Raw genomic sequence first — 144179 nt, 5'->3', positions numbered from 1 at the left:
TCTTGCTCTTATGGGTAAGCAGGTATGGTAGCTTCTACACATTTCAGATTCACTCTTCTACAGAGTCTTTAAAGCCAAGGTCTTCCGCAATTGCTCTATCATGGATAAGAATGTCAAAACTAATGGCTCTTATGCATGGCAAAGCATCTTGAAGGCTCGGAGTGTTATCAGTTTGGGATCCACATGGAGAATAGGCAATAGAAAAAAAGTATTGATTAGAGGCGACAATTGGCTTCCAGATTTACACTCCAGTAGTGTCATATCCCCCCTTAAAAGCTTTCCTAGCAATACTTGAGTCTATGCTCTCATAGATGAGGAGGAACCTTGCTGGATAGAGGACCACGTGACTAATGAATTTCTGTCCCATGAAGTTAGGTCTATGCTTAGCATTCCTCTAAGCAATCACAGGTCTGAAGATACTCTCATTTGGAAGGGAACAAAGAATGAGAATTATTCCACCAAAAGTGCTTATAGGTTCCTCTCTTAAGATGTTGCTTCCTCCAAGCCGGGATTGTCGAACCCATCAATAATGCTAATTCCCTTTTTTGCGCTCCTCCTACTCCTAGAGCGGGAAGAAGATAAAGGAAGAAGATAAGAAAACATGAAGTGTTCTCTTGGTTTCCCAACTTGTTGCTTCTCAAGGCCACCCTCTCTCGGCTGGATGTTGGTCCAGCCTACTACGAGGATCCTTATCCAGCAACCCAACCTAAAAAAAGAGCTCATAATGGCATTTGGAAAGACATTTGGACCTTTAGAGTCCCAAAAAAAAAAAAATGACGTTTTTTGGCCGGCCTGTTGTCATTCATGTATTGCTATTGGGCACATTGTCATTAATGGTTTGAGATGGGGTAAAACTGTTGCAATGGGATCAGATGGTTGAGGAAAAAAAGTTAATAATCTGATTAGAAACTTTTCTTTAAATAGAAGATTTTTTTTTTTTTTTTTTTTTTTTTTTTTTTGAGGACAAATAGAAGAAAAGTTAAAAGCTTAACTTGGAAACCATCCAATGAAGGTGTACTAGGGTTTCTGGCTTTGATTTTGGTGCAATTTTTGCTCTATTTTTGCATGTTTTGTCAAGAAAACGAAGTGAAAGAAAATTAAGTAAGAGAAAAGAAAAGCAGAACTTTATTTTTTTATTCTCTTCCTTAAAATATGAGGAAGGAAAATTCGTGTGCTTTTTTTGTTTTTGTTTTTTTTTTTTTTTTTTTTTTTCATGATTTAGATTCTTTAATCATTCAAATGCTTATGTGGGATTTTTTTTTTTTAATTTTTATAAGCCACATTATCTTTTGTTAGTTTTATTTTAGGTTAGTAAACTCTTGAACAAAATGTATCTTTAAGTATTTTTAGTGGTTTATTTCTGAAAACAAGACAATTGTCAAGTTCTGCATTTTATTGTCAATTTTTTTGTAAGTTCGACAACTTTGGATAGTTTGTTGATTGATTGAGACCGTATGTTTTCAATCAATCGAGTACTTAATTCGATCAATTGAACGACACAGTACAATTTGTAGATTACAAGCCTAGCCCATTGTCCAAGCTTCTAGGGTGTTGTGCTACTTAAGCTAATTTATAAAGAGACCTTATAGAAATTGAAAAGAGTAATTTATTATGTATCTAGGGTTTATGTACCAAAAATTGTTGCCTTATCAAGATCCAATGCTGTAGAAACTGTTGTCTTATCAAGAAAACTTAGTTGTTGGAACCAAAACCTTCAAGTGGGCACTTGAAGTCATGGATCCTGTTCGCGTTCAACAAAGTTTCCTAACTGAAGAAGTCCGTGAATTCGGAGTTACATTAGGTAATGATAGTAAGTTGTACTATATATGTTGTAATAGTTTAGAATTGGATAATTCTATGTTGTAAAAAATTTTATTCAGTTAATGGATTTGTTTTGTCTTAAGGATTGTTAGGTTAAATTCCCCAATGGTTTTTACTTTGGTTTCTATTCCATTAGTTTTTCCTGGGTCACCATACTGCTGTATTTTGTAGTTTTCATTGCACTTTTTGTTAATTTCACAATATTGGTGCTGATTGCATGATCAATGGTTGTTCATAATTTGATTAATTAATAACTTAGCCTTAAAAATATGTTAACTGGAATTTTAATAGGTGTCTAAAACCTAACATCTTTAATTGTGCCAATTGTGCAATCTGTTAACCACATTAGCTTTTTCCCGCTCCTAAGTGACAAAAGGGACTAAATTAACTTTAAGTTTGAAATTATAAGGATTAAATTTTATCTTGAGAAACTTAAGGACCAAATTCAAGTAGGCCCAAAATATAGAGACGAAAAATGTACTTCTTCCTTGAATTAACTAAACCCCTATCTAGGGTTTGTTTTGTTGAGAAGCAAAGCTACCGTCATGTTTGGGCTCAAATACATTATGAACTACTTCCCATTTTTTGTTATATGTACATTATGCTCGGGCATGTTGAAAAGAGTGTGCTTTGAAGATGTAGGAAGATCTTGGATCTTTGTTGCTAGAGCCCCAATTTGGCTCATGGGTTTGTGCTGAATCTTGTTGTAAAATGCTCACTAAACAATAAATTAGAAAACACCACAATACACAAAAATTTACTTGGTTTAGTGAACTCTAAGCCTACATCCACGTGTAATGCTAACCAAAATTCACTATTCATAATAGGAATTAAAACCTCACAATCTTCACAAAAAACTCTTAAACATAACATAACCCAAAACTCCAATACACCCAAAGGTGCCCTTACACTCACTCACTAGACAAAACTTAGTCTTTACGTAGTAACTTGAACCTGTTAACTTGTTTTCCTCTAAAATAGTTTGGAGGTATCTCATTCAACTCATTATGTAGTGACTCATAAAACCATCAATGTGTTTAGTCACATAACATATTAAATAGGCCATGCGACCCAAAGTAAGTGGGATAGATTTCTTTTTTCTTCCTAAAAACTGGTTTGAAGGTAAATTTCCTTTCTTGTTTTACCCCCGATCACATGTGGGGTTATTTTTTTTCATCAATCATTAATATATGTATAGTTTTGATTAGGTTTGGGCTAGTATGTTAGCATTTGCATTAGGTTTGGTAAAATAGCATAAGACCCAAATTTTGCCCAATCAATACTAAAAAACACTCACATAAATTTATGTATTCATTGTACAAAATGAGATTTTGCTACCGTGCTTATGCAAATATATACAAGCATTGTAGTTTATGCATAATGGTTTTTTATATTCTTTCTTTGCATTTCTAAGGGTGAAGAGAGTAAATGGTAGATATCTAGAGCAATGGCACTCACGCTTGGAATACCCTACTTTTCGCATTGTTAATCAAGTTCTTTCCAAATTTAATTTACCCTTGTTATGCTTGTTTCAGTTCTTTTAGTAAATAACTTCCTTTTTTTATATTTTATTTTGTATCATGTACTAAAATAAAATTTCATGTGAAATTAATTTGCACAGATGTATGGGTCCATTTCCTTTGACTTTATCCCTAGACAGATAAAAGTGATGTCCTTTCAATTTAAAAAAATGGCAAAAATATGTGGTTCAAGGCTTTTCATTTATATTTGAATAGTTTGAAATATCATTATATCCTATCTTATAAAAATCGAGAGAGAGAGAGAGAGAGAGAGAGAGAGAGAGATGGCAGCAGAGCAAACAGGCAAAACGTCCGAAGCATATCCGATGAAAGGTGGAGATGGTGTCCGTAGCTACGCCAACAACTCGTCTTACCAGGTGATCTTTTTATATATACAAATTAGAAATTAATATTCATTAATATATATATATATATATTTATATATAACTTTCTTATATGTACAATACAACTGGTTTTCTTCCGTCCTTTCAAATGCTTCAATGTTAGGCCGTTGAATACAAAATCAATATCTACATAATAAGTTTATAATTCAAACTTCATTTATTATTATCATTTTTTTTTAAAATTTCTATTTAGCAGCTTTAATTTTTGTTTGCAAATGAAGTCGTGGTATGAGTGGGTCTGAAGCATGGCTTGTTTACAATTAAATAGCTGATTATGGTATTCAACGGCAAAACCAAATCATCTTGAATTTACAGCTTTGGTTCACCATGAAAAAAGTTTGAACGCCTGTGATTGTTATATCAATTTAATATATGGGCAGTGTTTATGGTAAACAGTGTTTATATCAACTAAAAGTCTTCTTAGTGTATTTTTGTAGTTGGTAAAACATATGTTTGTCCGTTTGGGAAGAAATTGTTTAGTTGAAATTGACCTTTTGCTGAAAATATAAAAATAAAGTTAAAAGTTAGGTTAACATATAATAGGATTCATGAATAGAAATAAAAAGAGCAATATGATTAGTGAATAATACAAAAAAAAAAAAGCATAAAAACATCACATTCCAAAAACTTAAATAAGCTGAGCTTGCATCACCTTCCAAAAACTCAAATAAGCTGAAACTTGCTAAAAACTCAAAAAAGTTATTTGTACTATTTATTTATTTTTTTTTCATACATTGATTCATTCCAAGTGACAGAGTTGGGATTCAAATAAAGAACGTCTTCTTTGAAATCACTGTAAGTTGTTAATTGACCTAAAGTTCATTAATATAATTTGTATATTTTAATGAAAGAAAAATTCATTGAACATTTCCAGATTTATGCTAACAAATCCCAAAGAATTTTTCTTAAAATTTAAATATTAAGGAAATAAAATTATTTGTTGCATATGTAATAAAAATTAAATATTTAATTGAAATATTTTCCTAAGTGAAATGTTAAATGAATAGTATTCATTTCTCTTTCAAAAAAGAGTGACACATGACATTAATTAAAAGATAAGTTTGAAGGCTAAATGAAAGAATTTCTGCTCATAAAAATGAAAAACAAGAATTTTGAAAGAACATGTTATATGAAAAAACTTCATGCTCTCTCTCTCTCTCAAACACACACATTAAACTTCCTATTCTAAAAATTTCCGTTAAGGTTTTTATTTATTTATTTTTCTGCAACTGTATTTTAATAACTGATTTTGCTTGTAGATTTTGAGTTCGCTATTAGTTAAGTTTATAAATGTGAAAGATTTTTAAAAATACTAATCCAAAATCTGGCATTGACGAACGAGGGGTTTGAGGGGTTTTAGTTTTCAAACGAAGTCATTTTATAGCAAAGAAAGTTGAAGAATTGATGAAGTGTAATTTCAGTAGAGAGAGCTAACGAAACGTATACAGCAATAGCAAAATAGACTCACAATTTTTGTTTACAGCCACTTATCCATTCTATATTCTCATTTTATATGCTCGTTTGTAGAACATATTACTCATAAACTGTCCATCATTCAGTATCATGCATAGAGTATAGTTGGTTTTATATCACTATTATAAACCTCTGAAAAAAATATCATTGTTATAAAATTTTCATTTAACTTAATCTGTAATCTACATATGGTCACAAAATAATATTCTTGATATGCTTTTCCTCTTCATCGACCTTCTTCTTATCTTATGATTTGTGTCCTCTTCAATTTCTCAATACTTATGAATTATTAATCCAATATTTTAGAGATGATCACTCTTTGGTATCTCTCAACAATCAAGTTTCACAACCCTTTAATCTTTATTTATATTTTTACTAAACTTACACTCCATGCACTATATTTAGCTTTTCAAATTCTAAAACATCCCAAAATTTCTAACTTAGCATTTACTTTGTGTCTAGTTTTATAAACTAAAAATTAAATCATGTGCCAAAAAGAAACCAAGGGACTTCATATTGAATAGTTTATTTTTTTTTTGAGAAATTATTGAATAGTTTATTAATAGACTCATACATAACCAATGAAAATATTTGAGGACTTAATGAATAATATTGTTTAAATGTGAAATTAAAAAAATGTGGTTACAATTAAAAAAAAAAATGTCCAAACAAGATTTATCAAAGAATATAAAATTTGGACAAGTATGTAGGCCAAAAAAATGAATGCCCTCCAAAATTAACAAAGTTAATTACAAGAACAAATAGTGCAAACAAAAATATAAGGATATAAAAAGAAAAAAAAGGAATATTAAACAAACCCCACATTCACATCACGTGCAAAAGAGGTGGGGTTGTCTGACTAAATTTATGGCATGGCAGGCTTGGCAGCCAAGCTCAATGTCATTACCCATTTTGAAAAAGAAAAGAATGGGAGAAGATGTAGGTGTGATGTGTGGCTGAGTAAAATAACTTCCTGCCACTGCACCACTCAAATAATTCCATAAGAAAAAGGTGGCTGAAAATCGGCTACAATCTACACCAACTGCCCGTGAAAGAAGCAAGTGCAGTACTGCACATTCTTTGCAGTTTCTGCCCCACTGATTGGTCAGTTGAAAAAATAAGGACTAATCGGTTTCTTCAATTTCTCTATAAATTAGAGAAGGCTTCAGCAAGTAAAAGAAAAAAAAGAAAAAAAAAGGGAGAACGCACATACACAAGATAAGGATACACACGGACAGAGCAATAAAGAGCAAACAGCTAGGGAGACAATGAGAGCAAGTGAAAAGAAAAAAAGGATAGAGAAGAAGAAGCAAAAAGCAATAAGTTAAAGACAGAAGCTACAGAGGTCAGTATATGAGGAGACTTCACAAGTTTACTTGATCGCTGACCCTCTCACTCTTCCTTCTCAAAACTGAATTTTTGTTGGGTAATACAAATAAGATTGGGTTTCACGAGGAGTTCCTAACTCCATATATGAAACTTGGAGTCTTTGACTTGCCGATCCTATTTGAGAATTACCAAATAAAGTTCTCCCAAGCTTTTGTCTAATGTCTTCTCGAAATTCAATGGAGTCATTGACTCTACTAATTTAAATATTAGAATCTTTGATTTTACCAAATCAAATACATCAATGGAGTTACTGACTCTACTGTTATGAATTGATTCAATGGAGTCCTTGACTCTATCTTATAAATTAATTCATTAGAGTCCTTAACTCCACCAATTTAAATATTAGAGTCTTTGACTCTACTAAACCAAATACATCAATGAAGTCCTTGATTCTACCATGATGAATTCACTTAATGGAGTCCTTATTCCACTAATTCAAATATTAGAGTTCTTGACCCTATAAATCAATGGAGTCCTTTACTTTACTATTCATTACAAATTAATTCATGGAGTTCTTGACCCCACCAATTAAACAATTTGGTGTTTTGATTTCACCAATTTAAAATAATATGCGTCTACGGGGTCTCTCACTCTCAAAATTATTTTAAATAGAGTGGAGTTTCTAATTCCTTCAAATTAATTCAATGGAGCATTTAATTCCAATATGATTAATTCTTTGGGATTCCTAATTCCTTAACTAAAATTGGAGTTTCTAATTCCCAAAATAAAATGATCATAAAATTGATTTGAGAAAAATTTCCAATTCCCAATCTTTAAAAATGTTCATAAAAATAAAATTGCTTTAAAGGAGTTTTCTTTCCTTTAATTAATTTTAAAGACTTTCAATCAAAATATCATTACTTGTTAAAGTTAATACAAAGAAGCAAATGAAAAAAAGGGAAATTTGTTTGGACATTCAATTTCTCAAAAGAAGTATTTGGTTCAATTTTCATAAAAATATGAGTCCTTTCCTTGAGATTAAAATAAATTATCTCACCCAAAAAACTTACATTAAAAAATTTATCAAAAGAACTCTTCCTTCTTCATCTCTAGTACACTTGATAAAATTCAAATTTCTTGTTTTCGTTTCCTTTGTCTTAGTAAGTTTATAGATATTTTTGCCCCGTATTTGGTCCTCAACTTGTTAATTATTCAAGTCGTACTTAAGATGATCACCTGGTATAAAGCTTGCATGTTTCAAGAACATAAAATAGGCTCTACCAATTTTCGATAGCTGCCGCAAATATGTTTTTAGTTTTCCATAGTTATGTAATTATGTTGACAACGAAGTTATTAAAATGATGATAAGGAATACTTATTTTTTATATATATATTTTTTGCTTTTCAGAGAGAAGTTATTGACTCTGCAAAATGGCTGATCACTGAGGCAATTGCAGAAAAGCTTGATGTTGACAACTTCGTTTCATCATACACCTATAGAATTGCAGATTTAGGTTGCTCTGTTGGGCCTAACACATTTTTTGCAGTGCAAAACATAATTGAGGCATTACAGTTTAAGCATCAACGCCAAGGGCTTCATTCTCAGCTCCCTGAATTTCAAGTCTTCTTTAATGATCACATCTTGAATGATTTCAATACACTCTTCTCATCCCTCCCACCAAACAGGGAATATTATGCTGCAGGCGTGCCAGGTTCTTTCCACAGTCGCTTATTTCCCAATGCATCTTTGCATTTCGTTTTTTCTTCGTATTCCATCCATTGGCTTTCCAAAGTACCAAAACCGGTAGTCGACAAAAGCTCCCCTGCTTGGAATAAGGGGAGAATCCACTACCCAAATTCAAATGATGAAGTTGTTAAGGCTTATCAAGCTCAATACACTGAAGACATGGAGTGCTTCCTGCATGCTAGGGCTAAAGAGGTTGTGTGTGGAGGATTGGTTGCACTTATCATTCCTGGCCGCCCCAACGGAATGCACCATTCTCAATCTCCAACAACTGGCGTCCTTGAATCTTGCCTCATGGACATGGCTAGGAAGGTAAGACATGATCAGTTGCCCCAAGTTTTTAGTTTACTTTTTGAATATAGCCCATTTGATTTTGATCTAATTTTTTTATCGTTATCTAAATTATTGATATTAAAGTGAAGCTTGAATAGCCTTCAATAATGCCCTACAACTGTTGTGAAAGACATAGTAGTCCTCTTAATTGTTAAAAAAGTATAAATAATAAGATCCACACTTCCCCTATCAGCTTAGGTTTTTCAGTTGCGCTGTAAAATTGTTGCATTTGGATTACACGATACATGCATGTCCTTAGAGAGCTTTATTTTTCTTTCGTTCAGGGAATAATCAGTGAGGAGAAAGTGGACTCTTTTAATCTACCAGTGTATCTCATGTCTCCACAAGAACTGGAAGCTGCTGTGGATCGAAATGGATATTTTAGCATAGAGAGAATTATTACAGAACTTGGTGCCGTACCTGCAACTCAAAGCCAAAAAATATCATCCAACTTTCGAGCAGCATTTGAAGGAGTGATCATGGCACATTTTGGATATGAGATCTTAGACGAGCTCTTTGACTCATTTGGAAAGAAATTTGAAGTAGAATTCATGACCAAGCCTATGTCAGGAAGTTCCTCTATTTTCTTTGCTCTTCTTAAACGCAAAGCAACAAATTAGAATGCCCTTTGTTTATTTTCGCTTAGTTTGTTAAGTAATGGGATTCATGGAGCTTTAGTATTTTCTGCTTTAGCTTCATTATTATGTTAATGCCTTGCTATATGTCTGAAGGAAAATATTACACCATTATGAATTTCAAAGCCACTAAGAGAAAGAAAGTCTGATGCAAGAGAGTAGAGACAAATATGAAATTCGTTAAACTCTAGAGCAAAGGAGGCGTGGATATAATCGACAAACTCTCTCTCTATTCCATTGGTAAAATTTAGGAATTTTCTTTTTCAAAATTAATAGAACGGATTTGATAAAAATGATTTTATATATATATATATATATATTTTTTCCCTGATTGGCTTAAAAAATAGGCTATTGGTTAATTTTTTGTTGGTTGGGTTAGTTTTTATTATTAAAGAGGACCAAGGATTATGTAGGGAAGCTAATGCAATATTTGGAAAGGGAGGAAGAGAAGAGAAAGGAAATTGTGCTGAAATGACAATTCTCCTTGTTTGGTTGGCATTATAGGAAAGTAGAAAAAAGAGAGAAAATGGGAAGAATGACTAAATGAGCATTTATCCGAGCCTACTTTTCTCATCTGCCCAAATTAGGAGGAAATGAGAAGAAAGCTAAGTAAAAAACATGCAACTTTTGAGGACCCATCACTAAAGACATCTAAAATTTCAATTTTGTCAATCAACAAAATAAACATTTTGGATTTTATTTCGGGTATTTAGGTAAAAACATATATCTAAATTAAATATATTATTTTTCTTTTCATTTCTTTTCAAACATATAAAAAGAAAGCTTTTTCTTTTTCATTTCTTTTCCCTCGCTCTCTTCTCTTCTTTTCTTTTCTCTTCCTCTCGGTTAAAACAATACACATTGGGCCTTTTTTACCAAATAGAACAATTTTTGAAAAAATTTAGGAAAAAAGCACTGGACCAAACTTATTTAGTTATGTAATATTTTTTTTGGAACTCGAGTTTGTCAAATTTAGTTCCAAATGAAACTCGAGTTTACCAAACTCAAGTTCTGGAGCATTTTGGCAATTTGATCAAACATAATGCTTAGAACTCAAGTTTGATAAATTCGAGTTTCACTTAGAACTCGAATTTGACAAACTCGAATTTTAAAAAAGTCCTACATAATTAAATAAGTTTGCCCATATACTATTTAGCAAATTTTTTCTAAAATTATGCTCTAGTTAGGTTTAATTTTCTTGGGCCTAGATTCGAACATTCCGACCATGCTTCCTTGTGACGTGTAAAGCTGGGGAAGGGAGAAACAATGTACAACTGCCATCATATTCTTCTATACAATTACATATGAAATTTCTTGAAGTTGACAAAACTGAAAATTAATAATGCAATTGCGCACGAAAGTCCACAATGTTCACCTTGCCATAAAGAAAAAGAGCCCGCCCTGTTTAGCATCATCAGAAACAGTCAGAGAGAGAGAGAGATTCGAACATTCCGACCATGCTTCCTTGTGACGTGTAAAGCTGGGGAAAGGAGAAACAATGTACAACTGCCATCATATTCTTCTATACAATTACATATGAAATTTCTTGAAGTTGACAAAACTGAAAATTAATAATGCAATTGCGCACGAAAGTCCACAATGTTCACCTTGCCATAAAGAAAAAGAGCCCGCCCTGTTTAGCATCATCAGAAACAGTCAGAGAGAGAGAGAGAGAGAGAGAGAGATGGCAGCAGAGCAAACAAGCAAAACAATTGAAGCATATCCGATGAAAGGTGGAGATGGTGTCCACAGCTACGCTAACAACTCTTCTTACCAGGTATCCTTCTCTATATATACGTATACCAAGAATTTTAGGCCGTTGGCAAGTTTATAATTTACTCTTCGGGTTTGAAATCTCTTACTCATACAGTCATACTCATTTTTATCCTTCGGTTTTGGGTGGGTTAATGAGTCCAGTTCCAATTTTTCTCAGTCTAAACAAATCCCAAAGATCTGTAACCTCTACCCTTGTATCCTCTCACACTTAATTAGAATGATAATTCTTTCTGGTAATGCAAACTAGCTTGAATGACTTCCTAAAAAATTTAAGACTAATATCTTATTTATTTATGTATATCTATAACTTCCTATCGGATCTCATGTAAGCAATATATATGTAACATGCCCAGTTAATAATAATAGCTTAATCTCTGGTAGTATATTTGTCTTTGTATAACCTGTTTGGTTGAACTTATGTTCATCTAAAAGGAAGTGTACAATTTTTTTAAAGGTACAACTCGTAATTTTATAGAATAAAGAAGATAACAAATAAGCTCATCCAAAAGAAGTACTCATGATTATTGTGGGCAATATCTTGTGTTGGTTGGTGTGTGGATAAACAATTGTGTCTAGAACTATATGTTATTAGTTTTTCGTAATTATGTAATGATGACAGCAACTAAGTTTATTAGCAGGGGCGGCGGTACGTTATAGTCAGGGGTTCAAATGTACCCCTGAGTCCCTGACCCAATTTTTTTATTTTTTATTTTTTATTTTATATATATATATGTATAATATTTTTAAAAAAAATTATTTTGAACCCCTCTAATACAAATTTGCACCCCTCACCATCAACTTGACCCGGTGACCCCTTTATTTTTTAAATCCCAACTTAAACTCTAGAAAAGAAAAAAGAAGTCCAAAAGAAAATTTTGGCCTTTAATCTCAGAAATAAAAAGCTCATAAATCAAAATTTGAAAAATCATAAAAAAAGGGTCAAATAAAACCTAAAAATTTATAGCTACCTAATCTCCAAAATCTCTCATTATCCTTCTTCACTCTCCAAACCCAAAGGAAAAAAGGCTGCCTCTGTTTCACACACATAAAATCTGCCGTTGCCTGACTGTTCCTACTCTACCGCCGCTTGATCTGGTTTTTCAGCTCTCTCTTTCTCTCTTTCTTTCATTGTGAGAGTGTGTTTATGGTGTTTTGTACTGCCACCCCTGTGTGGTGTTATCTTTTGATTTTTTTTTTGTTGAGTTTTTGAATCTTGGACCGTGCATGTGACTATGTGTGGGAGTTGTGGCATTAAGAATTGTGTTCTATGTTAGGGAAAAATCCTAATCCCCTCTGTGTCTATGTGTGAATTAAAATTAATGATTACCAAGCAATAGTAATATTATGGAAACAAAACAAAAAAAAAAAAATTCAGCAAGCACCACATAAACACAACCATACAAGAACACCGAATCTTACGTGGAAAACCCTCCGGTGTAGAGGGAAAAACCACGGGACAGCTCCGAAAAATATCCACTATGAAATAGAGATTACAACTATCAAGTTTATGCTAAACTTGAGTCCACAATAAATTGGATATATAACAAATAAATCTCGAGGAATAAATACAATCTCACCACAAAGTCAGTAGAAAAATCTTCCTCTGAATGCTTCAACTCTCCATGGTTGTAGCACTCAAAAACTCCATGAGAACTCTACCAATTTATATATCTTCCTTATGTGTAACTTGAGCAAAGAAAAATGTCTCATTTTTCTTTTTCACTCTCTCACACTCTTACTGTGTTTCTTTCTATTTCTTCACATGGACTGCACCTCCTCAACCTAAAGCTCTTACTTGTGTTTCTCTCACAATGGCCGAATAGCTCTCTTGCTTCAGCTCTCTGTTTCAGCTCTCCACACAAGGCCAAATGGCCTTTGCTTCTTTCTTTTCTTTTTCTTCAGCATGTTCAACACACTTACTCAGCTTTGCATCACTTCTCATTAAGAGAAGTCAGATCTTCCCATGCATGCTTAGCTTTGCATTAAACCAAAAAACTGACTTTGTGGGGCTTGAGAAGACAAGCTCATAAATGAGCTTTGACAAGAGTGGCAAGCAAGTGGGCTGGACCCACTAGGTGCCACGCACCCAACAATCTCCCCCTCCAGCTCACTATGGAGGAGATCTTCAACCCAACTTTTCAGTTAGAATTCATGCCGGTCAACCCGACACAAAAGCTTTAGCTTCTCTCTAGACACAACCTTGGTCAACATGTCAATTGAATTTTCATCTGTGTGAATCTTCTCTAATTCAAATAACTGTTGTTCAACAACTAGTCTCAACCAATTGTATCTCACCTCAATGTGCTTCGAGCGTGAATGGTACATAGAATTCTTGCTCAAGACTATAGCACTCTGACTATCACAATTAACTACATACCCATCTTACTTCAAATCCAATTCTTGTAGAAACCGTTTCAACCAGAGCATCTCTTTACTTGCTTCATTAGTTGCAATATACTCCACCTCAGTTGTAGATAAGGCAACACACTTCTGCAATCTTGACTGCCATGATATAGCTACCCCTGCAAAAGTAAATAAATACCCCGATGTAGATTTCCTACCATCAAGGTCACCTGCCCAATCTGCATCTACATAACCTTTCAAAACTGGTTTAGAATCACCAAAAGTCAAGCATAATTTAGAGCTACACCTCAAATACGTGAAAATCCACTTCACTGCTTCCTAGTGATATTTACCAGGATTAACCATGAACCTACAGACAACACCAACTGCATCAGCAATATCTGGTCATGTGCAAACCATAGCATACATCAAACTCCCAACTGCTGAGGAATAAATAGTTGATGCTATGTCTTTTTTCTCTTTCTTTGATGAAGAACAAGATTTCTTCCTTAGCTTGAAATGAGCACCAAGAGGTGTACTGATTGGTTTGGCATGCTTCATATTGAACCTTTAAAGAACCCGCTCAATATACTTCTCTTGTGATAATCGTAGCTTCTTGACTTTCTTGTCATGTAGAATCTGCATATCCAAAATTTGTCTTGCTGGACCCAAGTCTTTCATATCAAATGATTTGAACAAGTCCTTCTTCAAATTTTCAATCACACCTGCATCTTGTCCTACTATCAACATATCATCTACATATAGCAGAAGAATAACAAATTTACCATTGAGAAATTTTCTAACATACACACAATGATCTGCATTTGTCCTTATGTACCCATGACCCACCATAAATGAGTCAAACTTCTTGTACCACTGTCTTGGAGCTTGCTTCAAGCCATACAAACTCTTCTTTAACTTGCAAACCATGTGTTCTTTCCCTTTCACTTTGAAACCCTCTGGCTGATCCATGTAGATTTCTTCTTTCAAATCACCATGAAGAAAATCTGTTTTCACATCAAGTTGCTCAAGCTCAAGATCCAAGCTAGCTACTAATCCCAAAACTACTCGAATGGAACTCATCTTGACTACTGGAGAGAATATCTCATCAAAGTCAATCCCTTATTTCTAATTGAAACCCTTGACCACCAATTGAGCTTTATACTTCACTAACTTGTCACCATCTTTCTTCAACTTGAACACCTATTTGTTTCTCAATACCCTTTTGTCTTTAGGAAGTTCCACCAAGTCATAAGTCTTATTTTTGTTCAAAGAATTCATCTCTTCAAGCATAGCCTTCAACCAGCTTTGTTTATCCTTATGAGATTGTACTTCCTGAAAAATTTATGGCTCCCCCTTTTCAGTAATCATAGTATACTCAGAAGTGGGGTATTTAGTTGATGGATGACGCTCTCTAGTAGACCTTCTCACTTGAGGTTCTACTATCTCTAGTGGAGGAGGCTGCTCCCCCTGCTCAACACTATCTGTATCTGTTACATCATCACCATTAACACTTGCTGGCTCATCAGCATCAAATTCAGTTGGTTCATCACCATAATTCTCATCTTGTACCTCTTCTCTATTTGTGGTATTATCTGAGGAAGAAGAGATAAATGTAAGATCAGGAACACCTTCAACTGTAGCTTTAGGCTTCTCAGTTTTCTCAAAGTCTGCCAATTTTTCATTCTCATGAAAAACTACATCTCGACTTCTAATCATCTTCTTTTCTTTTGGATCCCATAGCTTGTAGCCAAATTTTGCATCTCCATATCCAACAAATATACAAGGAGTGGATTTGCTATCAAGCTTTGATCTTTGTTCCTTAAGCACATGAGCAAATGCATTACACCCAAATACCTTTAAGTGAGAGTAAGAAACATCTTTCCCCGTCCATACTCTTTCTGGAATATCAAAATCCAAAGGAACTGTGGAGATCTATTAATTAGGTAGCATGCAGTCACAACAGCTTCACCCCAGAATGACTTAGGCAGATTAGCCATTCTCAACATACATCTGATCTTCTCAACAATAATGCAGTTCATCCTTTCTGCCACACCATTTTGCTGTGGGGTATTAGGAACTGTCTTCTCATGTCTAATGCCTTTCTTAGAGCAGTAACTCTTGAATTCATTAGATGTGTATTCACCTCCGTTATCACTATGAAGACACTTCAAAGGCTTTCCTTTCTCTCTTTCCACCATGGCATGAAATTTCTTAAAGTGCTAAAAAACCTGATCTTTAGTCTTCAAAACATAAACCCACACCTTTCGTGAAGCATCATCAATAAATGTAATAAAATATTTATTTCCACCTAAAGTCTCAACATCAATGGGACCACATACATCCGAATAAGCAAGATCTTATACATTGGGTTTTCTAGTAGAGGGTATATTAAATGAAACTCTATGTTGTTTACCAAATAAACAAAAGTCACAAGGATTTAGTGACGTACCTTTGGCAAAGGGAATGAGAGACTTCTTTGCCAAGATCTGCAACCATTTTTCACTCATGTGAGCTAGCCGCCTATGCCACAAGTTAGGCGAAGAATCCTCTTGAGTTACACCAACAACATCCTTGCACAACTTTACTTGTGTCTTGTAAAGTGTACAACAAATTTTCCCTTTAGCAAACACCAATGATCCTTTGCTAAGTCTTCATTTTCCATCACAAAAATAATTGCCATAACCTTCGTTATCAAGAACATGAATGGAAATCAAATTCAGGCGAATATACATAACATGTCTCACATCCTTCAAAACTAGGGTGTATCTAGTGTTAGCCTTAACACATATATCACCAATTCTCACAATGTCGGCATAACTATCATTGCACATCTTCACTCTCCCAAAGTTTCCCGCTTTGTATGAAGTGAATAACTCCTTTCTTGGAATGACATGGCAGGAAGCAGCTGAATCAATCACCCATTCAACATAAGGATTTGAAACTGTACAACAATCATCTTGTCCTATGGCTAGGACCTCATCTTCCAACACCATAACAACAGCAGTGTTCTCATCATCCACCCTTTTCTGATTTTTATCCTCTTTCTGTTTGTTCTTCCAAGCCTTGTAATTCCTTTTTATGTGACCTTCTTTATCACAGTAAAAGCACTTGAATTTTCCTTTTGATTCTGACCGACTTTTAGATTTACCTCGCCCTTTAGAACTTCTACTCTTACTTCTCCCTTTGTTCTTTGTGACAAGAGCATGTGCAATATCCTTGCCCATATCCTTTCTTCTAGTTTCTTCATTAAGCAAACTATCTTTAACCATGACAAGTTGTAACACACCATTCAGAGCAAAATTACTAAGTGACACTACCAAAGTCTCCCAACTGTCAGGTAAGGAACTTAGAAGCAATAAAGCTTGCAACTCATCATCTATTACTAGTTTCATTGTAACCATCTGATTAACCAAGTCTTGCAACTCACTAAGGTGCTCGGCAATGGACTTACCCTTCTTGAGCTTCAAATTCACAAGCTTTCTAGCAATAAAAGCTTTATTTTGAGTTGTCTTTCTTTCATAAAGACTTCTTAATTTTTCCCAAAGAGCCTCTGCATTTGTTTCCTGAGACACATGGTGAAAAACACTGACATTGATGCATTGTCTAATAAACCCGATAGTTTTTCTATTTAATTTCTCCTAGTCTCTATTTAACATATCACTAGGCTTGACACTATCACCCTCATTAGGGTCATGTAAATTCTTGCAATAAAGGACATCCTCCATCATCGGCCTCCAAATCGAATAATTCGATGCCAAGAGTTTAACCATAGTATTCATAGCTACATTCTCCATTTAATCCAACATAAGACAGTCAAACCCAAGCAACCAAAAGCTTTGATACCACTTGTTGGGGAAAAATCCTAATCCCCTCTGTGTCTATGTGTGAATTAAAATTAATGATTACCAAGCAATAGCAATAGCAATATTATGGAAACAAAAAAAGAAGAAGAAACAAGCACCACATAAACACAACCACATAAGAACACCAAATCTTATATGGAAAACCCTCCGGTGTAAAGGGAAAAACCACGGGGTAGCTCCGAAAAATATCCACTATGAAATAGAGATTACAACTATCAAGTTTATGCTAAACTTGAGTCCATAATAAATTGGATATACAACAAATAAATCTCAAGAAGTAAATACAATATCACCACAAAGCCAGTAGCAAAATCTTCCTCTGAATACTCCAACTCTCTATGGTTGTAGCACTCAAAAACTCCATGAGAACTCCACCAATTTATCTTCCTTGTGTGTAACTTGAGCAAAGAAAAATATCTCTTTTTTCTTTTTCACTCTCTCACACTCTCACTGTGTTTCTCTCTATTTCTTCACACGGATTGCACCTTCTCAAGCTGAAGGTCTCACTTGTGTTTCTCTCACAATGGCAGAATGGCTCTCTTGCTTCAGCTCTTTGTTTCAGCTATCCACACAAGGCCAAATGGCCTTTGCTTCTTTCTTTTCTTTTTCTTCAGCGTGTCCAACACACTTACTCAGCCTTGCATCACTTCTCATTAAGAGAAGTTAGACCTTCCCATGCATGCTCAGCTTTGCTTTAAACCAAAAAACTGACTTTGTGGGGCTTGAGAAGACAAGCTCATAAATGAGCTTTAACAAGAGTGGCAAGCAAGTGGGTTGGACCCACTAGGTGCCAGGCACCCAACATTCTGAACTCCTGATATTTGTTGTTGAGTAACTCAACTTGAGTTTTGAGTCTCTAAAGTCTGACCGTGTGTGTGACTGTGTGTGGGCCTGTGGGGTTAGTGGGTTATAGATTTATAGGACTTATTACTTTTATTAGTTTATAGTGTTTTATTGTTGTTGTTGTTGTTGTTTTTTTTTTTTTTTGGATGGGATGTTTTATTGTTGTTGAGTACTTGAGTTTGAGTTTCTTTACTGTTGGGTGTTGGCGTGTTGTAGAGTTGCTGTGAGTGTTTTATTGATTTGATATAAAGTTGAGTTATTACTTACCGCTTTGATTATTTGATTTATTTGTGACTTGTTAGTAGTTTTTTATTTTGTTGAATGTGATTTGTGAGTTGTGAGTGGTTGTTGGTTATGTGACTTGGTCAATACATTAATACTAAAGACAATAAAAATATAAAACATTTAAAGAATTTTAAACTTATAAATTGGAGACCTTGCAAGAAAGATGGTGGAGACAAATAAGGATGTTAGAGCATCCACAGCAGTGGAGCTAAATTTTTAGCAATTTAACTCCACTAAAAGTTACTTTATCTATTTTACCTACACATATGCTGCAGCAGTGGATCTATTTTAGCTTTCAACATAATAAAATAATATAAACATCACAATAAAATATTATAACCACTACAATAAAATAATATATTTTACTACCAACAAAATATTACACTACCAATCTCAACCACCTGTACCGTGTACCGTCAACCACAGGCACAACCACCACCACCACCACCACCACCACCACCACCGGCGGCAGTCCACAGCAAAAAAAAAAAAACCCACAACGAGCACAAGCCCACTTGCCCACAACAGATCGGAAAACACCAACACCACCACCAGCACTACCGGCAGTCCACAGCAAAAAAAAAAAAAAAAAACCACAACGAGCACAAGCCCACTGCCACAAACACAAACACAAGCCCACTTGCCCACAATAGATTGGAAAACAACACCAACACCATCACCACCACCACCACCACCACTACCGGCAGTCCACAGCAAAAAAAAAAAAAAAAAAAATCCCACAACGACCACAAAAGGAATGGGCTTCGGTCGGCGCAAAAGGAATGAGCACGAGTACAAAAATCCACCGAAGCTCAGCCCAGCCCAGTGTGAGGAGTGGTCGGCGCTGGGCAGTCGAGCTAGAGAGATGAGGGATGAGGGAGATGAGGAAGGCCGGCGAGCTAGAGAGAAAAGAAATTGACCGGCGAGCTGAGGACGACGGAGACCGGCGAGATGGATAGACCGGCGAGCTGGAGAGACCGGCGAATTGAGGGATGAGGGAGATGAGAGACCGGTGAAGAGAGAAAAAAAAATTTGAGGAGGAAAGAAGAAAGAGGAGACGCCGGAGAGAGATAGACAGAGAGAAAATGCATTGAATATTTTAAGGTGAGAGAGGAGAGAGAGTGTAATAAAAAAATATTTTTTTTTTTAGATGTGAGCTACAGTGCACATCTAAAGATAGATGTGCACTGTAGCTGAGGAGCTAAATTTTTTAGATTTAGCTCCTCTGCTGCGTGAAGAATTTTTGCTATTTGAAGCTAAAAAATAGCATTATAGCTATATAGCACCACTGCTGTGAGTGCTCTTATATATCCATTGCTATATTTGCTTGTGAAGTTAGTTTTGACTCTTACTGTTGTGACTACAAAAGTGGAAAGAAGTTTTTCAGCAATGAAATATATCAAGAATAAATTGCATAATGGAATGGGGGATCGGTGATTGAATGATTGTTTGACTGTGTATATTGAAAAAGATATAGCTCGTAGGATTGATAATAAATCTATCATGCAGCGGTTTCAAAATATAAAACCTCGTAAAAGACAATTGTAGAATTTTATTTATTTATTTTGGTGATATTGATATATTCAAATCTCTTTTGTTTTAGATTTTATATAATTTATGTTTTTTTATTGACCCTCAGGACAAAAATCCTAGAGGCACCCCTGTTTAATAGAATGATAATGAGGAACACTTTTGCTTTTCAGGGAAGAGTTAATAACGCTGCAAAAAGGCTGATCACTGAGGCAGTTGTAGAAATTCTTGATATCGAGAACTTTGCTTCCTCAAACACCTTTCGAATTGCAGATTTAGGTTGCGCTGTTGGGCCTAATACATTTTTTGCAGTGCAAAACATAATTGAGGCAGTGCAGTTTAAGTATCAATGTCAAGGGCTTGATTCTCAGCTCCCCGAATTTCAAGTCCTCTTCAATGATCACACCTCGAATGATTTCAACACACTTTTCTCCTCCCTCCCATTAGACAGGAAATATTATGCTGCAGGCGTACCAGGTTCATTCTATGGTCGCTTATTTCCGAATGGATCTCTACACTTCGTTCATTCTTCTTATACCAACCATTGGCTTTCCAGAGTACCAAAACCTGTAGTTGATAAAAGTTCCCCTGCTTGGAATAAGGGGAGAATACACTACACAAGTGCAAAAGATGAAGTTATTAAGGCCTATGAAGCTCAATACGTTGAAGACATGGAATACTTTCTGCATGCTAGGGCTCAAGAGGTTGTGCGTGGAGGATTGGTTGCACTTATCTTTTCTGGACGCCCCAACGGAATCCACCACTCTCAAACTACACAAAATATAACATTTGATCTCCTAGGATCTTGCCTAATGGACATGGCTAAAAAGGTAAGACACTATCAGTTGTCCAAATAATTCCAAGGGGTTGATCTATGGCTCCTAAGGCTTCATGCAATTTAAGAAGTCCTTGGTTTAAAACTCTTAGCTATTATTTTGAGGTTACTTCTATCAAATTCCTTCCTATAATTACCTAATGTGTACAATAGACACACCTTGAGAAATAGCTAGGTGGTGGAAGAGCTTAGGAGTTAGGACCCACATTGGCCAAAAAAAAAAAAATCGGTTGCCCCAAGTTTTAAATATACTTTGTGAATATGTTGATTTTGGTCTGCCTTTTTATCTTCATCTAAATTATTTTTCAAAAGTTAAAGCTGGAAAAGTATTTATGTCTTTAAACCGTTGTGACAAGCTTAATTATCATCTTAATTGTAAAAGAAAAAAAGAAGATTAAATCCACTTTTTCCTTTTAGCTTAGGTTATACTTTGAAATTGTTGTTTTTGCATGATACGTGTCTTGTCCTGAGAGTTGATTAGTTTACTTTTAATGTATCTTTCAGGGAATAGTTAGTGAAGAGAAAGTGGACTCCTTTAATATGCCAATGTATTACATGTCTCCCCAGGAACTAGAAGCTGCTGTGGATCGAAATGGGTATTTTAGTATAGAGAGAATGGAGGACTTACCTCCCATTCAAGAAATAATTACTAGTACCATTCCGAAAAGCCAAATAATCGTATCTCACTTGCGAGCTGCATTGGATGGACTACTCAAGACACATTTTGGAGATGCAATCTTAGACGAGCTCTTTGACTCATTAAGTAAGAAAATTGAAGAAGGAATGCCCATGCTTATTTCTGGAGGATCCATTAATTTCTTTGCTCTTCTTAGACGCAAAGCAATGGATTAGAACGTGTTTTGTTTATTTTCGTTTGGTTTGTTAAGTAATGGTTATTCACGAAACTTTATTATTTTTTCCTTTTGCTTATTTTATTACTATGTTAATGTCTCATTATATGTCTCAAGGATCATGAAAGATTACTCCACTATGAATTTGAAAGCCAATAAGAGGCAAGGTTGTACGCAATAAAATTTTGATTCCAAGAATAGATTGGAATTAAAAAAATCTTTTATTTACGTTTCAAGAAAATATTACAATTTCTATGTACATTATTTACAAAAGAATCTATTCCCCTTACTCTTTTGAGTAAAGGTGATCGTTTCAAATTTGAAGCCTTTTAAGTTTTAACAAGCATGTTTCTTATGTCCAACTAGACTTAGTGATGAATTTAATAATAAATCTAGTTGCGTGTTTAAGGAATTTTCGTTCTTCGAATTAATGTTCTCTCAAATTTGTGTAAAAATTATGAATGATTAGATCTTATTGTTAGATAATAAAGATGAGTTTAAGTATATTAGATTTTAAATAAATTCCATTTCTGAAAAAAGTTTCTCTGTACCAAGGAAAGCTCTCCAACTAGCTTTTCTTTTACAGTAGAATAGAGGTCCCTTCCTTAGGAAGGAGCGATAATACTCCTTGGGATAAGAAGGTTATCCTAAGGTTTGTGGGGTTTTTTTTTTTTTTGGGGGTACTGGGAAACAGTGAAGTTTTGTATCCATTCGTGGATTGGTGTTTTTTCTCATCACCATGGGTGATCTGACCTCTAATTGGAATCAACTTACTTTGTTAGAAAAAGAAGGTCCGGGTTCTTGTTTGGATGAGGAATAGAGCTCACCAGAGTTCAGTATTGTTACAAAATTCCTTACAAAAAGAGCATTGAACATCGACACTATTGCAAAAACTTTCATTCCACTTTGGCGCTCAAAAAACGGATTCAGGGTATGTCATTTGGGGGACCACAGAGTATTGTTTGTGTTTGATAACACAATGGAGGTTGATAGAGTACTCCAAAGCGAACCATGGACTTTTGACAAACATTTGGTAGTCATGGAAAGATACAACACTAATTCCTCTGTTGATGAACTCAAACTGGATAGGACTTCCTTTTGGGTGCAAGTACACGGCCTTCCTATTAAGTTTATGAATGTGGGGGCAGTGGAGAAGATTTGTGAAGTTCTGGGAAGGGTCATACCTACTACCAATCCAAGGGAGTTAGAGGGAGGTAACTTCATTCGGGTTAGAGTTTCAATGGATGTTACTAGTCCCTTATGCCGTGGACATTTGGTTTCAATTGGTTAAGAAAAGCAAGTTTGGATCAGCTTCAAATATGAGAGAATATTGAATATATGCTATTGGTGTGGTTGCTTTGATCATGATGACAAGGATTGTGAAATATGGTTGAACAGCGAAGGTTCACTTACCTAAGAGCAGTAGCAATTCGGACCAAACCTTAGGGCAGCCCCGTTCTCTTATTCTTACAAACAAGTCATCTCTGTTCTTGGTTTCTACAAGTTAAGACCAACAAGAAATCAGACCTCGGCAGATAAGGTAATGGTAGGGAATAAAATCAACAGGGGAAGAAAAGAGTAGATGGAGGTTCAGGTAGAGGATCGCCGTGCACCACCGCCGAGTAGAGATGACAACGACGAACACAATCAGAGTTGTGTTGATTCAGATGACGTGGAGAACCTGGAGTTAGGGCAGCCCGTTACGAAATTAAAACAATGTCAGAATATTCCAATGGTGCACAGGAATTAAAGCGTAATGAAGGCCCTCCTCCAAATGCACGAAGTCTTGATATTCACCTTAATGATATTGGGGCAGCTTTAAAGGAATTTGATTCCCTAGAGAATCCTACCAAACTAGGAAACTCCACATACCCTGAATTACGTCCATATGCATCCTTTGAAGATGGTCATGCAAAAACAAAACCGAAGGGCATTAATTCCTCAGCGTTTATTTCGGACTTAAACCCAGTTTTGAATTCAAGTGAAATCAACAGCAATGCACGTGACAACCAAAACATCCCTAGGGTTTCTGTGCAAGCCACTAAGCCACGTTGGACTAGGGTGGTGCATGCAAACAACAAACCATCAGAGGAAGTATCACTTGGCAAGCCGAGTAAGGGGAAGAGAGCAGCGGCACTCAATGATGACCATTCCAAGTTACCCAATAAACGTTACCAGGTTTCAAGGAGTGAGGAGGATGCTAGTATTATATTGGCGGAGGCTAACACCCATCCTTGCCAGTCGCCATAAATTGCTTAGTATGGAACTGTCGCGGGTTTGGGAACCTTTTTACAAGGAAGGAACTTGGAGAAATAATCCGGGCAAAAGACCCCTTTGTCGTGTTCATTGCTAAGACATTGGTAGATGAAGCAAGGCTAGATACAATCCAACAAAACATAGACTTTGAAAATAAGTGGGTGGTACCAAGGGTGGGGCACGGTGGTGGCTTGGTTCTTTTCTAGAAAGCCTCAAATAACTTGGTGGTGCTAGACTCATCCAAGTATTATATTGATACCTAGATTGACAAAGGCTCCCCAAATGAATGGAGATTCACAGGGTTTTATGGCGAACCAGACACTTCAAGGTGTGGTGAAGCGTGGGATAGTCTAAGAAGTCTAAATGACTACCTTGATATCCCATGGTTGTGCGCATGTGACTTCAATGAGATTGTTAGACAAGAAGAGAAACTTGGGGGTGCAACAAGAAATCAAGGTCAGATGTAGCTATTCAGGGATGTGTTGGATGAGTGTGGATTTCTTGATCTTGGCTTTATAGGAAATAGATTTACATGGAGTAAGCACTTTGTAGATGGACATTCTATTTGGGAGAGACTGGATCGAGGTGTGGTCAATGCAATCTGGTTTCTTAAGTTCCCAGATACAATTCTGCACCACCTCCATTGTACTTCATCAGACCATATGCCTCTATATATTAATCTGTTAGGTTTGGAAATTTCATCACGAAGGAAATTATTTAGATTCGAAGAGATGTGGTTATCAGATGAGCATTGTGGTGAAGTGGTGAAAGCTTCGTGGTCATCCTACCATCATAGTTTTAGTGATAGAGACATCTTAAAAAGGGTTGATAAGTGTGGTCAAGATCTTGAATGGTGGAATCACAACATTTTTGGAAATGTGAGGAAAGAGTTGGCCAAGAAGAAGGAGCTTTTGATTCAAGCAGAACAAGAACCCCAAGAATCTGGGCTGAACACATGGGTTAGAGCACTCAAAGAGGAAATAAACATTTTCTTGGATAGGGAAGCTTGTATGTGGAGCCAAAGATCATGTACACTATGGCTTAAGAATGGAGATAAAAATATGAGATTCATTTATTGCCGAGTCACTAGGAGATTCCAGAAAAATGTTATTCGTGGGATTATGGATGAATCAAATAATTGAAGAGTGGATCCGAATGACATAGCAACCCTTATGATCAAGTACTATTAGGACCTCTTCACCTCCTCAAAGCCGAATGCACATGGGGCAGCCTTGGATCACATCCCCAATGTCATCATTGACCACATGAATGCAACCCTTGTTGCTCCCTTTAGAGAGGATGAAGTTAAGAAAACCCTCAAGCAAATGGCCCCCCTCAAAACCCCAGGACCCGATGGCATGCCACCTTTATTTTATCAGCACTTTTGGGGGGTGGTTGATAGGGATGTAACAAATTCTTTCCTATCTTGGCTCAATACTGGTACAATTCTTCATCCAATAAATTACACCTTCATTACATTGATCCCTATAATAAAAAACCCTGAATTTGTCACTCAATATTGTCCAATTAGTTTGTGTAATGTCCTCTATAAAATTTTCTCCATAGTCCTGGTAAATAGACTTAAAAATATTCTGCCCGCCATCATCACTGATCACCAATCAGCCTTTACCAAGAATAGATTGATTTATGATAATATCTTCTGGCTTTTGAATCTCTACATAGCATGAACAACATGAGTTCAGGAACAATTGGGTACATGGCTATTAAACTAGATATGAGTAACGCATATGACCGGGTGGAGTGGAGTTACCTTGAAAATGTTATGAGAAAAATGGGTTTTAATGAGAGGTGGATAGGATTAATCATGGCTTGTGTAAAAACAGTCTCTTACTCCATTTTGATCAATGGCGAACCTCATGGATTTATCCAACCCTCTAGAGGTATTTGCCAAGGTGACCCACTATCACCTTTCCTCTTCCTACTTTACACCAAAGGTCTCCATGGCCTAATCCAACAAGCAGCAAATTTGGGAGAAATCAAGGGTTTCCCTCTTTGTCGGAGAGGCCCAGCACTAACCCATTTATTGTTTGCAAACGATAGCCTCCTCTTTTGTAGGGCAAGCGGTGATGAATGCAGAAAGATCATTGATATCCTTGAGGAATATGAAGGGGAGTCAGGCCAAAAGGTGAACAAAAACAAAATAGCTATTTTCTTTAGCAAATCTACCACGGAAGCAACCAAACAAGAAATCATGGCTGCCTTGGGTTTACAAGAATTTGTACATTTTGAGCAATACCTTGGGCTGCCATCATTGGTGGGTAAAAGAAAGAAAGAAGGCTTCAATTTTATCAAAGAGAAGGTGTGGAAAAAATTGCAAGGGTGGGAAGAGAAACTCTTGTCTCAAGCCGGTCGTGAGGTGCTCATTAAAGCGGTAATACAAGCCATCCCAACCTATGCTATGGGGTGCTGCAAAATACCTTTGGGCCTTTGCCATGAAATTGAAACCATGATCAAGAAGTTTTGGTGGGGAGAAAGAGGAGGAAAAAAAAAGATCCATTGGTTGAAATGAGATGAACTAACTAAATTAAAATTGGAGGGAGGTATGGGGTTTAGGGACATAGCTTCAATGACTACTTGTTAGCTAAACAAGCATGAAGATTATTGAAAAGTCCGGACTCATTGTTGCACAAAGTTTTTAAGGTGCGCTTCTTTCCAAATTGCACCTTTATGGAGGCTAAGCACTCAAGTAGTGGCTCTCATGCGTGTAAATAGCATCTTGCATGGAAGGGAGGTATTACGTAGGGGAGGCTGTCAATGGAGAATTGGGAATGGGAAGGCTGTAAGTATATGACAAGACCACTGGTTGCCAAGAAAAACATGCCACAAGTTCAATCACCTAGTGTGGAATCATTGGCTGATGCTAAAGTGGAGATCTTGATTAAGGAAGACACAAGGCTGTGGGATCATGGTTTGATAGAAGGAATGTTCACCTCTGAAGAAGCTGAGTTGATCAAATCAATTTCGCTCTCAAGGTGTGAGGCAGAAGACACCTTATTTTGGCCATTCACTAGCAACGGACTTTACACAAGTAAGTTTGGATACAGATTCTTGAAGGCCGAAGTACAGACCGAGTGGGATGAAGATCAGATGGCGCATGATAAGGTTTTGTAGCGAACACTTTGGTCTCTTCAGGTACCGAGCAAAATCAAGAATTTGGTGTGGAGGGCATGCAGGAACTCATTTCCAACTAAGGATAATTTGGTAAGGTGAACTATCATCGAGAACCCGACATGTGACCGTTGCAAACAGGTACCCGAATCAGCTCTTCATGCTCTCTGGACTTGCAGCAAACTGGACGTGGTGTGGGAAGATGAACCATTTCGACATTGCCAAAGAAGACACACCTTTGTGGATTTTAAGGAATTGCTTCCATGGCTCATTACAAATGATCACAGTTTGGAGATGTTCTCAACTTCAGTGTGGTTAATTTGGACTCAAAGGAACCAGGTGCTTATGAGCCAACCAAACATAAGTGTCCATCAGATTCTGTCGTCGGCAAAGGAGCGTGTGGTTGAGTTTGCAATGACCCAACCTGCGCCTTCCATCACTCGGCCTGATCTCACTTCATTTCGGGCTAAGTGGCATCCCCCAAATCTAGAAGTGGTGAAGATAAATTGCAATGGAGCTATTTTCAAGGAGCAGAAAAAATCAGGCATTGGTGTCGTGATCCGGGACAACAACAGCTTAGTCATGGCTTCAATGTCTAAACTTCTACCACAGTAGTACACGCCCCTGGAGATTGAAGCACTAGTAGCCTCAACAACCCTTGAGTTTGCAGCTGAGTTGGGTTTTAGTCGAGCAATACTGGAAACAGATTCTCAGGTGCTGTCAAATGCTTTGAGAAACAATAGCCCTTACTTGTCATCCTTTGGTTTATTACTTGAAGATATCAGATGTAATGCTAGTTTGTTTAATCAATTACTTTACTCTTATGTAAAGAGAGAAGGTAATAAGGTAGCGCATAATTTAACAAGACATTCTATTAGTATTTCTGATTTTTTGGTGTGGATTGAGTCTATTCCACCACCCTTTATTTCTTTTGTACTAGTTAATATTGTTGGATTTTCTTAATAAAGTTGACTGTATTTCTTCTAAAAAAAGATTTTAAATAAAAAATAATTTGAAATTATAATAATATGAGATAATAAATACTTTTTTTTATCTATACTCTATATAAAAAAGGATAGTCGAGGTGCTTGTTTGACAAAACGACTTCTAAAATGTTAAAACGGCAAGAAGAAGTTTGAAGCCTAGCGAAAAGAGGTTTGAAGCCCAGCAAATTCTTTGAAACTCTAAAAACATCCACATTTGATTGAAATTACTTAATTGCTCCTAACTTCATTTGTTAGCTAAATAAAAAATGGGCCCTTTTTAGTCTTTTTGTTGTCATCTTAATAGTGCTGCCAGACATGTACAGCTCAAGAGGGCTTGAATTACCTTGTTGCTCCTAAAGGTATGTGTGAGCTTAAAAAAAATTGGAGCCCTTTTTGGTCTTTTCCCCTTCAAATTTGGACATTTCTTGCCTTTATTATCAGAAAAATCCCAACTACTTTTGACTTTATCTTCATTCTATTGAAAAACACCGACACAGCAAGCAATGAGAGGGATAGAGATAAGAAAAAGAAAGAAAAAATTATTAGAGCCAACTCTACTCTACTTTCATTCCCTTCTCCTCAATACAAATAGATCATTAAATGTTAAAGAGGCTAAATTGCAACACCAATCTATGACATAGTAGCTGATGACAAACATGAAGCCCTCATCTTATGTCCTCTCTTAACAAAATCATTTTTCTGTTTGGATTTAGGGAGGAGGGAGGGGAGTAGAGTAGAATTGGCTAAAAATAAGTTAATTTTGAGCCAACTTTACTCTACTCTCGTTCCCTCCCCCTCAATCCAAATGGACCATTAAATGTCAAAGAGGCCAAATTGCAACACCAATCTATGACATAGTAGCTGATGACAAACATGAAGCCCTCAACTTATGTCCTCTCTTAACAAAATCATTTTTTTAGGCCACAATAATGAGTTCATTATTTAGTTGTCAAAAGCTGAACTTTTTTGATGACCACATAACGAGCATATGCCAATTATTTTCTTCATGACAACATAATGAGCATATATCGTATACTAGTTGACTTCTTTGCTTATGATTCGATTCAATGTTGACTATAAACATTTTTAGTTTGTCACCAAGGAAATATTGTATTTAATATTAGTAGACTTTTACTATTATTTGTTATGATGTTAAATTCGGTCAAGAGTTCTATAATTCAATTAGTATTTTGTATTTTCAACGTATATATTATTAAACAAATCAAAGTATTGTTGAAATTTGCATTAGTAGATTGTGACGCTCAATTTAAATATTTATCTTTAAAATTCAAATAATAGCCCATGCCATTGTTTCATTACACAAGAATTTGAGATAAAATGTTATTTTGTTATACTAGTTGGTCTAATTTGATGGTCAATTTTATATCTTAATAGGACATAGTAGTTAGCACATCATGGATGACCAGCTCCACAATACATGGGGTGCCTCATGCCGACTTGAACTTTTGTTTGAAACGTCCCATTGTCACGTGCTTTGAAATGTCAACGCCGCCACAATCCATTTGTCTCCCTCTCTCTCTCTTGTAACGTGGGTCAACTGTCAAGATCTAACGGTGTTATAAACATTTGTAGTTTACTACTGCGTTGAAGGAAGGAAAATACACAGTTAGAGAGAAGGAGACAGAAAGATGGCTTTTACAATGAATGGCGGAAATGGCGAGTACAGTTATTCGAATAACTCCTCTTTCCAGGTATTCCTTTCTAATTGTAAGAAGTGTTATTGAGTAAGTTGTATGGATCACAGGATCAGGGTCTTTAACTCTATCATATGATTCATATAGTTTAATTTATCCATTTTGAAACAAATGGATTGTGGATTTTACTATGACTTTAATATATATTTGAACAAAAATTTAACTATAATCATCTTGGTATTCAATTAAAATATTTACATACTAAATTGATGAAAAAAAATTAGGTACTTTATGATAGAGTTTGAACTAAGAACTTTATAGAATCCTAATCTTCAAATATAATTTTAAGTTTGTAATGCTTAATATCTACCTTATAATTTCAAGCTAATTATCATATGAATAATTTGTGAGATTCTATTAAATAAACGTAACATAAACTTAGGCCATTTTATGGTAGAAGCTTATATAATCTAAACTATATATATTCATCTATAATTATTGTTCTTTAGGTTTTGGACTCCTAAGAAACTTGAACTTAACTGGTTGGCCAAAAGGATGGGTAGTGATTCCTTCACTATCCGTGGTGAAAGGATATAACAGACACATGAACGGGTTTCCTAAGATGACCCTATCTGTCATATTTTTGTCAAGAACAAAGGTGGTTTTAAAACACGCATTGTCTTGGCAAACATACCAAATGGGGGTAAGCTACAACAAAGAAGTGCCGTTCAGAGGGTACTGGGGGCGGAAGCATAAATAGGTTACAAATGTAGTTCTGGTACAAGTGTAAACTAGGGGAGAAGAAAAGAAAAGAGCCATTCTGTTTAAGTGAGAGAGCTCTGAGGTAATTCTAAGAGAAGTGTAGAATTGAGCCTGCTGAAGACTGAGGCCAAGGATGCCTTATATAGGAGGAGGGAGCCTTGGATCCATTCAGGAGGAGGAGGAAATCACGGAAGGTAATTTGCTTTTACTTCAGGTGAATATCTTTTCAGCCGAAAGCAACAGTAACTTCAATGATTCTGTTGGGGTACTGTTGGAGTGAACAGTAACTGGTCACTGTTTATGAACAGTATCTTGTCCCCTTGCTTTTCTGGAATAGTAACTCTGTATAGTGTTCTGGACTGTGCAGTGTATAGTGCCCTGTTGGTCAACTCTGCAGTGCGGGTACTGTTCTGAATAGTAGCCGGATTTGCAAAGGTGGTTTATGAGCTGGTCTGGACTTCAGAAGCTGTTCTGGAGCGTCTGGAAGCAATCTCTGTAGATACCTTCAATCTGTATCATAACCAGAAGGATACCCTTCGTATGGATCAAAAGCAGGAGGTTCATTATCATGCTCATGCTCGTGGTACCTGTCAAACAGATTACAAAACCCACAATAGAGGAGAGGTTCATAGTCTGCTTTCTGGGCGGTGTACAGGGGGAAATCCGTATGGTCAAGCCTTTGGGTGGTGAAGGCTTCTGAGTATGGTCTGGTGGTAAACACTGTGACTCTGCCAGTATTTCCAACAAAATGGTAATTTTCCCATAGTTCTCCAGTGATAACTCGGAGTTCATTGTTGAAGTATCTTTTCCAACATTCCGCAAGTCCTAAAGGATCAGTATAGGAAAGGTAGGAATCACCATCATACCAGGGGCCATTGTGGGTGTACCCATTGATGAGTACAAGGTGGTGAGCAGGTTGAACAGTCATCCAATTGTTACCGTCCCATTGTGGGAGAGTACTCCAGCATCTGATGGATACAAAAGGACTTTTGATCTTTGCTATGACCTGTTGGATTATCTGAGGGAATTGACTGGTCTGGACATGGCTCGTTAGTTTAATGAGTCTAAGGAAACCATATTCAAACATTCTTGAAAGCCAGCTTGGGTTTCTGTCTTCATCGTCTGCCCTGTCTTCATAGTTGACTATTAGACCAGGAAAAGGATGTTTCTTTTCATAGACCCTGTGACTGCTTCCAAAGTAGTGGTTCCAGGTTTCTCGGATGGAGGCAGTTTCAATGGCATCTGCTTCTTCTCCTAAAACCGGGAAATGGGTGGTGACCATTATTTTAAAATGCGTAAACCATTGGTCACATGATTCAGACATAGCCTTGCTTCTAAGTATACGTTTTTGTATATCAGAAGGCAAGTTGGCAATAGCACTTCTAAGCTGGTTTTGAGTCTTAAGACTTAACCTGGCGTAGTCAGTGCCCATGATAGTCGTTTTATCCATGGAATGGATATCCTCTTTGCCAAAGAGTTGACTAGTAAGAATTGCATTTCCTGCCTCAAGTTCTACTAGGTGTAATTCTAGTGCCTTAAGGGTTCTTTGGAAAAGGTTATAGTGGTTTTGGGTGAATGCTCTCTGAAGATTATCAAGGATGAATTTAGTGGAGGGAGGGAGATCTTTATACACTCCGTTGCTAAATTGCAAGGCCTTGTTTTTAACTTCCTGAAGAGTAATAGCCATATATCCACTGGAATATGTAACCGCCGTGGGGTACATAGGTTGAAGGGATATTGCTTTTCTGGGTTCTTGGCCAGAAGAAGCGCCTTCATGCATTTTGTTAGGAAATCCCTGCATAGGTACCTTTCCTTTGTTTTTTCTTGAATTTGAAGAAGACATACCTGTATTAACAAAATGGTTGTTTTCAAAAGCATTTTTGTTAAAATCATGAGATGTCGTGGAACAAATTCTTTTATATGCAATGTGATGAGATGATAATTTATGAGATTGAAGAAGACTCAAGGAATTATCAAATATGATGGATGGTACAAATTGATCAAGGTTCTGGGCTTGATTTGGACCATAAGAAGATGTTTTGGCTTTGAAGAGGTTAAGATTTTTAGAAACAGAAACTTTCTGGAGACACTCAATCTCTCTAGGTTCAGGGTTTCTAAGAAACTTAAACTTGACTGGTTGGCCAAAAGGATGGGTAGTGATTCCTTCACTATCCGTGATGAAAGGATACAACAGACACATAAATGGGTTTCCTAAGATGACCCTATCTGTTATATTTTTGACAAGAACAAAGGTGGTTCTGAAACACGCATTGTCTTGGCAAACCTGTGCTTCAGGGATTTTGAAATCAATCTGCATTTTCCCACCACTTGCAGAAGTTAACCTTTCTTTGGTTTTCTGGAAGTATTTAGAGAGGATAATACCTTCTTGAATGCAATTGAGATCGGCGCCTGAATCTATTAAGGCTACTACCTCAAATTCAAAATCCTTTATGACAATCCTGACTTTGGAGTGCCATTTCTGGAAGTTAATCCGACTGATGGTTTGCAAGAACGTTCCAGGTTCTGGCTCCATATCTGCAGTAGGGTTAACTGTTTCATCTACTTCGTTATCAGAAGGGTTCTGTAATGAGATTCTGTCCTCATTGCCTTGCTGTGAAGTAAATTCCAGATTTTTGACCCTAAGGTCCATGAGACCATGATCAACCCTAAGGATGGTTAATTCCTGCTTAAGGTTTCTCATCTCAACTTTGTTATCCTTAATCTCTTTCTGGAGATCTTGGATGGTTACTTCTTTCTTGGATTTGGTAAATCTGCTGTAGATTTTTTCCAAATCGACTTTGGGTTCCTGAAACCTAGGTTTGGATGTACTTGTTTCCTTGACTAGGGTTTTGTGGAACTCACTAAGTCTTTGAGCTTTCTCTTCAGGGTCCTTGATCTGTTCTATGAGATCGAGGAGGAGCTCTTCTTGTTTAGAAAGAACATGGATAGTTTTGTTTCTACAACAACTATCTTGACAGGCAAGGATTTCGTCTGTATCGCTAGAGGAACTAGAAGATACCCTAGAGGTTTCAGAAGAAGTCCTAAACAACTGGTGTTTCTCTTGGTCACTAGACTCACTGCTTAGGTGATCGAGTTCTAAGAGTTTGAATATTTCTTGTCTGCTGGTTTGGTCACTAATGAGAGTATTGATAAGGGTTTTGGCCTTAGCTTTACAATCTTTCTGGTAATGACCATTCTTTCCACACTTATAGCATGTTCCTGATGCTTTAGGTGTGAACCTTCCCATGGGTTTGGATCTACCTTTCTTATAGAAGTCATTGGTATTAAACTTTTGACGTCTATGATGTTTGGAGGTAGGTTTCTTCCAATGGGGTTTCTCAGAGGGTTCTTCGCCTCTGTGTTTGGATTTCCTCTTGGGAATGATGGAAGGTAAGCCATATTGGGTACAGAAATTCCCTATTTCGTACTTGGCTTTGCTCTTGTTGGCTTGGCTCTGGATCTTGAGATCTCTACACATCTTCATCCCTTCATTTCGGATTGTGCTTGAGATGTCTCTATAAGTCAGGTTATCATAGTCTATGATACCTAGAGAGCTGGCAAGAGTTTCTTTGACCTTCTGTCCAAACAGTGTAGGTAAGCCATTGATAAACTTCTCCTTCCAAAATGGAGAGTTACAATCGCTTCTATGCATGACACGAGTGGTGAACACATCTTCATGCCACCGGTATTCTCCATGGTTTTTACATCTAAGGTTACTCAACTGGTCGTAAATCCTAGATGTGACATTGCTGGGTTTACCAATGAAGTGTTTCATGATCGTATAGATCAGGGTATTGACTCCATCGGGAACACCTCTTCCTATGCGTTCGTCAAAGATAGGGTTCTCATCCTCATCTTTTTGAACAGCATGCTTAATGTCTTCCTTGGAAGTGGCTGTCATACAGTGGTTCCACCAATTCAACAACTTTCCAGTGAATCCTAAAACAATGAGCTCTACAACCTCGGTGTTTGGAATACCATCATTTAGATAGTTATTGGCTACCATGGTTATATGCTGGATTTTGTTTTGGATTTCCTGTTCGGATAAACCATCTATGTTCCATTCATAGAGTTTACCACTGGACATTGTGAATTGCATGGTTCTTTCCTCGAATTGGAGGTCAGGGGGTGTTGGTCTGGGATACCAATTCTTGGTAAGGCTAGTTGGCGTTACCTTGGGTTGGTAAAGCTTATTTACCTGTAAACCTCGAAATTGGTCTTCTATTTGTTCTATCTCCTGTTCAGTTTCTGAGGAGGTTCTGCTAGAACTGCTAGAAGCTGTATGGGCATTTAGGGTTTTAAGCCTAGGATCCCTGCTGGTTGAGGTTAGATCTGGTGAAGGGGTGTCTGGTTCCTTTTTCACGAGATCATCAAGCTTTTGAGCCATTTCCTTTAGGGCTGTTTGCTCCTTTGGTTTAAGGCTAGCTTGTCTGGTTGTGGGAAGCTTGACTAGAGGATTTTCTAGAGGTTGGATTGGTTTGTTAAGGTTTCCTGGTTGGAGGAGAACTTTGTTGTCAATCCTATCTTCTATCCTATTAAGCTGTTTTCCTATGACTCCTAAGCATTGGTTGGTATAGTTGTTTTGCTCTATTACCTTCCTGACAACCTTTTCTTCTGGGGTTGGACACTTGAAGGGTGAGGCAATAACATCGGTACTACGGTGGTTAAGGAGTATGGTTTCCTGAGGAGGATGACTAGACCTAACAATTTCAGGTTTGCTAGAGCTTGGTGCATCCTTCTTGGGAAGTAACTTCCAGTTGGTTTTGGAAATGACACAGTTCTTTTTATGCCAATTGAAATGTTTCTCAAAGTATTCAAAGAAAGGATAATCTGCTTTTACCTCTTTCATGAATAACTTCCATTTCTCCAAAACTTCAACCTTTTGTTCTCTAGTATGGTTGGCTCTGTAGGTTTCTCTTTTAACTCTGTTCTGTTCAGAATTAAAATCCTTTTCGAGCATATCCATATCAGGAATGAATTCTTTTGTCAACACGAGGAGCTGATAGTCATATTCAGGTTCTTGCTGAATAGGATTTTTAAAATCAGATCCTGATGGAGATGGAGGCTTAAGACTGTCCTGACTGTTGCGATCTTCTTCTTGATCATCAACAAAGTCTTGCTTGGCTGTTTAACAAGGGGTACTAACCTGGGAGTGGTCTTTGACACCTTGAAACTGTGGTCCTAAGTCTCTTCTAGACGTAGGGAATGGAGCTCGTGTTCTGGACGAACTACATTGGGATGCAGGTCTATCTTTCAAGAGGATAGTTGGCTGCCTAAAGGGTTGGCGAAGATCTATGGATCTTGACCTTGGTTCCTGGTATGTATCCCGGTGCAGATCTAAAGAGGATTTGGGCAAGGGTTCAACATATTCTAAGGGTGACCGAAATCTAGACTGGTCAAAGCTAAGTCTAACCGAACCATCGGCTAACTGCTGGACATAATCTGGATCTGGGTTCCTAACAGGATTCTGGATCTGTAGAGGATAATTTTCATTCTCTAAAGACCATTGTTCTGGGAATGTTATTTCAGACCATTTCAGGGTTCTTGGTACCTGAACGGTGGATCTAACATCTGAAGTTCGGATAAGAGTGGTTTCACCTGCCTTTCTCTTATCGAAAGCTTGAATGGACATGTTCGTCCTCATGCACTTATAATACACTCGGTATATAAGAGCAAGTTGTTTGGTGCCATGTAATACAAAGATTCCATGGGTTCTGATATTGAGGGTGAGGACCTTCAGGATATGAGGGTCGTCAAGTGCAACTGTGAGGTTTGGAAAACAGTCGAAATGAATTGGACCGTTACTCAAACTAGATTCTTTGGTTCCTAAGAGGCTGTCTCTAAATCTGATGAGACGAGTATCTCTGAGGGCCATAAGGACCGAGTTGTTCAAACCTTCTCTGATCAATGGTTTAACTCCGACTTGGACAAGTCCTATGTGGAGGTATTTGTGACCAGATTCCCTGTGAGCTTTCATGGCTGCAGGGGACAACAAATAACAAGTTTCATATTCCTTGTTAATGCTGTAGACTTGTTCTATAGTCCTAACATGGTAGTCCGTTCTGAAAGACTTTTTCAAGGACCATGACGAAGACTTATAGACCTGGGTTGTGGGAACTTTGGGTATGTTCCAATCTCCTAACTTCTGATCTAGATCTGAAAGCTGGTACGACTCTGAGTTGATTGTTCCATCTTCTTGTGGAATCTCAGGTGGGTTTGTACTGCTAGATCTGATGGAAGTGGAAGAGTCACTCCTTCTAAACATTCTATTTATCATTCTGGATTACAAGCCTAAGAAATCAATGACAACCTAGACTACCTTTATCTTCCAATTTCTGGATCTATCCTTAGATCTGAAACAGGGAGTGTATGGACGCCTACTGTATCCTGTTACCAACTTACCGCCGCTCAGAAACCTTTCTGTGAATCTTGCTATCAACTTACGACTGTTTCCCTTCGTTCCCTATCCTCTCCGACCCTAACGCCTAACGCTCTCCTGGCTAACGGCTCAACGGGCATTACAGATTGACTCGGGTTCCTCGGTACTTCAGACTTACTGGGTAGCAATCGATCACAGAACAGGAATTACTCCTAGACTTACTGGATAACATTCTGACACAATACCTGGCATGGTACACATCTGCAACAAATTGTGGGGAAAGAAACAAAGAATGAGAAAAGAAGATAACTGGGAAGTAAAGGATTAGCTTAAACAGGTAATCACAAGATAATAAACAGTTTGAATGAACGGGAGGCTCAGCCTACCACCAAAGGAAATAACAGTATAAACTGACTAAGATGAAATAGTAGATGAAAAATGCAACATATAGGAGTGGAAGTGCTATCAGAAAATAGATGTAAAACAAAATAATGTTTGTTAGAGATAACATACTTCAAAGTAATACACAAAATAATGAATAACTATGGCGGTTGTACCGGCCAACTTGATTTAAAATCAAAATTTACAGTAACTTACAAACACGTCACTGAAGAATTATGGGAAAATTACCATTTTGTTGGAAATACTGGCAGAGTCACAGTGTTTACCACCAGACCATACTCAGAAGCCTTCACCACCCAAAGGCTTGACCATACGGATTTCCCCCTGTACACCGCCCAGAAAGCAGACTATGAACCTCTCCTCTATTGTGGGTTTTGTAATCTGTTTGACAGGTACCACGAGCATGAGCATGATAATGAACCTCCTGCTTTTGATCCATACGAAGGGTATCCTTCTGGTTATGATACAGATTGAAGGTATCTACAGAGATTGCTTCCAGACGCTCCAGAACAGCTTCTGAAGTCCAGACCAGCTCATAAACCACCTTTGCAAATCTGGCTACTATTCAGAACAGTACCCGCACTGCAGAGTTGACCAACAGGGCACTATACACTGCACAGTCCAGAACACTATGCAGAGTTACTATTCCAGAAAAGCAAGGGGACAAGATACTGTTCATAAACAGTGACCAGTTACTGTTCACTCCAACAGTACCCCAGCAGAATCATTGAAGTTACTGTTGCTTTCGGCTGAAAAGATATTCACCTGAAGTAAAAGCAAATTACCTTCCGTGATTTCCTCCTCCTGAATGGATCCAAGGCTCCCTCCTCCTATATAAGGCATCCTTGGCCTCAGTCTTCAGCAGGCTCAATTCTACACTTCTCTTAGAATTACCTCAGAGCTCTCTCACTTAAACAAAATGGCTCTTTTCTTTTCTTCTCCCCTAGTTTACACTTGTACCAGAACTACATTTGTAACCTATTTATGTTTCCGCCCCCAGTGCCCTCTGAACGGCACTTCTTTGTTGTAGCTTACCCCCATTTTATATATATATATATGTTAAATAAGAGAATATTTTGTGTTAACCGTTAAGATTACGTAGGTATAAACATTAAAAAAAATGTATAAAAGAATTCTGCCATACACTTGAGTTGCATATTCGAAACCATTCACACGAATACCAAATAATATGTTGTTGAAGAAAAAAAAAATCCAACCTCATAGGGGTAACAAAAAAGAAAGAGAGGATTCATCATTGATACCATCTTCTAATTTTCAGAAATATTCCTTTATAAAAAAAAAAAAAAAAAAAAAAAAAAAAAAAAAAAAAAAAAAAAAAAAAAAAAAGAAAAATTAGCATGAATAGTGAGATTACAATAATAAATTCTAACTTATTAATTCAATTTCCAATTTTTTAATTGTCCTCGACGTCAAAAGTTCGGAGTACAAGACTTAGAATTTCTAAATTTTTTTTTTTGGAGAAACTTCGGAATTTTTAATTGAACAGAAAAAAGATAGACAAGCGTAACACATGTTAAGAGCATCTACTCTATTTCTTAGGCTAAGATATTGAGTAATGATAGTTAATATATACATTACAAATTAAAGAGGCATATTTAAGATGACCTTAGCTTACTTTCTCAAAAAAAAGAAAAAGAAAAAAAAGATGACCTTAGCTAACACTATTTACACTCTTAGATACCAGAAATAAAATCTTAATTGTGATTGCGTGAAGTAAATGATCCTATTCATATTGTATACATAATAATTTTGTAATTTTGTAATTATCTCAACCATAATAACTAACCCAATCTTCTATTTCGTAGAGAGGAGCGGCCGATGCTGCCAAGGAACATATCAATGAGGCAATAGCTGAAAAGCTTGACATACAGAACTTTTCTTCTTCCAACACCTTTCGAGTCACAGATTTGGGTTGCTCCGTTGGACCTAACACAATTTTGGCAATGCAAAACATAGTTGATGCAGTGGAGCTCAAATATCAATCTCAAGGACATAACACTCCTGAATTCCAAGTCTTCTTTAACGATCATGCTTCAAATGATTTTAACACACTCTTTACATCCCTGCCTCCACACAGGAAATATTATGCAGCAGCCGTGCCTGGTTCTTTTTATTCTCGCTTATTTCCTAATGCCTCTCTTCACTTTGTTTTCTCTTCCTATGCCCTACAATGTCTTTCTCAAGTACCAAAAGAGGTGTTGGACAAAAGCTCTCCTGCTTGGAATAAAGGGAGGATCCACTACTCAAATGCTTCAGACAAAGTTGTTCAGTCTTATGCAGCTCAATATGCTAAGGACATGGAGTGCTTTTTAAATGCTAGAGCACAAGAGGTTGTATATGGAGGATTTATAGTAATAATCATCCCAGGCCGTCCCAATGGACTCCCTCATTCACAAGCTATTGCCAATATGGTAGGAGAAATCTTGGGATCTTGCTTGCTAGACATGGCTAAGAAGGTAATAAACTAATGATCCATTTGTGAGTAATTATTTTTACTTTCATAATGATTCACATGGTATGCATCCAATATTTTTACTTTCATAATGCTCGAATCAGACATGTTTCGACATGGATGGCTCTGGCTTAAGCGGTTTTATCAGGTCTTGGTGTGGATTCAACAGTCCTACTATTTTTACATAATGATTATAATTATTATGATGGTTGTTGCTGTTGTTGTTGTTAATAATTTTACATTGTTATTGATTTTTCATAAAGCATACACTAAAAAAGATTGGTCAACTGTATGCATACAACTTGAAGAATTGTTACTTCAATTTCATGAAATTAAAATTAAGCCTCCAATTAAGATGCGAAAGATATAACTTTTTGAAGCTGCTAAGGTTTTTCCCTTGATTTTCTTTTCTTCCTCACGAGGCAGGGTACAATTAGTGAAGAGAAAGTGGACACCTTCAATCTACCAACATATTTTGCATCTCCCCAAGAAGTGGAAGCAATTGTGGAACGAAATGGATGTTTCCGTTTAGAAAGAATGGAAATTCTTCCTCAAGCAATACCGAGTGGTAATTTTTCAAGAGGCAAGGTGACGTCATCTCAAATTAGAGCTGGCATGGAGGGAATGTTTAAGGAGCATTTTGGAGAGGAGATTATAGATGAGCTCTTTGATGCATTGCACAAGAAACTTGATGAATCGTCCATATTCGAGTCAGGGAATGGATCTACTTTATTTGCGTTACTCAATCGCATAGCAACCGTTTAGAAGATACATACAATTCGGAGCATTGATGGAGCTTTACCTTGAATTTGAAAGTAACTCAAGAGACATGAACAGAGTATCTTATCTCAATGGTGGTAGCATCTACTTAGAACTTACACTAGTATAAATAACACCAAAATAAATAGTGGTAACTATTAGGCTGCGTTTGATGCCTTATGGATTTAATTCTGTTCCATTGTGTTATACACTTTCTTTCCACATTATGGAATTCTGCAAAATGATGTTGCAATTTGTTTACTATGGTAACCCCAATAATAAAAGACTGTATGTAATGCTCTAGATTGATTGGATATTGATTGGGTGTGTATTGTGTATGAATTTTGAGTTCCACATCGGGCATATATTAGATTAATCTCGGCTTTATTAATAACTATAAAGAGCCTCAATGGTAACAAGACTAGCCTAGCATATAAGGCAATTCAGTTGCAAAGTTCCTACTACTTGAAGAGCTCCAACTTGTTGTATTTAATGGGTTTTGCACATGTTTGCAGACTCCGCAGCTTCAGAATGCATAAAATTCCTCTACATGATGGAAATGTCTTTTTGTACTTGCAGATTCAGCAAGGCTTTGATTTTCTCTCTATGTAGTTTTGTATTTCTGCCTCTCCAAGTCCTACTAAAATCAAGTTATAACAGCTTTCATATACGTGTCGTACAAGGGTTTAATAATAAAAGGCTTTGACTTAAGAAAATCGAACACATAAGCAATTGAGCCAATGATTTTTCATTGATCAAGAGAGGATCAATTGATAGTCAAAATTGACAGAATCTCTTCTTGAGCTGCTTCAATACACTTTAATCTTGGATGCTCCAATAAATTATGGAGGGAAAAAAAAACTGAGATCAATAACAGAGAATCAAGTCTAGAAAAAAATTAGGCTGAAGTCATAAGGTCAAGTGTTCAAACCGTTCACCAAATAGCCAAGGGCCTTAGAAAATGATCCAAGTATAACCATTAAAGAGGGGCCTAGTTTGGAGTGTGAATCTACTTTCTAGTTTCTAGTAATATGAAATTTCTTTCCTCAACCCTAATGGGGACGTGCAATCACCAAAGAACCACACTTTATGAAACGAAAGGTTATTGATTCAAATCCCATCCCAAAGTCACTAATCCAAAAAAAAAAAAAAAAAACACAACAAATAAACCCCTGTTAAACAAGTAAGGTCCATGCTTGTTTTATTAGAAGGTATGAATGGACAAATCTACATTTAAGTATGGTTCATAGACCCTCAAAACTTTTTGAAAGCAATACATTTCACCAATAGAACGTGGTCTCCCATAGTCATTGTCAAGCTGAAGCGGTTCGAATAGTTTTTACATGTTTTTGCTTGACCCTAGCTTTAAAGTTATTCTTACATTTAGGGCCGGCTCAGCAACTTTGGGGGTCTTAGGCAAAAACTTTAAGTGAGAATTTTGATACCGCTAACATGGTATAATTTGATAGCAAATACGTTCTCTGTAGACATGTGTGAAACCTAAATGTGAACTAGCATTAAAAAGTATTTTTCCAATACTTAATGAGTCATAATTCATAAAGTTTGTGGATCCATGGAAATATGTGATCCCATGCTTATGAGAAGTCCATTCTATGGAACAAACGTTAAAAATACGGTCTTGTAAGGGTGATTGATAAAGAGTTTGAATAGACAATGATGCAGAATAACTCCTTTGTCTCATTCTTAGTGGTCTATCGTATGTAGCAACAATCAAAACTTTACATTCAATCTATCATAAGTTATGCCGAGCCAAAATTGGTTTTGAAATCACCATACAATCATGGATAAAATGATCCCTTGACTCTTCACCCCAACAAAGAATATTAATACACTGTCTGCAATCCAACTTCAGCAACTCAAAAGCTTGGTTAGAGGTAGAGGAGCCAAAGTTATCCCCATGAGCAGAGAAAATTGGAAGATAGATAATAATTAATAAATGGCATGGAATTATGAAGATATTCGATGGTAAATATATCAAGATAACATTAAATCAAAAACACCGGAGTGGCTTATTGTTATAGATGATATATGAAAGTATGTGATGTGAAGACAGTTTGGCCGAGTGGTCTAAGGCGCCAGATTTAGGCTCTGGTCCGAAAGGGCGTGGGTTCAAATCCCACAGCTGTCAAAAATTTTTGTTACATTATCCCCAAAACGTTTTGATGTGTCGTTATTCGTTAATGATATATTTTTTTGGGTTGAGCATCTGTGGTAAATGATATTTAAAAAGGGAAAGACCATACATTTAACAATTATCGCACAAAAACAATTTTCTAATCCCACGAACCGTTTTGGACTTCAGCTAGCTTTGTGTTCGATGATGCAACAAGTGAAACATCTATTGCTGCCCACTCTTATTTCATTCCCACTTGTCACCTTCTCCATCTATACCCTATCTTGGATAGCTTCTGGAATCAGTTACCTCTTTGGTGTTATGACAAGCATATATGAGTATGAATGGTGAAACAAGATTATATTAAACTCCAAAAACTTCTGTTAGATCATCCATTACAAACAGAAATAGTCTGAAAGAAGGAACAATCTTATAAGATGTTGTAAAAGAATCCAATTATTAACAAGTGCTTTTAGGGCATTTATTGTTGAGTTATTTTAAGAAAATTTTGATTTTTTTTCATAGAAAATATAAAAAGCTACTGACAAAGGCTTCAATAAAGCCAACAAAAGATGTCACATTGAAGTCTTTTAAAAAAGAAGAGAGAATCTACGTACATGGTGGTGGCTTGCATGATATTCCTTTTGCCATGCTTCTCCTGACAATGTTTGGACCAAGTAAAAAACAAAAAGTTCAAAAGTTTTTAATTCAAAAAGTGGAAAAAGCACTATTCACTTTTACTATTCACAGATTACTGTTCACTGACACTGTTCACTTTTACTGTTCATGATACTATTCACTTCGAAATTTTGCCTATTTAAGGGGGTTGTCCCTTAAATTTCAGAGTTTTTCAAGTCAAGTTTTAGTTCAGAATTCTCTCCTTAGAACTCCTTCTCTTAAGAAGCCTTCTTAGAAAGAGAATTCCTTGTTTTTACTACTACTACTACCTTGTTCATCATTGTTCACTACAAACTTTGTAATTCTACAAACCTTGTAACTAGGACTAGTTCAAGTTTTGTAACTGTTAACCTGTAACTGTTGAGATCTTGTATTCACTACTACTGTAAGTGTTTATCCTATTTTCAATAACAAGTATTTTCAGTTTTATGTTCATTATTCTACTTGTTGCTACCGTCACCTTGGTCGGATTACCGCCATACCGAACGGTTCTAAATTGCTTCCATTTACTTTGAACTATTGTTTTCATTTACTTTGAATTATTTTGATATATATTGCTTGGCTGGTTCTACCACCTTATTATTGTTCTTACTTTCAAGTTACTTATATTTGTTTCACTACAATATTACTGTGCTTCCATCTCTTCCCATCAACTGTGCGTCCCCTTCCCCTTTTATGGTAAAGCTATCAAAAAATTAGTTTTTTTTTTCCCATAAAGAGTTTCTAAAAATATTTCCTAAATCAATATCGTTAGGGTATTCATTAACTTTTCCCAATGTAAAAACACCAAATTTATTAAAGTGGTGTCGCAACTTTGGGCTTTTAGCTTAGGGGAGTAAGATTAAAAGGCAGTTGAATTCAAAATTGATTATGAAATTGTTAATTAGTGTCTGTTTGGGAACAGTTTATTTAATTGAAACTGAAATTTTTTTGTTAAAAGTACTATAGATAAAAGTAAAAGTTAACTGAACAATACAGTAGGAACCATGAATAATGGTGAAAATAAGTTGAAATTGCAAATAAGCTAAAATTTTCAACTTTTTCCAAACGGACACTTTGTATAACAATAGAATAAAAAGAATTTTTTTTTTTTTAAAGGATCATACAAAATATAATGTAAAATATATTCTTTCATGCCTTGTGTTAAAAAATTAAAAAAAAAAAAAATCATTATATATCAATGAACAAAATAACTCATAATTTTTGCTATAAAAAGAATAACTAATAATGTTTTCGTAGTCCATAGGTAGTATTTCTTTTAAAAAGAGAAAATTGAATGTCGTTTGTGTTGGGACATGTGGAGTCTAGTTTGTGCTTAATCTGAATTATAACTTGACCCGATATAAAAGTACTACAGAATTAATGAGAGATTTTATGATGCTTATTCCAAAGAGTGGAGGCTTGGGCCAATAGATTTTCCTACCATAGGTGTAAAGGTCCTTCCCTTTTGGCCGGTTGTAGGCAAGAAGGGATTCAAATCCCCTACACTGTGGTTCGTAACCACACGTTCTAATCCTTTGAGCTACAAGCCCCCTCTTGTCTCCACTGGATTTGTTCTAGGGAGTACTCTAAAACAAAAAAGAACATTTCCTCTCCAATATCAACATAATTTCATAGAGTCCTTTAGTCTGAATGCTGCATGAAGACATAAGCCAAATGAAGTACCACAAGTGATATATAGGAATCCAAATTTGCCGAATGAGTAATGTTATGGCCTTCTACATCTTGGGTCTTCTTGTTCCTTCATTTGGCTTATGTCTTCATGCAGCATTCAGACTAAAGGACTCTATGAAATTATGTTGATATTGGAGAGGAAATGTTCTTTTTTGTTTTAGAGTACTCCCTAGAACAAATCCAGTGGAGACAAGAGGGGGCTTGTAGCTCAAAGGATTAGAACGTGTGGTTACGAACCACAGTGTAGGGGATTTGAATCCCTTCTTGCCTACAACCGGCCAAAAGGGAAGGACCTTTACACCTATGGTAGGAAAATCTATTGGCCCAAGCCTCCACTCTTTGGAATAAGCATCATAAAATCTCTCATTAATTCTGTAGTACTTTTATATCGGGTCAAGTTATAATTCAGATTAAGCACAAACTAGACTCCACATGTCCCAACACAAACGACATTCAATTTTCTCTTTTTAAAAGAAATACTACCTATGGACTACGAAAACATTATTAGTTATTCTTTTTATAGCAAAAATTATGAGTTATTTTGTTCATTGATATATAATGATTTTTTTTTTTTTTAATTTTTTAACACAAGGCATGAAAGAATATATTTTACATTATATTTTGTATGATCCTTTAAAAAAAAAAAAATTCTTTTTATTCTATTGTTATACAAAGTGTCCGTTTGGAAAAAGTTGAAAATTTTAGCTTATTTGCAATTTCAACTTATTTTCACCATTATTCATGGTTCCTACTGTATTGTTCAGTTAACTTTTACTTTTATCTATAGTACTTTTAACAAAAAAATTTCAGTTTCAATTAAATAAACTGTTCCCAAACAGACACTAATTAACAATTTCATAATCAATTTTGAATTCAACTGCCTTTTAATCTTACTCCCCTAAGCTAAAAGCCCAAAGTTGCGACACCACTTTAATAAATTTGGTGTTTTTACATTGGGAAAAGTTAATGAATACCCTAACGATATTGATTTAGGAAATATTTTTAGAAACTCTTTATGGGAAAAAAAAAACTAATTTTTTGATAGCTTTACCATAAAAGGGGAAGGGGACGCACAGTTGATGGGAAGAGATGGAAGCACAGTAATATTGTAGTGAAACAAATATAAGTAACTTGAAAGTAAGAACAATAATAAGGTGGTAGAACCAGCCAAGCAATATATATCAAAATAATTCAAAGTAAATGAAAACAATAGTTCAAAGTAAATGGAAGCAATTTAGAACCGTTTGGTATGGCGGTAATCCGACCAAGGTGACGGTAGCAACAAGTAGAATAATGAACATAAAACTGAAAATACTTGTTATTGAAAATAGGATAAACACTTACAGTAGTAGTGAATACAAGATCTCAACAGTTACAGGTTAACAGTTACAAAACTTGAACTAGTCCTAGTTACAAGGTTTGTAGAATTACAAAGTTTGTAGTGAACAATGATGAACAAGGTAGTAGTAGTAGTAAAAACAAGGAATTCTCTTTCTAAGAAGGCTTCCTAAGAGAAGGAGTTCTAAGGAGAGAATTCTGAACTAAAACTTGACTTGAAAAACTCTGAAATTTAAGGGACAACCCCCTTAAATAGGCAAAATTTCGAAGTGAATAGTATCATGAACAGTAAAAGTGAACAGTGTCAGTGAACAGTAATCTGTGAATAGTAAAAGTGAATAGTGCTTTTTCCACTTTTTGAATTAAAAACTTTTGAACTTTTTGTTTTTTACTTGGTCCAAACATTGTCAGGAGAAGCATGGCAAAAGGAATATCATGCAAGCCACCACCATGTACGTAGATTCTCTCTTCTTTTTTAAAAGACTTCAATGTGACATCTTTTGTTGGCTTTATTGAAGCCTTTGTCAGTAGCTTTTTATATTTTCTATGAAAAAAAATCAAAATTTTCTTAAAATAACTCAACAATAAATGCCCTAAAAGCACTTGTTAATAATTGGATTCTTTTACAACATCTTATAAGATTGTTCCTTCTTTCAGACTATTTCTGTTTGTAATGGATGATCTAACAGAAGTTTTTGGAGTTTAATATAATCTTGTTTCACCATTCATACTCATATATGCTTGTCATAACACCAAAGAGGTAACTGATTCCAGAAGCTATCCAAGATAGGGTATAGATGGAGAAGGTGACAAGTGGGAATGAAATAAGAGTGGGCAGCAATAGATGTTTCACTTGTTGCATCATCGAACACAAAGCTAGCTGAAGTCCAAAACGGTTCGTGGGATTAGAAAATTGTTTTTGTGCGATAATTGTTAAATGTATGGTCTTTCCCTTTTTAAATATCATTTACCACAGATGCTCAACCCAAAAAAATATATCATTAACGAATAACGACACATCAAAACGTTTTGGGGATAATGTAACAAAAATTTTTGACAGCTGTGGGATTTGAACCCACGCCCTTTCGGACCAGAGCCTAAATCTGGCGCCTTAGACCACTCGGCCAAACTGTCTTCACATCACATACTTTCATATATCATCTATAACAATAAGCCACTCCGGTGTTTTTGATTTAATGTTATCTTGATATATTTACCATCGAATATCTTCATAATTCCATGCCATTTATTAATTATTATCTATCTTCCAATTTTCTCTGCTCATAATGAAGGAACAAGAAGACCCAAGATGTAGAAGGCCATAACATTACTCATTCGGCAAATTTGGATTCCTATATATCACTTGTGGTACTTCATTATGGCTCGTTTTAGCCCATTGAGAATCTTTTATGTAGGATATAAATACCGTTGTTTGCATTAAAGCCCTTATCATGCATATTGCATAAAGGCGACATAGACAGTACTTTTCAATCATTTCTCACGTTGCTTGAAATGAAATCAAAATATCATGTTATCAAAAAAATAAAAATAAAAAATAAATAAATGCCTGTCATATTGCCAAGAATAATTATTCAATGAGTACACTATACAACAAATAATACCCTCTCCTTACATAGGAATGATATTTCCCATTAATTAAATTCACAGCAGAACCCACCATTCACGTAAAAAAAGAGAGTATCACACCAATGTACTTGGGGAGAAATATTTTTCACATTGCCACTGAAAAAAAAAAAAAAAATTCAGATTCAAATTGGAAGTTCAGCAGAATCCATTCCAATGTTTCTTGAAAGTGGTCGAAGCAAAAGTGCTCTATAGCAGCATGCCTGCATCTGGAAATGAAAGTGGTGCTGATTAATACAAACATGCGAATCCATTTCTTATTACACAAAAGGTACAAAGAACAAGCCCTTAACTCATATCTCTACCTAATACAATTCTTCCAAAATTTAGTGCTTTAAACAATTGCGTGCAACTTGAGATGAGGGTGGAATTGGAAAAGCAAAAGAATTAATAATTTCTTAATAATGGGGAAAGAACAAAGAAGCCAGCTTAAGTGACTAAGCAGCAGACTCCTTGGCAATCTTCTCTGCCTTTGCAATGACATCTTCAATTCCACCAACCATGTAAAATGACTGCTCAGAAAGATCATCATAGGTTCCATCAATGACTCCCTGTCAAAATGAAACATTGGACAAGAAAATTAGGGGAATGCACAAAACTAAATTTGGAGAAAAATAGATTAGTATACCAAGGCAACTGAAACAAAGCTCCATGAAAGACAAGCCCTTTCGTTATTTCAGTCAGATTTATCAGTTATAGAAGAAATAGTTCCACAAAAGATAGTGCCGTGGTCTCAGAAGAATTTGGGGAAAGGATCAATGACCACAAATGCTCAAGGTCAAAAATATAAATAGAAACAAAATGAACCCATCAGATTTATCTAGTATGCTTGATTATATTGTCTGAACCTATCAGATGTTATTTAGTTTTATTATAATAATACAATCAAATTTCGTCTATTTGGTTGTGGCTAAAAACTACCTTGAATATTAATCTAAACTGTAGATTTTGCTCTAGGTGTACAAATCATGTATGTACATGTAATCATTCTCTTTAAGCATTGAAAAAATAAACAAAATCTGCAACAGTGCTTTAATAACAACTTTACTCATGCTTTCAGATCTCTTGGATGTAGGTTGAGTTCCTCCCGCCAATTTTCATTTAGTTGATTAATTTCCAAATATTTTTTTTTGATAATTCAATAATTGTGGGAGGGGGATTTGAATCCTACATGTCTCCTTTGGAAACATCAAGAGGTGCCAACCAGTTGAGCTACAAGGCTCTTGACAATTAGTGTCCAAATTGAAGCAGCAGTTTCAGGCACAAGTCCATCATCCAAAGCAGTAACAAATAGAAATTATGTAAATATAATCATAATTACAATTATAATTCAAAGATCACAAATGCACGAAACTAAAATTAGAGGAAGGAAAAAAAGGAAAAAAGAAAAAAAAGCAAAGGATGCCAAGGCAACTGAAACAAAGTTCCATGAAAGACATGCCCTTTTGTTATTTTATTCAGATTTATTATCTATAGAAGAAATAGTTCCACAAAAGATAGTGCGGCAGTGTCAGAAGAATTTGGTGAAAGGACTAATGACCACAAATGCTCAAGGTCACAAATATAAATAGAAACTATATTTTAGTCATTAAAGATTCATTATGTAATCAAGAATAATTGGGGTTTTTCTTTTGGATTGGTAACCTACACACGCACCCAATGAATCTTGAACTCATAACCTCACCCTTTACCTAAGATTTATAATGGGGGGAGGTGTGAATTGAGCTAGATCTCATTGGCAAGAGAATAATTGAGTTGAACTGAAGCTAACCGGTCTATAGACCTAATTAACATTAACACATTAAAATTGTCTAGCATAAATGGCAGGTTCAAATTGTGAATTTCCAGCCATAAAACTTTGGAATCGTTCTAGTATCACCATCTTGTTCTGCATAATTTACCAGTTGCCAACTAGAAAGCAAGCAAAGACCACTAATTACAGTTTGCTGCTAATAAGTAATAACTAACCTAATTACTAAATTCATATAGCATGACCATAGTCCAAATTATTTTGGTATGCACAGAAAACGCAAAAGCAGAGACAGAGAGCTCCTCCAAGGCTCAAATAAAAAATAAGACAAAGGAAAAATAAATAATCATCATGCATTGAACTTGAACAAATAAATCACCTGGAAGCTGTTAATGCTCTCTTTCAGCTCAACATATTTTCCTGGGGCTCCAGTGAAGACTTCTGCGACATGGAAAGGCTGGCTCAAGAACCTCTGGATCTTACGAGCACGAGCAACTGTCAACTTGTCATCTTCACTGAGCTCATCCATTCCCAAAATGGCAATAATGTCTTGAAGATTCTTATAGTCCTGGAGAACTTTCTGAACACCACGAGCAGTATTATAGTGTTCTTCACCCAAAATACGAGGAGAGAGCATGCGAGATGTAGAATCCAAGGGGTCGACAGCAGGATAGATACCAAGCTCAGAAATCTGATTATAAATCAGAATTCAGAAAAAGCAAGAACACAGAAGAAATGGTTTCTTTACTTTAGATGAATGAAAGTGAAAGATAGGGTGACACACCTGCCGGGACAGCACTGTTGTGGCATCAAGATGGGCAAAAGTGGTTGCGGGAGCCGGATCTGTCAAGTCATCAGCAGGGACATAAATAGCCTGAACAGATGTGATTGAACCCTTCTTGGTAGTGGTAATACGCTCTTGAAGTTCTCCAAGATCTGTAGCCAAGGTAGGTTGGTAACCAACAGCAGATGGTATACGGCCAAGCAAAGCAGACACCTCCGAGTTAGCCTGCAAAATAAAACGGAAAAGTTAGCAGGATTAGCAAACCAATATATATATATATATATATGTATGTTATATATGTGTGTGTGTGTGTGTGTGTGTGTGTGTGTAATTATTCAAGAAAAGATGACAAGCAGGCTTACTTGGGTGAAGCGGAAAATGTTATCAATGAAGAGAAGCACATCTTGACCCTCAGCATCTCGGAAATGCTCAGCGACAGTCAGCCCTGTAAGTCCAACACGAGCACGAGCACCAGGAGGCTCATTCATTTGACCATACACAAGAGCACACTTGCTTTCATCCTGATATTTAAGAGAATGTTATCAAGGAAAGTACGACATACTGTGGATAATAAACCATCAAAAGGGGGGAAGGGGGGGGGGGGGGTTCCATGCATTAGATTTTATGAAGAGTGGCATTAGATTAACCTGATTTTCAAGCTTAATAACACCACTTTCAATCATTTCTTTGTACAAGTCATTACCCTCACGAGTACGCTCTCCAACACCAGCAAATACAGAGAAACCACCTAAAGAAAGATAAAATTAAACACTCGATGAAACTGCAGACCAACATATTTAAAGACACATCACAGTTCAGAAAGTTTTTAAATGGAACCAACCATGAGCCTTAGCAACATTGTTAATGAGTTCCATAATGAGCACAGTCTTGCCAACACCCGCGCCACCAAAGAGCCCAATCTTTCCACCTCTTTGGTAAGGTGCAAGGAGATCAACAACCTGGAGAATGTAGCAACTAAAATGTAATTGATATATTCAAACTTTAGAAGACACAATTATAGTTACAAATAACACAACCACACACATTTGCATATCACCTTATCCCCTAAGTTGAACTCAAACCCTACTAAAATTTCACACAAAATATCACTACTGCTTGTTGTCAGCCCTCATTTGATCTTACACAGTTCTGTGCCCTATTCATTTAAAGAACAACCAACCACTAAGATTTCCAACATAATATACCAAATACATTTGTCACAAATAATTATTTTAAAATTAAAACCCTTTTATATATACATATATCCAATATTAAATTTAAAAAAATTCTCTATTTTACACTCCTCTACTTGGACCATTGTAAAGGGAACAGGAGTTTAAGAAAGATAAGATTAGAAAAACCAAAACTTGAAATCAAATATCTAATATTAAGACCATTATTCATACAATAATACCACCCAGATTGTTAGAGCTTAAAAGCTCTCTTAGTTAAGTTGTATTCAGGCTGTATCATGCTTATAAATAGTCATAGGCCAACAAATAAATAGTAAATACCCATCAAACAAAATTTTTATTTTATTTCTCATAATTCAATTGTTACAACATGTGGGGAGGGAAATTTGAACCCCGGTTCTCCTTATAAACTAGACCATGAAATGCCATTTAACAACAAGGCTCTTGGCCCCTTTGTCCTATACATAAAAGTTTACACTTTTCAGTTCAATACTACTACATACAAATTAATAGCTGCCCCGTTTAAGAATAGCTTATTTGCATAATGTGAGACAAAAAGCTAAAAGCTAGCTTATTATCATTCCCCAAACTTCACATTAGCATACAGCTGCCCTTTCACCTAAATGTTTTCAGCTTACATACCTTAATTCCAGTAACAAGAATCTGTTGCTCGGTCGCCTGCTCAACAAAGGCGGGTGCTTCTCTATGGATCGGCAGATAGTGATCCGTTTCTGATCAAAATTCAAAAATCAAAAAACATCAGCTACAAACTTCACATGCTGAATATGAAAAATTAATAACAAGGTCCAACAAGTGTTTCAATTTCCAGATAAATTCTTACTTATATCGCCTCTCTGATCGATGGCCTCTCCAATGACATTAATGATGCGGCCAAGTGTAGCCCTTCCAACCGGCACCTAATAGTAATTCACCACCACCAACAATTAAATTTACGCAAAAATTCATTTCAAGCCACAACATTTATTAAAGAAAGTTGACAGAGTGACCTTAATTTAATAAACTGTCAATTCAAAGGTACAAAAACTGTGGGCTTACGGTGATGGGAGCGCCAGTGTTGAGGACTGGCTGACCTCTAACGACACCTTCAGTGCCGTCCATAGCGATGCATCGCACCATGTTCTCACCCAAATGCTGAGCCACCTCCAGCACAACCCTGATCGGATTGTTCAGCAACTCCAGAGCCGTCAGAATCGGCGGCAGTCCGGCTTCGAATCGGACGTCCACGACGGCTCCGATGACCTGGCACACCTTTCCGACCGCGCCCTTTCCTGTGTGCTCATCGGTGATCTTTCCGGAGGGCGCAGGCGAGCCAGCGGCGGCGGGCGGGGGAGACGACGACGGCGGAGGCGGCTTTGAAGGAGTGGCTGTGGAGTAATGCGCGGCGGCGCGTGGGAGGATGTAGCCGGCGGGGCGCGCGAGTGGGGATCTCGGGGGGAGTCTTGTGGCGGTGGTGGTGGGGCGGCGGAGAGGAGCGGAGCGGAGGAGAGTGGTGAGGAGTTTGCGTGAGGAAGAGGACATGGTGGGGGAATGAATGTTTTGGGGAATGATGAAAAATGGGAGAGTGAGAGAGTGTGAGTGTGTTGAGTTAGTGTTGTTGGTAAAGTGGGTAAGGCTGAGAGCCTGAGACTGAGTCTGTAACTGAAAGACCTAAACATTTGGGAATTCGTTTGTTGATTTGTGGTGGATAGTGGAGTGAATGAGCTGCCAAGAACTGGGATTGCGGGTATTAGAGTTGGACTCAGACTCCTCAAACTCAGTTCAGGTTGTATCAGACAAATATGCACTTTTGGGTTTCTATTATAAACAACTCTTGACTCTCAGCTTTTGCCACGTGTCTGACTAGAGTGGTGAGAAAAATAATTGGTTTTTTTTTTTTTTCAATATTTTTTATATGTTTAATGGTTGAGATTGGAATTTTTTTTATTAACTCTCCATTAATAGCTTTTGCATCAAGTGCAATACTCTAAGTATTGTATTTGATTTCAATTATTCACATGTTTGACTTTGAGTAGTGAAAAAAAAAAATGGTAATTTCATGTGAAAATAAGAGATAACTAATCACAATTTGTCACGTAAATAATTGGAACAAAAATTGTGTCTGAGTTTGTGGTCATAAAATTACTCTCTTATCAAGCAATATAAGGGATATTGAAACTTTTATTAGTAATACTAAGAATACTGCAACTTTTATTAGTAGGAACTTACAAACTAATGTGTCAATAAATTATAAAACAAATTTCAAATATTCATTTCAAACATTCACCAATCATCATCACATACAGTCATAAGTTAGGAACTCATGAAATTTGGTGTGTCAAGGACCAAAAGCCCTTAACAAGTGAAATTTAGGGACTAACAATGAAATTTGGCCTTAATTTTTATTAGGTTACTCTATTAAAGTTTCAAATGACTCATTAACTATGAACTATGAAGATAATTTGTATATTATCAATAAAATATTTTTAAATTTACATATAATTTTTAATTAATTGAATATAATTAAAAATCATATGTACTAGTAGCATTATGTAATTTTTAATTTACAAGCAATCTTATTAGGTTATGCCAAAAAAAAGAAATTTCGTTTTAACTTAACAAGAGTTAAAGTTATATTTGGTACCTATTTTTGTTTTCTGTTTTCAAAATTGTGTTTTTAAGAATAAAAAAAAATAGTTTTCAAAAGAAATAAAAATTGATGAAGTTATATTTTATGGGTTTAAGACTTTAAATCCCAACAAGATCTATAAAATTAAAAATTAAAAGTCCTAAGAAGATCAATATGATGGGCTCATTTGTGGCCTATGGCTTATTTGTAGCAGGTTCGAACTCAGTAGGCATGAAGCCCATGACAAAAAGGATGACAGAGTATGTGTAGAGTCATGTGGTGAGCTAGGAGGTTGACCAAGGAGAATAGTGGGGAGGCATGATTGGACACTGGCATTGATTATGTTCTCAATCAATGGCTCATTGTCCATTTAGATTAAGGAGAATGAAAGATGAGTAGAATAGAGTTGGCCAAAAATTAGACTATTTCTGGCCAACTCTAGTCTACAGTTTACTCCCCTCTACTCCCCCCTTAATCCAAACAGGCCTTTAGACTTTAGAGGTATTGTGTCACTATAGAAAGTTTTGCTTTCATTCTGTGGGGGAATGAGTGTTATATCTGTTCTTAAGCCTCATTAGAGCAATGGCTATTATAGTGATGCCATTAGTGAGTAAAGGTGGTCTGTGGTCGTCTTCTTTGAGATTGATGGGGAACTTTTAATCTAACTCCATGGTCAACCTTCCGAAAATGAGCTATGTCTTCTAAATATGAGTTACGTCTTCCAAATGTAAGCTACATCTTTCAAAAATACTGGCTTGTCAGAAGTGGAAGACTTAATGCAACAAATGCAACCTATCACGTCTACTCCAATAAGTCATCTGTCACATACAAGAACAGAAGAGTAAGCACTTGCGAGCCTGACCTTGACACCCATTCGCCACCCCCATAAACGGATGGGTGAAGATGTGCATATGAAACCTACACTACAACACTCGCATAGTAGCCATCACTTAAAGGTGCTCCTACATTCACACAACTATTGGCAAAGGGATAACTCCCATCTCCTACAAGTCAACTGAGGGATAACCCCAAGTCCCTAAAATTCAACTAAAGTGGTCATCCACATACCCCTATATAAACACCATGACATGCCAATTTTGAGGTACGTGAAAAACACAATTTTCAAGCTTTTTCTTTTAAGTTCATTGAGATTACTGTGAGTTTTTTACTTAACTTTCAGAGGGTCTTAGGCCAGCACCACATTGTTGCACTTTGTAGACACTTTTCATTCTACAATTTTCTAACTCTTTGCCTTTAACGGAAGATTGCAGGTTTGAGCGATAGACTTACTGATGATTTTAAGCATCATCAGAGATCATTACATGGTTGAGTTCCACATAGGTGAGTGCAGAGAAACAACTCCTATGCGAGAGAAAGAGAGAAAAAATTGCTAAAATCTTGTGTTTTGCTACCACTAGGGTTCAAACTTGGGTGCGGATTCATTAATGTTAGTGTTTAGGACCCAGTAACAACAAAGTTAATCAATTCTTAACCAAGTGATTAATTGGATTAATTATAGCTTAGATCAAAATTGAATATCATTACAAGCACACGGATCACACAAATACAACCAATTTGATGACCCAAGAAAATCGATAAAACAAACTGTTTCATAGTAAAAAAAAACTTAGGGTGTTTTAACCGTCGATCTTCAAGGTAAACGAATCCATTAAAATGGAATAGAAGTTTGTACAAAAGATTCAAACCTAAATCTAAACTACCTCATGTGGTACTTACTAACGTGATTACATGCAACTTTGAATCCACATAATTGTCTATTTAGGACTTGATTCAGGTGTACCAGCAACTTGATTGTAATTTGGATGCAGCAATTTCACTTTGATCACCAAATATTTTGTATGAGCATAGGTCTCTAGTTGATACTTTAAGAGAGCTTGAAAAATTTTCAGATTTGTGTACAAAACACTACACTCTTGTAGTCTTGAAAATCGTGCTCTAGGGCTTACTTAAATAGTGTAGTTAAGATGCTTGATGCCCTAGATCCAACAATTGATAGAATCTATTGGAAACTTAATCTGCAATATTCTTTATCGGTCGAGTTAAGTGGAACTCAATAGATTGAGCTTGTTTCCAAATGCAATGGAGCAATAGACTTGTTTTTGTTTTCTTGAGTTTTCTTTTGTTTGAACCTTGATTTGTCTTATTCAATGATTTACTTAAATACCAATTTAAAAGACAATCTAGACTCTAAGGCTTCGTTTGGGAGTTCATAAGGGAATGGAATGGAATGATCATAAGGGAATGGAAATGAATGGAATGGAATTGAATGTATTTAAGTAAGAGAAATGAATGAAAAAGAATGGAATGGAATGAAATTAAGTAACTTTGATTGGATGTTCTAAAATAAGGAATGAAAATGAATAGAATGTAAGTAATCTTGTTTGGGAGTAACATGGAAGGAATGGAATGAAATCATTTTATGACAATATTACTATTAGACCCCTATTTTAAAATAAAGAGTTACATATATAAGGGTATTTTGGGAGTTTCAGTAAAAAAAAAAATCATTAAATCTAATTTTATTCCCTCCCATTCCTCCCAATTTTGAGGGGAATGAAAATTTGAGATTTTAAGAGAATAGAGAGGAATGAGTATTCTCTCCTACTCATTCCATTTCCTCCTACTTAAACTCTCAAACAAGTGAATGGACTTTCCATTCCCTCTATTAAAACTCCTAAACAAGAGAAGGGAAAAATATTCTAAAATTTTTTTTTTTTCATTCCATTCCATTCATTCTTCCCAAACGAGGCCTAATGGTTACAATTGTTTATGATTTGCCAACCTAAAAATATGGACCTAACAATTAATTGTGGACTTTTACATTGTTTTCTTTGTATTTTCATTGGAGGCTAAAGGAACTAAAAGTAGGCAAAGGCTTGTTTTCAATTTCCTTTTATTTTGAAAATTGAAAGCAATTTTTGCCTTCCAACTGTATTACGTTCCCAAACAAACCTTTTGGGTTTGGAGAAAAAAAAAAAAAAGAAAGAAAAAAAAGAAGAAAAAAGAAGAAGCTTTTAAAAACAGAAAATTGAGGAAAGAAAAAGTTACCAAATGCATCCTTACTTTTTTTTATTTTTATATAATTACTTTAATAATACATCTCTATTCTCCAACCTCCTTATTTAAATATATATATATATATATATATATTTGTTTTTTTTATGGAAAACATTATCTATTTTATATTTCGTATTGTTTTAAAGGACGGCATCTACATAATTTAATAATCGCAAGTTACTAATGATATCTTGTTCGAAGGAAATTTGCCCCACTTTCAGAGAAAAGGGATGAATTTGGGGTAGACCTTAAATTTGGGTGAAAAATAAAAGTAAAAAATAAAATAAAAAAATAAAATAAAATGAAAAAGAAAAAGAAAAACTCCAAAGTGAGGAAAAATTAGAGAAAAAGAAAAGAACAAAAATAATGGATTTATCTAATCCACTGGCTTGAATTGAATGGATGCATCAAGACCATTCCAATAAAGAGATTCAAGACTGAAGAGACCCAAAAATGGCAGTTTTCAAAAGACATCCTTAGCCGCAGTAGCAGTAGCTATTAAGCAATGGGCACACAAACAACATTCTGCGATATGCTTTCTTGCTCCTCCTCTTCTTTCTGCTTTGTGGTCTTAAAAACTTCGTCACCCAAAACTAAAACAACTCTCAGACCCTCCTCCTCAAATTTTGCACTCCAAACCCCACCACCATTACAGGTTAAGCCCACCAACACCCATTCTCTCAAACCCACATACCCTTATTTTCTCAGAAGATTTTCTATAACAAAAACCAGAGCCACCCTTGATGAAAAAGACCAAAGTGCCACCCCTCTTCTTGAGCAGGAAGAAGAACAACAACAACCCAGCAGAGTATTTCTTTTCCTTTGTTCTTTTCAATTCCTGTTCACCTTCTTCTCTGTTAAATTTAATAACTTTCTTCTGTTTTCTGCTCCAGTTTTACATATAAGATAAAACACTTGAAATATTGTCATGATAAGCATAGAAGATGAACTGTGAATTCAAACGCAGTAAACTTTTTTCTTAAATGGGGCTTATTGTATTGCCACGTAGATGAATTTTCCTAATGGATAAAACTTAGGAACAGTTCCTTTGGTATTGTACCTTAACTTCCTCAGCTGTGTGGTTCCATTATCAATAAACTACATGGTCTTTAGAAAACATAAAACTGTATTTGTTGAATTGGTCAGTACAACCATGTGATTAATTTCAATTTAAGAACCAAATATACAACACTTAAAGGAACTGTATCTAAGTTTTGCACTTTGCTATGTGGTTTGAGTGAGTTAAGTTGTTCTTGTGCTTTAGGAAGTTGAAGAGAGTGTAGAATTGCTGAAAAAGGCTGCTAAGAGCAGAAGGGTTGCGGCAGAGGAGATTTTGTCTGCTTTTTCTGTAATTGAGAAGGCAAAGATTGATCCCTCAGGATTTCTTGATACGCTTGGTGGATCAAAATCCCCTGGCAGAACATGGATGCTTATTTTTACTGCTGAGGTTGGCATAATTCTATTCCTTGTTTTGCTTTACATTTTATTTCACAATCTAGGCTTATTGGACTTTTTTGATTAATTGTAGAAGGAAAATAAGGGGGGTCGTTATTTTCCTATTACAGCGATTCAGAGGTTCGATGCTACTGTAAGTGTCTTATGCATTTCTTTATTATGTTATCATATCTGTGAGAAAAAAAAAATAAAAAAAAAAATAAAAATACCTCAAGATGTGTTTAAAATGATTTTTGATTCAATCTATAGATACTTCCAATAGCTACTACAATATGAAGTACTTCATATTTGTGTTTTCTGGGGAATATAGGGGGAATGCTTCCCTTTCAACCCTCATAGTTTGTGTTTTGCTAGATGAATATGCCAAGGATCAAACCCTGGATACATACCCACTACAAGAATGGAATTGCCTTCGGGCCAAAAGGTCATTAGTAAGTCTCTTGACATTATTGAACTGGGATGCATTCTTCAGACCATTATATTAGTCTGATCAAATGATCTTAAGATTAACAAAAATTTGGAGTACAGAACTACATTACTTATGGCCTTTTTGATGAAGTTAATTCGAAGCAAAATGGGGCTTTGTTTGGATCTTGGAAAGGGCATGGTAAAAGAGAAGGAACTCACTGAATTGCTCAGGGATTAGGTTATTCTATAGCATTTTGACATCTGTCCTCTGTTTTCATTAGTTTTACAAGATCCAAGCTGTGGCTTTCTAGAACACTTCTCTGAAATAGTTCTTGCCTTTTAAGTGAAAATGTAACTGGTAAAACAAAAAAAGTCCATGTACTTCTCTTAAAATCATTGTCTGTGATATTTCTATATGTGACTTCAAGGATGAACATGAGGGAGCTTTGCTTCATCCCTCAACACAGAATATGACATGATTGCCTTTTTTTTCCTCTATTTTTGTTTTATTGGATAGGTAATGATTGGCCATTCTTTTTGCCTTTTTTCCACTTAGAATCTAAAAGAACTTTGTCTGGATTGTCAGGCAAAGAGAATTGAGAATGGTGTATATCTCGGACCAATTGGATGCTTAACGTTTGAAGGCAGAATTTCATGGAAGAAGAGAATACTGGCCTTCATTTTTGAGTGTATTCGGATAAAAATTGGACCTTGGAACCCTTTACAGATAAGTCTTGGCCAAAAAGAAGACAGGGAGCCAAGCACCAAGGATCCTTTCTTTATCTGGTTTTATGTTGATGAGGAAATAGCAGTTGCACGAGGCAAAAGTGGGGGGACTGCATTTTGGTGCCGCTGTCGCCGTGTCACTATTTGACTTTCATTCATATACCTGCAGTAATATCTCCTTGTACAGTTGGTAAATATTACACTGTTTACATTAGGAGCTTGATACAGTTCAACACATTAGGACTACAACTATTTGAAGTGTTATGTGTCTCCAATTAAGTTTCTGTTGTCATCGGTCATCACCATGATTGTTAATGTGGTATACAATGTATGGTCGACAACGAACCTTGTATCTTGGAGCCCTACGAAAACCATTGCTATTATGTCTTTTAATAATTTTTACCCATCATGTTGCCTTTCAGTATTCCGCATGCATCGGATTTCAATCAACGTCATTCCCCAATGGGAAAGCACATGTTTCCAACTGTTACCTTATGACAAACTGGCATGAATGGGATGTAATGACAGAAAACTATGTTTGATTACTTAGGCCTTGCATGCATTTCTTTTACTCTATTAATTATTTGTAGGGAAAATTTTCCAAATAATTTGATGTTATGTAATATCTAAAGGAAAAATCTTCTTAAAATTCCAGGTGAAAGTTGCATTAATCACTTTCTCCAATATAGAGAAAAACACATGCATCACCTTAGCTGTTAGGTAATTGAAGCTGATTTGAATCTTTTCTGTGATATACCTTTCCAGAATATCTCATACCAGCAAATAAATCCTAAGGAATATGCATTACAAGCACAGTTTCTTTTTCATCAGATGCCTCCTGGCAAGAATATCCCTCTTTCTACAATGCATATAGACGTTTTTCCAGTTATAATTGTATTTAAATGACCTTTATGATCTTAATCCTTGTATATTGATTACCATGTTAGGTTACCGATTCTCCCAAAAGCTTAAGATATCAAGAGATGGTAAATTTAATCATTTAGCCACATAATTCCAACATATACCTTATTGAATTGATTATTTGTTCAAATGCTCTTACTGTTAATTTGTCTTTAGGCACTGAACGAACTCTTTGAATATTGAAAACTTGTGAATCTGATAATCAAACATGTAAGTATAAAATAAGATGGGAAAGCAAAATTACTACAAAAGAGTTTTATCAAGTAAAAATAAAGAGAAAACATAAGTGCACAATTCGGCTACAATAGTTTTGTTTAAAGGAATAACATTTCTATAGACAGTCTCTGAGCACTTTATTATAAGCCTAATAGTCTGCAGAGAACAATCCTAAATAAACATCAGTCTAGTTCAGACTCACTTATTGTTTGCCAATGCCGAGTCACGTATAGTTTTAGCTAGCCCAGAAGTAGTGAAGTAGTTGATTAGATCTTCTGGCATTGGTATCTTTTCTTTGATGATTGGAATCTCAACAAATTTCTTCGACCATTCATGGAATGATGGGAACTTCTCTGCATCAACTAACTTTATGCCTCCTAATTCTTCTAGGAATTTGAGCCAGTTAGGTAAAGAACCCACCACTAAGTCTAGAAAACCTATGGTTTCTCCTCCAAAAAATTTCTTGCCTTCAATCAGCTTATCGATAATTCCTAATGATTCTTGTGCAGACTCTACAGCTTTCTCTTTTTCATGTTCTTGTGCTCTGCAAGCAGCCCACGCACTAAGAATACACTGCACTTATAAAAATTGAAAAACTGTCAAGTGCTGGTTTGTATATTCATTTTCTTAGTTTTTCATACATAAAAATTTTTATTCAAAAGGTGAATCACATTTTCAGTTTCAATTTGGTTTCTTTTGATATACAGTATATCCTTTTTGCATTTCTGCAAAATCTCTCTCTTTCTCTTAAATATTGGTATTTAAAAATAAACCAATGGAAACAATGAAAAAGAATGGAGAGTTTAACGTTTACATTTACCTTCTCATCAACGAATCTAGCCCAGAAACGTGCGGTGGATTTTTCTAAAGGATCTTTAGGCAGTAGAGGATTCTCCTGCCATGTCTCATCTATGTACTCAAGGATGACAAGGGATTCAGCAACTGGTTTTCCATTGTGCACAAGCACTGGGACCTTCTTATGGACAGGGTTATACTGGAGAAGAATGGGACTCTTGTTTGTCAAGTCTTCTTCTATATACTCATATTCTACCCCCTTGAGCTTCAGCGCCCATTCAATTCTGCAGCAGAAAGAACTCAGCGATGCACCAATCACTTTCACTTCTCCCATTCTGAACTCTACAGGATCTGAATAGAGCTTTCCATCAATGAAACTATTACTTTGGAATTTTTGGATGTGGCATCTTGGAAATTTTTGTATTTCTTAGAGAGAGTCAGCAGCCAAGTGAGACTGGGCTCGTCTTCCAGAACTTTGGATGTGGCATCTTGAGATATTTTCTTTATTATAAGTATATTTTAGAAGAAAATTTCCACTCATTTTTGTATTTCTTAGAGAGCAAGTCAGCAGCCAAGTGAGACTGGGCTCGTCTTCCAGAACTTTGGATGTGGCATCTTGACATATTTTCTTTATTATAAGTATATTTTAGAAGAAAAATTCCACTCAATTTATTTGCAGCACTTAATTCAGTCCATAGATCTTCATTGCTATCTATATATTGGTTTCACTATCCAGGTCTCTTGAATCATGGCATATGTCATCTCTTAATAGGGGTAGCTGTGAAAAACAGTGAAAGGTCAGATGATCATGCAGTTGGCTGAACTTCCAAACGAAGAATTTTATTGCTTGGACTTGCCATCATCTGTCTCTTTGTGAGGAAAAAGTATTTAGTATCAAATGATACCAAGTCAGCCGTATCAAAATCCAATAATTGAAAATGTGTGTAAAATAACCATATCAACATTTCACCACTACTCCTTCTCAACCGTGTTAGTGGGTAGTTAATTTTTGCGCACATGTCTCTCAAATATTTGATTTTGTTATGACTGACATGGTATCATTTTCATACCAAATACCTTCTTATAGGGTTAGCTAAGTGTAGTTATAATCTATATAATTGATAGTTGATTTGAGTTGGTTTTGCCAATTGATGTAGTCATAGAGTTGGCCTAACTGCATTAAACTTTGAGTGTTGTGTGGATACTTTTAATTTATTATTTCAATGAATTTCCTTCGGCTGATTACAAATTCCAACACTTTACTAAAACCTATTGTTATTGGGAGCAACATTTGGAATTTCAATAAGGGTTATGTTAACGGATGCCCTTAGGACAATTATTATAAATCATAATAGGAAGATTTTGACACTACTTTGATGAGAAATATAAAAAGCTGCCAATAACATTTATTGTTTTATTATTCTCTTAATAAAATGTTCATAAAAATAGCTCCCAAACCAATGCCCTTAGGGGAAATTATTGAATATTCTAGAAGTACCATAAATGTGTACTCCCCGTCTCACATGAATTGTAGGTTCTACCATAAATTTAATTAGTGAGACCAACAGTTATGTGAAAGGGAGTACGCATTTATAGCACTCCAGAAGTACTCAATAATTACTCTGCCCTTAGGCATTGGTTAACATTTCCCTTCCAATAATATAACAATTTTACGCTTCTTTCTCTTTTTAATGGGCTTGTAGATCCTTGTGTACACGTAAGTCTCAATCTCACCCCTTAACACTGTCATCAAACCACGACTATCATTGCAATTAATTATGCCAAATTTATGAGGTTGCTGACATAATGAAAGAGTAAATTTATAGAAAGAAAAAAGAAAAAAAAAAGAGTTTGAATAATTTTAAACTTTGAACTGTTCTCGCTTCTTCCATCTTATTGACAGCCAAATAGGGGAAGCTTTCATGGTTTGGCAACTGCTAGGGAACGCCTGTAGCTTATGCCAAAATTGAAATAGTTGACAAGCTTCTCTTGTGGTGGAATACATTCTTTGATGACTGGATTTGCTATGAAGTTTTGAGACCATTCATGGAGTGATGGAAACCTCTCAGCATCAAGTAACTTGATACTGCCGACTTCTTCCATAGCATTGAGCCAACGAGGAATCCAACCTACTACTAGATCCAAAAAGCGTATCACTTCACCACCAAAATACTTCTTTCCTTCAATCTGCTTCTCAAGAATTGCCAATAATTCTTGTGCAGACTGTATAGCCTTTTGCTTTTCTTCTCCTTCTTCTAGCCAAGCTGCTTCATATACTCCAAAAATACACTAAAATTCATGAAAAATGAAAGAGAATGATCAAGAGTTTGTCAGTTAACACATTGCCAGGACAAAATTAGGCTTCTGCCCACAAAAAATGCCAACTTCTCTTTGCATATTTGATAAGGTTTACGATTGCCATTCACTAGAGTGTGTGTCTATGCTTCTGGGAGTACTGAAGCTAATTATCTCCTGTCGCATGAGAGTCTATTTGGTAGAGAGAATGCTCTATTTTGTGTGAAAAAGTTGGAAGATGAAAAATAAATAAATTTTTTTTTTGAAAGAATGGATAAAGGACAATTATTTTCTATTCTAGTTGTTTGCTAGGAATGATAAAAGAAATAGAAGAATTAAATATGTATGTTGGAAAACTCTTAATTTATATTGTACTAGTAACGTAAATTTACACTGTAGACATAAAAAATATATACAATGTTGTACATATTTGCAAAAAGTATATAATGTATATTTTTTATATAATGTAAACTTATGAAAATCCACATGTTTTTTTTTTTTTTTTAAAGAAAAAATATGAAGGAAAAGATATTTTATACTAAATTACCATGCAAAATTGGTTATGAAATTATAAATTAGGGGTAAATTGATCAAATTGCTTGATTTATTAGTCACTATCCAATTTTTTCTCACCATTTTCAATTTAACGTAACCCAGTACACTGACATTCTTAACATATATACCATAACTTGTTTATATAAAACTTTTTAAAATTTCACCTTTTTTTTAACCTTTTTTATAGGTTCAATTGTACTTCTTCACACTTTAAGCAAATAAACAAATTTTTGAAAGGTTTATCATGTATGTTCTGAAAACTATAATAAGAAACAGGTATTCTGCCCATTTGCTAACGACTTTTGGTAGATCACGTACATGGGTAATTTACTTGGTTGGCTTTCTCAACTATGATTGAGAATTTGAGATGGATTTTGCAAATTTAGAATGAATTGGAGGGATATGAGTTATCAAAAAAAACATTGATGGTTGTTCTAGATCTAGTCACTCGTGAACTCTGTGAATTGTATTAGGTAAGCCCACTAGAAGTTCATATTGATTTAAGGGTGCTCATTTGTTAATGAATTATATTTAAAAAAAAAATTTTTGAAACAACTTTTATGGAAAATAGAAAAAGCTATTAGAATATCAATTGTCTTTTTTTTTCCTCTTAAAAACTTTTTTAAAATGATTTATTAACAAATACTCTTAGAACATTTGTTAACAAAATCTTTTATTTAATTGTACGTTTTAAACCTCTAGAGATCAATATTATGTTCTCATTCAGAATATGAACTACCATCTTGAACACACTTTAGCACAATAGGGTGGCCAAAAGTAGTAGCACCCTCCCCATTAGAAATGGAATCATTTTGTGTTTGAAATTAGATACTATAAATCTAAAATTGTATTGAATTTCATGTTGCATAAAATTTTAAATCAGATCTAGAAAATAAAATCTCAATCATGAAATAAACTTTTTTTAATTTTTATTTTAGATGAAATAGAAAGGATATGTTGTAAACTAGTCCATCAAGCTAAAATATGGTGTAGTCATGTCTCGATAACGAGTCAATCACTATATGATATACAAATGGAAGAGGCATGAAATGGAAAATAAGGTAGTAAGAAGAGTGATTGAGTTATGATCAATTACCTTCTCATCAGAAAATTTTGCCCAAAACCGAGCCATGCTTCTTTCATATGGATCTTCAGGAAGCAAAGGGTTGTTCTTCCATGTCTCATCAATATATTCGAGGATGACATGTGACTCAGCAATGGGTTTGCCATGGTGCAAGAGCACTGGGACTTTCTTATGGACAGGGTTGTATCTAAGCAGCAACGGACTCTTGTTCAGTAAATCTTCTTCTATAAGCTCGTACTCCACTCCTTTAAGCTTTAAAGCCCATTCAATCCTGATGCAGTTTAGGCTTTGAGAAGTACCAATCAGCTTCACTTCTGCCATTCTAATAAACTTGCTAAACGTTAAATCAAAGTCAATGATATGCAATCTATTTCGTGTGTTTATATAGATGGGTTTGCAGCTTTTGCTGCCGGCCAGAAACATTTGAATGGTACAAAAGTTGTTTTCGTGGAGGATTCCTTTGATTGTCTTTCTTATTTTTTATAAGATATCTTTGAATTGTTAAAGCTGTTATTCTTGAAAAATAAATGTAGACTTTGACTAGGATATGAATGAAGGACGAAATTGATAGACGGGAAGTAGTAACGCAAATAGAGATTGATGAAGTATTGGTCGAAAACTCTCCCAAGTAGGAGTCATTTCTCTCGAAACTTCTCGAGCTTTCTCTCTACCCAGATAGTAGACTTTCCTTTCTTTTGGAAAAGCTAGATTCTCTTTTCTAATCTACTGTAGATATTCGTCCTAGGAAGTCAATCGGCCATGGAGGAAGATTTAATTGAAGAACTCAAGCATATGAAGCTAACAAAAGAAGAAGAAACACAGATTGCGATATCAGGGGAAGGCAGAAGGGAGCTGATCGAAGAGTGCGGATTGAGTTTGGTGGGAAGATTACTGTCAGACAGGAAGCAAAATCAGAGAGTGTTGAAGAGCACGCTGCGATCGGCATGGAAAACAGGGTCAGATCTGAGAATTGTGGATGTAGGGAATGATACTTACCAGTTCAAATTTTCAAGCGAATATCAGATGAGATGGGTCGAGAATAACGGTCCATGGAATTTCGAGAACAATCTATTGCTTCTCAAAAGGTGGGAAAAGGGGATGACAGCACATAACATCTCCTTCACCCATTCTCCATTTTGGCTACAAATTTGGGGCTTGCCATTCGATATGATTTCAGAGAAAATTGGAAGGGACATTGGCAATAGTATCGGTAATTTTGTGGTTGCGGATTCGAAGTCATGGTCTTCAGATCAAGCGAAATTCATGAGAATTCGTGTGAACATCCTACTGGATAGACCACTAAGGCGGTGTGGAGTTGTGGCTAGCCCAGAAGGGGAGAAATTTCAAGTCTATTTCCGCTATGAGAGACTCCCTGTCTTTTGTTTTCTCTGTGGAGTAATGGGGCATGATGATCGGCATTGTCCGTACTTGGAAAGGCAATCAGAAGAACTTCCCCAATATGGTGATTGGTTGAGAGCTCAGGGAGTAAGTAAGATAGGTAGTCAAAAGAAGGATCAGGCAAAGACAATGGCAATGGGACAAAATGCACCACTAGAGATAGCAGGAAAGGGAGATCAAGATGCAGAGAGGAGGAGCCTGGAAACGAGCGGGAATCCCGAGAAGCAAAAGGTCAGTAAAAACTATGCTAGTATGTTAGAAACTGATAGTGACTTGTCAAACTCGTTATTTCAAATTCAAATTCAAAATACCCAAACTAGAGAAGTAGAAGCGGAGAGGGTGGGCCTAGAAAAAGCAAAAGTAGGTAAATTAATATTTGGGCCAAAGGGAAGTATAGACCAAGAGTGGTCAATGAGCAGTAATATCTGGGAACCATCATCGGGCCAGGAGCACACGATAATTGCAGAAACTGAGGAAGTAACCAGCCCAATAAAAGCCCAAAAAGATCCAATTGGAGAACAGAGTGATAATAACGAAATAGAGAAAGCTCAAAGTAGAAAAGGAAGGTGGAAGAAGCTAGCCCGAGGTCAGAAAACAAGCAATGGAATAGTAATGGATTCCAATGATAATACAGTGGGGATAAAGCGTAGTCTCTGGGCAGAGGAAGAAGATGAGGAAGGCAGGCAAAAGAAGGCACATACAGGTGAGTTAGTCTCTCTTAATCTAACGGCGGTGTCTGCTAGGCAGCACCGCCGAGAGCCATGAATTCCTTAAGCTGGAACTGCCAGGGAATTGGGAATCCCCGGACAGTTTGAGCGTTGCGCAATTTAGTGCAACGATGGAATCCCAAAATTGTTTTTCTTATGGAGACAAAAGCTAGTGTTAGAAGGATGACAAAAGTAAAAGAAAGGATTGGTTTCCCAAATGGTTTAGTTGTCCCTAGTGAGGGTAAAAGTGGTGGAATTTCCCTGTTATGGATCAGAGAAGTGGAGGTAGAAATAAAAAGCTTTTCGAGATCCCATATTGATGCGGTTGTGACAGATCATTCCCTGGACCTTAGATGGAGACTTACTGGGTTTTATAGGAACCCAGATACAAACTTAAGAAGAGAGTCCTGTAATCTCCTTAGAATGTTGAATTCTCAATACCAGATTCCATGGATGTGTATGGGAGATTATAATGAAATTCTGTTTGCAACTGAGAAATGTGGAGGACTGGAAAGATCCCAAAACCAGATGGAGGGTTTTAGAAGTGTAATTAATGAGTGTGGTTTTCAAGATATGGGATATGTGGGGCCTAAATTCACTTGGTGCAATCGGAGATCTGATGGGGAGAGAATTTGTCTTAGATTGGATAGGATGTTGGCTACAGCTGATTGGATGGAGCTCTATCGTATGACAAAAGTATTCCATATAGTGGACTCAACCTCGGACCACTGTGCTCTCTTACTGACAGACCAACAAGCCTCACCCAACTGTGGAAAGAGACAATTCCATTTCGAGGCAGCTTGGATCAGATATGAGAAATGTAAGGAAATCATTCAAGAAGTGTGGAAGAACCATTCTGGGCTGCATTCTTCAAGTGGGCTAGTAGAAGGTTTAAATGATTGTGCATCTGGATTAGTAAGATGGAATTATTCTGATCTAGGCCATATTCCACGAAAAATTCAAGAAAAAAGAAAGAGCCTTCAAGCTATGATACAGGCCGATCTAGATGGGAGCAATGGGGAAGAAATTGACAGGATGCGCAAGGAAATAAATGAGCTCCTGGATGTGGAAGAAACAAAGTGGCATCAAAGATCAAGGGTTCAGTGGTATCAAAAAGGGGATAGGAATACCCAATTCTTCCACCACAAAGCATCCCAATGTAAGAAGAAGAATGAAATTAATGGGCTGTAGGACAAAGAAGGAAAATGGTGTGAAGGAACGGGGGAAATTGCAAATGTAGTTGCTGATTATTTCAGGGAGTTATTCACAACTTCTTCCCCAACTAGAGATAATGAGGTGGCAGATCTGATACCAAGGAAAATCACTGAAAAGATGAATGAGCACCTTACAAAAGAATTCCACAAGGAGGAAATTGTCCAAGCCATCCACAGTATGCATTCGACAAAAGCCCCAAGACCCGACGGTATGCCTGCTATCTTTTATCAAAAGTATTGGGATATTATTGGTGATGATGTGTCTAAAACAATCCTTAATATCCTTAATTCAAATGCACCAATGGCAGATTTGAATAAAACGAATATAGCCCTCATCCCTAAAATAAAAGACCCAACAAAAATGAGTGACTTTCAACCCATCAGCCTGTGCAATGTATCATATAAGATAATATCCAAGATGCTTGCTAATAGGCTTAAACCTATTCTATCCACCATTATTTCAGAAAATCAAAGTGCTTTTGTTCCTGGCAGACTTATAACTGATAATGTTCTTATAGCTTTTGAAATTATGCATTATTTAAAGAAAAGAAAGGGAGGGAAGGACAGCTATATGGTAGTAAAACTCGACATGAGCAAAGTTTATGATCGGGTTGAATGGGGCTTTTTAGAAAAAATAATGAAGAAAATGGGTTTTGATGATAAATGGATTAGTCTAATTATGAAGTGTATTCCTACTGTTTCTTATGTTGTGCTTATCAATGGGGAGGCTCATGGATGCATAACCCCTACAAGGGGTTTGCGTTAAGGAGACCCCATCTCTCCATACTTATTCCTCCTTTGTTCTGAAGGTTTTACAGGATTGATAATGGAGGCAACCAGGAACAATAAGCTTTCTGGAATTTCAATATGCAGAGGCAGCCCAAGAATAACCCACCTCTTGTTTGCCGATGATAGCATCTTATACTGCAAAGCTTCAGGATTGGAAAGTAGGGAGCTTGTAAACATCCTTTAGAGGTATGAAGAGGCGTCGGGTCAGAAAATAAACACAGACAAGTCATCTGTTTTTTTCAGTCAACATGCAGATGAAGGAACAAGAAGTGAAGTAAAGGAAATTCTTGGCCCAATGCTTGATGCCCATCCGAAAAAATACCTGGGACTTCCATCCTTACTTGGTAGATCAAAGAAACAAATTTTCAATGAAGTAAAGGAGAGGGTGGGAAAGAAGCTAATGGGATGGAAAGAAAAAAATGCTATCCATAGGTGGAAGGGAGATTCTGATAAAAGCAGTAGCCCAAGTTATACCAACATATACAATAGGATGTTTTTTGCTCCCAAAAGGGTTATGTGAAGACATTGAGAGAATGACGAGAAACTTCTGGTGGGGACAAAGGTAGCAAGAGTCTAAGATTGCTTAGGTTGGATGGTCTAAGATGTGTAAATCAAAATGGGAATGAGGTATGGGTTTTAGGGATCTCAATGCTTTCAATTTGGCGATGTTGGCAAAGCAAGGTTAGCGAATGTTAGTTGATCCATACTCACTGATGGCTCAATTATGCAAAGCAAAGTACTTCCCTAATAGTGATGTCCTAAGTGCAAAAATAGGGAGCAATCCATCTTATGCTTGGAGAAGCATACATCAAAGTCTAGAAGTATTGAGACAAGGTACAAGGTGGAGAGTTGGAAATGGGAAGTTGATTCATATCTGGGATGATAAGTGGCTACCAACTCCTTCAACATACAAGGTTGTTTCTCCACCAAAATATTTTGGAGATTTTCCTATGGTATCTGTGCTCATTGATACGGACACAAAAAGATGGAGGAAGGATAGACTGAAGAACATTTTCCTACCCTTTGAGGTGGAAACAATACTTAGCATCCCTATTAGTTGTCATCTTCCTGAAGACTCTATAATCTGGGTGGGCAATAAAAAAGGGTCATTTTCAATGAAAAGTGCCTATTATGTGGCTAGAAGGATCCTAGAAAAAGAAGACCATGGAGAATCCTCATTAGGTGATGTGTGTGCTCCGCTATGGAAGAGGATGTGGCTTTTGAATATCCCGGAAAAAATTAGAATATTTGCATGGAGATTATGTATGAATGCAATCCCCACATTGACCAATTTGTTCAAAAAAGGAATCCAAATGGATGTCACGTCCCAGCTACAAAAAAGATCCTGAGTCAGTTGAGCATGCAATTCTGAGATGTGATTCTGCTAAGGCAGTGTGGGCTAAATGGATTGACTGTCCTATCAAAATCCTTGATTGCAGCCTAGATGTCACTGATTTGGCTCTCAGCTTAATGAACCAAGGAACTCAAAGTGACCTGGAGAAGTTTTTTGGGGTGGCCTAGTCAATTTGGTATAATAGGAACCAGGTGGTGAATGAGGATTATGGAGCAGCTGCTGAGCATGTTTGGGGATTAGCTATCTGTTTGATAGAAGACTTCAAGGAGGCTAATAGTCAAATAACAAAGCAAAAAGAGACAAAGGATAGGGCCTGGAAACCTCCCCCTAAAGATGTCTATCTTATAAATGTGGATGGGGCAATACCAGCTATGGAAGGTAACTCAGGAATTGGAGTCATAATTAGAGATTGGAATAATCAAGTTGTTGCAGCTTTGAGTATGCCACTTTCGGGTAGATTTGCAGTGGAAGAGACTGAAGCAATTGCTATGGAGCAGGGCATTGTTCTTGCAAAGGAGTTGGGATTAAATAAAATTATATTGGAAGGAGATTCAATGCAAACTGTTCAAGCAATCTGCAGCAAAGATGTATGGGGAGTTGCAGGTCATTTAATTCATGGCATTTTGCAAGGAATGAATGGCTTTAATTATGCAGAAGCTAGATACATTTGCAGGAATAGCAACAAAATAGCCCATGAGCTAGCTCAATAGGCCAAAAATTCAGGAGAGGAATGCAAATGGATTGGTGTGGTCCCTGAGAATCTAGCAAACTTGTGTAGGCTGGAAGGGATCTAGTGTTTTATTTTGTTCTTTTCTTTCCTGTTCTTTTGGCTTGGCTGTCTATGGTCTCTATTGGTGCTTTGTCCTGCTATTGGTGGATGTTGTTTTCTGCTATGTAACTATTCTGTGTTTGCTTAATGAAATTTCAGTTTCAAAAAAATAGAGATTGATGAGATTTACGCCTTCGGGGATATCAAGATGAAGGGTGTCATTATCATTAATTAAACTATTATTTAAATTATTGTAATTACTTATAAATGTCACATTTATATTTAATTTTGAAAAATCGATGATAGAGCACCATCATCCCTGCCTTGGAACAATCCTGAAATAGAGAACCATCAAAATTAACTTTATAAAAAGGAGGTTGGGGCGGAAACCATTGATTGGGGTGAGAAATAACAACTGGTTGAACCATGGAGTCAGCAACCAAATGAAATTCATGCAATCATGCAACAAAAGCAGAGTATATCTGGGAGCAACATTACGCTTAAGCCATATTGATAGGCCACTCCCGAAATTCCACTATTATCACAATAAGTAGTTACAAGTAAAGGAATCCCAAGTACCTTACCAACCTACAGTTGAACCCTTACCCCAATACTCAATTGGACTTGTTCTGTAGTGACAGTTCCCCATTCTGATGCACGACTCCCATGTACGTGACTAACCAATTGCGCGGATCCTAGTACGCGACTTCAATCACCAATTAAGAAGGTTGTTGGTTGCAAAATTCTTCAATTCATCCACACGATGAAGATTAAGAAGATGCTTGGTCACAAAACCCTACGGTGCACATACACAGCAACTTCTTCAAGAGAAAGAGAAGAATTAGGGCAAGAACTTCGTCTTCGATCACAATTTGCTTGAATAGAGTTTGCTCAAAGCTTGTGCAACTTGTGAACTGTTTGACGGCCCTTAAAACAATCATTTTATATGTCTAGGGTTAGGAAAAAAGAAGGCCCAAAAACATATTCACGGATCTCAAGAAAATCAGATTTGAATTCTGAAAATCTTAAACCTCGACAGATAGGAGGTGTCGAGCATCTGTCGAGCAGGTGTCGAACACACCAAACTTTGAACAGCTTTCTTAAGCTCGATAGATGCAGTTGTCGAGTTTTAATGAATTTGCACTATCAACTTGTTTTCTTGGACAAACTTGAAGGCTTCAACACTTGATCTTGAAACATGGTTTCTTGAAGTATTTAAACACATCCTAAATCTACCCAAATACAAGTAAAGTACGTTTTGTCAAAGGATAAGCCAATTACATAAAATAGTGACATATGTTCCTAACAAGTAAAACACATATGTCCTAACACATATACCCCAACAAACCATGGCCAAGCGGTCAACAATAGTAGAGTCTCCCGCCTTTAAAAAACCCAAGAAGAAATCTTTAAAGCTTGCAAAACGAACACTGATGTGTGGTTTGCAGAAGCCATCTTCCTACCAGATTTCCTTGACCCTTTGGCAGCCCCGGATTGCATGAACAGTGTCTTCCATCTCCGCTTCACATACTTCACAGATGGCATTATTGGTGACTTTCCTCTTGAACAGATTCAATTTGGTAGGTAGAGATTCATTGCAGGCCCTCCAAATAAAGTGTTTAACTTTACTCGGAATATTTAAGCTCCATATTTTCCTCTAAAAATTTGAGTGTGCTGCTGGATTCGAGTTTCCTAGCTTAAGAGTTGCTGCCTTCTCTGCTAACAATTTATAAGCACTTTTAGTCAAATAAACACCTTGAGACGTACCTTTCCAAATTAGCTCATCATTCACACAACGATTACTAAGCGGCAAACTTAAAATTGCTTGAGCTTCATGGGGGAAGAAATTCAGTTGTAATCCGGTCCTCCAACCAATAATGGCCCTCCTCATCAATCAAAAAGCAGACTTTGGCATTATTAGATCAGGAAATTCTACTCTACCCTATTTTACCATATTAAAAAGCCATTTTATCAATTATACAATACAATTTTACAATACATCCAGCATCCCAAATTTTATTTTCTTATTCTACTCATTAAAATAATATATCCACACAATAATTTTTTTTCTTTTTTTGTTTTTTTCCTAATTTTCTCCTCCACCTTCCTTCAATCTCTATCATCGTGCCTCCACTGCCTAGTCACCACCACTGCGCCAGCCCACCACGCCACCACTGCCCATTGCCCACCAAAATCCCACCGGACCAAAAACCCATATTAAAAAAAAAAAAGAAAACCAGCATCACAATAGAAACCTATCAACACCAAATCGATGACCTCACTGTGACAAACCCAGCGTCACCAAAAAAAAAAAAAAAAAAAACCCCATAACCTCGCCATGACCCACGCCGATCTCCACCAAACCCATCACCAATCTGAGCAACCCAGCAACACCAGACCTAAACACTGGCGATCTCCGACAAGGATTTGGAGGATGTTGAAGGAGATTTTGATCTCGACGAGGGTTTACTGTGGGACCACGCGTGACATGGCGTAGTGGAGAATGGCAAGGAATTGAGTTTGTGTCGTGGTGGTGGTGGTTGAGTTTGAGTTCGAGTTGGCTTGGCTCAATGGGCAGAGGAACGAGTTATCATTGTTGTTGTTGCTGATGTTGGGAGGAGGATGGTGTTTGGGTCTAAAGAGAGGAGAGAGCAGATGAGAAAGAGAGAAGGAAGAGAGAGAAGAGAACAGAAATAATGAGAGAGGAGAGAGAAATTTTGGGGAAAGTAGAATAAAATAAAGTAGAATTGCATTATAGCAGTATTGCAAATTTTTTTGCAATACTTAGTATATAGCATTCCGGATGTGGGAGGTTTTTGAGGGAAAAATGCTAAATAAACCTTACATATGGCATTAACAATCCCAGGTGCAAATGCTCTTAGGCAAGCTTTTCTAAGGTGAGATAACTTTGCTAGAAAATTGATCAGGCAACCAATTATCTCCCCGGATTTTCATTGTCCGTCCATCTCCAATCCGCCACTTAGAGCTGAAACTGATAACTGATCTAGCTTTGAGGATGCTTTGCCAAGCATAACTGTTATTTGCTTGATTTGGAGCTAATCTAGATACTACGTGAGAAAGTTCCATTAGAATATATATATATATATATATATAAACAAAAAGTCATGTCAATGACCCATTTCATTCCTCAATGGGTAATTTTAAGAAGACGTGAGTACTTTAAATTCATCATTTTACCCATAGTTGTCAGTATTGTATGATACGCGATACGTATTGTACGATATGCAATACGTATCGTATCGTGTGTAAAAAGTTTCGTATCGTATCGGCGTATCGTAAATGCTCATGAATCGTACGATACAGTGTGTGTATCATATGAATCGTATCGTATCGTACGATACATAGACAAATGCTTTAAAATGAAATTTTTTTGTTAAAATCCGTACTTTTATTTGAATCTAACAAGTTGTTAGACTTGTTTTAAACATAAAATCATTAGGGTACTTAATTTAACCTAATAAAGTAACATATTCATAAGTTTCTTTCCCTCTCTTTCTTTTACAAAATTTGGACTACACAGTATACACTTACACTTCACTTTAATATTTACAAATTTATTTTTTATACTATGAATAAGATATTAATTGAAAATATAATTATTTTTTATTTTTTTCATTATTGTTATAAGTCCAAGAAACTAGAATGCTAAGAAGAATTTTTTTTTAATTATTAAAATAAAAAGAACAAGAAAAGATAGTAAATGTTAATGACGATGAAGAAAATGTTAATGAAGAAATAAATATGCAAAATAATAAACATGATGATAGCATTGACTTAGATGGGGTTGATTGGCCAATATGATGAATATGATAAAATAATTTAATTTTTGGGTCATTTGTAATATATTATAACTTTTGAATTTAAGCAATTTGAATGTGTATGTTATAAACACGTACTAGTTTGATTTATTTAGTTAGCCTGTTAAATATTATTACATAAGTAATGAATAAATTACTCATTAGCTGAATATATTCAAAAAATTTAATGAATATACCCTTTATATATATATATGTATATCTATAATTTTTATAGATTTTATTAAGTGTTTGTGTATTTTATGATACACGATACGATATGATATATGATACAAAAAAAAAAATCAAAAATCGATTTACGGTACGATTCACGTTTTGACAACTATGATTTTACCACAGTTGGTGACCAAGTGGAAGCTTGAGCTTATTTACATCAATTGGTCATAAAATCACAAAATTTTACAAATATACTTAAAAGTATCGATTTTTACCAAGGTTTGTCAAAAAATTAGATTGTCTAATCAGAGTTAGTAAGGTATTGTGTCTTAAAGAACAGAAAGTTCCTTTCGTTTTACTAGCTCCGACATCTAATTAGGGTCAAATTAAGGGCCAAACAACATCATAAATGGGTAAATGAGACGTCGATGGAAAGAATATTATATGAGCTTCAATATGAAATGTTAAAAGAAATAAAGGTTGGTTTCCTTAAAGATATGGTGATTTGATCAGACTTCCATGTCATTTCACCTTTTGTATTTTACGAGAGACGGCCTTAAATGATTTGGGCTGGGCCTTAATTATTTTTGTTTTCAGGTGAGGGAGTTGTAACACTTGTAGTTTTGTACGAGTGAAAGTGAATAGAGGGCCCTCCTCTAAGTGGAGGCTTAAGCTACTGGCTACTGCCTACCTGGCCTACAAGTTCGACCAGCCCTAGACCAATGAAAATTATTGCTTGGATTTAAAGATGAATTTAATTCTTTATTAAATAATATTTTATACGTTTAAAAAAAATAATGTTAAACTATGTTTTATATATATATATATATATATATATATATATATCTTATACTATATAATAAAAGTTAGACTTAGACACCATAGTTACGCCAAGTGATTTCACTATATTGCAGAAATTTTTTAAAATTTTTAGATTTTAAGAAAAAATATATATAATTTTTCTTTTCCTATAATTTCTAAGTTGATAAAAATCTTAATTTGATTACAATCCAAATTCTTCATCTAATCCATCTAATCCTTATTTTTACAATATATTTGTTCTTATTAATTTCTTTGGATAAATAACAATAAGTGTTTTAACAAAATGTGCAACCTACAATAAGTATTTTCTAAAATTTCAAGAAGAGATTAAATTTACTTGGTTGGTCAATCTAAAATATTATCAACAAAGGCTAAAATGAATAGGATAGAATTACCTAGAAAAAGGACAGAATTTCAATAAATAAAAATATATAAAATAAAGCAAATAAGATAGAATTTTTTTTTAAAAAAAAAAAAACTTTTTTTTACTACGTTTCTTCTTCTTTTTGTGTGCATAAATTTGCATCTTATGTCATCTTTTTTCTAATAATAACGTAAAAATAAAAAAATAAATAAGTATTTAAGTTTCACCTAAACTCCTTCTTTTTGTTCATATTATCTTTTTCACAACCTAAAATTCTCTCTATATACACACACAGTTTTTTAGTGTATTATTCTTTCTACTACGTACCTTACAATTATTTACAATATTCTTCCCTTCTCCTCTCTACCCTACCTACAACCTTGCAGGTATTTTTTTTTTCTTTCATCAAATTGAATTGATTTTGTGTATTTGTTGCCTTTTCATTATACATTATATGATTTTTATCAACAAGGTTTATGGATAGGCTGAAATTTTATGTTTGATAGCACCTTTTAGTATTTTTTTTTAGATGTCAATATAGCAAGCAATATATTTTTATTTTTTATTTTCTTATCACATGATTATTTGTTGTTGACATCAATATTTTATTGTACATGGATTTAATTTGTTATGGTCTTTGTTTGGTGCTTTGTTCCATGTAATCTATCCTCTTTAATTAAAAGCAAAATTTGCTGTTAAACATGAAATTGGATATCAGAGAAAAAGAAGGATCTAAAAATGTTCTTATATCTATCAGTCCAAATTCCTATGTAAGTCTATCTTTACTTAACTCTGTTTTCATTTTTTTTTTTTTAAGTTCAGAAATTTGGATATTTTTTCATTAATGAATTGGGATTTTGGCTTAATTTTGTTTTCAACTGTTTCAATTATTGAATTCGTTATTTTTTCATGTTTAATATCAATATCTGTGTTTTTTTATTTGAACAAAAAATAGATATGTGTTCTTAAAGGCCAAAGCACAATACAATTACAAACATTACTTTAAGTCAGCATGTTATATTTATTTATTAGTAAGTTAAAATGTTATATTAAGTTATGGTATTATATTTTTATTTATTATTTAGTTAGAATGTGTGATATAACTTATAACCATTTGTGGGGGCCGGTGGCGATGAGGTGGTTCAACGGTTTAGGGGCGAATTCTATTGACTCCTTCAAAAAACTCATCCGGGCTTTTGGTGCTCGCTTTATTACTTGCAGCAGGGTTTCTCGGCCTTTGGGATCCTTATTGTTTATGTCCATGCGGGAGAGTGAGACTCTGAAGGCTTATTCGGATAGATACTGGAGATATTTAATGAAATAAAAGGAGAGTACGATGATGTGGCCATTAGCACTTTCAAGGCTGGTCTTCCAGCCAAGCATGATTTGAGAAAATCTCTAACTGGTAAACCTGTTACTAGTGTATGCCAATTGATGGATCGGATTGACAAGTATAGAAGAGTAGAAGAAGACCAACTGTAGGGGAAAGGAAAGGCTAAGGTGATCCCTCAGGAGAGGAGGGATTTCAGATCGGACCGATACAATAATAACCGACCTCCGAAAGACTTTGTTAGGCAGTCAAGATCTACCAACACCCAGGCGGTTAACGCTATGTTTCGAGAGCTAGTGCAACAAGTACTAGAGAAGATTAAGAATGAGCCGTTCTTCAAATGGCCAAACAAGATGGTAGGAGATCCTATGAGACGCAACCAGAACCTTTATTGCCACTATCATCAGGATCATGGACACACAACTGAGGATTGCAGAAATTTATGGGACCATTTGGACCAGTTAGTCCGAGAAGGGAAGTTAAAGCAACTCTTGCATCTTTCCAGTGGTCGGGTAAGCCAAGCGGGCTTAGAGTTTCAGGGAGATGCTTCTTTAAGACTCCCCCTTGGCATAATAAACGTTATTTTTACTGTCCTGAGGAGGACTGGACCTTGTCCTTCCAGGGTAATGTCGGTATTTCATTATCCAGCCGAGGAATCTAGCTCAATGCCTAAGAGAGCCAAGATGGGCATCCCGTTAGTGTTGGGTTTTTTAGATAAGGACAAAGTTGGAACCATATAGCCCCATGATGATGCTTTTGTAGTTACGCTGAGAATTGGTGGGTACGATGTGAAAAGGGTGATGATTGACCAAGGTAGTGTTGCTGACATAATGTACCCTGACTTGTATAGGGGGCTAAATTTGAAACCTGAGAACTTGATGGCCTATAGTTCTCCTCTGGTGAGTTTTGAGGGAAAAATGGTCGTCCTAAAAGGTTATATCAGATTACCTGTGCAGACCGGTACGGATGTGGTGGAGGTGGATTTCATTGTCGTAGATGTTTTCTCTCCCTACACGTCCATTATGGGCAGACCTTGGCTTCATACCCTGGGAGCTGTCTCCTCTACTCTACACCAGAAGATGAAGTACCCATCCGGAGACCGAGTTTTAGAGATAGTAGGAAGCCAAACTGCAACTCGACAATACCTGGTAGCGGCTATCCGACATCGGCCTGAGGCGGAGACCCCGGCTACCGCTAATAATGGTTTATAGCAATCAGAAACCCCAGCTTTACCCTTCAATGGACCAGCCGACGAGGCGAAATGTGAAGATTTGGAAAGGGTAATCGTTGGCGATGATCCGGAGAAGTTCTTTCAGATTGGAGCTAAACTACCTTTGCATGAGAGAGAGCAATTGGTTGAATTCCTCAAAGAAAATGTTGATGTATTCGCGTGGAGTGCGTATGAAGCCCCGGGTATAGACCCAAGTTTCGTCTGTCATCATCTAAATGTTAATCCTTCCATCACCCCGAAGAGATAGCCACCTCGGCGTCCGTCAAAAGAGCACGCCGAGACTGTCAGAAATGAAGTGGCCAAGCTCAAGCAGGCAAGGGCTATCAAGGAAGTTTTTTATCCCCAATGGTTAGCCAACACGGTGGTGGTGAAAAAGAAGATTGGGAAATGGCAAGTGTGCGTAGACTTCACGGACCTCAATAAGGCCTGTCCCAATGACTCTTTCCCTATGCCTAGGATAGACTAGTTGGTGGATGCAACAGTAGGTCATCCTTGGATGAGCTTTTTGGATGCCTTCCAAAGATATCACCAAATGCCGTTAACATTGAATGATTAAGAAAAGACAGCTTTTTTTACTCTCATTGGAAACAATCATTACAAAGTGATGCCTTTTGGTTTGAAAAACGCAGGATCTACTTATCAACGGATGATGACTAAAATGTTCGAACCACAATTGGGCAGGAATATTGAAATCTATATCGATGATATGGTTGTAAAGAGAAAAGTGGTGTCTGAGCATGTGGGAGATCTTGTGAACAATTTTGGAATTCTGAGAAAGCACAAGTTACATCTAAATGCTTCAAAGTGTTCATTTGGTGTAGGCTCTGGAAAGTTCTTGGGCTACATGGTGACTCATAGGGGAATTGAGGTAAATCCAGATCAGATTAAGGCCATTAATGGCTTACAAGCACTTCGGAATCCCAAGGAGGTGCAAAAACTAACAGGGATGACTGCTGCTTTGAATCGATTTATATCTAGGTCAGCTGATAGGTGCAGACCCTTTTTCCTTTTACTGCATAAATGGAAAGGTTTTGAATGAATTGAGGAATGTGCTGTAGCATTTCAGCAACTGAAAGAGTACCTATCTCGGCCATCTATCATGTCCAGTCCTGAGGTGGATGAGGTCCTGTTTGCCTACTTGGCAGTGGCCTCTCATTTATAAGTTTTTTTTTTATACGAGAAGACAGTGGCATCCAAAGACCAGTCTATTACGTAAGTAAGTCACTTCATGATGCCGAGGTGCAGTACTTATCACTAGAAAAGGCTATCTTGGCAGTAGTGCATGCTATACGAAAACTCCCCCATTATTTTCAAGCGCACATCGTGGTGGTTCTAACTCAATTACCGCTCAAGTCCATACTTCGAAGTGCAGATTATACTGGGAGGATTGCTAAATGGGGCACGATTCTGGGGGCTTTCAACATCAAATATATGCCTTGCACCTCTATGAAAGGTCAGGTCTTCGCCGATCTAGTAGCCGAGTTTGCTGAACTTCTAGAAGAAGTAGAGGTGAAGCAACATGGCATGGATGAAAAATCGGTTGGCCTAATCACCACACAGGACACCTTATCTTGGAAAGTATATGTGGACGGAGCAGCAAACCAATAGGGAGCAGGAGTGGGGCTAGTTCTGGTATCCCTTGAAAAGATCACCATTGAAAAGTTCTTGAGGCTGGGATTCTCAGCTACAAACAACGAAACAGAATATGAAGCTTTGCTGATGGGAATGATTATGGTTCAGAAAATAGGTGGAAAGGCAGTGGAATGTTCTCAGATTCAAGACTGATCGTGGGTCAGGTAAAAGGGGAACTGAAAGCCCGAGATACAAGAATGCAGGAATATTTGGGTCAAGTTAGGCGTGTACAAACGAAATTTGAATCCTTTGACTTGTCACATATCCCCAGAGGTGAAAATACCCATGCAGATTCCTTGGCTACCCTTGCCACCTCCTTGGCACGGAATTTGCCCTGGGTGATAATTGTCGAGGATTTATGCATCCCCACCCCAACAAGGAAGGATTTGCTCCAGATCCATCAAGTCAACTTGGGGCCGAGCTGGATGGATCCCGTACTGCTATTCCTCGAAAGTGATATATTGCCTAAGGAGAAACCAGAAGCTGAGAAAATACGAAGGAAAGCTCCTCGGTTTTGGTTGTCCGAGGACAAAAAGTTGTATAAACGTTCTTTTTCTAGGCCATATCTGCTTTGTGTACATCCTGAGATATCAAAGTCACTCCTAAAGGAACTGCATGAAGGAATTTGCAGAAGTCACACAGGGGGAAAATCCCAATCTCACCGGGCCATTACTCAAGGATACTGGTGGCTAAATATGCAGAAAGAATCACAAGAATATGTTAGAAAATGTGACCAATGTCAGAGATTCGCTCTAAACATCCACCAGCCAGGAGGAGTTCTTAAACCTTTTTCCAGCCTTTGGCCTTTTGCTTAATAGGGCTTAGATATTGTAGGTCCTTTCCCTAAAGCACTAGGAAATAAAAAGTATCTACTGGTCGGCACAGATTATTTTACTAAGTGGGTCGAAATTGAACCTTTGGCTAATATCAGAGATGTGGATGTGAAAAGATTTATCTGGAAGAATATCGTTACTCGATTCAGGGTTCCTCATACCCTTATCTCGGATAATGGCCTTCAGTTTGATAGTAAAGCTTTCAGGCAATACTGTTCTAACCTGGGGATAAAGAATAGATATTCCACTCCGGCTTATCCTCAGGAAAATGGGCAAGCTGAAACTGTCAACAAGGTTATAGTGAATGGACTCAAAAAGAGGTTAGACGAGGCAAAGGAAAAATGGGTGGAGGAATTACCACATGTCCTTTGGACGTATCGAACAACGCCTTGACGATCAACAGGAGAGACCCCTTTCTCAATGACATATGGAGTCGAGGCCATAATCCCTCTGGAAACAGGTTTCCCAATGTTGAGAACTAGTGCATTTACCTCGGGCGGTAATGATGGGCTGTTGGAAAAGAGTCTGGATTTGATCGAAGAGCGAAGAGAGAATACAATGGTCCAACTGACTTACTACTAGCATAAGCTCAAGCAAGGTTACGATACCAATGTAAAGCTGAGGCCGTTGGCTGTAGGAGATCTGGTACTGAGGAAAGTTTTATGGCCACCAAGAATCCAGCCTGGGGAAAATTGGGGCCTAATTGGGAAGGACCATATCGAATCACTTTAGTGGCAGGAATATGTGCCTATTATTTGGAAGATCTAGATGAAAAAACTGTACTCCACCCTTGGAATGTAAACAATCTAAAGAGGTATTATTATTAATAAAAATAGTACTGTTTAGTTTCCATTTAATTTATTCCGATCATATGTCATGTGTTTCCTCATCTATTGAAGTATTAAACAGAAACTAAGTTATATCAGGTTCCTCAAACCACAAATTTAGTGGAAATTAATACCCTATGACATTTATTGAAGTATTAAACAGAAACTAAGTTATGTCAGGTTCCTCGGACCACAAACTTAGTGAAAATTAATACCCTATGACATCTATTGAAATATTAAACAGAAACTTAGTTATGTCAGGTTCCTCGAACCACAAATTTAGTGGAAATTAATACTCTATGACATCTATTGAAGTATTAAACAGAAACTAAGTTATGTCAGGTTCCTCGGACCACAAACTTAATGGAAATTAATACCCTATGACATCTATTGAAGTATTAAACAGAAATTAAGTTATGTCAAGTCCCTCGGACTACAAACTTAGTGGAAATTAATACCCTATGACATCTATTGAAGTATTAAACAGAAACTAAGTTATGTCAAGTTCCTCAGAGCACGTGCAAGACCTAGGCACCACCAGCCTGTACCCAGCCAATATAGGAAGTGGTAGGCCATGGGTCAGAGGTAAAAGAGGGCATGAGGGCATGGTATGGCGGTGGGGAGAGGGGAAAAAAATCTATTATGGGGTTCTTACTCAAGTTCTTTTGGGGGAAGTATCCTGCTGGGATGACATGCCACCCAAAAGAAGTAAGGATGAGTTGGAACCACCAAGTGCATGCCATAAAGGATAGAGAGAGAGAGCACACACACTGTAATTGGTAGAAAAGCCATAGCAAGCAAACAAATAAAATAGTCTTCTTTGTCTGGCAAGGGGGAGCAACATATCCAGCACAGGTAAGTGGTGGTGGCTGAACCACTAACGACCAGTAAGTGGTCGGCAAGGACACCCACACCAGACAAAGGCAGTTAAGGGCTAAAACAGTAAATACCAGTCATGGCAGGCTCTATAAAGGACCTCTTGTTGTGCACTGAGAAAAGGATTCGAAAAATAACAGTAATAGGAATTTTAGGGAAAAGAAAGAAACCATAATCCAGAAGTAAGCATTGAGAAGGAAAGAAATTAAAAACAAAATAAAAGAAAAGTAAGAAGTAACGAGAGAAAAAAACAGAGAGTTAAGAATGGCTGGCATGTACCAATAGGTTGATCTCATCTCTCCCTCAATAGCCCTGCTCTCCATAAAAGGCAAAAGATCTGTATTTGGGCATGGACCATTTAGGCCTATTCTCTCAAAGCAATTAATTTCTTCTCTGAGATTACTCGCATTTAGGGAACGGTTTTTCCCTTCTTAGTTTCAACCCCGTGTATTACTTGGTGTGGTAGACTAATACTTTGATTTTGCTAACTCTTTTTATCCTTCACTTAGCTTATTCTGTGTACAAAGAGCCTTTTGTTGCTCACTTTTATTTATTATGGCTAAAAGTAGTGATTGTATTTCTTATATCATCTTTATTATATCTACTTGCCATAACTTACTCACAGTGGTTTTGCTTGCCATTGGTCTGTGATTAAACTTTGGCGAACGGGGCATAGTTTGTGCACAAGTCGGATTAAAGTGAGTTACAATTGGACCGGTCCCGACTCCCTTCCTCAGAACATTTGGGCCAAATACCGCAAGAGACAGCCCAGCCCAACATTGCAAAAAAGACCCACTACATTAAATTGGTGACTCCACTGGGGAGTTGGGAAACAGATAGGGACAGAACACAGATTCCTTCACAAATAATGCCACCAAAATCCAGAACGACGCGAAACATGAGCGTTGTTCCCTCATAAGCAGAATCCAGGCCAACAACACCCCACCAACAGCAACCCAACCAGACTGAGGGTGCCAACAGAATGGGGGCTGAACCTCAACCACCACCAAGAATCCCCATAGACAATGCCAATGTCTTCATTGAAGTGTTGCAGTCATTGCAGTGCCACCAAATCCAGAACGACACGAAACATGAGCGTTGTTCCCTCACAAGTAGAATCCAGGCCAACAACGCCCCACCAACAGCAACCCAACTAAACTGAGGGTGCCAATAGAATGGGGGCTGAACCCCAACCACCGCCAAGAATCCCCACAGACAATGCCAATGTCTTCATTGAAGTGTTGCAGTCATTGCAGCAGCAAATGATGGAAGAAATCCGTCAGTTGAAAACAGACAAGACAAAAGAGAAAGGGAGCCAGCATGACCCAGAGCATGCGGCAGACAAATAGGAGACACCAGCAGGAGGTGTTCCGCAAAATACGGACCAACGCTTTATCACTATGGCCGAAGTAGCGGCCCTTTTGGAACAAGAGATGACCAGAGCACCTAAGGAGAGATTCTATGTACGAAGACCTCCATATCCACTAAGGGTACTCAACAAACCATACCTCAAGAGGTATGAGCCACGGGTCTTTGCGCAATACGATGGCAGGAAAGAAAGTGCCATGGAAAACGTGAACAAGTTTATTGATACTCTTGGCCCTTACGCCGTAGACAAAGACTTATGTCTTCGAGAGTTTTCCAAATCACTATGTGACCGGGCATACGCCTAGTACATTGGCCTAAAGCCAAGGTCAATCCCAACCTGGGATGACATGGTTGATGTATTTTGTACTAAATACTTCCACGGTGAAGAAACAGTGACATTTGCAACCTTGCAAGCAACCAAGCAAAGAAAATTCGAAGGAAGAGGGTAATGAAGAAAAAAATGAAGAAGTTGTGGCAGAAAAGGATGTACAAGTTATGGCAAAAGAAGAGTTGAAAGAAGTTAACTTGGGGTTTGACTCATAAGAACCAAGGCCCATTTCAATCAGTTCAAGTTTGACGAAAAAGGAAAAGACAGGACTGATACTACTATTGAAAGAATTCAAGGACGTCTTCGCTTGGGATTATAGTGAAATACTAGGACTAGATCCCGGACTGGTGGTGTATACGCTGAATGTGGACCTAGAGGCCAAGCCAGTGGCCCAACCTGCCAGGATATTCCACACTGAGATAAAGGGGCAAATAGTCAAAGAGGTGTAGAAACTGCTGGCCGCAGGATTCATTAAGCCTATTCAACACTCGCGCTGGCTGTCTAACATAGTACCGGTAAAGAAAAAAATGGGTAGATAAGATGCTGTGTAGATTTCACAGAGTTTGTCCAAAGGATGAATTCCCATTACCAAACATGGATTTATTGATAGATTCTGTGGCAGGTAGTACCTGTTCTCATTCATAGATGGATTCAATGGGTACAATCAGATTAGAATGGCACCAAGGGATGCGGAGAAAACTGCCTTCAGAACACCCATAGGCAACTTCTACTACACTGTGATGCCTTTTGGGTTAAAAACACAAGTGCAACTTATCAACGAGCAATGACGATCATATTTCACGACATGATGCATCAAGAACTAGAGGATTATGTGGATGACATAGTGGTGAAATCAAGGAGGAGGGAGGAACACTTCCACGTGTTGAGGAAGGTATTTGAGAGGTGTAGAGCTTTCAAACTAAGAATGAACCCTCTCAAGTGTGCATTTGGAGTGTCCTCTGGGAAATTCTTGGGCTTCCTGGTTCACAGTAGGGGAATAAATGTGGACCTGGCTAAAGCCACGACCATAGCAACTATGAAACTCCCAGCCACGGTAAAAGAATTGAAGAGCTTCTTAGGAAACGTCTCGTATATCCGAAGATTCATCCCTGGGCTGGCATCAATTACTTCTACTTTCACCATGTTACTCAGGAAAGGGCAAAACTTTGAATGGGGAGAAGTGCAGCAGACGGCCTTCAAAAGGCTACAACAGATCATAATGAACCTCCCTACTATGCAAGCCCCAATCCACAAAAAACCATTGCTACTCTACCTGGCCACCAACGCGTATGCTATTGGTGTGTTAATCGCCCAAGAGGATGGGAGTGGCATCAAGCAACCAGTATACTACATAAGTCGTGCCTTAAAAGATGCAGAAACTCGTTACCCAAGGGCGAAAAGGGCATGCCTGGCTATTGTGTACGCTTCGCAAAGGCTACGCCATTATTTCTTGGCTTACGAAGTATGGTTGATGACCAAGTCTCATGCCATCAAAGCTTTGTTGCAACAACCAATCCTCTCTGGCAGAATATCCCAGTGGTTGTTACAATTGTCACAGTATGACTTAAAAGCAGGAACACACAAGGCAGTTAAAAGCCAGGCTATAGGAGACTTGCTGGCATAGTTCCCAGGAGAAGAAGAATTCCCCTTGGATGATGAAGTTCCAGGGGAAGTAGCCATGGCAGAAGAAGTCAAAGAATAATGGGTAATGAAATTCGATGGGTCTTCTACCGCCCAATCAGGGGGAGTGGGAGTAGTTTTGTACCATGAAGAAGACGAGACAGTTTTGCTATCATTCAAACTGGAATTCCCCTGTTCAAACAACACGACATAATACGAAGCCTCTCTAACCGGGTTGGCCACGACTCGTGAAATGGGAGTCAAGCATTTAAGGGTAATGGGTGATTCGAATCTGGTGGTTTGCCAAACCAAAGGGAGCTTCTCCCTAAAGGAATCCAGCCTAGCCCCATGCAGAGCAATGGCCCAGAAGATGGAGGAGAAGTTTTCAACCTTTGAAGTAGAACACGCTCCAAGAAACGAAAACCGATTTGCAAATGCGCTGGCCGCGTTAGGCTCATAAATAATTTTTGAAGGGGATAGCACCAGGACAGAAGTTGGCAAGATGAGGTATAAAGTAATTGGGCTAGGGAAGCCCAAGAGAGTTAATAAAGGCCCATAGGAAAGCATGATTAGAAAAGGGCCGAGGAAGCCCAAGGAAAGCAAATGGGCCAAGGATGCCCAATAGGGAAATGGGACACAGGAGCTTGCAAACAATGTAAGAAAAGGCCCAGTGAACACACTAAGTCATTGGGAGGGAAATAAACGGCAGGCCCAAAGAGGCCCAGCAGGATTGAGTCAAATAACATTACAGTAGGAATAGCAGAGTGGTACGACAGGAAAATGCTAACAATGCCACTAAGTGAACACAGAGTAGGCTGGGGGGAAGGAAGGCCCATGATCCAACAAGGCTCAACTCCTAAAAGAAGCAAGTCATAAAGAATGGCAAATCGGAAAACAACCTACACCATAAGAAGCCAAAAATGCATGGCAGAACATACAGACCAAACTCCAGATTACGGCAAATGTGTGAGCAACAGGTAAAGAAGGTGAAGCACGCACAAGACCCAAGCACTACCAGCCTATACCCAACCAATATAGGAAGTGGTGGACTATGGGTCAGAGGTAAAAGAGGGCATGGTCTGGCGGTGGGGAGAGGGAAAAAAACCTATTCTAGGGTTCTTGCTCAGGCTCTTTTGGGAGAAATGTCCTGTTAGGATGACATACCACGCAAAAGAAGTAAGGATGAGTTGGAACCACCAGGTGCATGCCATGAGGGATAGAGAGAGAGAGAGAGCACACACACTATAACAGGTAGAAAAGCCACATCAAGCAAACAAAAAAAATAGCCTTCTTTGTCTGGTAGGGGGGAGCGGCATAGCCAGTACAGGTAAGTGGTGGTGACTGAACCACTAACGACCAGTAAGTGGTCGGCAAGGACACCCACACTAGACAAAGACAGTTAAGGGCTAAAACAGTAAATATCAGTCACAGCAGGCTCTATAAAGGACCCCTTGCTGTGCACTGAGAAGGGGATTCGAAAAATCACAGTAATAGGAATTTCAGGGAAAAGAAAGAAACCATAACCTAGAAGCAAGCATGGAGAAGGAAAGAAAGTAAAAACAAAAGAAAAGAAAAGTAAGAAGTAATGAGAGAAAAAAAAAAAAAAAAAGAGAATTTAGAATGGCAGGCATGTACCAATAGGTTGATCTCCTCTCTCCCTCAATAGCCTTGCTCTCCATAAAAGGCAAAAGATCTGTATTTGGGCATGGACCATTTAGGCCCGTTCTCTCAAAGCAATTAATTTCTTCTCTGAGATTACTCGCGTTGAGGGAACGGTTTTTCCCTTCTTGGTTTCAACCCCGTGTATTACTTGGCGTGGCAGACTAACGCTTTGATTTTCTAACTCTTTTTATCCTTCACTTAGCTTATTCTGTGTACAAAGAGCCTTTTGTTGCTCACTTTTATTTATTGTAGCTAAAAATAGTAATTGTATTTCTTATATCATCTTTATTATATCTGCCTACCATAACTTACTAACAGTAGTTCTGCCTGCCATGGGTCTGTGATTAAACTCTGACGAACGGGGCATAGTTTATGCACAAGCTGAACCAAAGTGAGTTACAATTGGACCGGTCCCGACTCCCTTACTCAGAACATTTGAGCCAAATACTGCAAGAGGCAGCCCAGCCCAACATTGCAAAAAAGGCCCACTACAAAGGTTATAAGTGTATTTTAGTCATTTTATAGGTTTTGAGGGAATTTTGGTAATTTTTAAGGTTTTGGGGTTATTTTGGTCATTGTTTAAATTCTAAGGGTATTTTGGTAATTTTTTAGGTTACGAGGACATTTCTGTCATCATTTAGGTTTTAGGGGTATTTTGGTAATTTTTATATTTTGGGTTATTTCAGTAAATTTATAGGTTTCAGAGGCATTTTGGTAATTATTAGGTTTTGGGGGTATTTTGGTAGTTTTTTTGGTTTCAGGGTATTTTGATCATTTTTTAGGTTTTGGGGTTATTTCGGTAACATTTTAGGTTTTGGGGGTATTTTGGTAATTTTTTAGGTTTTTGGGTGTATTTCGAACATTTTTTAGGTTTAGGGGGTATTTGGGTAACTTTTTAGGTTTTGGGGGGGGTATTTTTGTAATTTTATTGGTTTTAGAGGTATTTCAGTCATTTTTTACGTTTATTGGGTATTTTGGTAATTTTTAGGTTTCAGGGGTTATTTTGGTCATTTTATATGTTTCAAAAGTGTTTTGGTAATCTTTTAAATTTAGGGGGTATCTTGGTCATTTTTAAAGTTTCATGGGGATATTTTGGTTATTTTTTAAGTTTTAGTGGTATTTCAATCATTTTCTAGAAATTTAGATTTTCTGTTGTTTATTTAAATTTTAGATGGGTTTTAATGGGTGGTAGTGAGTTTATTCATTAAGACCCACATAATTAAATAACCTAATAGATTTTTACCCATTTAACCCAAATATTTCAATGAATTGGGTTAAAACTTATCCAAATTAGGTGGGTAATAGATGGGTTCATAGATTTGGATGAAAATTGCTATGCCTAATCACAACCAACTGTTCACAGTGCTTAAAAAAAGAAAAAGAAATAGCAATCGGGGTAATGCTGATTATTTGCTGGTTGGATGGTAAAATAGCAATAGGGGGTTTTTATAATGCTAGTGCTGTCAGCATTACAATCATAATAATAAAATGCACCACCTATCCGCAATAGGCTTAACATTTTGGTCTCTCGAAGTCTTCTCCACTTGGATTCTTGGAGTCGTTGACTCTTTCCGCCGCCTTTTCTGCCTAAAAAGCAAGAGAAAAAGATCGTGAGTTGCAATAAACGTTTGAAGAGAGGGAAAAAAAAAAAAAAAAGAGTGACCGAAATATATAAAAAGGAATATAGAATGCCTTACTTCCTTTTCCCAATTAGAGTTTATGGTAATGATAAGAAAGAATATCACTTGCACAATTAATGCACATATAAGCCCCAGCCAGAGCCCCTGTTCGAAACATATTCGATTACAAAGCCTACGTGAAATAACTAATAATTATTTGCAATCGTTCGAAGATGACAAACAACATAAGCAGAAGCGAGACAGAAGCAACTTTACCTTTCCTTTCATGTGGAAGAAAAAAGCAAATAAGACAGCACAAGGAGCGCCTACAAGATAAAAAGATCCAAGATTGACATATGCAGCTATCTTCTGCCAACCACAACCTCTTGCAACGCCTGTTTGTGGACCATAAGAAATAATAACACATGAGCAATGCTGCATATACAAATAATATCACAACATTTTTCATAACTATTGAGTTGCCAAATTTTTATTAGTTTTCATTTGCCAACCACTAGTATTATTTTTGTTTATTTATTACTAACAATCTGTCATATCAACAAGTATGAAATTTTTTGCTAGAGATTTTGTGTGTTTCTCATAACATATTGATTAACTTTGGAATGCATTTAGAATTAGTAAATGAAAAGGGTTTTTCTCCAAAGATTTTATCTCCTAAAAAAGATTTATTTTATTTTATTTTATTTTTATCTTTAATTAGGAAGGAAAATTTCTTTAACAGCTAATCAATGTCAAATTAAGTCGTAATTTTTTTTTTTTTTTTTTTTTTGAGGGAAAGTCATTGTAAATTACTATTTGAAACTTTGGTTCTTTAAATTTTTAGGGAACTAAGAAGAATGATCATTGTCAATAGTCTTGTAGTTCAATACTAGAAATTTACCAAGAGTCTTGTAGTTTAACTACTGCTTCCTAGTGTTTTAGTGGAGATATTCATGGTTCAAAATTTATTTTTCCTATTGTAACTATCAAATTATTTTAAAAAGAAAAGAAAAGAATAATAGTTAATAACTTGAATCCTATTCATTTGATGCCTTAGTATTTAATACAATAATATGATACTTTCAGAGATATATATATATATATATATATATTTTTTTTTTGGAGATTGGTAGATAGTAGGAGATAGGAAGGTGGTGTTAGAACTACAAACATGTGACACCACAAAGAGTGAAATTTTCAGTGAGCTATCACTCACTCGAATCTTGTTCTTTATTTGTTTTTTTGTTTGGTTTTATTTTTTTATATCAATGAGCATAAATCAAAATTTAACATAAACTCGACTAAAACATTGGAATTTGAAGAAACAAACCTGAAATTACACCCTGTAACCCATCTAGGAAGCTTGAAAGAGCAACAATTGGCATCATGACCGCTACATATTTAACCACCTCTTGTTCATGGCTATAAACATGGCCCCAGATGTTACGTAATAGTATCATGAGCAATCCAACTAACATTCCCTCGGTGATGGCCATGACTAGGACAACCCTTACGGCTAATCTTGCTGCTTTTGGTTTCCCTGCCCCCAATTCATTTGAAACCCGGATGCTATAGATCAAACAAATGGAGTTAGATCAAGTAGAAATCATTGTTCTATATTTAATGATTTTATAAGCTCATTCTCAGGCTCAGTAGGAAAGTTGTAAATTTCGAAAGTCAAGCCAAGCTTTTCACAATTCACACTTGCTGATGTATACTATATATATACAATATACACAAAATCAAGATTAGGTATTCACATTTTTAAAGAAATTTAAATATTTAAAACTTGATGATATATGATGTGTATAGAGAGTGTATAAAAGAAGTGAGACAATCAAGTCCCCTTTTGAAATGCTATGAATATACTATGGTTTGGTTGGTGAAAAAAAAATTGGATAGGATGAACTATGCCACATTTGTATTCTCACATATAGTCTTCACTAGATTTCAAAGTATTTAATATGTAACTTTAGGTTTTATGACCAACAAAAGTTGAGAGGAGGAGGAGGGTCTAACTCTTATCTCTTTCCAAGGCCCAACTTTATCTCTTTCCAAAGCTTGGGCCGCCAAAGTTGGAGACAAGAGTTACAAAAAAAAAAAAAAAAAAATGGTTAAGAGGACAAGAGTTGGACACTGGAGCTTTAGTGGGCCAGGAGATGGGCTTGAACATTGCTTTCTCTATATGTATAAAACTAATGGAAAAATTGATGAAAGTTTTTTTTTTTTGGTAAATATTGATGAAAGTATTTGCTAGGTTGAATTAAGGTTGATATTATTGGAACATAAAGAAATGTTTCACCAACGAGGCAGGTGGCTTAGTGGCCAGGAAAACTACAAGCAACTACATCAAAAACCTCTATTCTTGACGCGAACGGGCGCTTTCTTGGAACTAATTGATAGGCACTTAGTGTTATAACTATATAAAGAAATATAACAAGCGTGCGATATTTATAAACATTTCAACCAAACTCTTTCTTTGCTTCAATACAAAACTCTATGAGAGTGCGTTTGACATTATTATTATTATTATTTGTTTTTAGATTTTTTTTTTTTTTTTTTTGTGCAGATAATCAGTCTTTTATTTTTTTGAAAATAAGTTAGTTCTTAACTTTATTTCACACAACAAATAAGCTATTCTCAAACACACTTAAATGAAGTTTCCATAACTTGCCCTTATGCATGATTTAGTCTGCATAACGTACCTCACTGCAGCCCCGAGTCCAAAAGGGATCGTCCACAACAGTCCAAATGTGTTTTGGCTGAAAATAAAAATTGGTTTATTAGTTAATAAAAGTACTAATTGAGCACATAAATGAAATAAAAGGTCAAAGTATGATTTAATTATGTGCGTTGTAGATCATGTCAAGAGCGCTTAATTGGTTCATATTTCCTAATTTTTTCAAAAGAGAAATTCAGGATTCAAATCTTCTCTCCCTCAACTATCAAATTATTAACGAAAAAATAAATTATGTGTCAGATTTTAACTGCTTACATAAACTAGCAATTGCTTTAATTAAACATCTCAATGTTAACCTTATTATATATATATATATGAAGATACACCTTTCGTTTGAATGTTTTTGACACACTGGCCACATACTAATCTCATAAAATTAGAATATATAAAAATATGGCAATTTAGAATTTTAGAAAATAGTAAAAAGGGAGAAGAAAAAATTGTGGTCCTTAACATGGTTACATGTCTGCACAATTACTAATTGAGTAATTATAAGTTTATATTGTATTATCAATATAAATCTTACATTTTACATTGATAATACAATGTAAACTACAAATTTTCCTTTCTAATTTAAGATGCTATCTCATGACATGTTAATTCATATATATGTGTGTGTGTGTTGAGAATTTCACCAAATCAAGGAGTAATGATGAAAGAACAAAATGAAATTATGATTGACTTAGAGGCACAATTGAATGTTATCCTTAGACAATATTTGCCCTTATATGCAAGTTGCTAAAGAACTTTTAAAAATTTGTTCTCATGATACAACCAGGTTTATTGGGTTTTATAAATAACAATTTTGTAGAATACCCACCAGATTTCTTGTGTTTCTTAGAAACTATTTGAGGGAGAAAAAGAATTAGTTATAAAGTGAACATGAACCACTATTTATACCCAGAGTTATAACCCTTAAAAGGCACGTATGTAAAGTTAAAATGTTTCATAAAACCGTTCACAAGGCTTAAAACATTTTCAAACGTTCAGAACCGTTATCAAAAAATTCTGCAGAAATTCAATTTTCACGAATCTTGATTGATCGAGAGGAATCTAGCATCAATCAAAGGCTTTTTTTGATCAATCGAACAAGAATCAAACACCAATTGAATCAGTCAGAAAATCCAGAATTATTTTCCTCATCATTTCTATCGGTCGAGCAAAAGATTCAACCGATCGAAAGACCTGAATTTCAAATTTTCACTTAGAAAATTCTAGGTCTTGAATTTTCACTTTATTCATTTTACGAATGAACACTCTCCAATCTTATATCATTATTTTACATATGTTAAATATAACAGTAATGCGATATATTATACTATGTTGTATATGCTAAAGCAGATATGGAAGGGAAGTATAAAATAAGAACACCAAGAATATGAGGGTTATGTGGTTCAGCTTTGCCAGCCTACATCCACAGAGGAAACTCTTAAGGGTTACATTTTTATTATGTAAGGGTGTAGTATAATAATAACCTATATTACAATAAACCCTAACATGAGTATATATAGGCGACTTAACCCTAGACTACTAGTACAAGCAATAGTACTGGGCTTGAGCCTATTATACTGGGCTAATATGTCTAATATATCTTTAACACTCTCCCTCAAACTCAAGGCGGAAGCTTAATAAAGGCTTGAGGTTAGATAAGCATGAGAAGATTCCTTGAAGATGCCTACCCTGAAGAATGCCTTTGAAGAAACCATGATGAAAAATTTGCCAATTGACCAAATTAGGAGCTTCAAATGAAGAAATAGAGTCCAAAATTGGAATCTAATGTGAAAAACTAAGCAAGATAGACCCTTTCAGAAATTTTGACATTTTGGTCAATGGTACCAAAAGTCAAAGTCAACTGATAGAAAAAGTCAACAATCAAGCACGGTCAACAGGTCAAAGTCAATCAACAGGCTACACTGTCCGGGTCCATTCTGGGTTTTTGGGTCGGGTCACGAATCGGACTGTAAAGGCGCTGATGTCATTCATGGTGCTGACGTGGCTAAGGCTTGTGTGTCGTTGATGTGGCTAAGGCTTGTGTGTCGTTGACGTGGCTAGATGGCGTCATTAGATGACATCAAGCCAAATCAGCAGTAGTTCTTCAGCACGTGGTAGTGCGTGAGGAGTCCACCGGCATGTGGTAGAGAGTCCAAAAATCATACGGCGCATTGAGGCGCGTACTTCAACAGATGGTCACCAAATTTCTTCCATAGGCAAATCGATGGTCGACATGGCCGATAGGACGGCATGTGCGTCCAATAGATAAGCTACACATAAGGAAATCGTGGCGGCATGTGGGAGAAAGATCTGGGGACTTTGTCTGCGCGTGGAAGCTCATGAAGCAGCAGATGGTGGCTGGACTTTTGGATTTTTCTCCCGAGAGGCCGAGGAGCACGTCTGTATGGTTGGTTTCGTCAAGCAAAGGCTTGATTTGCACGGATCTGAAAGAGGAGGCATAGATTGCTTTTCTTGTGGATCTTAGATATGAGTGTGAGCAACAGTGGCTGCATGATTACGTGGAGTCTAGATCCGAGAGGTAGCAAGGCAAGTCGCCGGGATGGAAGGTTAATTTGTGTGCACATGGGAAATTTCTTTGCTGTGTAGAGATGTTTGTTTAATGCCAAGAACAAAGTTTGGCTCTGATACCATATTAAATATATTAGTAATGCGATGTGTTATATTTTGTTGAATATTCTAAAGTGGATGCGGAAGGGGAAGTATAGAATAGGAACACCAAGAATACGAGGGTTACATGGTTCGGCTTTGTCGGCTTACATTCATGAAGGAAAATCTTAAGGGCTACATCTTTATTATGTAAGAGTATAGTACAATAACCTGTGTTACAATGAATCTTAACATAAGTATACAAAGGTGACTAAACCCTAGACTACTAGTACGAGCAAGAATGGGCTTGAGCTTATTACATTAAGTTAATATGTCTAATATATCTCTAACAATATATATATATAGAGAGAGAGAGAGAGAGAGAGAGAGAGAGAGAGAGAGAGAGAGAGAGAGAGAGATTAACAATTCTTATTGATAAGTTATATCTATAATTTTTAAAAATAGTAAAAAATTGGGGTCTTAACACCTAAGTTAATTCGGTAATCACGTGTTTGCACAAGTACTAATTTTGAAACTGACGACTACAAAAAATTACACAAGCCACCAAAAAAAAAAAAAGAGTCACGTCAACATTTGTCAAGGCGGTGGAAACATGACATAGGGACCAAAATTGCAGTTTATATAACCCAAAAATGAAAATGAAAAACTAAGATGTAAAAGAAAATTAAGACAAGAAATGTTCAAGATTGTAAGACTAACCAGATAGAAAGCACTGAAGTCTGTAATTGTGGATTAGGAAGAAGCCCAGAGAGAAAAATTATCAGTTCAAACGACCACACTTTCAGGCTGTTCAAAATCATTGGAATGAACAATTCAGTTAAAAGGAATTACTCTGGAACTCACATTCAATTTAGGGTGAGTAATTTACCAAAGCATAAGAGCTGAAGGAATGGCTATTTTAAGGAACTCAGCCAGATTGTGCAACGCCTCTTTCGAAAAGCCAGTCCAAGTTTCTTTGCACGAAGAAGAGAACTTGATGTAGAGTGCCATCAATAAAACATTTATCCAGCATGATATAGAGTTTGCTATGGCAGCTCCTTTACTTCCAAGCCCAGATTTAAATACCAAAATCCAACACACAGGGATGTGTATTAAAGCTGAAATTCCAGTGCTCAGAACCATTGGGAAGACAATGTTTTGGGTTTGTAGGAATTTTATTAGGCACTGAAGAAGGCCATAAGCAAACAGACATGGGATCATGAAAGTGGCATATACTCCAGCTTCTTTTGATATCTCGGAATTTTGGTGCATTACAATTAGAATTGGTTTTGTGTTTGCCCAAATGACAGAAAGAAATGCGCTAGTCAGTAAAAGAATAAACATAGCCCTTTGGGTGTGTATGCCTAGCATGTGAAACTGCATTGCTCCAAATGATTGGCCACATAATGTATCCAATGCACAACCCAATCCCATCTGATCCAACAACAAGAACATTTTAATTTTGTAAATATAATATGCATTAGAAGATATAAAACATTATTATGAATTTTTTGCAATTATGGAGCCATATAGTCATAACAAAGAACATGAAAATGTTGACATGTGGGCCTTGATCTCTAAGGACTTAATATCTCCACATTTCATTTTATTAGATCTAAATTACCTGTTTCTGAAAAAAAAAAAATTGCAAAAATAATAGGAGAAGAGGAAATTGATAGCATCAAACCATTTCCAAAAGACACGTGGTAATGAATGGTTTTTTTGTTGATATATAGTATCCTACTCTTTTTTTTATATATATTTATTTAATGGGATGGTGTGTCCTACATAGTCGTTGGAGTGACTACAAAATTTAAAGACTCGATCGAGGTGGGACTGAGTATCTGTATTCCCCAGCGTTCAATAATTATCCACCCATTAACAACTTTTGGACACAAATGCATCCTCATAGCACAAAAAAATTATACTTTAATAAGAATCCCATGTGCTATTTTTTTTGATAAAAATCACATGTCTCGTTTCCTTATAAAATAACTAGTCGCTAACCGTGTGATACACGAGAAAACTATTGATTATGAAAAAAATTCAATAATAAATGAAGAATTTAAGCTATTACTTAAATAAAAAAAATAAAAAAATAAAATAAAAAATTGAATGAAGAGTTTAAGTTATCACCTATGCAATTTTTTTTGTACATTTCAGTTAGACTTTAGACAATAATAATATGGTTATTACTTCTACTATTTTTGGACTGAAATAAGTTTTTTTTTTCCCTAAATTGAAATAAAGTCATTTGTTTACTACTTTTTTATGTTGAAATTTATTTACTGTTATTGTTAAGCTAAAATATTTAAAAATGATTATCTGATTATTTATTTAAAAGAAATATTTTTATAAAATGATGTAATGGCAGTTTTGTGAATGATAAGGCATGTGATGGTGTTATAAATGTCATCCCTCTCTCACTGTTTCTCTCTGTCTCTGTTCTGCGTTCTCTCTATGGCTCTACCCTTCTCTCTTCCTCTCACTTTAGACTCCTCTGACCTCTCTCTTCTTCTTCTTCTTTTTTCTTTTTTTCTCATCTCTTTCTCTCACACTCTCTACTCTCTTCCTCTCACGGCTCACGGTGAAGCCTCTCTCTTCTCAAGATCGGCTTTGCGTGGGTGGGCTTCAGATCGGCATGGGTGGCTCCAGATCGGAGTGGGTGGCTTCATATCGGCGTGGGTGGCTTCAGACTAGCGTGGATGGCTTCAACTCAGTGTGGGGTCGTGGGTGGCCGTGGGTAGCCGTGGGGTCGTGGGTAGCCATGAATGGCCATGGGTTTTGCTATTAGTGGGTGTTTCTGGGTGGTTGGAATTTCAGAGGTGTTTTAATAGAGTTTCTGGATGGTTGGAATTTCAAAGGTGTTTTAATGGAGTTTCTGGGTGGATGGAATAAGGAGGAAGATGATGAAGAGGGAGATGGGAGATGGGATTATTTTGGTTTTTTTTTGGAGAGACTTTTGGTTTGGGTCTATCCGTCTGTGCTTTGGTTTTGTGCTTACGTTTACTTTTTTTGGTTTGGTTTTGGATTGTGCTGCGCTTGTATATAGAGGAAGATGGGAGGAAAAAGAGTTGATCGGGTTTTTATAAGGAAGGAGGAGTATCGGGGAGAAATAGTTATTAAAATCAGAATTTTTGTTTTATAATGTTGATATTTTAAAAATAATGATAATGTGGAAAATTATGGGAGCTTCTACGACTTCGGTTTTATATATATATATATATATATATATAGATTAAAGATCAAGGTGGAAAAATCACACATAGAAAGTGTGATAAATAAACAAAGATTAAAATAGAGAAAATCATATATATGAAAATCGGAGAAAATAAAAGATAGAGGATTTTTGGGGTAATACTTAGGTACACACATTTTTTTCACGTACAAATTCACACTTTGCTTGCATGCTAACTCTTACTTGGATTTCAACATCTTTAAGTACATATAATGGAGCCCCATGTGAAAAATACTAAAATCGAATTAAAAATTGACACGCAAACAGGATAGGAATTGAGATATAAGAGGGGTCACGATCGTGTCCCTTGCATTACTCGGATTGTTCTATTTATGCCTTTCACATTTTTCTGTGTTGGCCAGGATACAAAATCTTAGCCAACGGAAAACATCGTAACAACAAAACGAAACATTAAAAAAATGATTTCCAAGGGCGATCGATCCATTCAAAGTTTGTGTACATGGGATATCCAAGTTCTATGTGGCATTTCTAACGGACAGGCGAATGAGACAACAATAATAATGATATCTTCATAAGAGCTTGGAATTTTCCCTCTCATTTTCTCTTGTTCTTAGATACCTGTCGGTTCAAGCTAGTTATAAATGGGACTAAGAAAGGCTAGGGAGCTGGGTTTCTCGTACCCTTCGCTGGCCAGTAAAAGATACCAGACAGGGCAATGTGAAGGTAGGGATTGCTGGCTTTTGATGCTTACCCAAATGACAGCTTAAACATATGATAACAAATGGTAACAACACATGAAAGTTAGTTTTTTATATTTAAATTTTGTTCAAACACAACATTGCTCAAATCTGCTGGGGATAATATATATATATATATATATATGTATATCAAACATGTATGACTGTTGTTTTAAGAATCTAAACTCGAATAAATGGACAAACTAAGAGGAACCCAACTCACCAACAAGTTAAAACCAGTGACTGATGCAAAGGAAGTTGCTAATGAAGCACCAGAGAGAGCCAACTCGCCAAGATGACCCACAAACATCACAGAAATCGCCTGTATACTGTAAAACAATAGACCAACAGAAAAAAGAGGCCCTGCTAGCCATAGCTGTTTCTTCACTTCTTCCACAATTTCCTTTCTCTTAATGGCCCTCATGCTTTTTAGCTACACTCTCTCTCTAATGTTCCTACTGTTGCTAGCTACCATATATATATATAACCAGTGGGGCCAACTATGTTATGATCCGCAACAAATTAATTTTTCATTTTTTATATTATAAAACATTCAGTTTGTTTTTTATGTGTCTTTTTTCGATTTTCCTGAATTTCATAAAAAACTTCGGATGATCATAGAACTTTGGGGAAAGCATTCTGATCAGATAAGGTATGATCATTTCTTGGGGTCATTATATACGAATTCTACATGCTCTAAACATGTCATTCATGCTCTAAACATGTCATTGATGCATTATGGCAAGTGGCAACCATGCCAATAATGCGTTTTCATGACTTGAAAATAGAGATAAGGCTATATATCCTGTGATAGGCCAAAAACCCATTTGGCAAATTAATGAATTAATTATCCAAGTTAATTAATTAAGTCAATTTAACAAGCAATAGTGTGATAATACAAACAAATCACCATCTAAGTTAATGCAGCGGAAAATAAGTTTGACACAGGTGATTTGTTTACGAATAGAGAAAACCATCGAGACAAAACCCTACCGGGTGAATTTAAGGTCACTACTCCCGAGAATCCATTATTATCAATCACAAGCGGTTACAAGTAAAAGGAATTTTAGTACCCAATATCAACCTACAATTGAACCCTTACCCCAATATCCAATTGGATTTATATTGCAATGGCAATCTCTCCATTCAATGTACGAATCTCAGTACATGACTAACCAATGATGTACGGATCTCAATACGTGACTAATGCACCAACTTAAAAAAGATGTTGGCTGCAAAAATTTTTAGTTCATCCAACAATGAAGATCAGGAAGTAGATTGCAGTAGTGCATGCATGTCCGCAGATAGTGCATGCTGCCATATATAGCTAGGTTGCAGTATACGACAGAAAAGTTAAAGGCATACCTTACCCAGATTCCATAACACCGAAAAACAATCAGATTCGAGACACATTTGAGTGATATATACATGGAATTCTGAAACATTTACAGATTGTCCTCGTCATACCACATCATGCATGCTGTTCTATATATTTAGAGTTTATCTGATCGGTTTGGACTGGCTCCAATTATAGTTCGAGCACTAATATGCATGGTTTTAAAGGGCCTTCCATATATATAGCAGTACTAAATAACGCTGATATAAGAACATTAACCGAAAAAATGTTCAAGCACTAACATTTTGTTTTTGTTTTTTGATACATTAGTTAAGAGAGTGGAGAATTTGAATCATAAATATATGTCTCTACTAAAAAAAAGTGTATGCTATAAGATTTTTGACAAAATTGTGATTTAAAATTGTTAACCCTCTTCCTTGACCTTCAGACTCCCAAGCACTTTATATGGGGAGTTGTCAATTAAGTTACAAGAGCCTTTAGCATAATTAGAATACTAGTCGCTAACCCGTGCGATGCACGGGAAAACTATTTTGTATAAAGATGAAACATTAAATTACTTAATGAAAAATAGAAATCAAACTTAAGTTTAAAATAAAATGAAGAATTAAATCTTAAGAATTAATCAATATTTCCAACAAATTGAAAAAAAAAAACTTTAAAAAGTGTTTTTTGGTAAGCCTGGCAATAGAACAGGTTGATAACGAAAACAACAATAAATGAAATTTTCTGATAGTTAGAAGCACCAACAACAAACAGGCAAAAAAATTTCAAAATTTCAATTTCATACTCTAATTGAAAAGAATTATAAGAATTGTCGTAGCAGCATAATTATTTTGACTCTAATCATCTCTCTGCAATAAATTTTTCCACAATACAATTAAGGACCAAAATGGGTTATGTATGAACTCGATATCCTGTTCCAAACCCAAAGACTCATCTAAACTACAATTCAATCAAATACAGAATACAAAACAGACACAAGTACCCTCTAATATAATTATTTACATAAAAAGAATTGGGTCGAAAAAAAAATCAGCACAATCTATTAAACAATAAAATTTCAATATAATCTTTGGAAAATATCTCTCCCATTGTCATCTTCATTGTTGTACATGATATGACATGGCTTCAAACTGTTGGCAAGAGGAGTCAGATGTTCCAAAAGAAACTCATTTGTTGACTATGGTAAAACTCATTTGATTGTGAACTATAGTAATTCTCATTGCATGCAGCAAGTACTGTCAACAAACCACAAATTTACTCTATCTTAGCAAATAGAAAAAGAGGCTAAAGCAAGGAAAAAAGAAGAATGATTCATGTAAAGCTTTACGTAGGCATTTGAATTGATGTAAGTGCTATATAATGTCTCAGTTGTAACCTTAATAGAGGACAACTCATTCAGCCCAGGAAAAACTTTTTCAAAATAAAAAGAGAGCAAAGAACGAAGCATTGAAAATATCAGTTTGAATACCAAGCTATTGTATTATTTGGAAAAAGAAATTAAGAAAAAAGACTATTCAATGCATTGAATTAATTACCTTAGAAACAAAGTTCTACCAAGCACCTATCTAAATTTGAATGCTTGAAAGTTGAAAGTAACGTTGACAAATTGCGCTTTGACCATAAGGCTTTCATTATAAAATTTTTTTTAAAAGAACAACAATCCATCCTTCCATTATTTCTATATCAATTGAAAATCTGGCAATTGAAATCAAATCTACTGATTAAGTACATTGGCTATTTAGTAGAACCATAAAGTGGCTACAAACTAATGCAAGAGTAAGCAAGGCATTTTCTCAAACACATAGTGTGCACAAAATATTTCAATGCCTTAGTTATAAATGTTTGTTATTATAAAAATTAAAAATTAAAAAAAAAAAAACAATAGCATGATTGTGAAGAAAAGAATTACCAATAGCAAATCACCAAAAAGATACAATTGTTTAGTATTCTAATAACTCATGTCTGTGTCCATTACTCATAGCTTTCTTTTCCCTGCAACCCATACCAACAATTTGCATTAAATAATCACAACAGAAAATCTTCTATCATTAGTAAAATTTTCTCATAATTTCTATCTTAAATAGCTCTACCTTTTCACTTTGCTATTGCTGGAATTTGCAGACAGCTTCTAAACTATATAGATTTGGTCTTTCGCTGTGCATAACAGAAAGCAGAAAATAATCCATGGGTTACTGAAGGAGGAAATTGGAAAAGAAGCTGGGGTCTGCAACCAAACAAAGAATCAAATAAAACCCCTCAAAAATCAAGATGCTACTATTAAAGAAGATTCGGTCAAACTAAAATACAAAATAAATAGAGACTAAACATGAAACCAAAGCTTGAGATAACCTAGAAACTTTAATTAAATCCCCAAAAAAATAAAATAATAATAATAATAAAGGTCTCATGTTAATACAAATAGAGCATAAACTGAGAATTCTTATGGTGGAGGACATCAAATACCGAAACTACACAATTAAAAATTTGCTAAAAACCCCTTTTTAAGGGCGTTGAACCAAAGGCCAACCATTCAACCATAACAACCCAAAAAACCAAAAGTAGATCAAATCGACAGAATTCCTCAATTTCACTCCCCCTTACGAATAACATAACAGATAAGAGGGAAAACAAAACTTGAAAATTATAGTGACATGATTAAGTTTAAAAGAACTAAAATTCACCTGCGATGAAAAAGGGATAAGTATAACAATGTAGAGTATGATAGAATTTTTAAAAGAAAAAATTCTTTAAATTTTAGTTCATACCCCTTTTAAATTTCAAAAGTGGTGTTTCCCTAACTGCCCAACACTATCATTACATCCCATGGGGAATTCCATTAAGTTAAAGACATATTTTTGCAATCCTTCCAAGAAATCAAAGTGCTACCTATCAGCAGAACAATTAACAACAATAAGAATCCAAGTTTCAACCAACATAAATTTTAGGAAACTTGCATCAAATACCAATAAGTGTATTATTATAACAAAAAGTCACATATCCAAGTCCAAGAATTTATTATAGCCGTCAGTAGCAACCCAAAGATAAGAAAAGAGACACCTATTAAATTGGGCTATAAATAAAACATTTGATGATTGCTACAAAAATCATGAGCTAAAGCTGAAAGTTCAATCCAAAAATCCTCCATAAAATAGGAATAGAGTATGGAAAAAACAAATAGATGAAGTCTGACTTATCTCTAATTCCAACAATACGGTAACAATGCCATACAAACATATTTTGCAGCAACTTTAAATGAGAATGAATTTCATTGTTACAACATGGTAAGAAAAAAAAAGATTTCAACTTCATTGAGACATTCTGTCAAACACTTAGGGTGATGGGGAGGATTTTAACAAAACAGACATAAATTTTTTACCAAACCTTTAATTTTCATTGATTCTAATTTCTCTGGGTCATTTTGTCAAACACTTAGGGTTGGCTTATTTTCACAAAGGATACCGATTCTTACATCATTCTCTCAACCATTATACTAGCAAAAACATGAGAAAGAGAGAATTACAGAGAGAAAAAGCAAGAAAGCTGGTGAATTTGTCAAACAAAATTGGATTTTGAATAACATATGGAAGACTTTGTATGTTTTGAATAAAAGGAAGATCGATTTGTTCTAGAAGACGATTTGCGATGTCGTTGGGTTCTTTGGATTATGCCCGTTTAGAGAGGAAAAGGGGTATGAACTAAAATTCCTAAATTGACAACAAACCATAATTGAAGAGAATATTAGAAAAAGAAATTACTACCTTTGCTGTGATGAAATTAGAGTATTCCACTTCATCTCTACAAAGAAATTGAATGATTTAAATCCAAAGAGATGAATTAAAAAAAAAAAATATATATATATATATATATATATATATAAAAGAAAACATTTAATCAGTCACATCAGAATCCTATTTTCTAAGCCCTAATTTCTGAATTTAAATCTAGAACCAAAGCCAACTGAAATTGTAAAATTTGAAAACGTATAACAAATCTAATTTACCTTTTAGATTTGTTTTTTTTTTTTAAAAAAAAAAATCAGAGAAAGAATGGGAACCCATCGGTGGAGGAATTTTTTTTATCAGAGAAAGAGTAGGAACCCATCAGCAGCGGTGTTTATGGGCAGAGGAGAATTACTTTTTGAGAGGAAGTAGGCCACAACCCGAAAATCAAAGAGAATGGTGAAGGACCCTCAAAATCAAATTGCTATCTCTGTCTCGACGTTTCGCGGTTCTGTGTTTTTCTTTCTGGATGCGGCGGTTCTGTTTTTTTTTTTTTTTTTTTTTTTTTTTTTTTTTTTTTTAGAATAGAATCTGTCTGGGGTAGCAGAGCCACAGGTAGAAGAGGAGTGGGGGGAACGACAGAGCGAGATACGTTTGCGTTTGAGGGAGAGACAAAGACTGAGAAATAGGTTTTATCGGGTATGTTTTTGGAGAAATAGTTATTGGGTCAGAAAAGGGTTTTAACAAACAAAAATATGTTTTAAGAAAAGGGTCAGGAAAACAGATTTTTTTTATAATAATTTTATTTTTTTAAATAATGCTGATGTGGAAAAATGTGGAAGCTCCAAAAGCTTCGGTTTTATATATATATATATATATATATAGATTATTCATATATAATTGTAATTTCTATTTTTTTTTTAGAAGAATTGTAATTTCTATTGATTGTATATTTTTAGTGCACTCTAATATTGTACTTATTTCTATATAAATCATCTAATAAAAGATGTCAGTATCAAATAATAAAAAATATTAAAAATCATAATTGAGATTTATGTAAAAATGTTGTGAAATTATTGTGAAGATAGCACTTCCCATTTTATTTTGGTTACCACCCAATGCAAGGTCCCACATGAGGGTCCCTTCCTCTTCACCACGTGTGATTGGTCATTGGGCTCTTGGACACCGTATAAGAGATTGCTCCGCTAACCTATCAATTTGTCACCCCATTTTTTATTCATTCATTCTTGCAAAAATAAATTTATCATTTTACTTTTCAACACTGGTTTGCTCTGAGGATAATATCCTTGGCCTCCACTACAAAATCCTCACCAACTCATGTGGTTGATCAACTGGCAAAAACAACAACAATAAACACCTTGTGCAATTGTGCCTCTTGAATCTTGATTAAGAGTTCCTAGCTAGAAAGTGAAGTGCACAGCCACTTAAGTTACAAAGCAAGTCATACGTGGAGCCTAGCACTCAAATTCGATTGTTGTGATACATTAATCTTTTGTTTCGTTAGGAGAAATTGGGGAAGAAATGAAAAGAGAGAAAGGGAAATGAAATAAGTTCCTTTGATTGGTTAGGAGGGATTGGGGTAACAGAAAGAAAATGGAGGCATTATTTTTCCTCTATGGTCCACCAAATTCTTTCCTCCCAATTTTGAAGGAAAGGGAGAGAAGAGAGTCTCGATGGTGGGACCCACCAATAAACTATATTTTTCTCTTACAAACCAAACAATTTCATAGAATTTTTTCCCCCTTCTCTTCCCTTTCCTCCCTCGTCTCTTCTTTTCTCTTCCCTCTCTTTATTTTTTTGCCCAAAACAGTGTTAAGGATGAAGGAGCACTAGCAGTGGCTCCAAGAATTTTTTTAGGTATCATTAAGAAATTTAAATTAAACAAAATTTAATAACAAATGAACTATACATCGAGTTATCAACAAATTAAAAAAACACACAAATACATGAATTTTTTTTAATTTCCACCTAAAAGTTTTCATATTTCGAAATCGTTACATGATAATTCATTACTAGTTATTATTATTTGTTGTCAATGTGAATTGGTGTGACATTATTATTTTATTAAGTTTGTAAAAAAATTTATCTTTATACAGTTGTCATTATTTATTTGTCATTGTTTTTATAAAATATTTTAAACTAAATGACAAAACTCAACTCATTAGCACTATATTAATTATTGACTCATACAGCCATACTCATCCTTACTTAATTGATTAATAGCAGTTTTATTATTAAAAGTTTTAGTTTGTGTCCAATGCTTTAGAGTACAAAATGAAACACATATATGCTATGTGTTGAAAAATGATCATATGTCAAGATTGTGTCAATCTAATGCTCTAATGCAATAAATTATTGAATGGAGAGCTTTGTCATATTATTAATAACTTGAGTTAATTTTTGTCCTTGGTAGTGGTTAGTAGTGCGCGCAGCGAAACGTTCATTAACTACCTTCCGTTTGGCTCTGTTGGGTATTTTTTATTCGATAATTAGGGAAGGGAAAAATTGAATCATGGACATTTTTGTTGGAAAAACCAATAGGTATAAGTTAAAACTATAAAACACTTGGGGCTGACTCTGTATTGTTGTTAGGCCATCAAAGCTCCTTCATATACATAGTCCTCCAAAACTATGAAGTTAAAGTAACAATAGCAGTAATCTTAACGCGCATGCTATGCTACTATCTATTCCGGTAAGTTTAGATGTTTTACTGTGACTTGAATCTAAGTCACTTTGCAACATGCATAAATATAGGTTCTGCTTGCTCTATTAAACCGGATCCTATAAAGTGCTTCAATCTTGTTTGGTGAGGCGTGTCTTGGAACAGAACTAAGCATATTGTAGTACCATTACCATATGATTTCAGGCTGTGGAGTTATCTAGGCATGCACAATTGCATATGCTCCAACTTTTTTCGCAAAGCGGTGTCCCCGGAGAGTAAAGAGAAGCCACTTTATATTATTTTAAGGAGCTTTATATGATAAAATAAATAAATAAATAAAAACTATCACAGATTTACCAACCATAGTTCATAGTTTTCTAATCGTGGATGTGCTCTTCTGACCGCTAAATATGACTTTCTTATTTTAAAATATCTGGTTTGAGATATCAAAAATAAAAGAAATATATGGGTCTTACTATCGAGTGCCCTAAGGGCAATTCTTAAGGTCAAATTTTCATTGTAGACGAACCTTTTTTCATACACTGTTAAGCCACATTCCATAAATTTAAAATAAAAAAAAATAAATAAATAAAAGTCTACTTTTTTTCACTTTTATTATTTTGTTGTTTTCTAATGTAGATTAGACATTTCTATTTTCTTTAAACTTTAATATTTTGTTTTTAAGTTGATTGCCCTTTAACCACACCTAAGTTTATTGCCCTCTAACTTCTTACAACAGGGAACAATTTTTAATTAAAAAAAAATTGTGTTCTATTGCCATATTGGAATCATAAAGTGTGAACCAAAACCTTGCTCAATTGGTTAGGGCGTTTAGTTATTTATTTATTTTATTTACTATTGTTCATTTGTTTGGCTTGAAGAAAGAAGATACAAGATTCATTTGTATTTGAGTGAAAGGTGAAATGCTCAAGTCAACGGATGCAATTTGGAATATGGAACAAAAAGGCAATTTTACTCAATGCTACCCACTCGAAGGGAAATTGACAATGCACTTGTGCTTGACAACCCGAAGCTTTTAACAGTAAACCAAATTCCCTCCCACCCCCAACGGGTGGATTAAATTTCTAAAAGATCAAGTACAAAATAGTGAGGTAAACAACACACTTAGCATTGCCAATAATTGGCTGAAAATAAGGGAGGATGATTCAGTACATTGATAAAAAAATTATGGTGAAAATGCACTTTTGATCCCTATATTTTGAGTCGGTTCTCAATTTGGTCTCTAAATTGATTTCACTCCTAGTTCAGTCCCTGATTTCAGAAAATTGTTTTTATTTTGATCCTTGCCATCAACCCAGTAACAGAAAATACATACGTGGCAAACGAAATGTACTGTTTGCTGACGTGGCTAATAAAATAATAATAAAAAAATTTATATTTAACAATTTTTAAATGCCACGTCACATTTAAAGTAATAAAAAAAGCCAACTCAGAAAATTTTAAAAAAAAAAGTAAATTAAATTAAAAAAAAAAAACCTTAAATCTAATTTAAACTAAAATCATTTCTTAAAAAATCAAAAATCATTATCTTTTTAATTCTTTAACCTCATTAGCTTAAAAAAAAAAAATCCCTACACTGTGAATGACTAATCTCAAATTCTCTCTCTCTTCACGCTCAATGGATAGAATCTCTCACTCTCCACTGTCCATGGCCAAAGCTCACTCAGCCTTCTTTCTTCACCACGCGTCGGAGCTCACAAGCAGACCAACGACGAGTAGATCAAGCTTCTTCTCCCTCTCTCTTTCTACAAAAATGTGGTCTGAAGCTCTCTCTCTCTTTCGGCTTTCTCTTTGGGATTAGGGTTTGATCTGGGTTTAGAGAGAGATGGGCTGAGATCGATGGTAGTTGATGTTGATACAACGGAACCCCCACCGGAGGAGACTGAGACAATGACGGAGGATGTTGAATCTGAATCGGAATCGGAGTCGGAGTCGAAGTCGGCTTCTTAACCGTCACATTAGATCCAATCAAAGAGTCAAGACGATCGAAGAAAATCCACGACGAAGTCAGGGTTCCATTAGAGAAACGGAGATTCCCGTGGTTAAGCTCCATGTAACGGCGGCCCCAAGCGTCGATGAGCGTCGACGTGGCATCCTCTCTCCAACAATCTTCATGGACAGGTAACGGATGCGAGGATTGCGGAGGAGCAACATTAGGTGCAGTTAAAGCTAGGGTTGGAAGCGGAGGAGTCGTTGACGGCATCAAAGTGTCCGTTAAGTCGCCCATGGTGGTGGTGGTGGTGGTGTGTACGGGGTTTTTGTGGTATTGAGGAGAAAAAGGAGAAAAGAGAAGAATGAGAGATAAGTATTGATGCGGCGATGAGGTGCGATTAGTGTTTGGTTTGAAAGAAAATCTTGATTTTCTAGGGAAAATGTTAATGATTTTCTGGGTTTTTGTGTGTTTGTTTCATAAGAAAATTTCTTGTTTTGAGTGGAAAGAAAATGTTGTGATGAAAATCTTAGGCATCGGCTTTTTAGATGTGAATTTTTTCAATGTTTGGTGAAATTTTCTGGGAAAGATGTTGAATGCCCAGGAATTTTGTGTTCTTGAGTTCTTGTGATATGGGATCATGTTCTTGAGTTCTTGTGTATTCACGTTCAAATTTGAAATTATGTATTTTTATGTTTTTAATTTTGTTTTTATGTTTTTATAATTTTTTTCAAATTGATAAATTAATTTTTTTTTTAATTAGACGATGACATGGCATGCTGATGTGGTTTTTTATTATTATTTTATTAGCCACGTCACCAAACAATGCATTCCGTTTGCCATGTATGCATTTTCTGTTACTGGGTTGACGGCAGGAATCAAAATAAAAACAATTTTCTGAAACCAGGGACTAACCTAGGAGTGAAATCAACTTAGGGACCAAATTGAGAACTGACCCAAAATGTAGGGACCAAAAGTGCATTTTTGCCAAAAATTATCTAAAAGATACCCCTTTGGCCTTTGTTTGCTAACAAATGTACATAATGGTTCCTGTTTATGGGTAAGGGCTTGACTCCAAATATATTTGAAACTATCCTACTTCAACCTTGTAGACACTAAATTTTGCACCCATAATTTAATCTTGGAAATGACTAAAATGATCATTCTAAATACCCAAAAATCATTATTGCATTTCATGCATCAAATCATTCATCACATATAATAAAAATGATCTTGAGACTTTAATGATCGCAACGATATGCCTGATTCCCAAATTGGACTGTCAGATTAAAAGATATCATAAGATCAAGTTTTCATGATCTGCATGCATTTTATGTGGGTAAAGCTAATCACATGTGATTAATTGAAATTAATTATGATTGGTCAACAATTAAAATTCATTAAGTAATTTATGTGATTGGCTGTTATATTTGATAAAAAATAAGTTTGGTTGTATAAGAATAAAATGGATAATCAGATAATAAGAGAGTTGTTGATAATAAAAATTTTTAAAATAATTATCTTTCAGATAATTATTATTTTAAGGACCTGATAATCAAATTAAAAGGGATTTATTTTGAAATACAAGTTTAAAAGACGTCCAAGTGCAATTCCTAACTCACAAAATCCCTAAAATAGAGTCCAAATCGAACCAAAAGAGGAAAATGGGCCCAATGCTCAAGAGTGCCAATTGGAAAGTGCTGATCGACACTTCCACAGTGCTAATTGGCACAACCTTGAGGCCTGGCCCAAAAATTCTTAGATCCAAGTTAAAACACATCAGATCCAATTTTTTAGGGATAAAAATTCGACCTAACTTGTATCTGAACAGACCTAGCTTATTTTTTAAGCATAACATCTCTGTAAATACAGAATTAAAATCAGAATTCAGCACCCCTCTGCTCTTAACGTAAAAGAAATTCTGGAAGTTCAACTTTAGGACTTTCTTTTCTGTTAAGTACAATCTCTTTAGAACTTAGAGAGACTTACCCTCTCTCTAACTCTAAAGTGATTTCCCCATTCCCTTGTAAAATTCTTTGATGCATTGATGCAAGTAAGTTTCCATCCTTTTTATTTTCATGTCTATGAAACTAATTCAATTCTCTCCATGCCTTTTCTAACATGTTTTTTCTTTTGTTGGTTTTGATTTTTCTTTCTAGTGAATATATTATGAATGCCTGTTTATGTGCATGTGTTTTGTTCATGTAGTTAGGTCATGCATATGCTTAAATCCTAGATTTATTTCTTTATGTATAAAAATAAAATAAAATAAGACCTGAATTTACTTTCAAAACCTTATTCTTTTCCTAAAAACAAAAATCAGATTTAAGTTTATTTTTCAAAATCCTATTCTCTTCCTAATACAAAAACTAGATCTAAATTTATTTTTGAAAACCTTATTCTAAAACAAAAATCAGATCTGAAATCTGTTTTCAAAATTTCTATTGTTTTCCAAGTCAAAAATCAGATCTGAGTTTATTTTTCAAAATCCTATTCTCTTCCTTAAACAAAAATCAGATCTGAAAATTGTTTTCAAAATCACTATTGTTTTCTTAAAACAAAAATCAGATCTGAATTTATTTTTCAAAACCTTATTCTTTTCCTAAAACAAAAATCAAATTTGAAATCTATTTTCGAAATCTCTATGTTTTTCCAAGTCAAAAATCAAATTTGAATTTACTTTTCAAAACCTTATTCTTTTCCTAAAACAAAAATCATATCTAAATTTATTTTTCAAAATCCCATTCTCATCTTTCCTTCAGCTATCACATGCATCCTCTTACACATGCACGTCACGATTCCTCTCTCTACTCCTTTCAATGTCGTGGGTGCCATCAGCAAGGCATCTATTTGGAGGAGTGATGCTCAGCTGGCTGCCAAACGGCCTCGTGTTGAGTCTACTTCAACGGATGCTGCCTCTGCTTCTCGACTCTCTTCCTCATCTGCTCCTCCTTCTTCTGGAGTAGAGGTCTCAGTCATTGCCATCATGGATCAGCTTCAGCTCATGCGTGCTGATTTTGGTAGTCATCTTGACCTTCTTTCCGATGAGATGTGTTAGATGAACACCAGGATTGGTTGCATCACTCGCCGCTAGTCTCGCCTTGGTGGTTTTGCTCCTTCTCCCACACCCGAGCCTGCTGAGGTGTCTTCTTCGAATGGTGGAGATGATGATGATACTTCTAGTTCCGAGATTGATGATGAGATGGTTGCCTCTTAGTGATTCACCCTTTGTCTCTTGTAACAAAAAGGGGGAGTAATTTTGTATATGAGAGTAGTCATATTGTTAGGAGGAGAGCTAGCATAGGGATAGACTAGTTAGGGGGACAGTTCTTTGAGTGATGTCGTAAGGTTTTGTTGTATTTTTTTCTCACTTACATATACCATGGTCTTGTAACCACTTTTACATACATTATTGTACTTCTTGATATATATATATATATATGTGTGTGTGTGTGTGTGTGTGTGTGTGTGTGTGTGTGTGTGTGTGTTTCTTCACCTTTATCACACACGTATTGTTTCTTTTTCTCTCTTCAAGCATATGTCTCTTCTTTTATATAACTTGCCTACATTTCACACTTAATGCCTTGATGGATCTTGTTTAAGTGTTTCCGATAAGACAGGTTACAAGTCTCTCATGCCATGATTTCTTTTTTTGTAAAGTTTTTCAAGAGTTCATAGTAATAGTTAGACTTTTGTACTTTTTTGTAATAGTTATGGAGATTATTGTTTTATACTTCTCTCATAATTGTGTTTGTGGTTTTGTCACAGATTGCTAAAGGAGGAGATTGTTAGGGTCATAATTTTATGTAATTGGCTAATCTTTTGACAAAATGCACTTTACTTGTAATTGGGTAGATCTAAGTTGGGTTTAATACATCAAGAAATATGTTGTTCAAGCATATTAAATGTTCGTATTAAAGACATGAAGATTGATCCAAGAAACAAGTGAAGAAAAGCTATTTCATTAAGCCTCAATAGATAGCTCAACAGATACTTTAATTGAGACTCAATGAAAAGCTAGACAAATGGCTTGATAAAAGCTCAATCTATCAAGACGCTTGTGTACTTGTTTAGGATTTATTTTCTCACAACCTTAGACATATATAAAGCTTATTTTAAGACTTGTCACACATGGATACAAGACCAAGTGCTTTATTTTCTCTGTGAGAAGCTACTACGTTTGTACGCCATAGGATTTTGTAACTAAGTGCTTCCTGATCTTCATTGTTGATGAAGTGAAGAACATTGCAGCCAACAACGTCCATTCAAGTTACTGGAGTTAGTCACGTACTAGAATCCGTGTAAAAGGGTTAGTCTCAAATTTGAGATTTGTGCATCAAGGGAAAGAAGGCTACTACAAGATCAAGTTCAATTGGGTATTGAAGCAAAGGATCAACTGTAGGTTGGTATATTAGAATAGGTCAGGGTAGTGGTAAGATTCCTTATACTTGTAACCACTTGTTTGTTAATTAGTGGATTCTTGGGAGTGGTGACCTTAAAATCACCTGGTAGGGTTTTTGCCTTGTAAGAGGTTTTTTCCCTTTGTCAACAAATCATCGTGTCAATTTTCGTTACATTTAGTTTATTTAGTGATTTGTTGGTACTTTCACGATTTGCATGAAATTTAACCTAATTAATCAATTTGGGTAATTGAATTAATTAACTAGGGTCTAGCTATCTTAACCCACACTTAGAATGAGAATAATTAAATATTCACTTCAACTTAATATTCATTTTGCTTTTGGATTTCATATTTTAGTTAGCTAGTGTCCATTTGATAACTTATTTTGGATATTAAACATGGAACTTGGAACTTAGAACTTGTAAAATATTTCAATATGTGTTGATAAATATTTTGGTATTTAGTTGCTATTAAACATTTATTTAACTTTTTAGATACATTAGATTAAAACTTAAATATATTTGTTTCGCTAATATAAAAAAAGCGATGTATGACATGGAAATTGCATCATATGATGCAAATCTTTGTTTTTTCTGGATAAATCCACAATTTACATGATTATTCAACATACAAAATCAATATCAATGTATTTTTTGCTTTAAATCTGAAAATATGTAGAATCTTATAATCCCACCTATCTCTCATAATCCTACATAGGATCCCGATTTTGATAACCTTGCCTATAGCATATAGCAAGATTGGCATATTTCTTGCCCTCGCATCAATATCTGAGAAATAATAAATTATATGGCATCTTGCATTTCTTATCTCAGTTCGTGACAACGTTTTTTTATTTTATTATTATTATTATTATTATTATTATTATTGATGTGATTATAAATCAACTTAAAACTGCTTCTGGATGAATTGCTGAGCCATGAACTCTCTCTGTAGCCTTCTTTGCCTAAATAAGAAAGACACATTGTCTCAATTAGATAATAAATTAAAAACAGAAAGCAAAAATTGATACTATGAGAGAGAGAGGGAGAGAGATTAGAAAAATAGATTCTCACTTCATGCTTCCAATTAGTGCGCATGGTAATGATTAAAAGAGATGACAATTGGACAATAAGTGCACATATGATTCCGAACCAGAGCCCCTATTTGAACATTTGGATCAAAGTCAGAGAATACAAGACAATGACCATCTTATGAAACAAATGATGATTATAATTGTTGGAGATGTTTCTTACCTTTCCACCCAATTTGAAGATAAAAGCTAATAGAATAGCAGATGGGATTCCCACTAAATAATATGATCCAAAATTTACACACGCACCAATATTTTGCCAACCACATCCTCTTGCAGTGCCTAATTGTTGACATAATAACTTCATTAGATAGCTTCATTGTCATAGAAACAAACAAATCCTAAAAACAAATTCCCTTTTTATTTGTTATGGGTAAGAGGCCTAAAAATAAGATAGTAATATGTTAATTAGTACCAAATAGTAAAGGGTGAGGATATGTAGAAAACCTGAAAGAACACCTTGGAGTCCATCTAAGAAGTTGGATGTTGCAAGTATCGGCATTATGTTTGCTACATGTCTGACCACTTCCACTTCATTACTATAGGCATAGCCCCAAATGTTTCGTATTAATATCATGACCAATCCCACAACAATGCCTTCAATAGTGGCAATGACAAAGACAACACGTACTGCTAGACATGCACCTTCTGCATTTCCAGCTCCTAATTCGTTTGACACCCGAGTACTATACATATTAAGGAAACACCAAAAAAAAAAGTGTTCAAAGACAAAATCAAACAATGTAAGAACCCTAGGAGACAAAGTTTTAGACTGTAATTTCAATCATAAACTTTTAGGAAAATATGTTATACACGTGTGGATCCACACAGTGTGTAATAAACACTTCCTAAAATTTTGTATATATTGTATACACAAGATAAATCATGGGAAGTAGTTAAAAATGATAAAAATTAAAACATAATCTCATAACCATTTGAAATTGATCAATTATGACTTAGATAAAATTTTACAAATTCAAAAATGTATACAATACCACGGTATTTAAATTTTAAATGACATGACACTTTTTTTTTTGGTTAAATTCATGAATAAAATCGTAGCCATGAAATGAATTATTTTCATTGTCAGTCAAATGGAAAGGAACATGTTCAATCTATACAGTTTAGCATGGCAGACCTCACAACACCGCTGAACCCGTAGGGAATCATCCAAACAATTGCAATAGTATTAAGGCTGTGACAAACAAACAAACAAATCTGTTAGGAAACAATTTCGAAGAATTTACCAAAAACAATTAAATTTCAAAGAAGCAAAATATTATATATAAAGTTGAACTTGAATTAGTGAATGGACTTATCCTTGGATTCAACAAGAACCTGATAGAAAGTACAGAAGTTTCTAACTTTGGATTAGGAAGAAAACCAGATAAGAGAACAACCATTTCAAACGACCACGTTGCCATGCTGTACAAATAATGTTAAATCGTATTAAATCTTGGAAACAACTAGTAACTTTTTTCAATTACATGTAAACATAGTATATTTAGTATAACATATTAATTGTCATATTGCTCTGTGGGCTGCAGAACTTACCAGACCATAATAGCCGAAGGAATAGCAAGTTTAACAAATGTGGGCATATTGTGCAAAGCATCCTTTGAAAATCCTGTCCATGTTTTTGTGCAGGAAGAAGAGAATTTGATATATAATGCTAACAATACTGTATTAATCCAATAAGAGATTGAAATCGCGAAGGCAGCTCCTCTATATCCAAGGCCGGATTTGAATACCAAAATCCAACACACAAGGAAATGAAGTATAGTTGTAATTCCAGAGCATAGCATCATTGGAAACACAATGTTCTGAGTTTGTAAGAATCTGACAAGACACTGAAGAATACCATATGCAAAGAGAACCGGGATCATGCAAGAAGCATATATTGCAGCTGCTTCTGATATCTCAGGATCTTGGCCTAATTTGATTAGAATGGTCCCTGTGTTTACCAAGATGATAGCAAGGGGTATGCTTACAAGGAGAACAACAAACACGGCTCCTTGCATGTGTATGCCCAACATATGATGCTTCTTTGCTCCATTTGATTGGCCACATAGGGTATCCAATGCACTTGACATTCCATACTTATTTTCAAACCAAAACAGGAAAAAAAAATGTTTCAAAAAACTGCCACTTTAAGGAGTTTTCTTCTAACACTGCATTTGAAACTAGAAGAGAAAATAATATAATATGAATGATGATAAAATTGTGTAACAAATTTTACATATATATATGCTTGATTTTCAAGGATGGTGTACCTTCCAATTAGTCATCTTCTTCTTTAGAAAAAAAGAACACGTACGCAAAAATGTTTAAAAAAAAAAAAAAAAGTGCTAGACAACAAATATATATAGAGCTACAAAATAACTTAAGATCAAGTGGTGCACGCGCGCATATATAACATCTCTATGTTCAAAATGAGTGTGTGATCTTAAGTTTGTGTTGGCTAATTCTTGTGTCAAAATAAGTGTTAGTAAGTGTTGTATTTACATAATTTGATTTGTACTAAGTTGAGTTTTGGAGTAACATTGAAGATATCAAGCTTTAGAAGACTCACTTGATAGCAAGCGAACTCAAAACAAAGAGTTCTTAAGACCTTTACTTCACCTTCCATCGAAAAAAAAAAACTAAAATAATAAATTCACTCGACCTGCACTACGTGCTTGCTCAACCGAAACATTAGAAAACTGAATTTGCTGACCTAATGGGTAAAACTCGTTATTCATATATATAAAGAACCTTTATTTCACAATTTTGAGAGTGAGAAGCTACTATACTACTACCCTAGTAAGAGTAAAAACTTCTAGAGCCAAAACAATTAGAAAATGCTTTCCTTTGAGTGTGATGAGTTTGTTCGTAGAGAAAATTCTATAAAATTATTCTAAAGTTTTGCACTACAATGAGTGGGTAACAGGTTATTTTCATGTTAGATTTTACAGTTGTTAAAGATATCAAGATCTAATAATAGTTAGGGTCCAATTCTGTTATATAACTTTAATCCGAGTTCATTGTATGTAAATCTACTTAGAATGAAAGCAAAATAATCATAAAGCTTTTATAAAGTTTATATTGAAACACTAAGAGTGTCCACAGCAGTGGAGCTAAATTTTTAGCAATTTAGCTCCACCAAAAGTTACTTTATCTATTTTTCCTACACATATGTTGCAGCAATGGATCTATTTTAGCTTTCAACACAATAAAATAATATATTCATCACAATAAAATAATATTTCTACTACAATAAAATAATATATCACCACCACCACCACCACACAGCACAAACATCCTCCTCCACCACCACCACCACCAACAGCAGTCCACAGCAGAGAAAAAAAAAAAAAAAAAAAAACCCAAATCCTCAACCAGAGACAAACCCACGCGTCGATGCTACCCACGCTATCAACATCCTCACCAACGCTTTGGTTTCCGATTACGCTACGTCGGAAAGTGACGGTGAGAGAGGAGAGTGGGACGGCGACAGCGTGGGCTAGGACAGCGACGGCGTGGGCTGGGCGGCTGGGACAGCGATGGCGACGACGTGGGCTGGGCTGGGAGATGAGAGAGATGAGAGCTTGAGAGATGAGAGAGATGAGAGCTTAAGAGATGAAAGAGATGAGAGCTTGAAAGAACTGAGAGTGCACGGTGAGATAGAATAAAAGAATGAAAAAAAATAAAGTAAGTTATATTATTTTAATCGGAGTGGGAATAAAAAATTAATTTTTTTTTTTTTTAGATGTGTGCTACAGTGCACATCTATCTATAGATGTGCACTATAGCAAATCAGCTAAAATTTATAGGTTTGCCTCCACTGCTGCAAGCCTTTTTTGGTATATTAGTGGAGCTAAAATAGCATTATAGCTTTTTAACTCCACTGCTACAAATGCTCTAACCACCAAGCCAAACTCCTTTGTTGTGTCATTCTTAGATTTCATATTATATTTATTTTGAGTTTAGATTATAGTTTTTCAATTTATCATATTACCTCCCTTTCAATCTATTCTTATTTGATAATTTTATTAGTGGTTCAAGAATTATACTTTTACATGAGAATGTGCAATTTATAAATTTATGTTGAAAATGATTTTATTCTAGACTAAATTTTTTTTATTTGAAATATTACCAAACCCAATTTTTTTATACTTGTTTATGCATTATTATTTTCTGTTAACTTTATAAAAATTGTGAAAATTCATTTGAAAGTTGCTTAAATTTTTTTTTTAAAGATATTTGTAGTAAAATTTTGTTAATTTTTATCATTTAAATACCTTTATTTGTATTTTAATTACTATTAAATTAATTTTGATTTCACTACGATTCAGCCTCAGGATACTTTATTAAGTCTAATAAAATAACATGTTCATGAGGGTTTTTTTCCTCTTTTCTCTTTCTTTTACAAAATTTGGACTACCCCCTTGACATTTCACTTTCATATTTGCAAATTTATTTTCTATTCTATCATTTTTATGAATAAAGTTTTAAATGAAAATATAATTATTCTTATTTTTGTTATTATTGTTATAAGTCTAAGAAGTTAGAATGTCAAGAAGAAATATAAAGAAAAAATTATTAGAATAAAAGAGCAAGAAAAGAGATAGTAAATCAAGATGATTAAAATAAAATAATATTTTGGCTCATATATCATGTATTATCACTTTCAAGTTTAATTAATTTCAATGTCTATGTTACAAACATATGTTAATTTGATTTATTTAGTTAGATTTGTTAAATATTATTAAGTAATGGTTAAATTGGCCATTAGTTGAATATATTCTAAATTTATCATAAATGTACCTTTTATATATATTAATATCTATAATTTTTAATAATTTTACGAAGTGTTTGTGTATCTACGATACACGATATAGAAAAATAAAAAATTAATTCATAATACAATTCACATTTTAACAACTATACTCTTTGGTGATTTGCTTTTAACAAAAGTAACATCTCATATGACTGACTTATGTAAGTCCATGGGTTAGTTTGGGTCAAATATGGGCTCTACGCAAACTCAACCCAATTCTGGCAAGTGGTGAAACAAAGGACTTGTCTTTGACCGATAACTCCAACAAGTCAAATCGAGTTAGTTGTTCCACGGGTTGGGTTGGTTTCTGTCAAAACCAAGAGAGGCGGCGACCATTGCAGTTCCAACTAAAAACATAAAGATTCGATGTGATCTTGGCAAATCCGATGGAAATCTAACTAGATCTCATTGAATCTAGTGAGATCTCTCAATGGATCGACCCAAATTTGCCAATTCCAGTGGAAAACTCAATAGATCTAGCGATATCTTACCAGATCTAGTTGAGATTTTGTTGGAGCTTGGTTGGGTTTTCAATCGGGTTGGTTTGTTTAGGTGTTAAAGGAGATAAATCAAGACTCAAAATACTAGAATCAAATTCTGAAGCTATCGATTGCCACAAGCATCGGATCAAATTTGTTTCAGATTGGTTCCGGTCCAGTCACTTGGGTGGGTCGATTTATCAGATCCCTTGGACAGTATATTGCAAAATGTATAAATCTTATCAATACGTTTCTATTTTTTAATGTTTACAACTTTTTTTTCTTTTTTCTTTTTATCTTTTTACTAGGCTACATTATTAACTAGGGTATGAAACCCTCATATGGTTCATAATAATTTTTTAGTATTTGTTATGAATTAGATTAATTTCACTTATTGTGTTGCGTAGGGGTTAAGATCAATGTTATATATATATATATATATATATATATATAGAGAGAGAGAGAGAGAGAGAGAGAGAGAGGATTTGGTTAAAGTTACATCTTGTGTAACTTTAAGTAATATTACACTATCCAATATTTTTTAATTAGATGTGAATTTTGATAAATCCACCACTAGATTACATTATCTTCATATATTCTCCGTGCTTACAAAATTTAAAGATGATCAAAGATCAAGAGCTATGTTATCAATCATTTGTTTAAAAATTCAAGTTTTTGTAGTTTAAAATAATGTATCAAATATGAGTTTATGGATCGAAAGGTAAATTACATAATGTATCAAATATGAGTTTATGGATTGAATGGTAAATTACATCTAATTAGCATAAAAATTAGCATGCATGTTAAGAACATATAAAATATGTAATTCAATAGTTAGATTTTCAAAATATAAATACAATTCACATCTAACATTTTCTCTATTGGATTGTAGTTCAACCAACATATTCGGTTAACCAATATGAATTTTCAAAATATGAATTCAATTGACATCTAACATTCAACAATTGGATTTTAGTTCAACCAACATTTTCTGTTGTTTCTATCAGAGACATCTAAGATTCACATCTCTCCTCCCTCTTTGCATTAATTGAATTATTAAAAAATAAAATCTTAAAAATGAGGTCAATTAATATTTATGAAGATATTGAGTCCTGACCTATTCATAATGTGAAACTAGAATCGCACTACCGGTTGCTGAAACTTACAAAACAATATCGTAGAAAAAGACAAAGGAGTTAAAGGTTCAAGTAGAACTAAAATAACAAAAGCTAGTAAACCTGTTTACATAATAAACACAACTCACCAATATGCTGAAACCAGAAACAGATGCAAAGGACGTGGCCATCGCAGCACCAGAAAGAGCTAACTCTCCAAGATGACCAACAAACATCAGAGATATCACTTGTAAAAGGTACAACAATAGGTTTACAGTGATCAGAGGCCCTGCTAACCATAGCTGTTTCTTCATCTCTACAAAGTACTCATTTCTCTGACTAATCTTTTCACTGCTTCTCTCTCTATCGTAGCTTAATCCGTTTTCTTTAGAAATTTGAATCAATGGTGAATTAAGAGACATGTTTTCAACTTCTTTCGCCATTTGCTATTTCCTTCTCCTAGCAAGAGAGAGAGAGATGTTACTCTCTTTTTTTCGGCTGAACGAGATCGAGACATTGCATTCAAACGTTTATAAAGGACACTTTAAGATATATGTTCTCCAAGAATAACATGTGCCAAAATGCATTCATCTCATTTAAAAAATAAAATCACATCGTTTAAAAGTATAATTGATTAATTGGTTGTAAAATTTTGAGTTTGACTTACTTTCAGTACTTTTTTAGTTGGAATCTTCTTTTATTTTAATGAGAGACTGTCATATTACCTACTAACTAAATAAAATGTGGAGAATAAAACCTATTACCACTTGTTATTATATATTTAAAACAAAAATACATGTCCAGTTAAAAAAGTACGGGCTGTAAGCCAAACCGTAAAATCTTTTGTCCACTGAAATTTGGATCTTAACTACACTAAAAACAAAGAAAAAAAAGTTTGAAACTTTCTGGGTCCTTTCTTTCTTCTTCTAAGCCAGCCATTCCTGTTTGGAGGCATGCCAACATTATTTCTTATAATTTAAGATTACGAGAACCTGTCCTAGGAAATTACACTTATGAGAACAATGTACGTATGGACAAATACCTAGCGGTGGCATTACACTATTAATTGTTAACAAAGAGATGCTTTCCCTGTCAAAATGGAACCTCGATCGATTCACTTCATGTGACACAGTAGAAGCAATGAGTGTACAAGGACAAATTTTATTGAATTTATATTTTTATGTCACATGGCATTGACAACTGAGACACGTTTAGCTGAAGAAGACAGAGACTCATCCCCAAGGGACAAAACCAGCACCAATTTAGGATCAGCTAATAAGAACATGTGCCTTTAAAGAATAATTTTGCGGAATATCCCATTGTTTGTTTGATAGATAATTAGTGTTAAGTGCTAAGAGATTTCCAATTATATAGAGATGTTAAAAAGCTTTAAACTAGTATTTTAGGGCGGTTTGGATAAAGGGGGAAGAAAGGGAAGTAGAGAAGAACTGGCTAAAAATAGGTTAATTTTAGGTCAAATTTACACTACTCTACTGTACTCTACTCCCCTTCACTAAAAAATAAAATTCAAGTGAGCGAGTGTTAGTACGCAGTATCCCTACCCTAGTTGTCTAGTCATGATAAGGCTGCAGATGAAATACTATTAATCACGAGAACAAGTGGAGAAAATTTTGGAAAAATGAAATATTGATGAAGATAGATAGATAGTATGTTGAGTGATCCATGAAACCCATGTCCATGTGGTTCGTCCTCACATGCATGGCGAACTTTGTCAACTTATTTGAAGCCCATGCAGCTGACAACGTTTTCAATAATAATGGCTCCCTGTCCCTTACCAAAACCCATTTCCAATCGAGTACAAAATTTGAGTCAAAAGATCAGTCGGGTAAACTTACTAACTTTAATTGCTCCAACTTGGTGAAAATTAACCAAATTAGGTCAAATTCAAAATATTTATCGCAAAATGTAACATTTGACCAAGTATGACCATGACTTGACCGACTTTGACCAAGATTGATCAAAATATCTAGCAGCCCGATCAAAGTGAATATTGTACAAACACACACACACACACATATATATATATATATATATATATATATGGATATCAGATGTGAAAAAAGATAATATGTCGCAAAAATACCCCCAAAAAAAATTCATTTCTTGCGCACAGCCTATTTCTTGCCAAAGTGTTAAAGACTATCATTAAAATATTTTGTATTGTATTCTGTACGGAGCCCTATAAAAATAATCGGACTTTTAAATGTAAAAAAATAAAGAATTATATGAAAAACATCCTATTTATCTTAATCAAATGTTGAATAAATCATTTTAATGACCCAGGAGTTCAAAATCCCAAATTTGCCAATTTTGGCTAAGTTTGACTAATGTCGACTAGCTCTAACTAGAACCAGTCAAGAAGTTGGCCACAAATCCAACCATATGATTGAGATCATTTTTTTTTTCCATCTTAAAAATCAGGTACCCCTTTAAAACATAAATTCAAAGACCAAAATTAGAGTTAAAACAAATAAGATATCATAAAAAGGTCAAAATCTTGATTAAAAATACTATTTCAATTATTTGTCAAGTTAAAAGGTTGTTATTGGGGGCATTTTCACGCAATAAACATTATTCCAACTACAACATGTGTGAAAGGCATATACCACATTAAAGTATGATGGATTAGCTACTCTAAAAAAAAAGGTTTAACAATATGCCCTCCAAATAAGGAGAAATTAATTTTCCAAGAAAAGTGCTACACAAAATTCTACACTATGCCACCTTCCTTCCAAGTGCGATATCTTAGTGACCGTAGCTCCAAATTGCAAAAGCGTCAAAACCTAAGAAAACTAGACATCTATATCTTTCCAACAATGTCTAGTTTGAAGAAATCTAAGCTTCCAAAAACCTCCAAACAGCAACATGGAAATATGGTCGGAAATGGCTAAATCGAGAAAGCAAGAATGGGAGGCCTTCTAGAAGAAAGATGAGGTAGCATTAGGATCCTAATGAAGGGGCCGCCCAAAATATATAAGTTACCTTAATTAACTTAGAAACCCTTGAAATTGGTTTTTAGTTAATTGAGTAATTAAAATGAATTAAATAAATAGGTGACCAATTATACTTAGAATAAAACCAATGGTTAGTTAAGACTCCTTAAAATAAAATAAGTAAAGAGACTCACACAAGCCCACACGGCCACACCCGCACTCAATGTGGAAATTGAAAAAGAAAAGGGAAACTAGAGAGGGACTTCCATCTCCCATCTTCCCTAAAGCAACACTTTTTCGAGCATCCACAATGTATGTATATTCATAGCAAAAAAGCTTCTTGGAGAAATGAAAGGCTTTGACCTTGGAAACGTTGTAGATCTAAAACTAAGAAAGCCAAATTAAGTTTTATATTAGTTGGAGGATCAACTGGATTCAAAAATTAAGAGAAAGAGAACACACAAAAATAAAAATATGTCGTTTTCACTTAATAATACTTGTAGGGGGCAAAAAAATCAACCAAGCCCAACTTGGATGAGACTGGGCTAGGATGGAGGCCCAATACAACTAATTTATAGAGGTGGGTGGTCAAGATCAACACTTTAATCTCTTGTAGTCAAGGGTTGGTAACTAAAGAAATTAAATTAATTAGAAAGGATGACAATTTAGGTAAGGAGTTATGTCAGGAAAAGAGAAATTTTTATTTAAGTCCTTCCTCAGGCAGGTTGAGGAACAACTGTTCTTTAGAAATACACATCTTGGTTCTACAATGATCGTTTTCTCTCTCTATTTCTCTATTTCTCTCTCCAAAATTTTTATTATCCCCCCTCAAGGAGGACCTTCCCTCCTATATATAGCTGCTTGGAGTGCATCCTAGCCTTCCATTTGAAGGGTTGTTGATCTTTCTTTAAATACTTGTCCCATCACTACATTACGAGTGGCGGTAGAATAGGTTGCAGGCTATGGGGGCACTGGTCAGAAGACATTCTGCCATCAATGTGATAGGCTAAGTTGGTATAGTATATTAAGTGCAAAGGTGATGGATGCTTCATCTGGAAGTTTCCTCGTGTTCAAACTCGTACATCACTATGATCCTCCTCAGCCTCCACCCGCGTGACCTTTGCGGCTTATCTCCTGTCTCCCGAGAAGTAACTGTTCCTCGGACTCCTTGAGCTGGTTGTCCTCCTCACTTTTCTTGACTTAATTGCCCTGTACTGAGCCTGATCAAATGGATAGTTGAGCCCAGTTACACCTCAAGTGGATCCCACTTGACAATTGCTTATCTTCGGCCTTCCTCCTCCCACAATACTATCTTAAAATTCAATTTGTTAATTAGGACTATTTTAAAGTATTTGGGGGTAGCCTTTTTTAAATATGGTCTCCTGAAATGACAAGTTCCAACATTGAACTCTTATGGAAGAGACAAGTTCAGTGCACATTTTTTAAATAGTATTATTAAGCAAAAAGACCCCCCCCCCCCCCCAAAAAAAAAAAGAAAAGAAAGAAAGAAAGAAAGCCAGAGATAGGAATGATGCCAGTGTGATAAATAAACAGAGTGATTTTACTGTTATAAGAAAACAAGTTATGGAAATTAATAGCCTCAACTCAACCGTCCTCTTGCAGCCAAGTCTACTCCATTTGGTAAATCCAACGAAGGTGTAGTCACAATATCTTCAACACCAATTTAAAGCTATTTTAGAAGTTTTTTTTTCTACTACGAAATTAAACTTAGATATGGCGGAGAATTATGCACAAACTCAATTGCAATAACGTTTGGTGTAAAGACCATATCTGAGCTGGTTGTGGATAGTTAACTTGGCAAATCGCATATGAAGGAAAATGTATAAGCAGGAAATAAAATTAACCATTTGCATAAATAAATGTTTTATACAACTAGAACTGCTTTTATTAATTTTTAAGTTAGAAAGCAAATGCATTTCTAAGGAAGTTCATGTTTATGCTATTCAGAAGAAAGCACATTCACATTTCAGTAAGAAGTAGGAAGAAACAAGCCTTTCGATCAAGGCACTTTTTAGTCCTGCTCTTATATCTTCTCTTTTCTACTTAAAAACAAGGGTTCCCAACGCATCAAAACTTGGGGTTGGAGTACCGATTTGAGCCACTAGTCAGCTGCATCTTTTGATCGCAAAATCTGCCAATGATTATAAAGATCAAACACCTTGACTGAATCATTAAAGCATGTAAAGTTCCAATCTTAAGATCCCAAAACTTCTTAAGATCTATTCCTTAACCACCAATTAGTAATAAGGTTTCTCTGTTGTAGACACACTTCAGCTTCAAGAGACAATCTCCACAGGAATAATTGAGTCATGGACTCTTTCTGTAGCCTTCTTTGCCTATAGAAGAATGAGAATGTGAGATTTATAACGAGAAAAACAAGAAAATATTAATTTTCTTTTTATTTAAGAAAAAAAAATTAAAGAGGGAGATGCAGAATTGTACTTGTTGCTCCCAATTAGTACGTATGGAAATAGTGAGAAGTGATGACACTTGGACTACGAGCGCACATATGATCCCCAGCCAGAGCCCCTATCCAGAACAATTTAACAAATAAGCTTACTTGAATTATAATGCAATTTAAATAGACATGGAAAAGGACTTTTAAGTTTAAGAAAAAACACAAACAAAAAAAACCAGAAAAAGAATGAAAAAGTTTACCTTTCCTTCAAGGTGGAAGACAAATGCCAATAAAATAGCAGCTGGAATTCCAACTATATAGTATGACCCGAGGTTGATGTATGCTCCAATCTTCTGCCAACCACATCCTCTAGCATTGCCTAAATGTACAGGAATTGAGATAACAGACTAGACACTAGATTTGAAATTTTATATTAACCAACTAAAATTTTAGCGGACAATGTTCACTAAACATTTTATTCTCCTACAGCTCTGTATATTCCATGGTACCTTAAAGATTCAGGATATCCCATGGACAAGAGCCCTGAAGATTTTTTTTTAATTTTTTTTATCTGGTTATGATATTGTTGATGTAGAATGGAAATCGAGAAATACCTGAAAGAACACACTGGAGGCCATCTAAAAAGTTGGATATTGCAAGAATTGGCATCATGCCTGCTACATATTCGACCACTTGTGTTTCATCGCTAAATGCATAACCCCAAATGTTGCGTATCAGTATCAGGACTGATCCAACCAATAGACCCTCTGTGATGGCAACCACCAATACAACACATACTGCCAAACGCGCAATTTTAGGACGCCCAGCTCCTAATTCATTTGAGACCCTAGTACTGTGAAGAAGAAAAACAGGACATATCAAAAGATATGGCATAGAATAAGAAAGTGGGTGACATGTTCCAGCCTCAAAAAGTAATGATTTCTGAAGCTCAAAAGACAAAAGTTTAAAAATGTCCAAACTCGAAAATTTTAGTACAGACAATTTTTGAAGCAGCACCAATCAAGCTACTAAATGCCAAAATGCATAAACTCCCTTAAAATTGATGACCTTGATATCAGAAGTAGATTTGTTATCAGCATGACTCACCTTACTGCGCCACTGAGTCCAAAGGGGATCATCCAAACCATTGAAGCTGTATTAAGACTGGCAAACATATGTTGGGTTAGTTCATACATAATAACGCAGAAGTCTAAACAGGAACTCACAATCATCAAGGAAATTGAGTAAATAGTTGGTAAAAAGATCATCAAAGTTAAGAACTAACCTAATTGAAAGCACTGAAGTTTGTAACGTCGGGTCAGGAAGAAGACCTGATAGGAGAACCATCATTTCAAATGACCATATTTCCAAGCTGATCAAAATCATGTTAACAGATCACAGTAAACTTCATTAGGATCTTTAAAACTGAAAACAGGCATTCACATGCTAAAGTGGTGGAGAAAAGAATTATAACAAATGTAGCGAACACAGCAAGGAATATAGAAGAAAAAGTGAAATTATTCTTGTATTGCTAGTAACCATGTAGAGCGTTAAGAAAAAGAAATTACCAAACCATAACAGCTGACGGAATAGAAAGTCTCAGAAAAGTGAAAATATTATGAAAGGCCTCCTTTGAGAAACCTGTCCAGGTTTTTACACATGAAGAAGAGAACTTGACATAAAGTGCCAACAGTAACACATTGATCCAAGTGGAGATGGCGTTTGCCAAGGCGGCTCCTCTATATCCAAGTCCAGACTTAAATACTAGAATCCAACATATAAGAATGTGAAGTAAAGCAGTGAATGCAGAGCTTATCATCATTGGAAATACAATGTTTTGCGTTTGTAAGAATCTAACAAGGCATTGCAGAAAAGCATAGGCAAAAAGACTTGGGACCATGAAACAGGCATATTCTCCAGCCGCGGTTGCTATATCATGTTCTTGACCAAAGAGAATTAGAAGAGATCTTGTGTTCACCCAGATGATTGCAAGAGGTATGCTTACAAGGAAAAGAACAAACATGGCTCTCTGCATTTGTATACCCATCATATGATACTGTTTTGCTCCATATGACTGGCCACATAAGGTTTCTAATGCACTTGCCATTCCCATCTGTTCAAGTAAATAATCATCATAAACAGTATAAGAACTTTAAAAAACAGTCACATGCAAAGAGTACTTTGAACATTACACATTTTTCTACGTTCAACAAGGAAATGATAATATCATGCACCATAATTAGGTTTTGCTTAGAACCGCATTGGTTTTGGGTTGAGAACTTGGAATGCTTTTAGTATAAAATTAAAGCTATTTGATGTTTGATTTTTCTGCAAACTAACCAATTATGTTTAAGAAATAACTAATTTTGTTGACAAATGATTTTCATTCAAAAGATTCTATTCTAGTCAAATTCTATGTGAGTGGTAGTAAGAAAGACACCACGAATCTTATCCAAAATATTTCTTTGTAATAATTTATATTAGTTTTTATGATCAAGAACCTTTTTTTTAATAAAAAAGTCCCGTTAATGTATGCACTTTTAGGGCATTCATTAATCATCTCTTTTAGAAAATTTTTATAAGAAATTTAAAAAAAAAAAAAAAAAAAACTAACAAAAAAGTTAGTTACCTTTATATATTTTTTTAATTTTCCCGTAAAAAGTCTTTTAATATGATTTATCAATAGACATTAGTAAAACCCAAAAAATAATAATAAATAAATAAATTGATTTGTCCACGATAGGAACCATCAAATAAAGGAGAATATATTTCAGGATATTCCCTTTTTAGTCTCAAAAATCATAATTAAACAATCTAATCCTCTTTTAAAGTGGGTTTAGTAAACAACAAAGTAATTATAGAGTTTGCAGAGGATATCAGTGATGATAAATATCTGGGTTCAGATCACAAATATATATAACCTGTTATTACAATTCAATTTGAGAGTTACTTTTCAAGTAACGCTAGTACTACAATTTTTATCACAATTTTCTCATATGGCACAGAATTGTAAACCCATGATTTTTACTCTATTACGCGCAACTTACCGTGTGAACAAATTATAACAAAAATTGTATTTCCTAACATTGTTCTTACTTTTCAACCTCAATAATTAGACATTTCATGGGTAACGGACAACCACGAACTACGTGTGACTGTGTGAGTAATAAAATAAGATCACGTGCATGAAATACCGACAAATGTTATGAATGTGTAAAATTACAGAATACTCCCTCCTCTTCTCTGACGTATACAGGTCAGATCACTATCACGTGACCTGGAGAATTCTAATTTCTTGACTCTTCTTACTGCATAATTACTCGATGAAAATATTAACCATTCTTGTTTCACAAGGGCACTCATTCAAACCAAAATAAAAAACTGTTTTTTAGGAAAAATAGATAAATAAAATGGTAGATTACAACTTACATATTCGTGGTTTGGTTTAAATTTAAGTTGTCTATTTATAATTTGAAATTTGACATTTTACTTAAAATTAGCTCACTTAGAATTCCGTAACACATCTCTATTAAAAACATGGTTAAATGTGTAATTTTGTTCTACTTTTATTTTTTTTTTCAAAATATAAAAATACAAAATCAAATTAGATAAAAAATAAAATAAAAAAATTCAACCAAACACATGCATCATAAGATTTCCAACCACAAATAAAAAACTTAAATTTCGGTTAAATTATAGGTTGATAAATTGTAATTTGCCCTAAATAGAACTCATCATACCAAGAATTCCGACTCCCAAAATATACAACGCTACTTAGCAAAAAAGAGTGGTTTTATAATTCTATTAGCATCTATACATTCTTTGCTACTTGTATATTTTTTCAAAAAAATAAATTGTAATAATTTTAATATTTTTATAAGAACAAATATAAATTTTAAAATCAGACTTTGAGAGTACAGGTTGTATGCATGTAAGAAACATGTTCATGTATTCAGATTTCAGAATTCAATCAAAAAAAAGAGAAAACATCAAATATGTTCAAGTTTTCAGTTTCAAATTTCAACTTATTCGATCATTTCTTTAAATGTTTAAAAATGCCTTTTAAAATATTCACTTTGTGGCCACTTTTGATAATATTCACTTTTCACAAAATCGCCTCTCTTTTCATCTTTTTTGGGTTGGGTACATACCCCTTTTTTTTTCTTTTTTTTTTTTCCCCCGACAATAGGTTGTGGTTGTGCCGTACATCCCTTGGTTTAGTACACCTGGAGTACTAAAAAAATATCCAAAGCTAAAATGCTAGATGTACCATAAAAATAGGTGATGATAGCATATGAAAATGTTGTTTTACTAATCATAATTTGTTAATTAGATGTTGTTAAAAAATGTAAAATTGATTGTATATTTGTATATAACTACATATAACATGGTTGTCAAAAAAAAAAAACGTTTTTTTCATAAGTACCAATCAAAAAAAAAAAAAAAAAGGAGTACCAACTCAAAAATACAAACAAGAGAGAAACTAATAAAGAGAAGCCAACTCACCAACAAGCTGAAACCAGTGACTGTTGCAAAAGAAGTGGCCATTGAAGCGCCAGAGAGAGCCAACTCACCAAGATGACCCACAAACATCACAGATATCATCTGCAAACTATATTGTAATAGACTCACAGTTATCAGAGGCCCTGCCAGCCATAGCTGCTTGCTTACTTCTTCAAAAACTTCCCTTCTAGTAATCCTTCCCTCTCTAATACTACTGATTGTGAACCCATCTTCTTCTTCAGATATCTGAATCAATGGTGACCCTAGTGATACCTTTATTTCTTCTTCTTCTCTCTCCATCTTTTTCTGTGCTCCACACACACAGAAGAGAGATAGAGATGTGAGAGACCGGGAGAGAGAGTGAAAGGCAGAGAGGCTGGCCAAATTAACTTGGTGGGCTTTATACTGCTGTCTTGGTGTTTGCAGGGTATTTGAGTAATCTAGCAAGAGTCAAATGAACGGTCAAGGTTTTAGTGTAATAGAAAAACGTATATGGGTCAAAATACATTATCCTGTTAATACTTAATACATTTATTTTTGATAATTTATACGAAGGGTCGCTTTCAATGAAATAAATTTGAGACTAATTAACATGAGGACAAAAATGTATGGCGATTGGCGGCTGCATTTGGTCTCAGCCTTACATCCCAGCCTGACAAAACAAAGCAAAGCAAAATTCTCCTTTTCTTTTTCTTTTCTATTTTTGGGATGTTTTCAGAAACACACATTTATTGGCAAACTGGGTTCCAACTACCAATGGTGTTTTTTTGATTTTTTTTTTTTTTTTTTTTTTTTTTTTTTTTTGGAAATGAGCGCATATGTTTTTGGTTTAAAACAATGTTTACATGTAGGTCATGCTAGCTGTATGGTAAGTAGTAAATTTTAGAGGGACTAATTAACAAGTACTTTTAGGACATTTATTAATAAATTATTCTAAGAAAAGTTTTTAATAATATTTTCTAAATGATATTACTTTTTTATCTTATTAGATGGTAAGTGATTATTAGTTTTAATTTCAGTCAATTACTGATATCACTTTTTTATCCATTAATAACAATTTGTCACTTGAAATTTGTTTTTAAAATATTGTAAACATAACATTAATCTACTTTTATCGATCCCAAATTCTTGGGATTCTCAAATTAGGGGGGTTCAATATTTTATGAGAAGTTCTATGTCCATAATATTTTCACAGTACTTTCACAACAAATCTTAGTTGGTAAGTTGTTACTAGTTCTAATTTGAATCCACTACTGAAATTACTGTTTTACCTACCAGTAACAAACTTTCATTTTTTTTTTTTTTTGGTGTGAAAATATTATGGATATAACATTTCTTATTTTTTTTTAGGATAGACAAAACAAGTTAGTTTAAAAATAATTATGTATATAATTTTTTTTGCAAGTATAATTTTTATTTTTTTTTGCAAGTAAAGGTATTCCTATGAACAACCTATATTGCATTTGGAGCTGCTAGTGCATCCACTCATACCCATCAAAGCCCCCCAAGTTACTCATGGAGACCTTCACCCACTCAAAACCATCAAACTCCACCACTAATACAATATTTGCTTCACGATAAATGCTCTTTGTCATCAAGTTAAAACACCAATTTGTTTTTTATGTATACACTATATAGTGATGAAGCTAGCAATTTATGTTTGGGGACCCAAACATATTCAAATTTTAAAGGGATCTTTCCTCAAAAAAAAATTAAGGGATCAAATTCATATATCTATGTATTTGCATAAAATTCAAATAATTTAATATATATATATATATATATATATTTATAGTATTGAAAATTTTTCAAAATTTTGGGAGACCATAGCCCCTACTTCAACGTGGCTCCACCACTAAATGTATACAAATTACAAGTCGAAACTCAAATTCCTTATTCATCTCAAAGAACAAATAAATTTTAACATGTCCATACTTGGTGTCTAATGGAGTAATACACAAAACATTTTACAATATTTTCGCACTAATTAAGTTGGTAAGCTTCTACTAGTTTTTACCTGAATTCACTATTGACATCACTCTTTTACCTGTCTCTCAATAATCTGCCACATTATCAAGTATCAAATTTATTGTCAATTATTTATTTTTTTATTTTTTTTGTTATCTCTATATTTTATTGTGTCTTACAAGAGCAAAATTGTATTATGCTTCAGGTTTATACATTTAACTCTCTTATAACATGTATCATTGCGTACCTTTGGTTCGGTGGTTACTCCACAAGTATAAGTGCTTATAGGGTGTAGGGAGAAAGGGCCGTGATTCAAGTCTCTAAGAGAGAGTTTCACACATATATACACTTAGATTAGATTAGAATAAAAATTATATCTTGTATTAAAAAAAAAAAAAACTCTTACAACATGTGAGATCCACACACTTATAAATCTCACGTATTGTAAGTAGATGTATACGAAGGGCAAGTAGTCAGGAGCACGTGGTTTGTGGGACATATGATACGACAAAGGCAGATTAAATGTATTCATGGACTACGAGTCAAGTACGTCTGTATGGACAAATGGTCAATGGATTGATTGTAAAAAACACTGCTAAATAAGATTCTGATTAACTTGGGCACCATTTTCTTAAAAAATAAAAAACTTGGGCACCAAGAATGCGTCTTCGTTTTTCTTTTCATTTGACTAGATCAACTAGATGGTCATTTAACATATAGATTATTTAAGTGAAAACTGAGAAGATGCCTTAAGCGTGCCACTTTTTCTACATTTTGTGTCAATAATTGTGGATTTGTCTTTTTATGTACAATATATTATCAGAACCAAGACTGGTTGGGAGCTCGGTTGCAATTAAATTATCGTGTTTTGCATTGTCGTCAACATATCCATCATTTTTTTGGGACCATTATGCTTTATTAGCTGAGTCATATGGTTCAAATCTGACAGTGAAATTTATGGAACTATGCATTTGAAAAAATAAAAGCTAACAACACAGTTTTTTTTTCACTTTTTTTTATTTTTTTATTGAAGGGTTCCAATTGTGAGTTGTTTAAAAAAAAAAAGTAATGATTGTCCATTATTTACGGTAGATCACTTTTGTAAAGTTTGAGTAAGATTTGTATTTTCTAGAAGAAGTGTAACAATAATTTTCTTAACAATTTTTGCAACAATTTTTGCAACAGTCGAATTGATAGATTTTTATTGATCCTCATTTGGGTTCATAACTGGCATCATTTTAGCATCTATCATTTACAATTTGCCACCTGGACAATATGAAATATTATGTGAAAATAATTGTGAATCTTCAAACTTATTGCAAGAAGAACTGTTTGGAAAAATATGAGAGACACTGTGTCATCACAATAATGGCTATGAGAATCTATATCCCCATATCTAGGAGCATTATTATTGGTGATGCTAAAAAGTCATGTCTATTTTTAGCACCACCAACTACAAAATTGAGGCTCCATTGGTGGAGCCAAAACCATAAATTATGGCTTCTCAACTAAAGTGCACAGCCAAAAATAGCTATGCACTGTAGCTCAAAGGTAAATATATATATTATTTTATGTTGCTTAAGAATATCTTAATATTTTCTTTTCTTTTCTCTACTCTTCGTTCTCCGCCACTCTCTCTCTCTCTACTATCTCATTTTCTCTGCTCTTTTCTTTTCTCAAAATTTTCTCTCTTTCTTCTCAAAATTTTCACTCAAATTCTTTTCTTTTTCTTCTCAAATTTTTTCTCTCTTTCTTCTTAAAATTTTCTCTGTTGTGTAAGGGTCTCTTCTTTTGTCATGTGGGTGTGGGTGTGGTAGGTCATCGACGTCGTGGTCATGTTGTGGATGTGGTAGGTCATCGGTTTTGGGTCATGCCGTAGGTGTGGGTTTGTGCCGTGGGGTTCATGGGTCATGCCGTGGTTGATCATCGGTTTCGTGGTTTTATGGGTCATGCCATGGGGTTTGTGTGGTGGGTCATCAGCGTCGTGGGTGTGGTGGGTCATGCTGAGGGTGTGGGTTTATGCCGTGGGGTTCGTGGGTCATGCCGTGGTGGGTCATCAGTTTGTGTTGTGGTGGGTCATCGGTTTGTGCCATGGGGTTCATGGGTCATGCCATGGTGGATCTTGCCTATGTTTTTCTTTTATGGTTGTGTGTTGATTTTCTTGGCTTAGGTTGCCGTGGGTTTTATTTTTGTGGTTGTGGGTTGATTTTCTTGGGTAGTTATAGGCTGATTTTAGTGGTTGTGGTGGCGGTAGGAGTAGGCTGTGGGTAGTGGTGGTGGTGGTGGTGGTGGTGGGCTTTATGAAGTGGTGGTTGGCCGGTGGTGGTGGTTGTGATTGTTGTTTATTGTAGTAGATATATTATTTTATTGTAGTTGATATATTATTTTATTGTGTTGTTTATATTATTTTATTGTGTTAAAAGCTAAAATAAAACAGCTAATATTGGGTGTTTTGTAAAGTGAGAAGGTAAAATAAATAAAGTAACTTTTTATTGTGCCAAATAGTTAAATTTATGGGTCCACTAATGTGAATGCTTAGAGCATTATTATTGGTGGTGTTAAAAAACAATATTGCTATTTTTAGCACTACCAACTACAAAATTGTGGCTGCATTGGTGGAGCTAAAACCATAAATTTTGGCTTCTCAACTACAATGTATAGCCAAAGATAGTTGTGCACTGTAGCTCAAATGTAAATGTGTGTATATATATATATATATATATTATTTTATGTAGTGTTCACACTAGTCAGAATATTTTAATATTTTCTTTTCTTTTTTTCTTTTTTCTTTCTCCTCCTTTCCCATTTCTACCCGTTGCTCCTCTCTCCTCGCTCTTCACTTCTCCACTCTTCATCTCTTCCCTCAAACCTCGTTGACCTCACTGATCTCCTCCTCCTCTCTCTCTCTCTCTCTTTCTTCTCTTCAAAGCCACCATGGACGGACCCACCATGGCAAGACCGGTTGCTCTCTCTTCCAACCAATCACTTGTGTGGCCAAGGATAACTCTATTTTCAAATTCAGGTTTGGTGGGTTTGTGTTGGTTTTATGGGTTTATGGTTTGATTTGTGTTTATGGGTTTGGTTTGATCTGATTTCTGTTGATATGGGATTATGGGTTTGACATGATTTCTATTAATGTGGGTTGCTAGTGGTGGTGTGGGTGGTGTAGTAGTGGTGGGATTCGTGGGCCAGTGTGGCCACGATGGTGGTGGATGTGGGTGGTAGTGAGTGTGGATTTGTGGGTGTTGGTGGTGGTGGATTTCGGGGTGTTGGTGGTGGTGGGGGGTTGTTGATTGGACCATTGTTCCGATTCGTGGGTCTTCATTTTTTGCTAGGTTTTTTTTTTTCTCTGTTGGTTTCTGGTTTTTTGATTGAGCTTGAGGCTGCCGTGATGTTGGTTGTGGTTTGGTAGTGCTGTGATGGTGGCTATGATGGTGGTGGTAATTGATTTGTGGTAGTGGGTTTGGTGGCTTCAAGAGAGGGAGAAGAAACAAAGGATAAGAGAGAAAAATAATAATAAATGAGTGAATAGTGTTTAACTTTGTTGAGAAAATAAGACCATTGATGTGGAGTGAGTTGTGAAATGGTAAATTAAGATAGATAAAATGACTTTTGTAAGGGCTAAATAGTTAAATTTTTGCCTCCACTAATGTGGATGCTCTAATATAGACAAACAAAGCTATATGGCAAACAAGAAATGCTACTTCCAACATTTTCACCCAAATCCTATGTCAAAAGTTGTTATTGATTGTCACTTGTGAACAAAAAATAATTTCAATGGCAGTCCCCAACATAAAACCAATAATAACTTAATACTTAGGACTTTTTGTAAAATTATTATGAAAATATTAGAGTGGTTCTAAGATCACAAACTATTTCATAACTTTTGTCACAACTTTGACGTGACATACTTTGAGTGTCAGTGACTATTTATCACTTATATATGAACCCATAATTTTTTTCTTCACTATTCACACTCTACCACATCACAAGTGTGGCAAAAAACTTATATACACCTAGTGCCGAGGTTCAAGTCTCCAGAATGAAATTTCACATACAAATACACTTAGACTAAACTAGAGTATAATTTCTATCTTGTAAAAAAATAAAACATAAATTATAGTATTAAATCAATAGTCTTTGAGGCCCTAGTCAAACCCAATATCATAGTGGCCTGAATTTGAGATATACAAATGTTTCTCGGCCCAAATGTTTTCTTACCCAGTCAATTTTACTGATAGTCCACTTTTTTGTTTTATTTTTTATTTTAATTTTTGGATAATTCGGTACTGATAGTCCACTTGTAATCTTTTTCTGTAGAGATATCTCATGTGAGCATATTAAAAATAAATTATTTTTGCCAAAAAATTTGCAATAGCATAGCATAATTTGAACTCTTTTATACCAGGATTTAAATCCTCCTTCACCTATTATTATAACTATCAAAGAATAAAAAAACATAAAGAAAAAGTAATTGCCCTGGAGCAAAAAAAATATTATATATAAAAAATAAAATAAATTAATCGGCCATGACCATCAATGGCAGGCCCCAGGAAGCATCCATTAGTCCAGAGACTCCACACTCCTTATAGCGTTTTCACCTCTTCTTTCCAAGTATTTGCATTAATGCTTATATAATAAAAAATGTATCACATTTTAGTCAATTAAGTTTAAAACTCATTCACATCAGGTTATGCAAAATTATGTAATACATGATTGCTATAGTAACTGAGTAAATTTACATTGATATTATTCATTTTGCATAAAATTTCATTGTCGATTTTTCATTAGAGCCTTTACTCACTAATTACAGTGATCTTTTAGAGACTTTCCCTAACTTGCAAATTGAGACAACATCTCTGGAAGCCAATTGTTGTGCAAATACTTTATCAAGGATAGGCAATGCTAGTAATGATGCTTTTGTTTTTCAAATCCTCCACTTGTGGTGGATCATCTCTGTACACCCTAGATAAAGAGGAGTATTTTGAATAGACTTATTGCTTCTTAATATTAACTAACCTCTATGTTACCCAAAATATATATATGGGCAAATTACAACTTACTCACCTGTGATTTGAACAAAATTTAAGTTACCTACTTGTGATTTGAAATTTGACATTTTACCCACTTGAGGTTAGCTCAATTAGAGTTTCAAAACCCAACTTTGTTAAAAACATGGCTAAATATATAACTTTACTTCACTTCTATGTTTTTCTCCTCCAAAAACACAAAAAAAAACATTAAAATATAAGATCAAAAAGAATCCAGCGAAACACTTGCATTATGGGATTTCAAACTACAAATAAGTAACTTAAATTTCAATTAAATTTCAGATGGGTAAAATGTCAAGTTTCAAACCACAAGTGAGTAAGTTGTGATTTACCTCTGTACATATCTATATCTATATATATATATATATATATATATATCATTTATAAAAATAATACCCTATAAGATTTATCTCATAATTGTTTGCCGTTTAGACCATATGAATCAAGATTTTAGTTGATTTTTGTTCGTCTTTTTACTGTCCAATAAAAATGATCGTCCTTAATCCCATGCATACATGCTGATTTTTAAATCATCCTTAAACCAATGAAAATTGTTTCCTTGTACAATTTAATCGGAAACCTTGATTTTAACTTACAAAAAGACCATTAAACCTTTTTGGAGGTAGAGTTTTAACCTATGGCATTCGCTCCTAATAATTGTCTTTTATCATCAAACCAAGATACTAGTTGGTTTTTGGTGTAAACGGGGATAGAATCCAAGATCTCTTATTCAACCATCAAAGACCTTATCAATTAAACTAACTGGAACCCACACTTTCCTCAAAAAAAAAAAAAAAAAAAAAAAAAAACTGGAACCCACACCATTAAGTCTTTAAGTTCTATAATGGCCTGTTATAAATTTAGAATTAATTCAACCCTAGGTCAATTATGGAACTTTCACATTTATGTGAAACAACTATTTTGCCATTGGTCCAATTGTGTTAAAAATTTAAAATTTTCACGGTTACAAAATGAGTGTTTACAATAATACAACTAACATTCTATATGTTATAACAAGCAACAACCTAAAATTAAAATAATATTAACACCAAATTTTTTTCACAAAAAATGTACACTCTTATTCCAAGAGTTCATAAGATTGAACTTATAAGCTTACAAAATATTAAGTTTGGCTTTGATACCATCTGTCATAACCTGAGTAAAGCGTTAACCACACTTGCATTATATTTCAAAAATACTAGTCAAGTTACTATTAGAACTCCTTCTATCTACATAATCAAGATATACATAAAAATTTAAAAATTTAAAACACTTAATATGGGACTTAGTATATGTCTATACAACTCACATTTGTACAACAAATCTGCACAATATGAGATATCACACTCTCCTTTTTTCATGAATTTCCTTCTCCTTTCATATAGGGGTCAAAGGGAAAGAAATTTAGCCAAATGGCTTCACTTCAATAAGAGAGGACACTCTTAATTCTGTGATATTATAAGGGTACTCATTCATGATGCTCTTTTAACATGTATGGTGTGCTTGCTTGCTTGGGGTTTGTTTGACCAGAATGGTCTTAGTCGCTCCATTATGGCTCATTTGTTGGGCTTCTTTAATATTGGGTTTGGTCGTTAACATTCAGCACCTGCTGCTCCATTTTTAAGTGGATTTTCTGGACTTTGAAACTAGCCCAATCTATTTCACCAAAAAACCAGAAACCAGCCCAATCTATTGCTCCAGAGTCCTTGGGAGTTTATCTGGCAGTCTAATGTCAACAGGTTAGTTAGCGCAACTATATATGTGTCATGATTTCTTTGTTGCATTGATATCCACCGGATCAAGATGTCATCAAATTTTTTCATTATTTTTTTATAATTATAAAGTTACAATGGAAGAAGGAATTTCAACTCTTAACATCTTTGTTAGATGTCATCAATATACCAAATTACCAACTTAAATAGTGTCGATGTCCATTTTTTTAAAAATCCTACAAAACCAATGCAAAGTAAAACCTGATTATTTTTTGGGCCCATTATACATATTTTGTAAAAAAAATTATATCCTTTATACATCACCCAAGCTCATACAACCTTATTGAAGATTTAAGGGAGTGTGATTTGGAGGGTATGATTGGACTTCTTTAGGATTTTTCATGAACCTAGACGTGGATCTTGCTAAATGTGCTAGAGCCATTTGCAAAATTTAAAGATCCATGACCACATGCGAGCCACTTTCACCCAAACAAAGGTTTTTAGCTCCTGCTCTATGTTGTTGAAGTAACAATTAAACCCCTTAATTTAAACCCAAAAAAGCATTATGATTTATTGGTTGATATATGATGATGAATTCTGCCACAATAAAAAGCTTCCCTAGGGACATAATTAATTGGGAATGTGCGGCCAATCAGATTTAGTCAATGTTTTTCCTTCGTCATGACTAAAACAACCTCTTTTTTTACCTAAGCAAAAACAAAATCTGAAGTATATCATCTTTTTGACAACATGGGAGTTCATAACTTCACTCATTACTAAAAAAACAGTCCCTAGGATTCCTAAAATTCAAGTTCTAGAAAAATCAGTGATGGGATAAGGGGAGAGAGGACGCTATTGTGCTACCACATTGACGCTATTGCGCCACCACATGAAATCAGTGATCTCTCATATGATTTCACATGTCAATAGAACTTGAGTCTCATTTGAGTGATTTTTCAAGTCTCAATATGAGATATCACTTAATTGAGATTTGAAAAATCACTCAAATGATAATAGAATTATAATTGTTAATTGGTATTTATGTTTTGAAATAGATAAAAAGAAAAAGAAAATTTTAGGAAATAGAAGGCCACATGCAAAATTGAGTGGTTCTATATTTCAATCCATTTGGTTTTAAATTAATCTTGATTAAGTAGAGTACATAATGTTACATATCATTCTATTAATCAAACACCTTTTTCTATATTACTGTATGATCTTATTTACTTATCAAAATTTTGTTAGATAAAAATCTTATTGTACTTTTATTTTTACAATTTTAAATAACTAAAATTCAAGAGAAATATTATGCTCACAATATTTGCACAACGCTTTCACAATAAATTTTAAGTGGTACGTTGCTATTGGCTATTATGAGTGAGCAAAGAAAATAATTTAAATTGTGGATTTAAATTAAAACTAAAAACAACTTGCCATATATAATTTGTTATAAAAATATTATAGATATAACACCTCATAAAATTTAATAAAGAAATCTACCGACAAATTTGAATGATTTTTCTAGACCAATTTCGTTTCAAGATCCTTCTAAAAAATTGGATTAGGTATCAAGATTTGGGATTTTAATAATCTGTACAGAGACCAAAACTATGATAATCTTTTTCATGTATATATAATAGTCAAACATTTTTTAAAAAAATATTGATGATGTGTTTATATTTAATCCAATCATTTCAAATGAATGGATATAATTTTAATAACTCTATCATGGAGTTACCTAAAAACTCTGACTCTTGAGAATCTTAATATGAGATTAACAATATAAAATAAATATATATATATAAAAGAAAATCAATTTAAAATGATATTTTCCCCCTTTCGGTGGAACAGGAGCTCCAAGAGAAATAAATCATCACGGCAGTGCATGTGCTACGGGGGGGTTTAGGTAAGCTTGAAGGAAATGGGTTAATGATCACCCTAATTGTCCTTTGTTTCTGCATTTGCTACCTAACATTGACTTAGCGTGTTACTGGGGCAAAACTGGACCCAAGCTTTGCCTGTTATAGAGATACATCCCTTCAGTGTCTATGATCTTCACATAATAAAGTCAATAAATTTTTGGTGAGGTGATTGAACTTTTCCATAAATTGTAAAAATATGCATACTAGAGAGTTTTAAATGAACTTTTCCATAAATTATAAAATCATCTCGAGTCTGTTAATTGGTGTCTTGATTTGATAATAATGAGTACAATCATTAGACGTGGACATCATAGCTAGATTAAAATTTTTCATTTTTTCACATTTCTTTATTAATATCTACATTAATGTGTTAAAATATGAATATTCATGCATCAATTGTATATTTGTATGAAATAATGGACTTCGGTGAGTGTAAAAGAATATTTGTTCTAGAATCCAATATATATATGAAAGAATTATAAGCTATATGTTTGATGTTTCGTATGGGGAATTAGGGAGATGGTGTAGTTTATTTATATATAATTGGCGTGACAATTATCCGTTAACAACTCTCACCTTTCAACATTTTAAATAAGGTATTATTTATTATTTAATGGCGCACACGTCTTCCGGAGAAGAGAACATATATAAAAAAATCCTGCATTATCATGCATCCCACCAACACAGAGACAAAAGATTGTTAGAATGTCCTTCTCTACTCTACCATACAACTTGTTTGGATGCCTCAACTTTCTTCACAATTACAACTTCGGCATATTTAGACCCAGTTTCCAACCGACACAATATATGCAGCAATATTTGAAGTGCCTCCAAACGTCGCTAAACTCTTCAACCAGTAAAATATTGGCACATTGCAAAACATGTTGTGTGCTTGCTCTAATTTTGATCCTTAGTTTAGTTCCTTCGAACACTCTTAAGGGAAGCTAAGATGACCTTGTTAAATGTAATTACTTGACTTGTAATTTTACGTGAACAATGTTCAAATTTTTTAGCTGAATTTTATTTTATTAATCAGGATAAGATCATCTCTCATTAAATCCTCCATTTTCCTCTAATTTTTATTTAGATGTAAGACACATCATAATTAAAAATCAAATAAATGTCATATGTCGCACATTCAACCAAAAATATAACGAAATTAAAGGGTTAAATGAAAGGATATCATTTCCCCTAACAATATCCATTTATGTCAAACATTTATTGAAGTTACCGACTATTACATGCTAATTACTAGTAACTAATAGTTGGCAACTATACAGGGTAAATAATGGTTGATTGATAAGGTGCTAATGGCATTGTTCCTTTTTGTAGTTTGAGACATTATAATTATATGCATCATTATTATAATTATATGCATCATTGTTACAATTCTTTTTTAATAAATATGATAATATAATTATATGCATCATTGTTACAATTCTTTTTTAATAAATATGATAAAGTTTTAACCTATAGCATTCCCTCCTCTCTTATTCAATAATAAAAAATTTTACCAATTGAACTAATTAGAACATTGTATTTTTATTACAATTAGTTACTATGATATCCATATTCTTCCAAGTTTGGTTGGTGCATACCTTTCGAGCAGGAATCCAAAGCTGCTGTTCACTCTCATCATGCACGAAATATCACCAAATCAATCATGAAATTTAGATGTGTTTGTTTCAACAGTCAACCGCAGTCGCTTTCGTCCGATTTTATTTGGTGTTTTTTAAAATTTGCCGAGACAAGAGCTAACAACTTCGTGGGGGGGCAACAATTCATAGAAAATATTAACGCTTCTCAACCTCCACTCCAATTGTCAACCAAAATGGAATTCAAATCTTTCTCTGCCGTCCACTTGAACTTTCTTTGTTGGTTCACTTAGAGTTTTCAAAAGGATACAGCCTGATTCTTTAGATGCTCATTTACTTCAAAGATAAAGCCTTCACTTGTAGAATGGGCTTTTAAATTCAGACCAAGCGTGTGTTGTGCTTAGACCAAAATGATGTACAATGATCTACTTGCTAGAAGCTTTAGTAAGCATGAGAAGAAAAAATTGGGATATGGAGCATTTTTTGGTTGCTTGCTTATTGCATTGAGCTTTTGCACTGTGTTTAAGCCTTATTTGGGTCCTCTACCAGCTTGTATGTCCTTTATTCTTACGTTAACCAATCTAATTTTCACAACATAAAATTATTTTGAAGATTTTAAATCTATGTTAAGTTACGTATTAAACTGTAGCTTTCATGCTATATTAGTGCTGTGTTTTGAGGAGTC

At 35.3% G+C, this 144179-nt stretch overlaps 11 protein-coding genes, 1 long non-coding RNA gene and 2 other non-coding genes across 15 annotated transcripts in view; 6 read left to right on the top strand and 8 right to left on the bottom strand.

The window, feature by feature from the left end:
- The first annotated feature begins 3576 nt into the window (after positions 1-3576).
- LOC115962718 (loganic acid O-methyltransferase-like) lies at positions 3577-9388 on the top strand. The gene is made up of 3 exons (XM_031081595.1): positions 3577-3718; positions 7956-8603; positions 8909-9388. The coding sequence occupies exons 1-3, from the start codon at positions 3626-3628 to the stop codon at positions 9242-9244; spliced, it is 1077 nt and encodes a 358-aa protein (XP_030937455.1). The 5' UTR covers positions 3577-3625; the 3' UTR covers positions 9245-9388.
- A 1454-nt stretch (positions 9389-10842) lies between these two features.
- LOC115965544 (loganic acid O-methyltransferase-like) lies at positions 10843-21860 on the top strand. The gene is made up of 3 exons (XM_031084788.1): positions 10843-11036; positions 20076-20732; positions 21242-21860. Exons 1-3 carry the CDS (start codon positions 10944-10946, stop codon positions 21587-21589), a joined length of 1098 nt encoding a protein of 365 aa, XP_030940648.1. The 5' UTR covers positions 10843-10943; the 3' UTR covers positions 21590-21860.
- Positions 21861-29518: 7658 nt separating this feature from the next.
- LOC115965795 (loganic acid O-methyltransferase-like) lies at positions 29519-40690 on the top strand. The gene is made up of 3 exons (XM_031085096.1): positions 29519-29671; positions 38984-39634; positions 40057-40690. The coding sequence occupies exons 1-3, from the start codon at positions 29609-29611 to the stop codon at positions 40393-40395; spliced, it is 1053 nt and encodes a 350-aa protein (XP_030940956.1). The 5' UTR covers positions 29519-29608; the 3' UTR covers positions 40396-40690.
- A 1768-nt stretch (positions 40691-42458) lies between these two features.
- Positions 42459-42538, top strand: TRNAL-UAG. Its single transcript has one exon. It is a non-coding gene; the product is annotated as a tRNA-Leu (tRNA).
- A 4729-nt stretch (positions 42539-47267) lies between these two features.
- On the bottom strand, positions 47268-47347 carry TRNAL-UAG. Its single transcript has one exon. It is a non-coding gene; the product is annotated as a tRNA-Leu (tRNA).
- Positions 47348-47769: 422 nt separating this feature from the next.
- Positions 47770-53362, bottom strand: LOC115965540 (ATP synthase subunit beta, mitochondrial-like). Its single transcript, XM_031084786.1, has 9 exons — positions 52641-53362; positions 52426-52501; positions 52227-52315; positions 51233-51350; positions 51039-51139; positions 50754-50912; positions 50392-50616; positions 49987-50298; positions 47770-48408 (listed from the first exon to the last, which is right to left on the bottom strand). Exons 1-9 carry the CDS (start codon positions 53121-53123, stop codon positions 48295-48297), a joined length of 1677 nt encoding a protein of 558 aa, XP_030940646.1. The 5' UTR covers positions 53124-53362; the 3' UTR covers positions 47770-48294.
- A 4270-nt stretch (positions 53363-57632) lies between these two features.
- On the top strand, positions 57633-60361 carry LOC115965988. Its single transcript, XM_031085324.1, has 4 exons — positions 57633-58096; positions 58553-58735; positions 58817-58876; positions 59738-60361. Exons 1-4 carry the CDS (start codon positions 57794-57796, stop codon positions 60023-60025), a joined length of 834 nt encoding a protein of 277 aa, XP_030941184.1. The 5' UTR covers positions 57633-57793; the 3' UTR covers positions 60026-60361.
- A 668-nt stretch (positions 60362-61029) lies between these two features.
- Positions 61030-62371, bottom strand: LOC115965666 (glutathione S-transferase U7-like). The gene is made up of 2 exons (XM_031084941.1): positions 61835-62371; positions 61030-61587 (listed from the first exon to the last, which is right to left on the bottom strand). The coding sequence occupies exons 1-2, from the start codon at positions 62141-62143 to the stop codon at positions 61213-61215; spliced, it is 684 nt and encodes a 227-aa protein (XP_030940801.1). The 5' UTR covers positions 62144-62371; the 3' UTR covers positions 61030-61212.
- Positions 62372-63614: 1243 nt separating this feature from the next.
- On the bottom strand, positions 63615-66091 carry LOC115965928 (glutathione S-transferase U7-like). The gene is made up of 2 exons (XM_031085244.1): positions 65756-66091; positions 63615-64098 (listed from the first exon to the last, which is right to left on the bottom strand). The coding sequence occupies exons 1-2, from the start codon at positions 66062-66064 to the stop codon at positions 63730-63732; spliced, it is 678 nt and encodes a 225-aa protein (XP_030941104.1). The 5' UTR covers positions 66065-66091; the 3' UTR covers positions 63615-63729.
- Positions 66092-90338: 24247 nt separating this feature from the next.
- On the bottom strand, positions 90339-100384 carry LOC115965608 (protein DETOXIFICATION 16-like). 2 transcript variants are annotated; one of them, XM_031084870.1, is made up of 8 exons: positions 99976-100384; positions 96706-97250; positions 96537-96623; positions 93184-93240; positions 91809-92047; positions 90755-90873; positions 90557-90643; positions 90339-90446 (listed from the first exon to the last, which is right to left on the bottom strand). In XM_031084870.1, exons 1-8 carry the CDS (start codon positions 100174-100176, stop codon positions 90372-90374), a joined length of 1410 nt encoding a protein of 469 aa, XP_030940730.1. In that variant the 5' UTR covers positions 100177-100384; the 3' UTR covers positions 90339-90371. The 2 variants fall into 2 exon arrangements, with proteins under 2 accessions (XP_030940730.1, XP_030940731.1); XM_031084871.1 differs by lacking the exon at positions 90339-90446 and having other exon boundaries at positions 90582-90671.
- Positions 100385-103021: 2637 nt separating this feature from the next.
- On the bottom strand, positions 103022-105367 carry LOC115962498. Its single transcript, XR_004085443.1, has 4 exons — positions 105247-105367; positions 104871-104907; positions 103203-103336; positions 103022-103104 (listed from the first exon to the last, which is right to left on the bottom strand). It is a non-coding gene; the product is annotated as an uncharacterized LOC115962498 (long non-coding RNA).
- Positions 105368-114768: 9401 nt separating this feature from the next.
- LOC115966071 (protein DETOXIFICATION 16-like) lies at positions 114769-121813 on the bottom strand. Its single transcript, XM_031085407.1, has 8 exons — positions 121520-121813; positions 116512-117056; positions 116296-116382; positions 116096-116152; positions 115405-115643; positions 115121-115239; positions 114941-115027; positions 114769-114831 (listed from the first exon to the last, which is right to left on the bottom strand). The coding sequence occupies exons 1-8, from the start codon at positions 121811-121813 to the stop codon at positions 114769-114771; spliced, it is 1491 nt and encodes a 496-aa protein (XP_030941267.1).
- A 4359-nt stretch (positions 121814-126172) lies between these two features.
- LOC115962700 (protein DETOXIFICATION 16-like) lies at positions 126173-131809 on the bottom strand. The gene is made up of 8 exons (XM_031081585.1): positions 131250-131809; positions 128312-128856; positions 128029-128115; positions 127851-127907; positions 127358-127596; positions 127004-127122; positions 126788-126874; positions 126173-126681 (listed from the first exon to the last, which is right to left on the bottom strand). The coding sequence occupies exons 1-8, from the start codon at positions 131544-131546 to the stop codon at positions 126622-126624; spliced, it is 1491 nt and encodes a 496-aa protein (XP_030937445.1). The 5' UTR covers positions 131547-131809; the 3' UTR covers positions 126173-126621.
- An 11904-nt stretch (positions 131810-143713) lies between these two features.
- LOC115965894 (beta-1,2-xylosyltransferase XYXT1-like) overlaps positions 143714-144179 on the top strand; it is a 2220-nt gene continuing 1754 nt past the window's right edge. Inside the window, exon 1 of the mRNA XM_031085186.1 lies at positions 143714-144046. Coding sequence (XP_030941046.1) covers positions 143905-144046 — 142 coding nt within the window. The 5' untranslated portion in view covers positions 143714-143904. The remainder of the gene's footprint in view (positions 144047-144179) is intronic.

The sequence above is a fragment of the Quercus lobata genome, chromosome 10 (genome assembly GCF_001633185.2).
Source record: "Quercus lobata isolate SW786 chromosome 10, ValleyOak3.0 Primary Assembly, whole genome shotgun sequence".
Classification (NCBI taxonomy): Eukaryota; Viridiplantae; Streptophyta; class Magnoliopsida; order Fagales; family Fagaceae; genus Quercus; species Quercus lobata.
Note: the sequence above shows the minus strand (reverse complement) of the source record. Positions and strands in the feature narration are given on the sequence as shown.

Bases quoted from the DNA above. Each gene is read 5' to 3' on its own strand.
- LOC115962700 (XM_031081585.1), bottom strand. From the start codon at position 131,546: ATGGAGAGAGAAGAAGAAGAAATAAAGGTATCACTAGGGTCACCATTG. The intron at 128,116-128,311 runs GTAATTTCTTTT...GATTTTGATCAG, and splicing joins CCGTCAGCTGTTATGGTTTG to CTTGGAAATATGGTCATTTG. The intron at 126,875-127,003 runs GTAAACTTTTTC...TGTTCTGGATAG, and splicing joins TCTTCCACCTTGAAGGAAAG to GGGCTCTGGCTGGGGATCAT.
- LOC115966071 (XM_031085407.1), bottom strand. From the start codon at position 121,813: ATGGCGAAAGAAGTTGAAAACATGTCTCTTAATTCACCATTGATTCAA. The intron at 115,240-115,404 runs GTTTTCTACATA...GTCAACAATTAG, and splicing joins ACTCCAAGGTGTTCTTTCAG to GCACTGCAAGAGGATGTGGT. The intron at 114,832-114,940 runs GTGAGAATCTAT...TTTCTTATTTAG, and splicing joins GCACTAATTGGAAGCATGAA to GCAAAGAAGGCTACAGAGAG.
- LOC115965928 (XM_031085244.1), bottom strand. From the start codon at position 66,064: ATGGCAGAAGTGAAGCTGATTGGTACTTCTCAAAGCCTAAACTGCATC. The intron at 64,099-65,755 runs GTAATTGATCAT...CATGAATTTTAG, and splicing joins CAAAATTTTCTGATGAGAAG to TGTATTTTTGGAGTATATGA.
- LOC115965666 (XM_031084941.1), bottom strand. From the start codon at position 62,143: ATGGGAGAAGTGAAAGTGATTGGTGCATCGCTGAGTTCTTTCTGCTGC. The intron at 61,588-61,834 runs GTAAATGTAAAC...TTATAAGTGCAG, and splicing joins CTAGATTCGTTGATGAGAAG to TGTATTCTTAGTGCGTGGGC.
- LOC115962718 (XM_031081595.1), top strand. From the start codon at position 3,626: ATGGCAGCAGAGCAAACAGGCAAAACGTCCGAAGCATATCCGATGAAA. The intron at 3,719-7,955 runs GTGATCTTTTTA...TTTGCTTTTCAG, and splicing joins CCAACAACTCGTCTTACCAG to AGAGAAGTTATTGACTCTGC. The intron at 8,604-8,908 runs GTAAGACATGAT...TCTTTCGTTCAG, and splicing joins TCATGGACATGGCTAGGAAG to GGAATAATCAGTGAGGAGAA.
- LOC115965540 (XM_031084786.1), bottom strand. From the start codon at position 53,123: ATGTCCTCTTCCTCACGCAAACTCCTCACCACTCTCCTCCGCTCCGCT. The intron at 50,913-51,038 runs GTTAATCTAATG...CTTAAATATCAG, and splicing joins TTATTAAGCTTGAAAATCAG to GATGAAAGCAAGTGTGCTCT. The intron at 50,617-50,753 runs GTAAGCCTGCTT...TTTATTTTGCAG, and splicing joins ACATTTTCCGCTTCACCCAA to GCTAACTCGGAGGTGTCTGC.
- LOC115965544 (XM_031084788.1), top strand. From the start codon at position 10,944: ATGGCAGCAGAGCAAACAAGCAAAACAATTGAAGCATATCCGATGAAA. The intron at 11,037-20,075 runs GTATCCTTCTCT...TTTGCTTTTCAG, and splicing joins CTAACAACTCTTCTTACCAG to GGAAGAGTTAATAACGCTGC. The intron at 20,733-21,241 runs GTAAGACACTAT...TGTATCTTTCAG, and splicing joins TAATGGACATGGCTAAAAAG to GGAATAGTTAGTGAAGAGAA.
- LOC115965795 (XM_031085096.1), top strand. From the start codon at position 29,609: ATGGCTTTTACAATGAATGGCGGAAATGGCGAGTACAGTTATTCGAAT. The intron at 29,672-38,983 runs GTATTCCTTTCT...TCTATTTCGTAG, and splicing joins CGAATAACTCCTCTTTCCAG to AGAGGAGCGGCCGATGCTGC. The intron at 39,635-40,056 runs GTAATAAACTAA...CTCACGAGGCAG, and splicing joins TGCTAGACATGGCTAAGAAG to GGTACAATTAGTGAAGAGAA.
- LOC115965988 (XM_031085324.1), top strand. From the start codon at position 57,794: ATGGGCACACAAACAACATTCTGCGATATGCTTTCTTGCTCCTCCTCT. The intron at 58,736-58,816 runs GTTGGCATAATT...GATTAATTGTAG, and splicing joins TGCTTATTTTTACTGCTGAG to AAGGAAAATAAGGGGGGTCG. The intron at 58,877-59,737 runs GTAAGTGTCTTA...CTGGATTGTCAG, and splicing joins TTCAGAGGTTCGATGCTACT to GCAAAGAGAATTGAGAATGG.
- LOC115965608 (XM_031084870.1), bottom strand. From the start codon at position 100,176: ATGAGGGCCATTAAGAGAAAGGAAATTGTGGAAGAAGTGAAGAAACAG. The intron at 92,048-93,183 runs GTACGTTATGCA...TTTGATCTATAG, and splicing joins GGACTCGGGGCTGCAGTGAG to CATCCGGGTTTCAAATGAAT. The intron at 90,644-90,754 runs GTAAAGTTGCTT...TGTTTCGAACAG, and splicing joins TCTTCCACATGAAAGGAAAG to GGGCTCTGGCTGGGGCTTAT.